This window comes from Notamacropus eugenii, chromosome 4 (genome assembly GCF_028372415.1).
Source record: "Notamacropus eugenii isolate mMacEug1 chromosome 4, mMacEug1.pri_v2, whole genome shotgun sequence".
In the NCBI taxonomy this organism is placed as follows: Eukaryota; Metazoa; Chordata; class Mammalia; order Diprotodontia; family Macropodidae; genus Notamacropus; species Notamacropus eugenii.
In genome coordinates this window covers 147,586,699-147,730,877 of record NC_092875.1, presented here as the reverse complement: position 1 = coordinate 147,730,877, position 144,179 = coordinate 147,586,699, and the positions used below count along the sequence as shown (strand labels likewise).

Below are 144,179 nucleotides of genomic sequence, written 5' to 3'. Positions count from 1 at the left end.
TTCCAATAAAAGTGAGGTTCATCTAAAATGCCCCCTCTCTGTACTTCTCCATGTCTGTATACTCTTCTCCCACCCTGCAATTAGGAGAAATAGCCAGCTCCACCCTCTACTTCCTCCTTTCTACACTAATATACTCCTTTTATTCTGCATTCTATTCTTCTTACAACCCTGAGAACTCAAGACATTAAAGTCTTCAGAGATACTTGTTTCTTTTCTCACTATTGAAATATTAGCCCCACAACATCATACAACTCCTTCCAATTGCTCAAATAAATTCACTTTTCTATGATTCTCTAAACTCTTGTATAAGCATTTCAAAGTTACTTATTTCTGGTCCTCTATTCCATTAAAGGTCCAATTTTTTCCCATTAAGGGTATAATCATATCCAGTAAGAGTCTAACTCTTTGCAGAGTTTTTCTTGGTTATAAGCCTATATCTTGTGCCTTTTACAATACCATAGCCTAAGATTTCATTTTTAGTAGAAGCTAAACGCCTTATATGATTAAAAAGGACAGGAATGAGAGTAATATGTACTGAGACTGGGACCAGGCTGTAAAGTGTTTTATAAGCCAAGCATAGATGCTTATATCTTATCTTAGAGGCAATAGGGAGTGAGGAAAATTTTTGAGTAAGGATGCGACATGGTCAGACTTGTTCTTTAGGAATATGGATCCATTAGCTTGAATTGAAGTGGAATCAGGGATGGCAGAGTTCTGAGAAAAGAAGAACACTTAGGGGACTTTACAAAGAGTACAGAAAAGAGGTGATAAAGGCTTTTTTTGATAAGGAGGCAGATATGGGAGACGTTAAAATGACAAGGTATAGAAACACTGTGTCTTTGGGGTGAAGGAAAGTGAAGACATTAGTAGAGGAGGAAATCTGGAAGATTAGAAGGATGCTAGTGCCATAAAAAGAAACAGGGAAGTTTGAAAGAGAAATAGACTTGACAGACTTGGAAAGAGCTCTTTAAAAAAAAAATGTTCCTGACTGTAGCATGTCCCTGCATGTCACTTAACCAGTCTGTTCCTAAGTTGGAGAGTAAAGCAGTAGATGTTTCTGTGATTGATTTACAGGTATCAATGACATTAAAAAATGTGGAACTGGTCATGTATTTTTTCAGTGAGGAAGCTAGTTTTGGGAACTAGCTTTAAGAAGTTTGCCCAGAGTCACCCATCCAGTGACTGTAAGAGCCAGGATTCACACCTAGGGGTTCTTGTCCCACTAATCAGTGCTACAACAGTAGCCAAAATTTTTTCTTAGAATTTGCTGCTAATGTGCATCTGGTCACACATACTTTGTCATGTGTATGCTTTTGTAGTCCAACCTCATGTATGAGACAAAGAGACCGTAGTTGAAGATAATAGGCCTTTTCAAATGTCACCAGAACCCACCAAAGAGCATCCTCTTTGATAAAAGGGTGAACAACCTGAAGTAATTACAGAAGGTCTCCACCTGCTCCATTCTCTCCAAGGCATTTCCTTTACAGATTATCATTATTCTTCTAGATAGAGTTCCATAGCACCTGCCATTCATGTAGAAAGATACCATCTCAGGTAGTATAGACATGTACCAGAACCCTATTACAGCAACAACAACTACTGTTGCTGCTAAATATCTAACATATTTTACGTTTTGCAAAGCACTTTGAATTAATTATCTCATTTATCCTGACAACAGCCCTGGCAGGCAGGGCTGTTATTATCTCCATTTTAAAGATGAGGAAATTGCGTGTAGATGACACTTGTCCAGGGTTGCACAGATAATTAATGTCTGAAGCTGGATTTTGCACTCAAGTCTTTCTGACTCCAAGTCCAGCACTCTATGTACTGCACTGCCTAGTTGTGTAGAGAGTGCAATATGTGTATGTATAAGATGCACATATATATATATTCTATATGTATTTATCACATATCCTTATATTTTAATATATGTATAGATCAAATCTTTATATGTATATATGCACATATATTTTATGTCTTCATAGATAATATATTCACATATACATATATGTATATATACATATTTGAAAAATCAAGCTGTTCATAATACAGATTTTCAGTGTCATTTGCCATCTTTCCCCCCCTGTTCTGCTATATATGTGGAAATTCTAATTTTATTTTATGTTTATTAAGTTCAGAATTCTAAAAAGTAAAATTGAGATTTCCAGAAAAATCAGTAAAAATAATACTAGCTCTATGGACCATTAGTATGAGTTTTGTGATTAGATTGTGAGCTCCTTGAGAGTAGGGACTGTCTGCTCATAGCAGGCTCTTAAATTCTTATTGACTAATTTTGACAGAGTAGAAAGAGTATTGAACTTGGAACCAAAAGACCTGTGTTCCAATTCTAGTTGTCATACTTATTAGTTGTATGGCCACAGCCTTGTTCAATGGTGTGCTGATAAATGTTTACAAACCAGCTCTTGAAAAAGCATGATACACATTTAAGTTTGATCTCTATTATTGACATCACTTTCTTAGGTCTAGACAATCAGCAAAACAATAAATCAAGACTTGATTTGTAGTGTTTGTCAGTTTGCCAACGTGAAAATGCTAACATTGAAAATTTAATAACTGGCTCTCAGAATTCTATGAACTGACTGTAGCTTATCCCTGCATGTCACGTAACCAGTCTGCGCCTCAGTTTCTTCATGTGTAAAACAAAAATAGATTTGCACTGTCTATCTCACAAGGTAGTTGGGTAGAAGCATTTTTTATTATCACAAATGTACTGTATAATTGTGAGTCATTATCATTATATACTTTATAGGCTTGTTGTGAGAAAAATGCTTTATAAAACTTAGAGCATCATAGAAATGGAAGATATTATTAATTGTCCCTGTCTGATCTTAGATAATGATGATTTTGTAACTCAGGGCATTTTAGGCACAAAAAAAGATTTTCTTTTCTGTGAGTACATACAGTCAATCTGGCATCAATCCAAAATGAAAAACAATATAGATGATTGGGTGTATGCTGAGAAAATGGAGAAGTATTTTGGTTATGCTCTTTACATATTTCTAAGAGTACTGGTTATTCTGAATAACTTAGGAACTAATTATAGATTGGGTAAGCAGACGGATAAAGGAAGGGGTAGCATTAAGTTTAGTCTGTCAGTCAAAGTTTAGATATATTGCTTTTCTTTCCTGCTTAACTCCAGACTCTTCCCTATGTAGAATGCATTATCAATAACTAATTAATAAGGTAAACTCTCCCAGTAATTACATAGCTGAAAGGTAGCAGAAGTAGTGAATAGAAGGCTAGCTGTGGAGGTTCAAACCTCGGAAACATATCAGTTGTATGTATAATTATGAGCAAATTCCTTAACTTCCCAGAGTCCCCAAGCAACTAAGGTTCTAAGATGTGAATGGTTTTCCTTTTTGCATTGATGAAGGGACTTTCCACTACAGAAATCTACTGATTCCATGAAATCACACATCTGACCCTCCCTTCCCCTCTCTCTCCCCATGCATTCATTGTTTAAATAGCACAAGGAACAAATCAGGGAAAGGACCCTGGCATCGTTCCTTGAAATGCATAGAAGGGATCTGTCCAGCCAGAAGCCTGCTGCAGAGCTGGAAGTGACCTCATGAAGTAGTCATTTTAGTGCATTCTCCTCTCTAAAGAAAGGAAATAAGCATTGATTAAGCCAGGCACTGTGCTGAGCACTTTGCAACTATTCTCTCTTTTGACCTTGACAACGAACTTGGGGGGTAGGTGCTATTAAGTGTCCTAATTTTAGAGATAAGGAAACTGAGGCAGGCAGAATGATTTGCTCAGGATCACACAGCTAGTAAGTATTTGAGGCCAGATTTGAATTCAGATCTTCCTGACTCCAGGCCTAGTGGCCATGGCCTCTGTTAAATTAACACTATTCCTGGAGTGGGAAAATTAAGTCAAGGCAGTAACACAGTAAATAAAAGTCAGGTAGCAGTACACTCTTGACAACATAGAAAGTGCAGAGCTATTGATTTCACACTGTAGGGAAATCAAATGTAAAGCCTAAAACACTAGAATTATTGAGAACGGCCCATCACATGTGACTATCTCCAAACGAACCTGCCTGTGACTTACATTGGGATTCCATACATAGCACAGAATAATCCTCAGTTGGTTTATTTGTCCAAATGAATTAATCACCACATTAAAGTCAAGTTCACTTAAAGTTTATAGCTCCCTTCATTGCTGCTCACAGATTATTCATTTCTGGGTCACAAAGTGTGGGAAACAGGAAGTAAGTTTTATTTCCACATTTCGGCTGATTGGGGGTGTGACCTAGTACAGTGAGGTGAAGGTCAGAAAGCTACAGCATATGCTCAATAAGTTGTTTGAGAGAAAGACTATCAGAGGAGAACATGAAGACACATGGCCAGGAGACAGCAGCCCTTGAGGTTCAAAGTTTGGAATTCTGTAAGGGTCCTGCTTCATCCTGACCTGGTCGTAGTCCTTTTGGTGGCCATGCTGGAAGCTACCCGTTCCTACAAGGGGGAAGAAGGTAGAAGGCCTTCCCTCCTCGGAACTCCATTTTTAATAAATTTTTCTGGATACCTTTTCTGTGTGTTGTTTGTCTCTAACACAAAGTAAAGGATGTTTTCTTTTAATAAGAACATGATATTGGATTTAGACTTAGGATTTCACCAGGACAGGGAGATCACTATGTACAGACCAAGATATTTCTCATGATGTTGGAACATTGGACAAAACTATCAAGGGTAGCTAAGTGCTACCATTTTCCTACCCATTCTCTGTAATTTCAAAAATATGGCAACATAAATATTATTTGTGTCTCAGTTGGCTAATGTTTAAAAAAAAATTCTTTTGTGGTCCATATTGTAAATGCTTTAAAAAGAAGTATCACCTGACCAAAAGTATGAATTGCTTTATCTATTATAAACTGTGTTAAAAATAAATAATTAAAAAAAGGAACAAAAATATGCAGTCTGTTAAGCCAATGCCTGATTATTCTCTGGAGGATTCCAACACTCCAAATGAAGACATTTATATAGCAGGTACCTACAGTACTTAGGATTTAGGGCTGTAAGGGATCTTTGATCTGCACTTGAAGTTTGGATTCAGCCAAAGGACTACATTTGGGGACCTAGAGGGCCGCAGGCGGCCTTGCAGCCACAGGTTCCTCACCCCTGCCATAACCCAATTAATAGCAAAATGAATTCACTAGCCATTCCAGTCTCTATCAGCACCTCTTCTTCAAGCTTCCTATTGTCTTTGACTCTAAAGGCTTCAAGCTCCTAAATAACTTTGTACAATAACTTCCAAACAGAGGTATAAGATTTCTAAATTTATAAAAAGCAAAGTAAATTGGTGAGAAAAAAGAAATGAATGCAATAGCTTTTTCTTTTAAAAAAAAATTCTGTACACATCTACAATCACTTTAGTTAAACAGCATATAAGTACTATAGATAATGTATTTGGATCATAAGATCATTGATCTAAAGTTGTAAGAGACCCTGGAAGTCATCTGGTCCTACCTTATCAATTTTACAGATGAGAAAACTGAGGCCCAGATAAACAAAGAGTCTTATCCATGGCAATAACTGGCAAAGCCAACATTCTTTTGACTACACTACACTGCTTTATATATAAAATGATTAGCTCTAGTATATTTATAAATGTGAAAGATTAGAAAAAACACCTAAGAAATTTTTTGAGAAACTTTTTTTGGAAAAGGGTATATTTTTTTTCAAATTTGATGGAGGAAATTCCCTCTCAGGGCTGTTTTATTTATTCTGTGGCTACCATTTTCCTTAATTTCATTTGTTTGTGTATTTGATTATTTTATAAACAATTAATGCCTTTTTGTTTTTATACAATCATTTCCTAATAATCTATCTTTTCTATAGTAATAATTACATGTTAAGCAAAACTGATATAACTGTAGTTGATAGAGCGGTAACACTCCATAACTGTAGTCATCACATTTCTACAGAAAAGAAAGAGGTGTGTTTCAGCATTAGCTATTTGAAACCAATATTGATCATTGCCTGGTTTGAACTCTCGATGATTGGAGTGGCACGGCACTACATTTGTGGATTAGGCAGCTAGGAAGCATGGAGTTAAGACCTAAGTTCAGATTTGACTTTAGACACTTCCCTGTATGATCTGGAACAAATTACTGAGCATTTCTCAAACTCAGTGTTCTATTCACTAAAATAGTGACAATAATAGCATTTACCATATAGGAGGTTGTGAAGATCAAATGAGATAGCATGTAAAATGCTATTTATTAAATTAAGTAGTATCATAAGTTTTACTGCCTCATCTCAGTGTAGTTACTATTTGAAATATCCATAAGATCATAGATTCAGAACTTTAAGGGACTTAAGTGATCATTTTATTCAATTTCATTTTACAGATGAGAAAACTGAGACTGAGGGAAACTGAGTAGCAGAATCATTCCTTCAATTTTCAAAGTAATGTTCTTTCTTGTAACTACACTACTCTTAGACCTCTACAAAGTTCAGGTTCCTAAGATCTAAAAATGGATCTAGGGCTACCCCTTTTTTTGATACCATGAAGAAACGCAGAAGTCACACCTGATAAATTTTGTATGTTGGCAGTCTCCATAAGGTTTATAAATTCTTCCAGTGATTTTGCATTGCATTGGGATTTGAAATCATTGAAGCCTCCTAAGTTCTAGGGTCATATTGAATGGGTTGGCATTTCCTCTGTCTCAGTGGAAAAGTGGTTGCTACTACTTCTGAGAGAAGTTTAACGTTAATGGAGGACTAAGTTAGGAGTTAGGAAACCTGTGTTTGAGTCTCAGCTCTGCCACTATCTGTTTGTATGATCTTAAGGAAACGGAGGGCCTGTGAAGTTATCTGTAAAATGAAGGGCTTTGGTCTAAATGATCTCTAAGGTCTCTTCAGCTGTAGCAATTTATGAATCTATAAACACCGAGAAGCTGGAATCATGAGAGTTAGAAGCAGAGTTTTTTTTGGGGGGGGGGAGGATGGGTGGTACATTTGTTAAAGCCCTAATTATTCTTCCCTATTTTGCTAGGCCTTTCTTGATTTTCTTGCCAAACAACTATCATTGTGAGGAAATAGTTCTTAGGGCCCACACCTCCAGGAGGCTGAATGTATCTACAGCAATGCTTTTAACTGCCAATAAGATAACTTAAATGGGGGCTCACAGCACAAAGGAATGATGAATCTGCAGCCTCTTAAGTTATTTCGTGCATCTTGGAACCTCTGGTTTAGTTCCTCAGCATAGTTCTTTGATAGAATCAAATATAAGAAAGCACTAAGGACTGAGAGGCATGTCTGATGATGTCATCAGCATGTGGGTCAAGGTCTTTTACAAGATAACTTTTCTGGTCTCAGTGGTACTTGTCCTTTAGCAAGAGGCCAGAGAGCAATTCACACAAATGCTTGAGTAAGCAGTGAACAAAGGCTCATGTTCAGCTCCATGGAATATGCTTCAGTCTATTTCCCACTACATTTAATTTTAGCCACCTTATTAATAAAACAGCCTCTATGATGAGTTCTTAATAAGAAGTATGCTAGGCTGTTGAGAAGCTTAAAAACCAGTTCCATCCATAAGAGAAATGGACCAGCTATTAGAGGTCATTGGTGGAAAGAGAAGTCACACTGTGGAGAAAAGAATGTAAGAGTTAGATGAACTGATACAAAGTGAAGTGAGCAGAACCCAGGAGACTATTGTACACAATAACAGCAGTATTGTGTGATGATCAACTGTGAATGACTTAGCTATTCTCAGCAATACAATCCAAGGCAATTCTAAAGGACTCGTGATGAAAAATGCTATCCATATCCCGAAAAAAAACTGGTGGAATCTGAATGCAGATTGAAGCATACCTTTTTTTTTCACTTTTCCCCTTTTTGGTCTATTTCTTCTTTCATATCACATCATGACTAATATGGAAAAATGTTTTACATGATTATACATATATAAACTTTATCAAATTGTTTACTGTCTTAGGGAGAGCGGAGATGAGGGAGGAAAGGAAAAATTTTCAACACAAAATTTAAAAAAATTGAATATTAAAAATTATCTTTTCATATAATTGGAGAAAATGGTTTTTTTAAAAGAGAGAATAATCTAAGGTGCAGAGACATCTCTGTTGCTAAGTCACTAGCTCTGAACAAATTATACTACAACTCAGTGTCCTATTTAGGAACCTATTCCTCTGGACCTACAAAGCTCACTTGGACTAATTTTTAAAATTTAATTTTATTCTTTTTTCAATTGACAACAATTTATTCTTTTTCCCCTCTAACCTGACCCCTACCCTATTCAACACAGCAACAAAAGAAAACTCTCATGATAAATATGCAAAGCCAAGCAAAACAAATGCTTGCATTGACCATGTCCAAAAATATGTTTCATTCTGAGTTTTGATTGATTACTGCTCAGTCAAAAGTTATTTTATCTTCATAGTTTATCTTCAGTCCTTTGAAATCATGTTTGATAATTGTATTGATCAGAGTTCTTAAGTCTTTCAAAGATTTTTTTTCCTTTACGATGTTGTTATCATAGAAATAATTCTGTTGTAGTTCTACTTACTTCATTCAGCATCTGCACACAGATCTTCCCAGGTTTCTTTGAAACCACCAATTTCATCATTTTTTAGATGCAATACTATTCTATTACATTAATCTATCCTAATTTATCTAGATGTTTCCCAAAAGATGGACATTCCTTCACTTTACATTTGCTTTTACTATAAAATGAACTGCCATATTTTTTGAACATCTGGATTTTTTCCTTCTTTTTTTTAAAAAAAATCTTTTTTGAGGATAGTAGCTTACCTAGACCTACTTGAGACCCTTCGAGAAGTCAACTCAGGTCAGACCCTGGAGCCTTCTTTGAATTAGGAACATAACACCAGTTGGATACTGCTGTGAGCATGAAGTATGCCTCTGGTATGCAGCAAGCTGGTACACTGATCCAAAATATGCTGCAAAAAGCTTTGGCTCCCCTCCTGAATGTTTTACAGCTAGCTCTCAATTATTTTCAAAAAGACTATCTATTTTCTGGATTATCTACTATGATCTTTTCATCCCAGACCATCTTCAAGTCATCTTTCCTCTACTGTGAAATTTCCTTCCAGGTTTCCTCCTTTGGCCTTAAGGATTTGTGTGTTCAGGGAACTAAAATTAATTTTAGTATCAATTTCACGCAAACACTGCTAGAAGGAAGAAAGGAAGCAATCATTTATGAAGTGCCTACTTTGTGCTAGACACTGTGCCAAGTGCTTTACAAATATTATCTCATTTGATCATTGAGAAAAGGAGCCATTTAATTTTTGTCTTTGTGTGTCCAATCCCCAGCATAGTTCCTCACTCTTAGTTGGCATTTAGTAAATATTCCTTGAATGAAATCAAATTAGACTCCATACTTAGTCTTTCTGCGTCATGAGACAGTAACCTTTCTCAGAAGTTGTCACCTTGCCACAAAAGTGACATTGCCAAAGTGGTTATTTCCATTATATAATACAGAACAGAAAGATTGTAAGCAAACATTCACAGGTCTTAATTCTACTAGAAGATAATTCTTAGTATTTGTGTATAGCTCCCCTCTTGCTCAAGTTGCTAAATAAAACAGGGATGGAAAGCTCCTGGACAGAAAAAAAAAAATCAGTGTGTTCTGATCCAAGGACCACTGGGGGCTGTGACTGCCTCAGGATAAGACAGTCTTCCTTTCCACTCTTTTGAAATATGTTGAGAATGGAAATCTTCTAAGTGGCAAGAGCTAAGAAATAAAGGTGTGACTTATCTGTTCTATGAATGAGAAAGAGAGAGAGTACAATTGAGCAGCTACCTCCTATTACCTCAGCCAAACAATCACTCTACTCTGGATTCACTGATGGTTAACTTTCAGGGAAGATATGCTGTGACAAAAAGAAGAAAGCTCTTCCCTGGTTCCTGAAAAGAGTACTATTAAAATTTATAACTCCTCATTTCCTACTTTGTGGTATTTTTCTCACTAAGCCTCCTTTCCATTTCTCGCTTCTTAAAAAAAAAAACCAAAACCTTTTGTATTGGTAAAGTGTTCATAAAAATAAACCAGTTTCTCTAAGATATTATTCCTCCCTGTGTTTGTGTGTCTCTGTCTCTCCATCTGTCCCTGTCTCCATCTCTGTCTCTTTGTCTCTGTCTCTGTATCTCTGTCTCTCTCTGTGTCTCTGTCTCTCTGTGTCTATCTCTGTCTCTGTCTTACTGTCTCTGTCTCTCTGTCTCTGTCTCTGTCTCTCTGTCTGTCTGTCTGTCTGTCTGTCTCTTTCTCTCTGTATGGGTCCTTTCAGGAGACTAAAAGCAGCAGTAGAGTGAATATCTACACTTACCCCAGGGACACACGGAGAGAAAGGAACTCACTTTCCAATCACTGGGGAAGTGGTCTAGCTTCATGACTCAAGAAGATCCAAAGAGATCATTGAATCCTAATTATTTAGCTCCCCCTAAGTGGAGAAATTCAGACTAATCTGAGTCTAGGCAATGAATGAACTAAGCATAAGTGTGGGTGGTGTGGAGGGAGCAGGCTGGAGAAGCTTTCTCTCTAGGCCCTTCTGAGGTCAATTGCTTTGAGTGACTCTTGGGACCATTGTTTGATTTCCTGGGCAGGTTCACGGAAAGCCCTCTCCTGAAGGGCTGAGTGAAGGCATCAGCACAGGAAAAGTGAAGTCATGAAGGGAAGAAATAGGAAAGAGTAGCTCCACCCACAGGAGGGTGGGGGGCCACCCAAAATCTAGTAGTTAACTTTCCTGCTAAAGCAAACAAGTTCAACCCCAGCCTCTGTTAGAGATATATGAAAGGAAAAGGGAAATTATTTAGATCAGAATTCTTGGCCTAATATCTTTTCCTCAAAACAGTTTCTTAAAGCCCTGCCCTTCTTGCCTGAGAGGTCATTCTAATTCCTCTTTCTTTGTTTCTGAGATTAGTCATTCTTTCTGGGTTTTCCCTCTAGGCAGTTATAATAGTTTGCAGTCTCCAGTATGTTGAAAGTCTGTATATCAAAATCTCAGCTCTCTGGAAGCTTCATGGGTAAGAGGAACTAACTGGATGAGTTGTCTAGATTAGTGGGTCGAACTCATACGTAAACCATACAAGAAGGATCCCTACAACAGCATATTGACTTAGAAAACCACATTGACATCATTTATGTTCTAATTCATTTTTATTTATTTTGTTAATGATTTCCTAATTGCATTTTAATCTGGTTCCAGTGTGTTTGACACTTCAGGTCTAGATAACCTGAAATTGACCCTCCAAATCTTGAACCTTTTGGTTTTGACTTTTAGAACATTGAAATATTTCCCAAATGTATTAGCTTTAGGTAATAGATTGACAGTAGACAGTTAAGTTTTCAATCAAGAAGACTGAGTTTCAATTCCAGGGTCTCATACAGTGTAACTCTGGTAAATTAGTTTCCAGGTGCTTTAGGCAACTTCCTAGGACTTATTTGTTAAGTCAGAATTGTGGTCTGAAGCTCTTGGAGAGAGTATTCAGGCCATCTGTATGACAAATGTGTTCAGCTACACTTCCCTTCCTTCTGAAACAGTATATACTGGATGTAATTTCACCTTATCATTTCAGGGTCTTTATGAGCATCAGTTATTGTAATATGCCAGAAACACAGATGCAATTGTAGATGCAGATGGTGTGGTATGTAGAATTAAATAGATATTGACCCCCCAAAATACTCTGGAGTTTGTTTTCTGTAAAAGTTTCCTGTTGTAACGTTGTAAAGACAATTTTGAAATTGTGTAATATAGTGTATAATTGTATATAATAATACATTGTATAATACAATGACCAGCCATGATTCTAGTGATGATATATGCTGCTCGTCTCCCAACAGAGAGGTGACGAACCCAAGATGCAGAATGAGACATACATTTTTGGATGTGGCCAGAGTGGGATTTTGTTTTGCTTGGCTATGCATGTTTGTTTCATAGGTGTTTTTTGTTTTCAGTTGTGGGGGGAAGGTAAGAGAGAAAGAAAACATGCCTATTAATTGAAAAAAGGAAATAAAATGAAAGTTACATTAAAAGGATTACCTGTTGTCATCTTAATTCTTTTCATTTGTTTCTTTCTCATAAACCTGGAGTGAAGTATATGATATGATATGATGTTGGCCAGTGGAGCCTGACTGTCTTTCTATAAAGTTAATCAGTGATCCAAAGGATAAAGCTACCTTCTTGAAAGTCATTTTTTCACTCTCTGGAAAAATCATCTTTATTTTGGTAATCAGTATCCTTTTACTTGTCAATATCATTCAAAGCATTACCCTTTATCTTTGCATGTTTAAAACAAGAGATGACACACACTTCGTAGTGAGCTTCTACAATTATTCCATCTCATTATAAAAGAAATGTGTTTGTAGTATGGAAAGGAGGAACATTTTTTTCATTTCTTGAATTTGTATTTTGGAGGAGGGCTTACAGATTTTTCTGTATCATTAATTCAGAATATGCTCTGAGTTCTCCTAAATATTTTATATATAACAGTCATTTAAAATGAAATTTCAAGTGCCAGCAGAATTGATTAGCTTCCCACAGAATTTCCCCTATAGGACTATTTCACTCTGAATAATACCCTTATCCATAGGTTGCATCATTAGAATAACAGTTATGAGCAAAGAAATGGTTTAAAAATCACATTCCTATTACCAACACTGCATCTTTCTCAGGGTGAGAGTTACAATTATCTAGTAGTAGAATAGTTTTTATGTACTCAGGAAAACCCAAGGTGTGAAGAGGTTTCTCACTTGTTAAATCCAAGGAGATGAAAAAAGTCAAAAATGGATGTGAGGGGAGAGGTGGGAAGTAACAAATGGTAGTAGAAAGAGGGGTGGCACTGAATTCAGGGGATTGGGTTAGAATGCCAAATCTGACACTTTTCTATGTATGTAACCTGGGCAAGTCACTTAACATTTAGAGCAGAGATGGTTTTTGCCTTTCCTTGTATTCCTATCCCTATCACTTGTGCAGTGCCTGATCTAGTAAGTGCTTAATAAATTCTTGTTACTTGATTGATTAATCTCCCTGGATTTTACCTCCTTCATCCATAAAAATTAGGGAATTTGGACTCTAAGGTCCCTTCCTGTTCAAAAATATGGTCCTATTCATTTACCTGGGCTCTGTAAGGAATAGGTAAATATGTGAGGCCTTGAAAAAATCTGGCATGATGACTTGTTTTTATCTCCAAAGGGCCTGCTAGGACTGTTTGATAACGCTATTAGTAGGGGATTGAAACATTGGCACAAGTAAGAACAGTCCTAACTCTGTTTAAGCTCATAGGGCACTTGAATCACAGGCACCTGCTAGAGTAGGCGTCAGCAAGGATCATGAAAATAGATTGGATTCATCCTCACTATAAAACTATTCACTGACTATATCTCAATGTCTGACACAATCATTCAATTTGAAACATCCCAGATCAGGTGATGAGGCTTAATCAACTGCAAATACTCAGAAAAATCCTTTTCCTTTTCAGTAATGATTAGACCAGCGATAGCAGCATTATTAGACATCTAAGAAACACTCATAAAGAGCATGAGCTAAAAGCTCCAGCTGGTAGAGTCATAATGTGGAACTGTTCCATGGTTTAGGGTGACTCAGAATCTGAAAAAAAAATGAGATTAGCTGCCCTGTCTGAGCTCTGATATCACACTGGTGGAAGAATGAATTTCTTGCTGAGTGCACTATGATGGTTGAGATTGTATTAGAGCTAAACAGTACTCTTCACAAAGCAGGTACTTAGAAATGTTTGTTGAATGAATGAATGAATCCAATTGAACCCAGTTTAAACTCACCTCACATTTATTAAATACCTACTACATATATCCAGGGATACAATGATGAAAATACTCCCCTCCCCCCTTTTCCTCCTGGGGCATATTATATTCTACTGGGGATGGAGGAGATAAGACATGCATACATATTAAAATAACACAAAGAAGGCAATGATGGAGCAAAGATGAACACTAGACAAAGCATTCTAGGAATATCTGAGAAGGAAGAGAACATTGTTGGCTCAGAAAAAACAAGATAGGTTACATGAAGAGAGTGGTATCTGAGCTGAACTTTGAAGAAATATGAGGATTCTGAGAGGCAGAGGTGAGGGAGTGTATTCCAGATATGAGGAAGGGGGTATGACTTGTATAAAGGCAGAAGATAACATGTCAAGTTGAGGGACTAGTTAGTGATCTGGTATGGCTAGGATGTAATGTGTGCGTTGAGAGTAGTAACATCAAATATGAATAAAATGTAGATTGTGTCAGCTATGGAGAATGCCAAGCTAGAGAATTTGTATTTTATGCTGTAAGTAATAGAGTGCCATTGAAGGACTTTCACCAGAATAGTGACATGATCAGATCTGTGCCTTAGGAATTTTATTTTGGTAGCTGTGAAAGGGATGGATTACAGAGAAAAGAGACAGACAGACCAGTTAGTAGGATATTAAATAGTCCAGGTAAACAGTGATGACACCTTTGTTACAGTGGTACCCATGTAATTGGAGAAGGGAATTGTTGAAGAGGTGAAAATTAACAGAATTTGGCCACTAAATGGATAGGAGAGGTGAGAGAGAAGGCAGAGACAAAGCTGGGTAAGATTTTGAACTTTGATGACTAAGAAGAGGATGGTGCTAGAAAAAGATTGGGAAGTTGGAGAAGGGGTAAGTTTATTGGAACACCAGTTCAGAGTTCCATTTTAGAAATGTTGTTTGAGATGTAGTTAAGATATTTCCATGTGGAAATCATCAATCCATAGCTAGGATATTTGACTTTCTTTGCTTTTGTAGTGACTGTTTTTGCTTTTGCTTTATCATTCAGTAAATGTTTTATGTTTAAGTTAATAGTATCAACATATTCATAGCAAAGAACTGAAAACAGTACCTGCCTATTGGTTAGGTAATGGCTTAACAAGTTATGGTTGATGAAGGTAAAGGGATATTGCTATGGTGTGAGAAATGACTGATGTGATGAACACAGAGAAGCAGGGAAAGATTTATATGAACTGAAGCAAAATAAAGTAAGCAGAGTCAAGAAAATAATATACATAATGACTCTAATAATGTAAATGGAATAATTAACACTCATAAAATAGTAAAAAAAAAATCTTCCAAAATTACAAAAGATAAGAGAGACATAAGAAGACACCTCCTTCCTATTCTTTTATAGATGTGGAACATTGTATATGTTGTCAGATTTCTTTTCAGTGCATTGATCAATTTTACCTATTTTTTCCTCTTCCCATTTTCCATATAAAATATTTTTAATGTGGGATAGCTCTTTAGGAAAGGGAAGGGGAGAAAGAAAGATAGAGTAGGGAAATTAGGTGATAAAAAAAACCCAAGTGATATTAAAAACATATTTTAAAAAACAGTTAATGTCATTGTGAATGGTTTTATGTTACTGAGAAGGAAGCAAATAAATCTTTAACTAAGTACCTGCTATGACCAGGCACTGTGCTAAACGCTTTACAAATATCATCTCATTTGACCCTCATAATAATACATTTTACATTTGAACAAACTGAGCCAAACAGAGGTTAATGGTTACATGGCAGGTAAGTGTCTGAAGTGGGATCTGAACTTAGGTCTTCCTGACTCCAGGCCATAATGATTGTCCCTGCCCTCAAGGAGCTCACATTCTAAAAGGGAAGACAAGCTGCAATCAGCTATGTATATATAAGATATATGTAATGGGATGTAAAGTTATCACAGATGGCAGATACCAGCAGTTGGGGGGAAGGGTAGAAGGAACTGAGAGAGACTTCTTGGATAAGGTAGACTTTGAACTGAGTTTTAAAGGAAGCCAACAGTAAGCAGGAAGAAGTGAGAAGGGAGAGTATTACAGGCATGGGAAACAGCTAGTGAAAAGGCAGGTCTTGACTCCAGATCCAACCCTAGGTCCAGCATTCTATCCACTGTTTTACTTAATGCCTCCAGGACAGTAAAGGATAAAAAAAAGACTAGAAAGATAGAAAGGGATCAGGTTTTAAAGGACTTTAAAAACCAAACAGAGGAGTTTATATTTGATTCTGGAGGAATCTGAAGGGGGCCATTGGATTTATTGAGTGTATGTGGTGGTGGGGTGACATGGTTAGACCTGCACTTTGGCAGCAGAGTAGAAGATGGATTGGAGTAGGGAGACAGTTGAGTCAGGAAGACCAACTAGAAAGCTGCTTCAGTTGTCCAGGAATGATATCATGAAGGAATGCACCTAGATGGAGGTCATGTGAGTGAAAGGGAGAGTATCTAAAAGCTATCAGAAAAGCAGAAAGGATTAGCCATATGGGGAAAGTAAGGAGTCTAGAATGACACGGAGATTGTGAGCTTGGATCACTGGGTGGATGGTGGTACCCTCAGCAATAAAAGGGAAGCTGGGAAGAAAAAAGTGTTGGGGAGAAAAGATATTGAATTAAGCTTTGTATATATCAAGTTTTAGATGTCCATGGGACATTTAATTAGAGGTGACCTATGAGGCAGTAAGTGGCAGGAGATAAGGTTTAGAAAAGTACACAGCAACAGCTATACAGACTCGGAAGAGATTCACCTCTCCAGTGACAAGCACAGAGCTTAAGAACTACCTTTTCTATTTCACAAAGAGGTTCTGTCTTACTAGTCCAGCAGACCTACAAAGAAGTTGTCCTTCCTGTCTGGAAGCATTGATTCGGCAATGACTTGTGCATGTATTTTTTTCTGAGCTGAATATGAAGGTCCTAGCTGCTTTTCCAGTACTCAGTATTGTATATTCCCAAGTTTGTGTGCAGTTCCTCTGGCTGAAATCCTCCATGCATTTTACCATAATCTATTCCCAGATGCTGCGCTCTCTTCCTTGAGACTTCCCTTTCCTGCTGACTACTTTGAGTGGGCATCTTCTCTGTATTTTTCAGTTGGCAGTGCCTTGCTGCTTTCCTCACTGCTCTCTGCTGCCCTCCACTGGTAAATTCCTGGTATTTCTCTTTGCAAGGTCCTCCTTGTGGGGTCATTTCTGGTTGCAGCTCCTCAGCCATTAAAAAATCATAAAATCATAGGCTACAGAGTTGGAAGGGACCTTAGAGATCATCTAGTTCCACCCTCTCATTTTAGAGAGGAGGAAACAGTGCCCCAGAGAAGTAAAGCTACTTGCCCAAGGTCACAAAGCTAATAAACCAGGATGGTAAGCATAGCCAGGATATTAAATGGATAACAGCAAATAGTCTGGGGCTCTCTATTTAACCTGGCAAATCTATGTGAGGGATACCAGGGTAAGAGGAAGATAAGGGAGGACTAGGGGCATGGCAAGTAATGAAACAGTTCTCAAGGTATAGCAGAAGGGACAGATAGGTAACTTAAGAACAGCAAAGGAGTAAAGGTTTGGAATCATGGAGTCAATCATTCTATCTATGAGAATTTATTAATTACAATAACAATAGTTGATATTTGTATAAAGCTTTAAGGTTCGCAAAGAATTATAACAGGTGTTTATGTATGTATGTACACACACACACATATATATACACATATATATTTTTTCATTTGCCCAGCAAATTGGCAAAGATGACAATAGATGATAATAGTAAGTATTGGAGGGGTGGCAGAAAGACCTTTCACAACCATTTTGGAAAGTAATTTGGAATTAGGCAAATAAAATGGCCAAAATATCTATACCTTTTGATGCAGAGATTCTTCTGCTAGGTATGTGTACTCCAAAGGAGGTCATGGACAAAAAGAAAGTCTTCACATACAAAAATATACCTATAGCAGCACTTCTTTGGTAGCAGAAAATGGAGACAAAGTAGATTCACATTTCTCGAGGAATGGCTAGACAAATTGTAGGATGTAATGGAATATTACTGTGGTATAGTAAATGACCAACATTATGAATACAGAGAAGCATGGAAAGACTTATATGGTACAAAGTGAAGGAAGCAGAATCAGAATAATAATATATGAAATGACTATATGTTCAATCATGTCCAACTCTTTGTAACTGCATTTGGGGTTTTCCTGGCAAAGATACTAAAGTGCTTTACCATTTCCTTCTTCAACTCATTTTATAGATGAGGAAATTGATGCAAGTAAGGTTAAGTGACTTGTCCAGAGTCATGCAGCAAATAAGTGTCTGAGGCCAAATTTGAACTTAGGAAGACAGTCTTCTGGCTCCAGGCCAGACACTCTATTGCCTAAGCCACCTAGCTGCCCATTATAAAATGACTCCAAAAATGTAAATGGAAAGAACTAAAAACAATCTCACAATAAGCTTAGTACCAAAGAAAATATATGAAGACTCTTCTCCCCACTCCTTTGCAAGAGGGGGCAGGGGATTGGAAAAGAATTTGTCTGCAGATACAAAAAGTTGTACATAACATTAATAGTTGTTTTTGCTTTTAAATATATTGATTGAATTTGATTAATTTTTCCTTCTTCCTCTTTAATTTTTTTAAATTTCTTTATTTATTTTCAGATTTTTGACATCCATTTCCCCAAAATTTTGAGTTCCAATTTTTCTCCCCATTTCTCCCCTCCCCCCCCATAATACCTTGCATTCTGATTACCCCTTCCCTCAATGTATCCTGCCTTCTATCACACCCCACCCTTCCCTTATCCCCCATCTTCTCTCTTTTCTTATAGGGCAAGATAAATTTCTATACCCCATTACTTGTATCTCTTATTTCCAAGTTATATGCAATAATAATTCTCAATATTTGTTTCTAATACTTTGAATTCCAACTTCTCTCCCTTCCTCCCTCCCTACCCGTCCCCACTGAGAAGGCCAAAAATTCAATACAGACAATATATGTGTCATTTTGCAAAAGAATTCCATAATAGTCATGTTGTGTAAGACTAACTATATTGTCCTCCATCCTGCCCTGTCCCTCCCTTTTTTTCTGTTATCTCATTTGAACTTGTTCCTTCCCAAAAGTGTTTATTTCTAGTTATTCCCTTCTCCCATTTGCCCTCCCTTCTATCATCCCTCTCACCCCACTTGTCCCCTTCTCCCCTGCTTTCCTGTAGTGTAAGATAGATTTTCATACCAAATTTACTGAGCATGTTATTCCCTCCTTGAGTCATATATGAAGAGAATGAACTTCACTTTTCCCCTCTCACCTCCTCCCTTTTTTCCTCCATTGAAAAAGATTTTTCTTATCTCTTTTTTGAGTGATAGCCTGCCCCATTCCATTTCTCCCTTTCTCTTCCCAGTGTTTTCCTCTCTCTCCCCTTAATTTAATTTAATTTTTTTATGGGTATCATCTCTTCTGATTCAACTCAACCTCTACTCTCTGTCTATATGTGTGTGTGTGTGTGTGTGTGTGTGTGTGTGTGTGTGCATAATCCATCCACCTACCCAAATACTGAGAAAAGTCTCAAGAGTTACAAATATTATCTTTCCATGTAGGAATGTAAACAGTTCAGCTTTAGAAAGTCTTTTATGATTTCTCTTTCCTGTTTACCTTTTCATGATTCTCTTGATTCTTGTGTTTGAAAGTCAGATTTTCTCTTCAGTTCTGATCTTTCCATCATGAATGCTTGAAAGTCCTCTATATCATTGAATGACCATTTATTCCCTTGAAGTATTATACTCAGTTTTGCTGGGCAGGTGATTCTTGGTTTTAATCCCAGTTCCTTTGACTTCTGGAACATCCTATTCCAAGCCCTTCGATCCCTTAATGTTAAAGCTACCAGATCCTATGTTATCCTGATTGTATTTCCATAATACTCCAATTATTTCTTTATAGCTGCTTGCAATATTTTCTCCTTGACCGGGGAACTCTGAAATTTGGCCACAATATTTCTAGGAGTTTCTCTCTTCAGGTCTCTTTCAGAAGGTGATCTGTGGATTCTTTCAGTATTTATTTTGCCCTCTGGTTCTAGAATATCAGGGCAATTTTCCTTAATAATTTCATGGAAGATAATGTCTAGGCTCTTTTTTTGATCATGGCTTTCAGGTAGTTCCATAATTTTTAAATTGTCTCTCTGGCTCTATTTTCCAGGTTAGTTGTTTTTCTAAAGATATGCTTCACATTATCTTTTATTTTTTCAAACTTTTGGTTTTGTTTTCTAACTTCTTGGTTTATCTCATAGTCATTAGCTTCCCTGAATGTGATTCTCTCTTTTAAAGAACTATTTTGTTCAGTGAGCTTTTGAACCTTCATTTCCATTTGGCTAATTCTGTTTTTTAAAGCCTCCTTCTCTTCGTTGGCTTTTTGGACTTCTTTTTCCAATTGAGTTAGCTTCTTTTTAAAGGTGTTATTTTCCTCAGAATTTTTTTGGTTCTCCTTTAGCAGGCTACTGACATGCTTTTCAAGCTCTTCTATGGCCTGAGCCTATTTCATATTCATTTTGGGAGGTACTGGAGGCAGAGGCCTTGACTTCCTCTGACAGTATGCCTTGTTCTTCCTCATCAGAAAGGATAGAAGGAGACACCTGTTCACCAAGAAGGTAACCTTCTATGGTCTTATTTTTTTCCTTTTTGGGGGGTATTTTCCAAACCAGTTACTTGACTTCTGAATCCTTTGTCAAGAGGAGGGTCCTAGTGCTCCTCCTCTCCCTAGTACCTGCTTAAGGCTGAGATTCAGATCAGCTGCTTAACTGCCCCAGGGATTTTAGGTGGGGGTGGGGCCACCACTGAGGGCTGAGGCTCAGATCAGCTGCTCAGTTCCACCAGAGGCTTTAAACTGAGCTACCTGGACAATGGACCTAGGCTGCTTCCACAGAGTCACCTGCACCTGCTGCTGCTGCCTCCTGGGGCCAGTGCTGGGGGAACTCTGTTCCCATCTCTCCCAGCTGGGAAAGCCCTCCCACACTGACCTTTGGAACTTTCTTTGTCACTTGTAGGTTGAGGGATCTGGGACCCTCCCTGTTGGAAATTCTGCCCTGGAGGTCTGTTCAGGTTCTGTTCCTCCCAGTGCTGTGCGACCAGGTCTGGGCTCTGCTCTGCTCAGCATCCTGTGAGATAGACCTTTCCTGTTGGCCTTCTGGGTTACCTTTGGCCGGAAACCTCTTTCACTCTGTTGTTCTGTGGCTTCTGATGCTCTAGAATTTGTTGAGAGTCATTTTTTACTGGTATTTTGTGGGCTGTGGGGGAAGTGCTAGAGTATATGCATCTTTCTACTCTGCCATCTTGGCTCTGCCAATTTTTTTCTTTAAAAATATTCTTTGTTCTAAAGGATGGCTTTTTGGAATGGGAAGGGATTCTAAGAATACAAGAGGATATCTAGGCAAGGTAACAAAATATATCAATAAAATCTAATTTTAAAAGTAGAAAAGATATTTTTTCCTTTGTCTTACAAGCCTCCAAATGCCTCTATGACCTCTATGCCCCCTCTTATCCATACTCCACACAGTTTCTAAACTAATTTTACCAAAGCACAAGTCTAACCATGTTATTCTCCTGTTCAAAAAATTTCAATGGCTCCCAACTGCCTCCAGGATAAATATAAACTCCTCACCTTAGTGTTTATTGCCCTTTACAAAATGGTTTCCAAGCTTCTTTCCCAGGCTTATTTCATATTACTTCCTTTCACAAATAGACAGGCAACAGGCAATAAGCATTTATTAAGCACTTACTATTTTCCAGGCACTGTGTTAAACCCTGAAGATGCAAATGCAAGGGGGAAGGGAGGGGAAGGAAGGAGCTTACTTTCTAATGGGGAAGACAATATGTAAAAGGGAACTAAATGGGGGAGGAAATATCTTTCATAGTGTTGATAATGAAGATTAAATATAAAAGTGAGGCCTGTGAACATACTTTTTTTTGAGAGCTCATTGTCAAAAATTTACCAACACATTCCTGCCTGGCTTTCTTCAAGAATCAATTCCTGTCATCTCCTATAGAAGTCTTTCTCAAGTTCCCTAGTTATTAGTACTCACTCACTCTATAAAAGATCATGCATGTTTATTTGTTTACATGTTGTATCTCCCTAGTATAATATAAGCTCCTTGGAGGCAAAGGACTATTTTCCACCCTTTTTTTTCTTTGTATTCTCAGTGCCTAGCATAGTATCACGAAGTTTGTTTGTACTAGAGCTGCAATTACATTGGTTAAGGAACTTTCCTAGCAAATTCCCTTTATCAATGCAAATCAACAACTCTCTTCTTGCACTTTGATGTGATTTTACAGACTTGCTGGGTGCACTGACAAGTTAAGGGACTTGCCCTGCTGTCACCTACACCATCATTATTATAAATAGCTGTTTTGTAAAAATTTGTTAGTGTATTGATTGGTTTTGCTGACTTTTTTCTTCCTCTTTTTTATTTAAAAAAATTCTTTGTTATAAGGAATGACTCTTTGGAATGGGAAGGGAAGGGTGGAGGTGGGGGATATCTAAGCAAGGTCAAACAAACAAACAGAGATTGAAGTAGGACTTCAACCAGGTTTTCCTGATTCCAAGGTCAACTCTTTGTCCCCAGGCCTCTTTGCCTTACATCTTGAAGATTCTGAATAATTATCTACCTAATCATTAAATATACCAACTATAAATAATAGCTTATATAATATAGAATTAGTTACATGATATAATAATAAATGTAAATAATACCTTATCTTAGTAATGTTATTAGTACATTAAATCTGTATTTGTATATAGGTTTATATGTATATATGAATATGTATATGTGTATGTATATATGTATATGAATGAGATGGATGATTATAAATAATGTAATGTATGTTACATGACATAATATATGTTACATTTTGTATGTCACATATATGTGAATGAGATAGATGATTAATAAATGCTTGTTGCAATGGATGGGATTGAATTTACACTAATCTGGAAGCCCAAAGATCTTTCCCTTTTTACACTCTTCTTGATGTAACACTTGTTTCATTGACTCTCTCACAAAGATTGTAGATACTCTATTCTAAGAACCAAATGTAATGTTGCGCAAAAGGAAGTCTGTGCCTGCAGATGAGGAGTTACAGTGGCAAAACGTCTTTCTGCGAGGTCAAAGATAGCAGTGTCTCTGTGTGTGTGTGTGTGTGTGTGTGTGTGTGTGTGTGTGTGCGCGCGTATCTGCACACACAATATTTTTTTTCTACCAGAGCTGTGATTACTTTGGATTAAGGAACTTTGCAAAGAAATTGCTTTTGTCAGTATAAATCAGTTCTCTTGCAAATTGATGAAAGCTTAACAAATAGACTATTTGTAGATATGATATATACACACACCAATTATATACACCACTATACACCCCCCCACACCTTGATGCCATTTTTTCTAAACAAAAATGGTGTCAAGGTCAGCTGCCCCAGAGACGGCAAAGGCTATAAGCTAAGAGTAAAGTACAGGGAGAATTAGTGTGCTTTTTGTTTGCAAAATGATTGCGTACTCAATGCAGCCTCAGAAGCTGAGATACAATGGAATATGGATCAATTCTCTGCCTCTTGTACTAATTTTGGCCTGACAGTTAACACCAAGAAAGCAAAGTTCTCCACCAGTCAACGCTGCACCATCCATACGTGGAATCATCAGTTACAGCAAATGGAGAAATTTTGAATTCTGTGAATAAGTTCACTTACCTTGGCAATATACTTTTCAGGGATGTGCACATAGATAATAAGATTGAGATATGCAATGGGAGGCTCTAAATGAAAGTGTGGGAGAGAAGAGGTATTGGGCTGCCTACCAAACTGAAGGTCTACAGAGCCATTGTGTTGACCTCATTTTTGTCTGCCTGTGAAACCTGGATAGTCTATCAGCATCACGCCAGAAAACTGAATCACTTCCATTTAAATTGTCTTAGGAAGATTCTGAAAATCACCTGGCAAGATAAAGTACTGAACACTGAGGTCCTTTCTTGAGCTGAACTGCCAAGCATTCAAACTCTACTGCAGAGAGTGCAACTCTGATGAACTGGCCACATTGTTCAAATGCCAAATGTATGTTTGCCTAAAAGATTATTTTATGGAGAATTCACACAAGGCAAGAGCTCACATGGAGGTTATAAGAAGCCATACAAGGACACTCTCAAGGTCACTCTGAACAACTTTGGAATTGATTTTGGGACATGGGAGACACTGGCCTAGGATCACTTAACAAGATGAGCCCACATCAAAGAAGGTGCTATGCTCTATGAACAAAGCAGAAGGGCAACAGCTCAAAAGAAACATGAGATGAGCAAATATAAAGACATCTCCACTCCAAATGTTCATATGGACTATTTGTACCTGATCTGTGGTAAAGCCTTGTGACCTGGTAGTAGTTTGAGCAGTCATAGTCAGTCACAGTGTACTTTGACCCCAACATAATGGTGTCATTTTGGTTACCTTCCAGAATGAAAGACAACAGCCAACACACACACACATGCATACACATGCACAGACACACACACCTATTAAGAATAATAGCTTGATAGTGGTGCTGTTTGTTGCCAAGAAGGAGGAGGAAGAGGAAAGAAAGAAAGATCATTGAACCATTTTTTAAAATGTAAAAAAAGAAAAGAAAGTTGAGTTCACAAGGAATACAGACAAGCAGGACAGTTGAAAGGAACATATTGGATTTATTATATGATTTTTTAAAAAATCAATCCGCATATAATAGTTTTATGGTTCCCCTCCTCTGTTCTATTTTATATATGAAGACTTCTTCCTTTAGTGTCTAAGTTCAAAATGTAATTTTCTTAAGGGGAAAAAGGAATAGACAACTTCTGCCTAATGATGACATCTGATTCCATCCAAGGTTGGAAAAGGACAGTCCTTCTCTACCCTAACATAATGGTGACTCAGAACTGCTACTGGAAGAAGAAAAAAAAAGATGATAGCTCTAGAAAAATTAAAGAGATTTCCATCTTTGCTGGATAAGATAGGAAAAAAAAAGAGGTAGAAAGATTTTCTTTTCTGGTAAGGCTGTTTTTGCTTTTTATATCTTGAAGAGGATATTTGAAAGAAGACTTTATTTGAGAGAAACTGAATGATGTAGAACTTTCATAAGTAAAAAGTCATCTGCTGTTGGTAACTCTGGCTGTGATATTTCTCCTAGTCAAAATATTACAAATAATCTAGGAATTTATTTTTATTTAATTCATTAATAAATTACATATTTAAAGATATAAAGCACAGAATATATTAACAATGGCATTATATTATATTTTATTAATTTCAATAATTATTTAATCATGGAGAAATGAGTAATTGCTTATTGGGAAAGGAGATTTTTCCAGATTGTTAAATGAAGAATATTTGATAAAATGATATGGGGGCTTAAGCTAATTAATTAATAAAGGGGTTGCTATTTAATTAATTAGAAAGAAAATATATACTATTGGATTTATGTAAAGCTCTGAATAATAAAAATTAAACATGGAAAGGAGTACAGTAGTAGGCTGAGGGAGGTCACCTACAAGTGAGTGATAATATTCTTTTATAGCCTGCTCTTTTATAATCTTGAGAAGATGTTTGAATGAGTCTTTCTTTCCAGAATCTCTACACATCTTTCCAAAGGCTGACATAGGAAATATAGGGTCTTCTGGTCAGCAACTCCTCTTACTAATATGTGGTTAGATTATACCAAAATAAAACAGTTTTCACATGAGAGTCATGAGTTATTTCAGAAGAAATGAGTCACATACACATAGCTGAACTAGACCAGCCTCTTCACAAGGACATGAAGTGGTTGTCACAAGGACACAGTTACAGAGCTGGGAGCAACACACAGAGGTTGCATCTACTACCCACCTCATTTTAAAGATGAGAAAATTGAGACCTTGAGCAGTGAGGTGACTGCCCCAGTTCATATGGTTGGTTAATGATGCCACTGGAACCAGAATCCAGGTTTAAATCATAGCATCTCAGAAAAGGCAAGGACTTCAGAGGTCCACCTATGCCTAAGCAGGGATCCCCCCTGTAACATATTAAAGGCCTCAAGTAAAAGACAATCCGTAATTTCAGAGGAAACTGATTTCACTTTTGGAGAGATCTAATTGTTGTGAAGCTTTCCCTAGTTGTTAAGTCAGTTTGTCCTTAAAATATATTGCATTTATTTGTGTAACAGTGACTACTGTCACCTCCATAGCCTGAAAGCCATGTCATTTTGCCCCTCTCTGAAGGGTTCTTCAGTACCCTTAAGGAGGATTGAGTATGACTAGGCTCTCTGCCATTGGATTCTGGCAAACCACTCCAGTATCTTTGCCAAGAAAACCCCATGCACAAAGTTGATAGAGTCAAACAACAACGATAGTGAGAATAAACATACAAATATCCTTTCAACACCTGGGAGCATAATTCCTTGCCTTCCTTGCCACCTCATTCCCTGGGGATGGAAAAGGATTAGGTTCACAGTTTAGCTCAGTTCCTAAATAGGACAGTCCCAAGTTTCAAGTCCAAAACTTTCTTGGATTTGATCCCCAGCTATCCTGGCTTCTCAGGGCTTCCCTGCTGGGCTGGCTTGCAACAAAAATGATCTGGCTAACAGCAAATCTGGCCTGAAATCCTGGCTCCAAGGTCAGCATGACTCAGTCTCCCAGGTTCAGTGGGAATTCAATCTCCTGCAGCTATTAGTAAAGGACAAACAGAACAAACCAAATTGAAACCCCAATTTAAAATCCATTTTGGGGGAGGTGGGGAAGGTAGCTCTTTCCCCCAACCCAATTATTTCATGGCTCCCATGCTGTGGGTAAAATGGGGGCTTGGTGGTGGAGACGGAAAAATGTCCCATTCTACTTATTTTAAAGATGTTTTAAAGACAGACTGTTTCAGCCACATAATCAATGGAAAAAGGTTATCTTATTTATTTGTTGGGGAACACTGGGTGTTTTCTCCTTGGAGTACTTCCTGGGCTTTCTCTATTTTACGTGATCTGGGCATGAGCAAGGTAAAGTCCCTGTTTGTATATTTGTTTATTCCCTACTAAGAATGTGAATTCCTTGAAGATAGGGACTGGTTTGTTTGGTTGTTTGTTTTTTTTTCCATTTCTGTATTTGTATCCCACACACCTACTAACATTCTTCTCTGTTCCTAGTGGGTGTTCAATAAATGCCTATTCAATTGGACTCATTTGAATCTAAATTCACCTCTTTGTAACTTCTAACTGATACTCTTATTTCTTCCAAATAGAAAAAGTGTAAAACTTCTTTCAAATAAAGATCCTCCAGTAAAAATAATAATGACTGTCATTTGTACAGTACCTGAAAGTTTGTAAAGCAATTTATTTCTATGAATAATAATGATAGCTAGTATATAGAGTTTTAAAGTTTGCAAAGCACTTTATGGATATTATCTCATTTTATCTTCACAACAACTCCAGGAGGTAAGTACTATTTTTGCCCTCATTTTGCAGATGCAGAAACTGAGGAAATCAAAGGTTAAGTGACTTGTCCAGGGTTTGAACCTAGGTTGTCTTGATGCTAAATCCAGCACACTCTCCATTGTGTCTCCTAGTCACCTATATCTTATCTCGTTTGAGTTCCATAACAATACTCAGAGGGAATTATTATTATCCTCATTTTACAGATGAAGAAACTGAAGTTTGAGGGGTTAAATGTCTTACCCATGGACTAGTGTCAAAATTAGGATTTGAATCTAAGTCTAGTTTTATACACACACATGTATTATATTTACATATATATCTGTAATATCTACATATAGTGTATATCCATATCCTATGTCTACATGTATATCCAAATCTACATATATTTTTATATCTACTATGTCATGCTACCTCTTGAAAACATAAAGACAGCCATCTGTTTTCCCATTAAGTCTTCTCTTTTCCAGTATAAATATCCTCCAGATCTTTTAACTGACCTCCAGATGGTATGATATCAATGACCTTCCAGGGGTAGACTGGAAACAGCTCAAAGCAGTTCTGGAGAACTGATTGTTAAATTTTAGTGAGAACATTTACCACCTTGGAAATTAGCAAATGCTATAAATTGGGGCTTGATTTATTGTTTTGTTGATTGTCTAGATTTAAGAAAATGATGAAGAAAATGTTGATGATACAGATTAAACTTAAAAGCAAGACAGTTATACTTTTTTAGGGGAGAGGGTGAGCTAATTGTTAAACGTTTACCAGCCCACCCATATGCCTTTACCATCCTGGTTACCTTACACTTAGATACTCTTCAGCTCATTAATGTCTTTTCTGAAATGTGGTACCCAGAACTGAATATGATATTTCAGATGCATCTGACCAAGGCAGAATACAGCAGTACTCTAGTATTCCCTCGTCCTAGACAGTATGACTCTCTTACTATAGCCTAAAATTGCATAAAGTCTCTCAGCTCCCTAGAAATGGTCCCTAATCATTTAATGACACAACCCTGCCTCCAGTTAAGAAGGAGAAAGATGATAACCATTGCACAAAATATCTGGCAATAGTAAATGAGTATAAAGTAGAGGGAAATGAAAAAGATAGTTTAGTAATGCAAAGGTCTATTGTCATTACCAAGGAAAATGTTTGAACTATCATTTTCAGTGTTGTTAGCATTAAGTGAATAGAGTTCACAGAAACCCAGATTCTCAGGGATGGAAGTGCCCTGTCAACTATGTAGCTCAAACCCTACATGAAAGGGTATTCATTCTGCAACATGCTTTTTTGGGTTTTTTTTGGTTATTATTTTTGGTAAGGCAGCTGGGGCTAAATGACTTGCCCAGGGTCACATAGCTAGTAAGTATGTGAGGTCAGATTTGAACTCAGATCTGCCTGACTCTAGGGCTGGTGCTCTATCCACTTCACCACCTAGCTACCGCACATCATGCTCTTGAAATGGTTATTCAATATCTGTTTGAAGACTTTCAGTGAGGGAGAACTCACAACCTTCTGAGTAGTAGGCACATTCTATTTTGGACTAGCCTTAATTGTTAGGAAGGAAGAATTGTTCATTTGCTAGTCAAGGAACTGGGACTTTTAAATTTTTATTCTATAAGCAATCATTAAGAAGCAGTATGATATAGGGAGTGGAGAGCTGGCCTTAGAGGCAAGAAGACTCTAAGATCTGCGTCTGACACAAACTGCCCACGTGAAGCTGAGCAAATTCCTTAACATCTCTGTACCTCCAGATAACTTTCTTAAGACAAGGTTGCAGAGCAATTGCTGATCTGCTTTGGTAATAACAAGAGTAACCAGCATTTATATAGCATTTTAAAGTTTTCAAAGCATTGATTTGAAATTTGAGCTCAGGTCTTCAGTGGAATGTTCTTACCTAGTGCCACCTGCCTGTTAAGGAAAGTGTCTTTACCAGGTGCTTTCTACTAGACCAGAGAAGTCAGAGATCCATTTTTTAAAAAAATCACCAAAACTTTGCAATTGTTTGCTTTTTGCTATATTTTCACGATATTTAACCTATTTAAAGTAAATTATCCCTTTTAACTACAATGTAATATTGTTTAATTAGTACTAATTGGTTATGGGAAAGTGATTCAGCTAGGAAAAATGGGGACTCAGAGAACCTAAATGGGTTTTAAGAACATGGAAAGATATAGGATGTGCTACATATACAACTGACTGTAATACAAAGCAGAATTCTACAAAAGCTATAGAAAAATAGCAAGTTCTGTGAGAGTAGAGAGGGAGAGATGACTTCTGACTGGGGTGAACAAGATGGAGGAAGTAACATTTGATATGGACTTTGAAGGCTGGCAGGAGAAGATGAAAAAGAACAAATTTCAGGTAGCGAAAATACAAGTGAATTAAGCACAGAAGTAGAAAATTTCAAGGTATTTGAGAAAATAGTGGTCTGGTTGGGCTGAAGTGTAGGGCATTGGTAGGGGAATATTGTGTGTGGGATAGGGTTAGGAAGATAAGCTGAGGTGAATGATCAGACACTTACGTTCAAGATTAAGGAGTTTGGTGTGATTCTGCAGGAAAATTTTAGAGGAAGGTCATCAGATCAGTGCCTTAGAAAGATAAAGTGTACAGAAGACTGGATTTGGAGTTGAGATGATCTGAGTTTGAATCTGCCTTGGATACTTTCTAGCTGTGGGGCCCTGGGTAAATCATTTAACCTTTCAGTCAAAGTTTCCTCATCTTTAAATGGGGGCAATAACAGCATGTACCTTACAGGACTGCAAAGATTAGATGAGATAATACATATGTAAAACATGTTACAAACCTTTGAGCACTATATAAAATTAGTAATTATTGTTTCTCTCTAGTCCCTTCCAGGTTTAAATCTATGGCTGCACAGTTCTATGAACTTTACATGTAAGCAGAACAGGTGGCTGTCTATGTTACCTCAGATATTTATTAGTTGTGTGACCATGGCCAAGTCATGGTCCTCTCCCTCACTTTCCTCATCTGTAAAATGGGGATAATAATAGCAACAACTTCACAGGATTGTTGTGAGGACCAAATCACTTAGTACATTGCCTAGCACATAATAGGTGTTTAATAAATGCATATTCCCTTCCTACTTGTGGAACCCCCCAAAACTCCCATCCAAAATGTCTCTCCCACTGATTTGCTATAATATTTAAAATCTTCAGGATTTATCATTCCATTGGGTTAAGACACTTAAAACCATAAAATGCAAATATGCTACCTAGGAAGGATTAATCCATTAACACTATTTAAAAAACTAATTTAGCAGAGGAACACAAGTAACCTAATAAAATACTCTAAAGCAAAGATCACTGATTTTGAAGTCAGGAAATCTGGGATCATATATTGACTCTGACTTAATTGAGCCTTAATTTAATCATCTGTGAAAAGACAAGATAGAATTTGTGCCTCACAGAATAGGTTCCTTGCACATTATAGGACCAGAACCTATGATTTCATTGGTGTAAGGAATACTTAGTGAGGCGATGTCTACTAAAACAGATCAGTATCTTCTCTGCAACCTTGAAGACTTAGAAGAATTGCCTAGAGCACTAAGAAGTTAAGTGACCATGTCATTAGTGGAATTTGAATCTCTAACTTCCAGACTCTGAAGCCAGTTTTTGATCCAATAAACTGCTTTTCCCTCCTAAAATCATTCTGTATTTATATTTATCTGCATACATATGTATTCCCCCCATTGGTGTGTAAGCTCCTGGAGGACAGAGATGTTTTCCTATTTTGTCTTAACATCCCTAGAACATAGCATAATATGTACATTCATGATAGAGTAAGCCAATGCTTGTTGAGTTCAGTTGTAAGAAAAGGGCTCTGTAAGTTACAAAGCTGTATATTCAGGGTCCTGAAGGAATGAGATGTAGGAATAAGATACCTCAGTTTTGGTCAGAGGGAGAAAAAGGAAAACTATGAAAGAGGGAAAGCTGTTGGGAAAGGTAGACCTAGGCTAGGACTTCAGAGGAGCCATTAGATACTGGTCAAGCATAAGGCCTTTGTGTGCTGGGGTGGCAGATGGTCAATGAAATGAGAAGACTGATAAAAAAGGGAACTATAGGGGGAAAGGCCTCCTGCCCCCAAAATAATTGTGAATGGAAGGAAAAACACCTGCAGAGAGGATTAGGGGTATATAGTGGTGTTTGAATTATTTGGGACTATAGTAATTTTAATGTGGTTTCACATTGTGACAGCAATGATCAGCTTTGTGCTGCTGCTGAAGCTAGGCTAACTCAGAACCTTGATTAAATGAAACTGAAGGGAGTGACAGGAAGAGCAGGTTAGTGGACTAGACATTTTCTCTGATCCCTATAATCTCTCAATTACCCCCCAAAATAGAAATTATGCCCCAAATAAAGCAACTCTAGCTATCTCCATGGTCTAGGACAACCAAAATCCAAAAGAAGGTTAAAAAAAACAACAACAGGAATTGATTCTCACTGACCCTCAGCTCACTCAGCACCCCTCCCCCTCTTTCCACATTATTGGTAGCAAGGCTACACTGGCAGACCCACAAAAACAACACAGGCTTACATAAATCCCACTCCTGCACCATTTTCCCCACCCTACCCCCTTTCTAATGCTATGGAGACCCTGCTTCCAGGCTGGGGAAATTTGCTTGTGCCTCAAAAGCCAGCTTAGTCAGAGCCCTTTAGGAGCAAAAGCCTGCCAGGGAAGTAATCTGGAAACACCAGCACCACAAGTTCTGAACTGCTGTTACCAAAGGTAAATAAGCTCTGAACTACTACAGTTGGGCCAGAGTACTGAGGAACAGAGGGAGGAGTGGGAAAGGTCACTAGGACAGAACATTATGTGTATAGGGGGTTGTGTAGTACTCTACCAAGCCTGAGGGAAAGAGCAGAGGATCTAGCTGGGGCCAGTTCTGATTATCCAAATGTCATTTGGGACAGAGATCAGGCTGGTGAATCATTAATTGCCCAGTGTGAGAGGAAGCTGAGATACTCTGGAATTCAGCCACTAAGTAAACCACAGAGGGGAGGGAGTCAGGAAGTGAGTGATAAGGAAAATAAGGAGGGGTGTGGTGGGGGTGAGGGGAGAAGACTGAAAGTACCAAAGATTTCAGTAGGAAAAAAAACTCTGAACACAAGCAGAGAAATCAACAAGAAAAACATTAACAACACAAGGAAACATGGTCTTCAGATCAATCTAATGAGTTCAGGCATCTGTGAATAAATACTGCAGAATAAACAAAAATGATCCAACAATTGATAACACAGAGGTCCCTGTGTAATTTGAGGAGAACATGGAACCACAACATACCATTCCTGAATGGTTTAAAAGAGAAATAAGTATGAGAACAGAATTTATGTCCTGCACAGCAGAAATAATGAACATAATAGAAAACATTGAATCTGCAATGTCAAGCCTCACCAAAGAAACAAAAGAGAGAACAATAGATTGGGAATTCAAATACACAGAAGAGGACAACCTAGAAGAGAAGCAAAAACCAAGAACATTAACAGAAGATATGCTCACTATGCAAGCAAAACACATATCTTGAAGATAAGATTCACAGAGACAACCTTTTGGTCCACAGGATAAAAGGCCCTTAATACTATAATAAAGGAAAAATAGAATAGAAGCACTCAGAATGTGTTAAGCATAGAAAATGAAATTCTAATGGAAAGAATTCTCAGATTGTCTCCAGAAAAAAAAATCCAAGACTAAAAACTTCAAGGCATATAGCAGTTAAATTTAACAGTTCAAATCAGAAATAACTAGTTCTTCAAGCCATTGGGAGAAATATCTTCAAAGATGAAGGAAAAAAATTAGAATGATGCAAGACTATTCTGCATCCACTAGGAAAAGGAAAAGGGAATGGAATCACATGTTCCGAAGAGCAATGAAGCTCTGGTTGCAAACCATGGTCAACTGTTCTGTAAATCTGAACTTAATCATTTAGGACAAAAGATAGACATTCAATAATAAAGAAGAGTTTGAAACAGCTTTACAAAGAAAACCATAACTGAAGAGTGTATTTTCCTCTCAAATACCCTAAACAGCAGAAATGCAAGAGGAGTAAATAAATGCAATAGATAAGAAAAGTTACAGCAACATAATGACAACAGAAAGATCAGTAACAGACTTCTTTTCAAATGCACGCAAGGAAACAGAGACAAAAATAATGATTTGGTAGAAGTAATAGGAAAGGGATGGTTAGGGGGCATTATGGAAAGAATCTGGTAAGACCCTGTCAACAGGTTCTTTTGTGGGACTACATTACAACATGAGATGGTACATAAAGGGAGAGAGTGAAGCAAGGGGATAAAGGGAAGTGAGAGAAGCCCTGAGGTCAAATGGAGGACTGATGAGGTGATAGCGAAGAACCTACAGGAGAGTGCGGGGTAAGGAGGAGAAGGGAAAGATTGAAAACGGGGGAAGGAAGGTGATCTTACTTTGGAGGTGGGTGGGATTCCACTGATGAATGAAAAGATATGGTTGATGTAGGGAGATGGATCCTGGGAGATTTTGTTTGAAAGGTACTTTTCCTGGGAGGGGGAAATTTGGAACCTTTCAGGGTAACTGGCATCAGGAGGAGTGGGAGAGCATGAACACAGGGAGGAAATTCTCAGGCAAACATAATACCTTCATGGAGGTCTACAGGTGCTATGTTACACTTTTTTGGACTTTTTCAATGTGTTGATCAAATGTACTAACTTTTTTTCCTTTCCAAAAACTTCTATTTGTCGTATGGAATGGGAAGTGGGGGAGGGGAGGGTGGGGTGGGGAGATACATGGGATATGGTGAAGCAAAAAATATCACCAAAATTTTTTTAAAATAAACTTTTACCATTATTACTGAATTCTCAGTAAATTGAGTGATTGGTGTCATGCCTTACTGGTTTCAGTGACTTTTTTTTATTGTATTTTTAATTCTATGGCTTTGAGGAAAATATGTAACAGTTGTTACTCTTAAAGAACGTCTTTCAGTGAGCATTAGATTGCAACAGCTGTGGGTGTGAGGAGGACGAGCACTTCAATGATAGTCCAAGCTCACAATTAAACAGGATTAGCCATACTTAACCACAAAAGAGCTTTGAAAACCAACTGCCAGGAACTGACAAGAACTGTGTTGACTCAACACAGCCTCAAGAATGCTCAGAAAACAAGTAAAGAGAGAGGACTTTCAAAAGGCCATGGGAGCTCTAGAAGCTGCTACTGATTTCTTTAGAATGCGGTGTTGGCTTCTTGAAGTTAGAAGAACACTAAGATGAGCATAAAAAAAGACAACTGCTAGTCACTGTGATGAAGAAAAGATTGCTTGTAATGGGCAATTCAGTTCAAAGGAGGGAGTGCTGAAGATTGGAAGAAGGTAATTTTTGCTGCTTAAATTGACTTTTTCATTCAAGCTGCACCAAAAATTGTTGTCTGAATAGGTTCAGGTAAGCTTTGGAGTTTTTATCAGACTGTAAAAGAAACATCCTTAAAACACCCTAAAAATGGTTTTGACTTCTAGTAAGGCTAAAAGTTTTATTCCTATTGAAGGAATTATGAACTCTGATAAACATTTAGAAGCAGAATTTTCCCAGAATTATAGAAATGCCCTGATAGAAAATGAATATTTTCTTATACCCTGACACATGTCACAGAAAGTAAAGAAACTTATCCTAGAGATAGACATAAAATGCATCAATAATTGGAGTATCCTCATGAACAATGGCTTGAATCAATCAATTAACAAGCATTTATTAAGTGTTTACTTTGTGTCAGACGTTGTGCTAAGGGCTAGGGATCTGAAAACAAAACTGGAAACAGTTCCTGGTCTTTCAAAGAGTTTATACCCCAATGGGAGAAAAACATGTACATCTATAAATATGTGTCAAAGATATATACCAAATGGATATGACTAACTTTAGAGGGGATCTAACCCTAACAAACTGAATTTTCTAAAAGTGGGATGGACTACTTTGACCAAGAGTGAGTTTGCCATCGTTTGAGGATTTCATACATAGACTTGATGATCAGATAGACAGACAGATGATATCTAGATAGAGGCCCTGTACTAAGTACTAGGGCTACAAATACAAGCAAGTAAAACAGTTCTTGCCTTCAAGGAATTTGCAATTTAATGAGGGAAGACAAGACATGAAGAGCTGGAAAAGCTGGATGGTGGTGGTATGGGATTGACCAGAGTAGAGGTGGCATGATTACAAGATCATGGGAGTGATGTGGAAGCCTAGTTGCCTTCAAAACAAAGTGAGAGCTCACCTATCAGAGTCCAAGGTTTCTTTGGAGAAGAGGTGTGCATGATAGCCAGAGGGGAGGTAGAATGGTTTGGAGGCTAGGAAGTGAGACAAGGATCTGGGATGCAGTAAGATAAAGTGAGAACTGGCATGTTGTGGGGTTCCTTCACTGGTGTGGGTTGGTTTAGATGATTTTTGAGATCATTTTCAACTTGAAGCTTCCAGAAGTCTATGAATTTGTCATGTTATAGGGAAGACTAGCTGAAACTTCCCAAAGCAAGATGTGTCTGTCATATGCTGTTGTAATATTTGAATGACTGACTTCTCAGGAAGGGAAAATGGCAAACTCAACTGGCTACAACGGGTTCATATTTGCCAGGTGGTCTGATGCCCAGGACAGAGTTGTGAATAACTAAGGGAAAATTTGTGGAAAAAGAGTGATGTTAGTGGGGGGTCTTTGAATGGTGGCTACCAAAAAAAGGTTAACAAGTGGTCACAAAGAACCAACCTGGAGATGCCTTCAATTTTGGCATAGCCTGTTGGACTTGGAGAAGAACTGGGTTCAAATCCTGCTTCAGACCCTGAGCAAGTCACTTATATATCTTTCTCAGTTTATTTTCTTCATCTTTAGAGTAAAGTAGTAGGACTTGATGGCTATTAAGATTCCTTTCAGCTCTAAATCTATTGTCCTGTGGTGGGAGTTTTGCCTAAGATTTATTCCTTTAGATCCCACCTTTGGTAGGCTGAAGGTCATATTTTCTAACTTGTTTTTCAGCTTACCTACAAGGACAAAATTAAACCTTATGACAAATTCAGCATAATATTTATTAAACTCACTCTTTCCTTTCATCTACAATTATTTTTACTGCTCTTAACCTAGTATTCCCTTAAACTTCATTTAAAGCACAAAATTCTAGTTTAATCTAGTTCTCTCTACTATTTACCTATGCAACAGCAAACACTTAGAGGAAGGATGAAAAACCAATAAGAATTTCAAATAATACAAACATCCCAAACCATCTGAATGTGTGAAAGATATGAATAAAGAAATGTCTGTATAGGAATTTTGCTATGTTGTCTGATGGCTTTTTGTGAGTTATTTGTCTTTCAAAGTCCCAGAGAATTATTCTTTCTATAAGACGTAGCTCATCAACAGATCTGAATTTTAATCCCAAATCTACAAAGACTAGAACCTATTCCAAGTGTCTAATTTATCAGCCTCCAAAATTACAAATTTAGTATTTTTAAGTGAGATATGTTTAGAGGAACCTAGTAAGTGGAAATTAATAATATTTAACATTTATATATAACTTTAAGGTTTGCAAAGTACTTTACATATGTTAACTTTTTTGATCCTCACAACTACTATGTGAAGTGGATGCTATTATCATGCCCTGTTTCTTTAACAGATAAGAAAATTGTGACCAAAAGAAGTTAGGTGACTTACACAGACACCTGAAGCAGGATTTGCCTCTGGCCTTCCAGACTCCAGGTCCAACCAACACTCTTTTCACAATGTGCTTGAAATTCTAATTGCTGATTTCCAATGGCCAGAATATAATAAGGAAACCTAACATATTTAATAGGAAAAGCAAGTGTTAACATTTATATCAAGTAGGCAAGCTAAATGTAAAGGACAATCATTTTCTTCAAAATTCCATTGCTGGCTTGAAAAAAAAAGGAAGAGAAAATTCAGGATGAGGGATTTTTTTTTTTGATTTAATGTAAAAACACCTGGGATTGGTCATTAGCAGCAGGTGACTCAGTCCCTCTTTTTATTTTTTATTTTTTTTAATTTAATTTAATTTAATTTTATTTTTTTAAATATTTTCAGGGTTTCTTTTTTATTTTTTAATGTTTAACAATCACTGCCATACAATTGAGACTTTATCCCCCCCACACCTACCCCCACTACCCCCCTCCCTCCCCACTACTGCATACAATTCTGTATAGGTTCTACATATACTTTCCTATTGAGTATATTTTCTCAGTCCCTCTTTTTAGTCACTGTAGAGTTTTTCACCACAGCAAGAAAGATTTTTACCAAGTCATTCACATGACTTTGCGCTTCTGGTCAGATGGGAAATAACATCCTTCCCAACAGTTATTGAGTTCTGCATTTTGGTGTGTCCAGAAAAAGGAAGTGAAGCAATATGCAAAGAACCTCAGAGAATTACAGATGGAAGAGCACAAATATATAATCAGTCTACATACCAGTTTGCAAGAGCCAAAGCACTAAATATCTGAACCATTTTGCTAAGGATCAGAAGACTTTTCTTTAGGATATTTTATTTGAGGGGTTTCTGAGAGGAATCAGGAATTGGTTCTGATGCCTCCCTCTTGAACTGTATGGTCTGAAGATTCTTCTTCCAGATAAGAAAGCAAAGTAACCTTTGTCACATGCACCAAGAAGAAGCAAGCTGTGTAGCTATGCAGCTGCAAATGAAAAGTTCCCTAAGTCAGTTCCATTTCCTGGTTCTTGGAGAACTCTGAAATGGACAGATTGAGTACCTGGTCATCCTGTAGGTACACTGTGTAACATCATAGAAGTTGTTTGATATTCCTGGTTTGTCTCCCTTATCTGACCATTGACTTGTGGGACATAGATAGTCAGAATCAGAAATTATTTCACCACCTTCTGCAGGCTTTTCTAAAACTTGTCCAAAAATTGCAGCCCTTGGTCTAAGATAGGAGCTACGTGATTAGCCCCAGGAAACCAAGAAGACTTACAACTTTTTCAAAAAGTATTAGGTTATTTGTGGCATGGATGGCAGTTTCAGTCAGGGAATGAAATGGCAGTATGGAAGATAGATTGACTTACCCCTAACCTATACTTAAAGGAGGCCAAAGAAAGATCCAATATACTTCAAAATTTTCATAGAGGGGTGTGTGTGTGTGTGTGTGTGTGTGTGTGTGTGTGTGTGTGTGTGTGTTAGAGAGAGAGAGAGAGAGAGAGAGAGAAATAGAGAAGAACTGAAAACAACATGGGTGTCTATCTGCTGGAGAATGACTGAACAAATTGTGGTCTTTGAATGAAGCAACATTATTTCACCATAAGAACATGGCGTATACAGGAGAACATGGGAACATTTGTATGCAATCACCTCAAGAATGAAGTAAGGAGAACTAGGAAAATTATATGCATTATAACTATAGTAATGTAATGAAAATAACAACTGAACAAAGCCTAATATTATTTACTATTAACTCTCATGACTAATCTTAAGGAAATAAACCTCTCCCCCATGTTTTCTGGAGAGGTAGAGGACAACGATTATAAAATATTGTGTATGCTGTCAGGCACAGTTACTACATCAACTTAGCTGGTTTGTGTTTCTTTTTTCCAGAAGAGAAGTCTCACTGCTGAGGGAGAAGTGGGACTAGAGAAAGCCTTTTTCTAGAAATGACTACAAAGTAAAAACAAAAGGAATCAATACAATGATTTTTAGAAAGTGGTTAACCAACATGAATATGATAGTATAGTCTTCAGGGCAGAGGTGGACCAGTTATGAAATCCATCCTTACATGTTTAAGGGCTGTGGGGGATGGCTAGTGATAATGGGAATATCATTGTCCCCAGTGGGGTCTCTTTGTCCTCTTGCACCATTTGCAGTTATGGAATTAATATTGAATTCCTGAAGTCCAATCTGGCCAGAGTGGGATAATGGGTACAGTGCTGCATCTGGAGTCAGGACGACTTGGTTCTGCCTTTGACTCTTGTTAGCTGTGAGGTTGTCACTTAATCTCTTTATGTCTTAGTTTTGTTATTTATAAGTCAAAGACAGTATTATCACTAATATATATTATACTGAGTTATTATGAGGCTCAAATCAGAAGATGAATATAATGCATTTTACAAACTATAAAGCACAATATATCAGTTATTAGGATTTTTATTAATTGGTTGGGAATACCCAGCCAGAAAGGATTTGTGCCATGCTTAGAGACTTCCACTATGTGCTGTAGAAGCAATGTGCCCTTAGAAGTAGATAGCTGGAGCTTCCTTAATTCTATTCATCCCCATGGCCATCTACATCTGAGATGCAAGCAAAGTTCTGTTCTCAGTTCTATCCTTGACTTCTTAGTCTGTGAGACAGAGTGCCCACTCTTGTGTGATACACCTTATGTTGAAATAAAAAGGGGAGGTAAGCAGTATCTACTGTACATGGCAACCTCATGGGATACAGGCCTCTCTATGACATGGAAGGTTCTGATGATCAATTTTGACTGTGACCTAGTACCGTGTACCTGAAGGTGGTAAGCAGGTCTCTAAGATGACCTTAACTGATGTTTCATGTTCCACAGCAGCATAGTTTCTGTTTATATCAGCTAAGGGTAATAGTGCACCACCTGTAGGTGGAATTTCAGACCTAAGCCCTTTTCTTCCCCTGGACAGCTTTTACATGGTCACAGAGACATTATTTCTAAGTGAAATAGCTGTTGGTCTGGATATTCTAGCAACAGACCTCTTCCCTCTCTCTTCTTTTTTCTCTCTCCCTACCCCCTCTACCCCTTCCCCATCTATGGTGGCTATGAAGAGTGTGGTATTTACTATGTCTAATATGTACTTGAGGCTACAGAACAGTAGGATATTTAAGGAGTTGTTACAGGTGTATAGTGAATATAGGTATTATAATCTTAAGCAACAAGGGGAACAGAAGCACTTTAAATTTTCTCTGCAACTCAACTTTAAGTACCATGACATGACCATGGATGTCCAGGAAACAAGACTGGCAAGCATGATATGTGTAGCTGATGGAAGTCTTCCTTTTAAGCAAAGACTTTCAGCTCTCTATGAGTAGAATGACAGAGCTATGAGTGGCAGCACGGTCTTTTATTTAATGAATATTTGTTGAGTACTTATGTACAAGGCACTGTGAAGAATACAAAGAATAAAATTCAATTTAATAAGTATTCATGGAGTGTCTATGGAAGGCACTGTCCTAGGTGCTGAGGAAATTACAAAGATAAGTAAGATAGTTCCCATACTTAAGGAGCTTATAATATAGTCAGGATAAAAGGAAGCTGTACAAATAAAACAAAGTAGTATTTTTAAAGTGCTAGGGGGAGGCACAATTTGTTGTAGGAGACAGAAGCAGGAAATAACTCTTTTGTCCTAAGTTATCAAGGAAATTTTATAGATACCAAGACATTCTATCTAGACCTTGGAGAATGAGTAGGTTTTCAATGGAAATAGAAAAAAAAAGTAGGAATCTTTGATAGACAAAATGATTAGAGTAAGATTACAAAATTTGGAAAGCCTAAGATGAAGTATAAGATAAACTCTTGCCCTCAGGAACTTACAAACTGGTTAGAGAAATAAAGTATCCAAATAACTGTAATACAAAGCTGGTATGAGTTCCGCATAAATAACAATACAATTAAGGAATAGAAACGCCAAAACAGGAGAGTATTATTTGGTTGGCTTGATCATAGAAGCTTTAGAAGGATTTCTGTCAGATACTGAAGGATTTAGATAACTGGAAATGGAAGGAGAAGGAACCCCAGGCCAAAGACAAGAATAATGGGGGATTTTTATTAGGAAAGACCCAGAAGCAGCAAAGTTCAAGATGTGTTTGGGAGATGGTAAGTAGAAAAGAGCAACTGTGACATAGGACACATAAATGGGGAAGCTAGGAGATGCTTGGAAAGGTAGGGGTCTCTTGTTGTTGGGATTTTTTTTTGAAACTACTTCCAATCATCCCCAAATGGAAGGTTAGTGGTCACTTATGGGCCCCATCCCACTACTGGTTAGCATGAAGCTTTGCCTTGTTCTGTTTCTTCCCTGAGCTTGTTCTCCACTCCTTAGGCAGCTTGGTAGCCCCCACTCCCAGAAGTTCTAGTACCCACATTGGTACCAGCCTTAATGTGGACACCTGATTGGCTTTAGCCCTATTGTAGTACAGAATTACTGAGATCAAGACTCAGCCTAGGTTGTGGCAAAGATTATAGGCATGCACCACCATGACCAGTGGGAAGGTAAGTTGCAGACAGTTTGTGAAAGGGTCTTGGATACCTGTCTTAATTGTTTGGATTTTATCCTCTAGGTAGGGGGGAGCTGCTAAAAGTTCAATTCCCTCCTTTTACATACAAGGATATTAAGACACAAGAGAGGGTAATGATTTGCCCAGGGTCACAAAGTCATTAATTGAGTTAGGATTCAGGTCTTCCTGACTCAGTGTCTAATCCCCTAAAAACTGCACAAGGCTGTCTCTCTAGAGATGCTTATGATAGCAATAAGACAAGGGAAAGAAATTAAAGGTATAAATATTGGCAAAGTACCAAAAAAATTATCTCTTCATTGACTGCATGATGATGACTGCATTACTTGGAAAATCCCAGAGAATCAGCAAAGAAACTAGTACTTCAGAAAAGTAGCAGGTTACAGAATAAACCACAAAATTGTCAGCAACTTTGTACAGCAATAACAAAATCCAGGAGAAAATAAGAAGAAAAGTCAGAATAACAACAAAATTCATTAACTACTTGGGAATATAGACTTCCACAGCCTGGAAGGCTGCTGTATCAATGGCTGGCCGGCTGTGGTTGCTCCAGCAAACTTCCCACTCCCTGGAGTACTGCTACAGTGCTAGCTGTTGTGACCCAAGCTGATCTCAGCCTGGACCCCAGGTCACATGGCACTAGAGAGAGGGAGTAGGGTTGGGGTATAGGGTTTTGTGGCTGAGTCACATATTTGATTCTTGGGTCAAGTATGCTGCTCATAGCATGGGAGTATGGAGAGGGAACTGTGGGTAGGTATCAGTTCATTTTTCAAACCTTCTTCTGAATTCCAGTTATCCTAGACAGGAGGTGTCAAGCACACTAGCAGCATCCCTGCTTGCAATAGAGCAGCACTCCCCAAGGGCAGGAATGTAATTGAAAAATGCTTAATAAAATAAATAAAAATATAATTTGTTGTTTTTTAGTCATTTTCAGTTGTATACAACACTTCCTGACCACCACCACCCCCTTCTTTTGACAAAGATACTGGAGTGACTTGCATTTCCTTCTTCAACTCATTTTACAAATGAGGAACTGAGGTAAACAGGGTTAAGTGATTTGCCCAGGGTCACACAGCTAGCAAGTATCTAAAGCCAGATTTGAACGTAGGTGCTCTTGACTCGAGGTCCTGTACTCTATGTACTGTGCCACTTAGCTACTCCTTTAAAAATGTACTATACAATGCAGATAATATTAATATGTGGTTTTCTAAGTCAATATACATCCCACAGGGGTCCTTACTTGTAATTTAGTTTAGTGGGGCCCCTCTCCTTTCTATTTGAGTTTGACATCACTGTCCTAGATCATGCAGACAGTTGAAGTTGCTTTATTTTTGGCATATGATTTCTGTTTTGGAGTCATTTGAGAGATGATAAAGATCAGAGAAAATGTTTAGATGCAAGCATCTTGTTGTTCATATGACCCCATTGACTGACTTGATTATTAAAGGCCACATTATTAAAAAAAATTAGAAAGAACAGGTTCAGTTATACTTTGGAATTATGGTTAGGGAGCATGGGCCTTCATAGAGTATGGACAAGGTGGGTCAACACATGTAATCCATAACTTTATTTACAATTATATCAGAGAAATAGTCTTTAACCACACAAGGACTAGGGAAGATCACAAATGAAAAAAATGTATATTTTTGATTACATGAAATTGAAAAGCTTCAGCACTAACAAAATCTATGAAACTAGGATAAAAAGGGAAATTGTCACTTGGAGGACATTTTTTGTATCAGGTATCTTTGAAGAGGGTCTGATGGCCAATATATAGAGGAACCTACCAAATCAATTCTGAAGTTTTAACTCATACTCAGCAAGATGGTGAAGATGACAAAGAGATGGGAATAATTAATGTTAGGGAGGCTTTGGAAAGACAGCCTCATTAAAATATTATTGCAGCAGTTGTGACAGTCTAAATATTTTGAAAGAAATTTGAAATTGTGCTAAAAAAAGTAATTAAAATGTTTCAACCTTTTGACTCAGAGATCATACTGACAGGCTTGTTCTCCAAGGAAGAATAAAATAGAAAAAAAAGTCACACGTTCACAAAATATTCATATCCGCACTTTCAGTGGCAGCAAAACATAGGGAAATAGATGTCCGTTAGGGAATGGTTATAGAAAATGCTACATGAATGTAATGGAATTTTACTGCATCTTAAGTAATAATGAATACAAAGAATTCAGAGAAACATGGTGTAGCACCAATGCGATATTCACAGCTCCCATAGCAGCCATGAATATCATGACACAATTTAGCATCACAAAATACCCCAAACTCTCCACATGGAAAGCAGAACCAAAACATTTATTCAGACCAAATCCATCACAGCAACAAAGATCTATCCACAATAGCAATGCAGAGGACGACACCATCCCCAAGCCTTCCCCCTGCTAGCCTTCCCACAAACCAGGTCCATTACACTCATCCCAAGTAGGCTCTCTTAAACAAAGTCACAAACACAAAATCACTCAGGCTATCCATAAGCCTGCATCCTTCCTAGCTCTGACTGCTCTCAAGACTAACTTTCTTTCAGCTCTGTTCTAGCTCTGCCTCTTCCTTCTCTACTCATTCAGCAAGCTCCTGTCACCACAGGCTCCAAGTGACTTAATGGGCCTATTAATGAAGAGGAAAGATTTTCTAATTCAAATTATCATTACACATAGGGAGACAAACATACTGATACAGAGTGAAGTAAGTAGAACCAGAAAAACGATATACTCAATGTTTACAGCAACATAAATAGGAAAGAGAATACCAAAAAACTCGCTTATGACTAAATATGTCCCTGCAAAAGGGATGTTTTTTGCAGAGGTGAAGAGACTACAGGTGTGGAAAATTGTATAAAGGGTCAAACCCAGTTTATATGTTGACTAAGTTTTTATGAACTTCCTTCTCCCCCTCACCACCTTTTATTCTTTGTTATGAGAAATGACTCAACATATTGGTATGTTTTCTGAAATGAAGGTAATGTACAAACAAAAAGACTATTCTAGCAATAAAAAGTAGGGTGAATTAGAGTAGAATGAGACTGGGGGAGAGGTAAATCAAGAAACTGTTGTATTTACTTCTAACATGAAAAATTGACAAAAATGACAAAACGTGGGAATCGTCAATACTGGAGGGACTTGTGGAAAAGATGAGTACATTAATGGTGTGGCTATGAATTAGGATAATCATTCTGGAAAGCAATTGGGAATTAGGTAAATAAATGAGTAAAATATCATGCCCTTTAACCCGGTGATTCCACTGCTGGGCAAACAGACCAGGGAGATCACTGATAAAAAGGAAACTCCATATGTAGTACTTCTTTTGTGTATGTGGTAGTTAAGAACTAAAAATACCCCCATTGACTGGGAAATAGCTAAGCAAATGGGCATAATAAAGCATCTACTTACCAAGGTTGTTGTATCCAATGAGATAATATTTGTAAAGTGCTCAGCACAGTGCCAGGAACATAGTAGGTGCTTAATGAATACTTGTTTCTCTAGGCATAGACCAATGCCTGACACAATAAAGTCCAAATGAGTACATGATCTAAGTATAAAGATTGATACTATAAACAAATTAGTGGAGCAAGGAATAGTATATTTATCAGATTGATGGAGAAGGGAAGAATTTTTGACTAAACAAGAGATAGAAGGCATTATGAAGCGCAAAATAGATAATTTTGATTACATTAAACTGAAAAGTTTTTGCATAATGAAACCCGATACAACCAAGATTAGGAAGGAAGCAGAAAACTGGGAAAGAATTTTTGCAACTAGTGTCTTTGATAGAGGCCTCATTTCTAAAATATATAGAGAACTGAGTCAAATGTACAAGAATACCAATCATTCCCCAGTTGATAAATGGTCAAAGGATATGAACAGGCACTTTTCAGAGGAAGAAATTAAAGATATCTATAGTTAAATGAAAAAATGCTCTAAATCAGGATTGATTAGAAAGATGCGAATCAAAACATCTCTGAGACACCACATCATACCTCTCAGATTGGCTAACAAGACAAAAAAGGAAGATGCTAAATGTTGGAGAAGATGTGGGAGAGTTGGAACACTAATTAATTCATTGTTGGTAGAGCTGTGAGCTGATCCAACCATTCTGGAGAGCAATTTGGAATTGTGCCCAAAGGGCTACAGAAATGTGCATACCCTTTGACACAGCAATATCACTTCTAGGACTGTATCCCCAAGAGATCATAAAAACGGGAAAGGGTCCCACATGTACAAAAATATTTATAGCAACACTATTTGTGGTGGCCCAAAACTGGAAATTAAGGGGATGCCCATCAATTGGGGAATGGCTGAATAAATTATGGTATATGAATGTAATGGAATACTATTGTGCCATAAGAAATGATGAACAAGAAGACTTCAGAGAGGCCTGGAAAGACTTATATGAACTGATGCTAAGTGAAAGGAACAGAACCAGGAGAACTTTGTGCACAGCACAGCACTGTGTGTGAGGATTTTTTCTGGTAGACTTAGAACTTCATTGAAATACAAGGACTTAAAAAATTCCCAGTGGTCTTTTAAGGCAAAATGCCTTCCACATCCAGAGAAAGAACTATAGAATTCAATCACAGAATGAAGCAAATCATTTTCTTTTGTATTATGTTTTGGTTTGTTATATGATTTCTCCCATTCATTTTAATTCTTCTATGCAACATGACTATAGTGAAAATATATTTAATAGGAATGTATGTGTAGGACCTATTTTTTGTGTGCTGTCTTGGGGAGGGAGGGGGGAGGGAGAGAAGAAGGAGGGGGAAGGAAGGAAAAAAATCTGAGTTATATGGTAGTGATTGCAGAACACTGAAAATAAATAAATAAATAAAATTTAAAAATTTAAAAAATTTTTTAAAAAATGAATACTTGTTTCTTTCCTTCTCTCACAATTTTTTCTTCTAGTAAAACTGGTCTGTTAGCTATTTTCTGTAAACAACATTCCATCTCTTTGCCTTCATACTTTGGCACAGTGGTTCCACATTTCTGGAACTCACTCTTTCATCTCCACTTTGTAAAATTCCAACTTACTTCAAAGCATAGGCCAGGTGGAACTTCCTGAATATGATCTTTCCTAATCTGCCCTGTTTTTTGTGCTCTCTTCTTGAAATTATCCATTGTATTACGTTTTATTATGTTTTATTCCAATCATGAGAACAAACCTCAAAATCTGAAAAAATTTTGGAAAGAAATTTATTCGATCATTGGCAGGGGAGAGTTAGTCAGAAAGAGGGAGGTTCTCTCTCCTACAGGCTTGGGAAGATTTATATCATATAGGATTTAGACTAGGGTAACTGCACATGAACCACACATACTCAGTTAAAAAATTTTGCAGAGAGAGAGCAGCTTGAAAGCAAGGTTGATTGAGACGGATATTAGTAAAAAATAAAATAAAATTTGGGTGAATCTAAAATGCAGAAGGAGCCGAAAATACAAGCTTGGAGGGACCCAAAGCAAAACCTGGGTGAAAGGACCCAAAACATAAGTGTTTTTGGAGGATCTAGGACATGGGGTCAAAATTCCTTGTAACCATTTCCAGCTTTCTTGGAGAGTTTCTGAGGTCAGAGTGATACTCTGGCTTCAAACAATTGCTAGTCACTTAGCTTTAAACAGTATAATAATTAGTATTTTCCCAACAATATAATAAAGCATTTTCCATACTTTGCATAGACTTTGATTTACTTATGTAACATTTGTTTACTTTTAATTATATAGATATTTTTATTTCCTAGTAAAATGTGGCACCTTGAAGGCAGGGATGGCTTCATTTTTATTCTTTTATTTAAAACATGTAATACAATACCCTTTAACTGACTGCTCCTTTAGAGTTATGAAGGAAAATTCACCATCTCAAGGCTTTTGTAAGCACAATCAGGTCGCACTCACCAGCCAATTAAGAAACTTTTCACCATCACACAGTATATAAGCAGGAAACAGTCAAAGGGCACCTGTTTGTGTTCTGAAGCAAGGAGAGAAATGGTCCCTCTACTACATATTTCTTTAAGAATACTTAGCAACCCTCCAGGTGTATTAGCAAGAGGCAGACAATAATATTGAGCATGCTGAGAGGACTGGGCCCTTATTGACTAGTCCCTCCATTGCATACATATGTAGTATTTTTTAGCAAATGTTTGTTGAATTCAATTGAATTTTTTTTTATAATAAAAGGAATAGGGACAGGAATTTTCAGGAAACATCGAGTATACGAGTTTGATTCTCATGAAGAAATAGTGGGAGTGAGGCAAATAAAATAGAGCCATGAAAATCAAGATGTTATGGTGAACAAGGGATAAAATTGGCTAAAGGCTAAAGGGATATAGTCTCGGGAAAAAACTGATAAAAGATTCAGATACATAAATTCTGATACATGTATCTGATCATTTAAGGGAAGCTATGGGATCATTCTTCCCTCTTCTCAACCTTTACCTGGTGGATAATGTGACTATGTTCTAAGGATAAAAGGGTAATTATCTAAGTTAGTCTAGAGAAGAAAGGAGGGGGAAAAAGATAACGAAGAAGAATTATAGCCACTACTAATAATAAAGTACAGGAGCACCTAGATGTACCCATGGATGAATGACATCTGCTTGAAGCTAATTCCCAGAGATTATGCTGATGGATGTTAATGAAAGGATAATGAAGGAATGAACCTCTGAGTATTAATATCAAGTGAGTCACATGGTCACCAAATAGAGGATATGTTGTGCAGAGTGCAAATGGAAGAGGGATTCCCTAGAGAGAGCAAGTTGTTCCAGATGATCCTGTTTCCAGATGATATTGTCCTGATTGCATCAAGTCCCAGATTATTGCAAATCATTCCAGATATAATCTATATATAATCTATAATCACTGAAAAAGGAGGAAAACTGTGTTTTATAGTAAGTGGCTTTATATTTTATGGGTAAACACCTAGAATTGTCAGCCATAATATAATGTGGGTGACTTCATGAGAGGAAAGGGTGATAAAGGGAAACCTAATCTCTCTAATCTGGGCAGGCTTCACTAGGATTGAAGCTGATCATATTGCATGGCTACCAGGATCTGTCTTGGCATATGGGTCCAGCTGAATGGGGCCTAAACTAACTAGAAAAGTAAATAAAAAATACACATGTGTAACCTAAGTCTCCAAGCTCATTGGTATGAGACTCTCTCCTCAATGGCGGAGATCATGCCCTGTATCTGTGTGAAGGGTGACTCAGAGTTGGTGAAAATGGGACAAAGGGGAACTTTAGGTTTTTTTTTTTTAGGCTTTTCAGGCTCTGCAATTGCTTCAGCAACTTCTGGCTTCCAGCTTTGAGAGAGAAGATGAAAGAGGCCAACCCCACTTCAGGCTGCTGAGGAGAGAATAGAACTCTATAGAAAGAAGCCAACTGTAATTGACAGTCTCAAGTGTGTCCTGGCCCCAGCTTGCCACACTAGAGATTTCAGGGAATTTCACCTTGGGTGAGATTTGGAATTCTCTCTCTTGGTGGAGCTGTTAGTTTGCTCCCAATGGGAGAGCTCCTTCATTGTGTATTGTCTGAAATATATTCTGCTATGTATAATTTCTCTGATTTCCATTTTGCTATCATTTTGGATGAATGAGTTTGTTACCTCCTCTGTGTTTTCATTGTGGAACTGGTATTTGGTGGGTAGGGAGTCAAACCTTGGATATGAAGCCCGATTAACTAACAATGATCAGATGTTTATCTTGAACCTGAAAACTACATCCCCTAGACTAACATTTAAGGGAGTAGATAGATGCAATTCTAGCCTGGTATCCCCTCTCTCTGAGAAGAGCACATTGGCTAAGCTTCTGAACCCAACTTCCTGATCCTTCTCCTGGCACTAATTAACATAATTAAAGGATAAGGAGAGAAGAGGCTAGAGATGTCTATTCTTTTTACCTTCAAGTCACACGATAACACCCCCATGTTACATGTGGGGGACAGTCTTCACTATATACAAAGTGAATATAAAGTAGTCAGGAGGATTTCAACAACTAGGGGTATCAAGAAAGGCTTTGTGTAGGAAATGGCATTTGTGCTGAGCCTTGAATGATAGTGTGAATTCTGAGAAGTGACCATTGTAGGAAGAGGGGATAGCCTATACAAAAATACAGAGATGGGGGGGGAGTGTGGATAATGAGAACAGTGAGAGTTATAGAGACTGTGTGGTATGAGAATTAGTTGAAGGGAATGGGTATGTTTGGCTAGAGAAGACAAGTCTCGGGGAGGACAGTTCGAGCTGGGCAGAGGAGGGTCATGATAGACTTCTTTAGTTATTTGAAAGTCTATGTGTGCTACTGCGATAGAGGAATTAAACTTGTGCTCTTTGAAGGCAAACATATTAGCAACTGGGGGACAGGGAGTTTAAGAGAAGCAAAAGGGACCTTTTTTATAGGATTTTATTTTATTTATTTCATTTTAAAATTCTATTTTATATTTTATTTTTCCCCAATTACCTGTAAAAATAATTTTTTAATAAGCAAAATTTATTTTTTTAATTTATTTTCATTGTTCTACAATCACTACCATATAACTTAGATTTTTTTCCCTCCCTCCCTCCCCAAGACAGTATACAGTTTTATATAGGTTCTACACATTCCTATCAAATACATCCTCACCATAGTCATGTTGCATAGAAGAATTTAAATGAATGGGAGAAATATAACAAACCAAAACATAATACAAAAGAAAATGTTCTGCTGTACTCTGCAATTGAATTCCATACTTCTTTCTCTGAACGTGGAAGGCATTTTGTCTTAAGAGACCATTAGGAATTTTTTAAGTCCTTACATTGCAAAGAATTTCCAAGTCTACCAGAAAAATCGTCGCACACTGTGGTCCTTGCTGTGCACAAAGTTCTCCTGGTTCTGCTCCTTTCACTCAGTATATATAAATCTTTCCAGGCCTCTCTGAAGTCTTCCTGTTCATCATTTCTTATAGCACAATAGTATTCCATTACATTCATATACCATAATTTATTCAGCCATTCCCCAGTTGATGAGCATCCCCTTGATTTTCAGTTTTTGGCCACCACAGAGTGCTGCTACAAATATTTTTGTACATGTGGGACCCTTTCCCATTTTTGTGATCTCTTGGAGATACAGTCCTAGAAGTGATATTGCTGTGTCAAAGGGTATGCACATTTCTGTAGCCCTTTGGGCATAGTTCCAAATTGCTCTACAGAATGGTTGGATCAGCTCACAGCTCCACCAACAATGAATTAGTGTTCCAATCCTCCCACATCTTCTCCCACATTTATCATCTTTCTGTTCTGTCATATTAACAAATCTGAGAGGTGTGATGTGGTATCTCAGAGTTGTTTTGATTTGCATCTCTCTATTCAACAGTGATTTAGAGCATTTTTTTCATATGCCTATTGATATCTTTGATTTCTTCCTCTGAAAAGTGCCTGTTTATATCCTTTGACCATTTATCAATTGGGGAAGTAAAAACAATTTTTAACATTTGTTTTTAAGGCTTTGAGTTCCAAATTCTCTTTCTTCCTGTTCCCACTTCATTGAGAAGACAAGCAATTTGATATAGGTTATACATGTGTAGTCATGCAAAACATATATCCATGTTACTCATGTGAAAGAAAACACAAATCAAATAAAAAAGCTCAAGAAAAATCAAGTTTTAAAAAATATGCTTTAATATGTATTCAGATACCATCAGTTTTTTTGTCTGGGAATGGATAGCATTTTTTAATCATAAGTCCTTCAGAGTTGTCTTGGATCACTGTATTACTGAGAACAGCTAAGTCATTTTTAGCTGATCATCTTACAATATTGCTGTTACTTTGTACACAGTGCATTTCACTTTGCATCAGCTTATGTAAGTCTTTCCAGGCTTTTCTGAGAGCATCTTGTTCATCATTTCCTATAGCACAATAGTATTCCATCACAATCACATAGCCCAATTTGTTTAGCCATTCCCCAACTGATGGGCAGCCTCCCAATTTCCAACTTCCTGTCACCAGAAAAGAACTGCTATAAATATTTCCATACATAAAGGTCCTTCTCCTTTTTGCTTTTTATCTCTTTTTGGATACAGATCTAGTAGTGGCATTGCTAGGTCAAAGGGTATGCATGGTTTTTATAGCCCTCTGGGCATAGCTCCAAATTGCTTTAATGTCACCAGCAATGCATTATTGTCTCATTTTTCTCACATCCCCTCTAGTAGTTGCATTCTCCTTTTCTTTCCTATTAGCCAATCTAATAGATAAGAGGTAGTATCTCAGAATGGTTTCAATTTGCGATTTAGAGCACCTTCTCATATGGCTATAGATAACTTTGATTGTTTCACCCGAAGACTGTTCCTGTCTCTTGATCATTTATCAGTTGGGGAATGGCTCCTGTTTTTATAAATTTGACTCAGTTCTCTATATATTTGAGAAATGAGGCCTTTATTAGACAAATTTGCTTCAAAATTTTTTCAGTTATGACTGCTAAATATGTTTCCCTCCATCCTATTCCCCCCTTTTATTTTATTCTCTTCTTTTACCCTGTCCTTCCTCAAAAGTGTTTTGTTTCTGAATACTGCCTCCCCCAATCTGCCCTCCTTTCTATCACCACCTCACTTTTCTTATCCCCTTCCCTTTAAACTTTCCTGTAGGGTAAGAGATTTCTATATTCCATTGAATGTATATATTATTCCTTCTTTGAGTCAATTCTGATGACAGTAAGGTTCATTCACTCCATTCTCCTCACTTCCCCTCCATTGTGAAAGCTCTTTCTTGCCTCTTTCATGTGAAATAATTTACCCCATTCTACCTTTCCCTTTCCCTTTCTCCCAATGCATTCTTCTTTCTCACTCCTTAATTTTATTTTTTTAGATATCATCCCTTTATACTCAACTCATACCTGTGCTCTCTATTTATATATACTCCTAACCGCCCTAATAATGAGAAAACTTCTGAGTTACAAGTATCATCTTTCTATGTAAGAATGTAAACAGTATAATCTTATTAAGTCCCTTATGATTTCCTGCCAGGCCTAGAGGCCTGAGGGCTACCCGAGTCTTACCTTACCTATTGCAGGTCTTCGGCTGGCCAAACCAGATAAACGTATGAGAGAAGAGACTTTCCAGAGTCGAACGAGGGTTAGGCTTCATTCAGGGTCTTGGTTACATGTGCAGGGGGAACTCTTCCTTAGGAGAGAGGGAAATCTCCCAAGGAGGCAAAGATCTTACAGTAAGAGAATGAAAGCAGAAGTGGAAGTGGGGAGAGAGGGGAGAGGGAAGAGCGAAGAGAGGAAAGAAGGAAGAGGGGCCTTCTGTCCTGTAAGGGTCCCTCAGTGCTAAGAGTGCCTGACCCTACTTAAGTTCTCCGGCCACATAGTTTGCACCTGAATACCGTGCCTGTTAGACAACAATAGGTGTGCTCAGATCCGGGCCAATCTCGAGGGTGGGGATGCTCTCTCCCAACGTTTCCCACGGGAAGAGGCGGAAATGCACGAGATAGCTCGGTCTCACACCTCAATTCCCTGCTGTTCCCTGGGGGGCCTCATGAGAACTCTAAGGTTTAGAAGTCCTCACTTTTACCTGCCCGAGACTGTCCACATGGAACTGAGCTTACACCCCCAACAATTTCCCTTTCCTGTTTACCTTTTTATGCTTCTCTTGATTCTTGTATTTGAAAGTCAAATTTTCTATTCATTGCTGGTCTCTTCATCAAGAATGCTTATAAGTCCTTTATTTCATTGAATATCTATTTCCCCCCCTGAAGGTTTATACTCAGTTTCACTGGATAGGTGATTCTTGATTGTAAGCCTGATCTCTGGAACATCATATTCCAAGACCTCCAATTCTTTAATGTAAAAGCTCTTAAATTTTTTGTTATCCTGATTGTGGATCCACAAAACTTGAATTATTTCTTTCTGGCTGCTTGCCAAATTCTCTCCTTCACCTGAGAGCTCTGTAATTGGGCTATAATATTTATGAGAGTTTTCATTTTGGGATTTCTTTCAAGGAGGTCATGGGTGGGTTCTTCCCATTTCTATTTTAATATCTTGTTCTAGAATATGAGGACACTTTTCCTTGATAACTGCTTGAAAGATGATGTCTAGGCTCTTTTTTGATCTGGCTTTCAGCTAGTCCAATAATTTTTAAATTCTCTCTCCTAGATCTATTTTCCAGATCAGTTGTTTTTCCAATGAGATATTTCATGTTGTTTTCTATTTTTTATTCTTTGGGGTTTTTTGCTTGTTTGATTCTTGATTTCTCAGAAAGTCATTAGCTTCCATTTGCTCAATTCTAATTTTTAAAGAGTTATTTTCTTCAGTGAATTTTTGTGCCTCCTTTTTCCACTTGGCCAATTCTGCTTTGCAAGGCATTCTTCTCCCCTTTGGATTTTTATATCTCTTCTATCATTTGGCCTATTCTGTTTTTCAAGGTATTATTTTCTTTAGTATTTTTTTTGTATCTCCTTCATCAAGCTGTTGACTCTTTTTTCATGATTTTCTTGCATCATTCTCATTTGTCTTCCTTATTTTTCTTCTACCTGTCTTACTTGATTTTCAAAATCCTTTTTGAGCTTTTTCATGGCCTGAGACCAATTCATGTTTTTCTTGGAGGCTTTGAATTTTGGAGCTTTGACTTTGTTATCTTCTTCTGAATGCATATTTTGATTTTCCTTGCCACCACAGTAACTTTCTACGGTCAGATTTTTTTGTTGCTGTTTGCTCGTTTTTCCAGCCTATTTCTTGACTTTTAACTCTTTGTTAAAGTGAGATTCTGCTTCCAGGGTGGAGGGTGCACTATTGCAAGTTTTGGGGTTTTGTGCAGTTGTTTTCAGACACACATCTAGGGACCTGTAAGTTTTCAGTTCTTTCGAGGTGGTACAATCTAAGGAAGGGTGCATTTACTACTTTCCTGACTTACGCTGTGTTATGTGAGTGACCTCTTTTCTGCCCTGGAACTGTGACAACAGTCCCTGTTTACTATAACTGCAAGTTCTGATGTGCTAGTGTTCTTCCTTGCCCTGGGATTGCTACCTAGGACTGCAATCTGGATCTGAGTATGAGCAAAACAAGAGTCCTGCCATCAGTGCCAGCAAAGAGACCCTTGTAACCTCCTTCTGATCAGTTGTTCAACCCCCTTACCACCTGTGGGTTGAGAGCTGCAGGAGCAGATGCTGCCACTGCCACTGCTGTTTCAGTGGCTCCCAAGTCCTGCTCCTGGTTTGCTGGGGCCTGGGTCTGTGCTGACATGGCCTGCACTGGACTGGACTCCACTCTCACTCAGGTGTGACAGACCTTTCTTGTCAACCTACTAAGTTGTCTTTGGCTGGAAAATTATTTCACCCTGTCCTTTCATGGGTTCTGTCATTTCAGGAATTGTTTTATGGTACTTCTAAAAGGTGTTCAGAGGGGTTTTGGGGAGAGCTCAGATGAGTTGCTGCCTCTTTGCCACTATCTTGGCTCTGCCCTCCACAGAAGGGACTTTCTAACAGTTAAGAGATATCCTATGTAAAGTTTTTTGCATAATTCATTCTAAGATTCTAAGTTACAGAGAAGATATCATTTACATTAATAAAGGAATGTCCTCATCAAGGGCTCCCTATATCAGTCAAGGCTAATAGCCAAAAAAAAAGTGCAAGGCCCCTTGGACACAAAGACACAAAATAGTACCTGCCTTCAAGTTGCTCACATTCTATAGAATGCCTACAAAGAGAGACATATACACATATGAATGTAATGGGGGATTGGTCACTGAACACAATGCTTAATACTATGCATAAGATGTTTGCCACTGATGCAATTTCCTTTACAAAAGAGACTGAGGATCCTACTTCCTGTAGAGTTGTAATGGTATATAATAAAAAGCATAGATCTTCTGTGACTGACTGATCTGCTAACGTGCTGAGAAGGATCCTTTTTAATTGCCTAATTCAGAAAGCACTAGTCAAGCAAAACCTCTGTCTCTTTTCTTAGTTTTGACTTTTCCTGTTTGATAGTATTTGGATTAGAGAAGAGAAACAATGCTACAAGGAAAGAGGCCTTTCCAGAGATTGCATGCAGGACACATTTTTAATTTTAAACTGTATTATGAATATTTTCTCCATCATTTTCTTAATCCTAGATAATCAAGAAAATAATAAATCCCTGATTTGTAACTTTTGCCAATTTCTAAAGTGTAAAATGCTTGCATCAAAAATTTAACAACTGGTTCTCTGCATAGGCAGGTATGACAGGTCATCCCTGTTGGGGCACACGGGTGGTTACTGAGGCAAAGACTCATCCAGCAGTGCTACCACATTAGGCTTTGAACTTGATGGGTCCAATGCTATGTAAATGCTATGTGTCAAGACCAAGTCCACTTCCACCCAAAAGACTGATGTGGTACAGGGGAGACTGTGCCCCTTGAGGTATTAAAGAAATTTTTGTATTTCTGTTCTTATAGTATCTTTGAAGTAAATATTCCTTTGTAAATGCCACTTGATGTTGTTTAAATGGAACTGGGAAACTAGTTGCTGGTTGCCTAGGGTGAGGAAATTATACTGGAATAGAGGGCGGAATCCGTGGTTTAGCAAAGACACTCATATTCCTCAGGGATACTTCCTAGAACTCTGAGAAGTAGATATAACTGGCCTGGCTTTGGAAGAGGAAGGCCAGGGAATACTTACTATAAGCAGGATCTCATCTGGGATAAAATTTTGGTCCTTTACATTTGTAGACACTTCTGGAGATATTCTTTACCCAGATCTCTCATTATAATACACCCTAGTTTGCTATACTAAAGAACTGGCAACTCTGTTTTAGGCTGTAATTGTATTGTCATTTTTGGGGTGTTTCCCTTACAAGTCAGTTCCTTTTGAGATATTTGTTGACTTTTGCAGTTGTTGATGTTAAATGTCTAAATACTGATATTTGTTGTATTACTGAATCCTGTGTAAGTAGTGATATTGAGGTGAATATGAATAGTTGAAAACTTAAATTACTTAAAATGATGGTACCTTGTTGAGAAATGTTTTTTTTTCTGTGTTTAAAGAGTATTAGATTCTTTTATTGTGAGATCTTTATGCACCGTTATTTTATAGCATCAGGTTTCCTTATTCAGCCTCACTCTAGTTATCAGCTCTTTCTGCTTAATTCCTTTTCCTTGCTTGCTACTTTCTCTGTGCTTACTTGTCCTGTTATTGGGTAAGTTTGAAATACTAGTAGGAGTGCCTTTTTAGTGACAGAGATCCCATAGGGGGAAATTTTGGGTATCTTCTGTAATAAGGACTCAGGAAAATTTCCTGGAACTCTAAGGGGATTTTTTCATCATAGGTAGAAAAATTTTGGGTTCTGTTCTGTGTAGAAAGGACCATTCAGAGAATTTTGTCCAGACACTAGATGAATGGTTTGTTCTGTGTACTAAGAGAATCATGGAAGGATGCCCGTGGCACCTGGGTTTTTGCCAGAGGTTAAGGGGCTGACTTCTAGTCAACCCCCAGGTCCCTAACCAATGTCCACACTTGCTCTGGGATTTTTGTTGAGACTCAGCTTTCCTTTGAAATGAAAAGCTTAGTTTTCTTTTCCGTTGGAATTAATGATTAGACCCACTCTGTGAATGCAGGTTCAAAACAGGGGGTGCACTAACGGAAAAGGGAGTGTCCAGTCCCTCAGGACCCAGAGCTACTTTGCAAGCACTAGGTCAAGTATTTGTCTTCTCTTCTGAGGATTAGGGAGAGAGTACCTTCTAGCTTGCCCCAGGTCCTAAATCCTAAGGAGACCACGTGATCTGAACAGCTCTATAGAAATTCTAAGATAAGAAGGTGATTATCTTTTTCTCTTTTATTGATTGAGGAAGGCTATTTTGAGCACCTTGAGAGTCACTTACTGAGTCATAAGTAGTAACTTTTTGTAAATTTTGTAAAATATTCTTTGTTGAAGCTGCATTACCTTGTATTTGGGGATAATTATAATTTTCATCTATATATTGGGATTGTACATGACCATGTTTCAACTGTTTTGAGACTCTTGTATGGCACGGGGGAAGCAAGTGAAAGGACATGAAAGCAAAGCTCATGCTTTTTAAGGAATCCCAGGATTACTCTGAATTGGGGACAAAGACAGTGTGTTCAAAACATACCCTGGCTGACTTGCTTGAGACAGCAAAATTTTCAAACAAGGGGGAACAGTGAAAAGAGGGACTGACCACTAAGCTTAGTTCTTGGAGCATGTGAGCATGCTGTGTGCCATTAACACAATTATTCTGCAGAAAGAGGCCAGGGAGCTTCCTTCCTTAAGAGTTTGGGTAACATGTAATAGAAGTGCCTCAGAGATTTACTCCAATCTCTAGCGGTACTTCCTAGACTCCTAGGGGTACTTCCTAGAATCCTAGGGGGATATCTAGAGGTCTGACTTTAGAATAGTTATCCCAGAGAATATTCATAACTATATGAAATATATAAAAAATTGATTTCTCCTATTCGTTTTAATTCTTCTATGCAACATGACTAATGTGAAAATGTATTTAACAAGAATGTATGTATAGAACCCATATAAGATTGCATGCTGTTTCAGAGAGGAAGGGGAAAGGGAGGGAGAGAAAATTTAAGACTTGTGGAAGTGATTGTTGAAAACTGAAAACAAATTTAAAATGTAAATATAAAAAAAGTTTACATGTAATTGACAAATATTTAATGAGATAAAACTATATTGGAAATACATATTATAATTAAAATTTATACAATCTAACTGGAGGAAGGGTGGAAAAGAAAGAGGCATTAGAAGCAGGAGATGGGGGCAGAAATGGCTTTGCGGAAGAGGTAGAATTTGAGCTACACCTTGAAACAAGGTGGAGGTGTAGAGTTGTAAAGTAGAAATAAGAACTTAGTATCTCTTTTTAAAAACAATCCATCCTTGTCCATACTAACATCCATTAGAAAGCAGGATCATTGATACCACATCATTGAAAACAGAAGTATTTGCTAAAAGATTGTCTTATAATACCTAATATGACTGGAGGGAGGCTACAGAAAGGCGCTGATGAGAAGGAAGGAATCCTCTCCAGAGGCGTTAATCAAATTTGCGGTACATGTTTCACATACATAACTTCAAACAGTGCAAATTCGGCTAGGTGGCCCTTGAGGGGATCCGTTATTTACATCACCTGGGACCGAGCTGGACGAGGTAAGAACTTAGGTGTTTTTATTACATAAGCAGAAAGGATCAGAGAGGGCTTGGAAACTGCAGTCAAGCCAAAGGCGGATCAATTTCATGAACATCTTTAAGTGCCTGCTGTATGCCGGGCGCCGCGCTAAGCGCTGGGTTACAGGTATTCAGCGTGTACACTCCTGGCGCTGGGGTCCAACAGGAACAAAGTACCCCCATTTCGTTGTGGAGGACTTTTGCTGGGTAGAGGGTAAATTAATTGGTGACCAGTTTTAAGGCTGCAGTGAGGTGACGAGCGCCGCTCCTGGCACGTAGTAGGCACTCGATGCTTACTGACTGTATACGTAAGTATAACACACAGCCAGCGGGGCAGGGCCATGACGGACAACCAGCCCAGTGACCGTACAAGCGAGTCCTTCGTCCCTGTGTCTCAGTGTCTGCATCCGTTGATGACCATCCCTTCCAGCCAGCACTTCCCTCGTCTCCCAGGAGGAGAGGCGAGTTCAGGGCACGGCTTCTTGATGACGGAAATGCCCCGTTCGGGAGGTGGGGGGGGCGGGCGCCCCTCCCCCTCGCCTGTGCTGGGGCTCCAGGAGCGAACACTGCGGGGCTTCGACGGCCGTTAGCGGTGCCACTGGGCAGGCGCAGCCTCCCAGAACGCGCTCCCCCTCCCCCCTCCCACGAAAGGGGCTCGGGGAAGGTGGCCCGCAGAGGGGGTAGGCCAGGAGCAAGCCTCCAAAGGAGCGCAAGAGTCACTTTCATAACAGCCCTCCGGGCAGACAAGACATCCGCTGATTGACCGGCCGAATCCCATCAGGCTGCCCTGCCCTTCTCCTGCGTCCCTTTGCCCCGCCCCGTTCCCCCTTCCCCACCTTTCCCCCCCTCCCACTCACTCCCCGCCCCCTCTTTCTCCCGAAGCCCCGCCCTTCCCTTGGCCGCAGGCGCAGATCTGTGCAACGCGCGGGCGGGGCGGCGGCGTCGGCCGGCGCGGAGGGGTCAGCTGACTTGCTCGGGCTTGGCACGTGACTCGCGTCGGTCGGTGCTAGGGCTGAGGGAGCCCGAGAGCGGGGAGATGGAGAGCTGAGCTGCCGAGTCCTCCCGGGTTTCCCTCCTCCGTCTTCTCCTTTTTTTCTTGCCAGCGCCTCTGGTGAGTGATGGGCGCCCCAGCGAGCGGGGAGGCCCGGAGCGGAACGGCGCGGGGCCGTGTGGGGTTGGTCGCTTCCTTCGGCTGTCAGGCAGGGAAGACACGGCGGCGACCCCGGCCGCTTGGTTCTTCCTCGCTCGCAGCCCCGCGGACCAACCGCCCTGGGGCCGTGTGTCGTCTGCGGTCCGCCTGCCTGCGTCCCGGGCTGACCTGGGCCCAGCCTTCCTCCCATGCCTGCGGTCTGCTGCGGTGTGTGGTGAAGATGGGGTGCGGGATGGGGGGGGCTGGAAGGCGGGCCTTACGCCGGGTCGCTGTGGGCGCAGTGGAGGCGGGGGAGCGGCAGAGGTCGCTGGGGTCCTCGGAGGATTACAAGGTCGTGAGTTCGGTCCCCGCAGGCTCAAAGCCCCTCGGTTTGGGACTAGGGGTGCTGGGACACAGGTGAGCCCAGGATCGTGGGGGTAGGGAAATCAGAGGCCCCTTCACTGGGACCAAGGCCGGGCCATATTGTCCCGTAACTTCGTTTTATTCTACCTCCGGAATGTTCCTCTCATCGATCTTTTTCATTTCCTTGCCTTTTCCTTAGTCCTTGCCCCGTACCTGGAATCCTCGTCCTTCTCACCTCTTCTTCCTGGCTCCTCTGGCTTTCTTCAAGATTCAGCTCAAATCCCACTGTATATATATATCTTGTATGTGCAGTTTTTGGTGTAGAATATCCCCTATTGGGATGTTAGCCCTTTGAGGGTGACAGGAGCAGGTTTTTGCCTTGCTTTGTATCCCAGCCCTTGGGACCTAGTAAATGCTTAATAAATGATTCTTAACTAACTACTATTATCACCTTTGTTCAGATCATCTTTACCTGTCCTTAGAGTATTGGAGTAGAGTAACATTTTAACCGGTCTTCCTACCTCCAATCTCGTCTAGTGAATAGACCATTGTCAGAATGATTAATGTAAAGCTCTAATCTCATTCACGAAGCGACTATTAAGTAATATGCCTGCCCAGGAGCTTATTTTCTGTGCAGAAAAGTATCTAGTGGCTCTCAGTACGTTTTCAGATGAAGTCCAAATGGTAATTTGGAGGCAGCTAAGTGGTACAGTAGATAGAACATGGGGCCTGGAGTCAAGAAGACCTCAGTTCAAATCCAGTCTCAGACACTATAGCTGTGTGACCCTGGGCAAGTCACTTAACTTCTTTTTGCCTTAGTTTCCTCAACTGTAAAATGGGGACAGTAATAGATCCTAGCTAACAGGAATGTTGTGAGGATCAAATGAGATAATATTTGTAAAGTGTTTATAAGGCACAGTGCCTGGCACATAGAAGGCTATATAAATTGATATTCCCTCCCCTTCCTCTAATTAAAGGCATTCAGCAATCTGGCCTGAACCAGCTTTATCTCTCATTATCCACATTCGCATAATCTATGCTCTTGCCAAACTGACCTACTAAACTATTCCCTGATATTCCTGGGTCCAAGTCTTTTCTTGTCTCTGCTTTCACCAGATTCTCTATTCAAATTCTTCATGTAAACTGTGCGTATATACTGTGGATGTAAAGATGGAAGTTCTTAATTCCTTAGAAGGTACAAGTGGCATACAAATAAAGAATGTTAAATTTGGAGTTGAAAGGACTGATTTCAAATCCTAGTTCTGTTACTTAATGCAATGTACATGTCACTTAACCCCTCTTCTCCTCAATTTCCTCATTTCTGCAGTGACTTGGTTAGATTAGAAATTCCTTCCAACGCTAAATTCTAGTGCTATGTGACTAAATGTTCTAAGAATGGCTTCCTTTGGGGATTTTCTATGTTAGAAGCTCATGAACCTAGAGGACAAATCTTCAAGTTAAGTCAACTGGTATTTAGCTCCCATCCCTCTTTCTGAAGTCCAGTCCTATGCTTGACCTTTTACCTAGCGAAGTGCTATTCATAGATCTTGGTTCTTAAATATGTCTTGAATTGAGAAACATTGAGTTGTATCTTATATTGATTTGTAAGGGGAGAGAATTTTAAACTGAATTCTCATTTTGGGGGGGCAGGAAAATAAAGGTCATAGTGACTTTAGCTCTCTCTTTTCTACATATTTAGCTACCATTCAAGCAGCCCTTGAATTCTGATGGAGTGGTGGTGGGGCACTCCTAAAGGTGCATGGTAGGAATGTTACGGACGGAGAATTGGTTGAAAGACATTTCTGCCAAGATTTGCCTTGCATCTCTTAACTTATTAATTTTTTGTCACAGGAACTATTTCAGAAGTTGTGGAAATAGAGAGCCAGAAAACAAGTTTTTCAGGCATATGACTAAAATAATACTTGTGATAAGAGTTGGTATGAGAGACTGACAGTTGTCCAAAACGCTTATCCTTCCTAAGTATTGGTTAGGGAAGCAGGAGAGAAAATAGTGTTAATGCTTTTTATTGATAACAGATACTAAATTTTTAGACAACTTACATGCTTTTCACATCTCTCATTTCATTTGCTTGTAATTACAACTTCCCATAAATTGGGTAGTAGCAGATGTAATGCAATTTATATTTGGGAAAATAAATATATAAAGGAAAATTGATTTATGTAAGAGTGAGATTAGAATTTAGGTCTCATAACACTTGCTGCTGTCCCACATGTGATACTATTATATATTCCTGGAGAGCAGGGGTTCTTAACATTTTGTGTATCATGAACCCTTTTGACAGTCTAATGAAACTTATGAACTTTTTCTCAGAATAGTGTTTGCTTCCTATATTCCTAATTGAATAAATGCTAAATTTCACTTAGAGGCTAGCGAAAATAAAGATGTATTTTTTTCCTTCATCCAAGTTCATGGACTACTTCAGAGGTCTTAAATGATACTCTGAAGGCTTATGGATATTAAGTTAAGAACCCCTGCTGTAGTGTAGGCTGTTGTAGTTTATTTAAAAAAAAAAATCTATATACACACACATATTTATATACACGTGTGTGTGTGTGTGTGTGTGTGTGTGTGTATGTAAAAGCATCTTAAGACACTAAGGCCCAAATCATTTTTTTCTTGGGGAAATAGCATAATATAGTAGGAAAAAACCACTGAATTTGTAGTAAAAGGACATAGATTTGAGTCCTGTTTCTACTTTGTGCTCTGGGACCTTGGACAAGCTGGTTCTTTGAGCATCAGTTTCTTCATTTAATTATTATAATAATACATGTACTATGTACCTCTAGAAGTAGGAAAGTGCTTTGTATGTCTTTATCAGCACTATGTAAATGGAATTATTGTTGTAATATTTGATTCTGGGCTTTAAAAGGAGGCAAGTGAACATCTGAAGCTGGGCAGCACCTGAGAGTTGCTGAGGGACTGCTTTTAAAGGCATTTTTTCCTAGGCGTAGGTAAAGTGGGTCCAGTCAGTACCCAGAACATTTGGAGCAAGTGCCAGGAAACTGATAGTCTAAAAGCTGTTGGAAAGTGGCTGTTCATCACAGCCCTTAGGCATCTAGGGTGTCTATATTGAGCATTGGGCTTAAGATTGTATATCAAAGATCTTTTTCTCTTTAGTATATCATGGGAGCACAATATAAATAAAATCCACAGCGAAAATACTAAAGGTCTGACTAATGATGCTATAAATTCTGTGTGAGATAGGTGGTTAGTATAATATTGTACTTCCGAACACTGAGTGGAACACTTTGGGTTTTATGAATTTTCCAGTATAGTGGGAATAAATATATTCATTTTTAATAATGGCTTTTGAAATCCTGAAGCTAAATATTAGAATTTTACTAATCTTAAATGAATCTTTGCAATATAATGCTGGTCCTATTTTAGATTTAGAATTTTTCCCTTGTCTTTTTATAGACCTGAATAATTATCAGCATTTTTAATCAAAACCTGAGCCACTATAAAACTTACATATCATCACTGTTTTCAAGATTTCTGACAAACATGTATTATTATATTCTGGGCAAGCTAGTAGTGACTGTCAACAAGGGCTAGTTTAAAATTTCTGATTGGCAAAAGTGACCTGGGAACTGATCATTTCAAGTTCTGTTTTATAAAATTAAACATACTTTTTTAAAAATTGGGTTTCTCTTTCAGTGAATCCTGTGTTATTTGTTCCATCAGTATGATTAGTTGCTGAAACCAATCCTTATGTCTCTTATTAGAGATTGTGAATATGTGAAGTAACATTGGAAGTAGAAATGTCACGTGGATAAAAAAAAACAATGCTCCACCTTCAGAGGTGTTTTAAATAAAATGATGTCTGGCAAGTGATTTAAAAAATACTGACTCAGTAACTTGCAATTTGCCTTTGTGGTGGAGCTGACAATTAAGGGTAATATTTTTGCCGTGGGTCTTGCAAAAAAAGAGAAAAAAAGTTCTGAGTTTGCAGAATTTAATGCCCTATTTTCTAGGGTCACAGTTTTGCACCTATGTTTTTTAAAAATATGAAATCACAAAATATTATTGAAGGACCTTGGATCACATATTACAGTAATCTGAAAATGTACGTAATTTCTGAAGCATAGGCATCCTTCACCCTAAATCAGATTATATGCAGAATTTCAGTTTTACCCAAGTGATAGAATAGAGAATAAATTCATTTTTCATAGGCTTTAAAATTTTTTGGTTTTTTATTGTCACTTTTGTTTTTATATAATCTTTATTTCCAAGTATGTCCTTCTCCCTTTTCCTACCCATGGAACCATCTGTTTTAACAGAAAAAAAGCAGTTCACCAAAATTAAGTCAGATATCAACCAGATTTTTAACTTGAACAATTTTGAACTAGAATATCCTGTGATGATGACAACACTTAACTGATGAAGGATGTTATTGCAGTGCCATTCTGCTTGACATTATAAATTCCCAAAGATGTAGTAGTAACTAAGGAGCAGCAGATCTGAGTCCAGAGACTCTCTAGGCAAGAGAAAAATTGTTGATGTCCAGGAATATCCTTTGGCAGAGGGAAAACCAGGATTTAGCAGAGTGCTGACTGTGTAGGAAAAGAAGGAAAATTAGGCTGCTGGGTTAAGTTTGCAGTTCCTGGCAGTGGAATAGCATTCCATGCAACTTCACCAAAAATTTTCATTTGTTTTGTTAGGGAATTTTTTCCCCCTGTAAGAACACATGGAAACTCCTGTCCCCTTTTAATAATGGAAGTCAAGGGGGAATTACATTTCAGAAATTCACATTAAAACTACTGGGTGGTTGGGGGGGGGGGATGATTATATGAATAAAGTATATTTGCCAAGTATAGAGTAGAATTTTTCTTTAACATGAAATAGTTATTTATAAAGTAAAAATTTATTTATGAAGTGATTTATTTGTGAAGTCATTTATAAAATGAAAGTCAGCAAGTTTTTAATGAACCTACATAACACGTTAAAATATTAAACTTGAAACCAAGAGGAATATATAAGAAACATCTTGATTTGTAAAATGTATATATTTTAATGAGTAACCTGAAAAATTTCATTATGTGAATTTCTGAAATCATTACTTGAGAAAATAGATGAAGTCATTATCCAAGTCATCAGAAGTGTCAAACAAATTAATGGTTTATGAGCAAGGACAAAAAAAAAATAGATTAAGAGATTTCTCACAAAGAATGGTATCTATGAAGAATCAAGTAATAAAAGCATATATTTGATCTTTATACATTGCCATATTTTGTAGCAGTCACTCCAGTAGCATGCCTTCTTCATTCTTTAGTTATGATAAATGATTCATAATAAGCTATACTGTTACAGTTGTGTCTTGTGCCACAACTGGAAAGCAGTGTGTTATTATTTCATTTACAGTTTGAGGTCATGCTGCTTCTACTTCATTTTGTCTTGTTTTGATAAGATCTTAATAATCTGTTCGCTGACTTGGTATTAGAAAAGCATGAAGAGAAGCTACGTGTGCACAGGCAATTTTTAAAAAATGTAGACACTGCTTTCCCCACCCCAGTTATCTAAGCTGAAAATTGGCTTGCATTTCAAGTCTGATGAAAGCATTAAAATTAGTGATATTTTGAGTTGCTGGTTTCAGTAGGAGGAGGGGTTGTTTGAAACCTTTGTGAATGTTCTAGGGCAGGGGTCAGCAAACTGCAGATGCAGCCTGTTTTTGTACAGCTTTTGAGCAAAGAATGATTTTTGCATCTTAAAATAAAGTTTCATAATTATGCAAAACATTTTGAAATAAAGTTTTTATTTAAAAATGTAAAAACCCTTTTTAGCTCATGGGTCATACAAAAACAAGTGGCAAGCCAGAGTTTTGCTGACCTCTGTTCTGGAGTCTATTTTCCTGAAATTACCTTGCATTTATTTTGTTTGTATCTTGTGTACATATGTGTACATGCTATCTCACCTGTCTTGCTTCCCCTTAGAATGTAAACTCTTTGAGGACAGGAGCTATTTCAATTTTTGTCCTGTGGCCCCTAGTGCAATGTCTGCCATATGTTAAGCATTTAATAAACAGTTCTTGACTCCTTGGAGATGTTAAACAATTGTGAATGTACATAATAAATAGCTTGTATAAGGTGCTTTATTCACATTTGTGAAATAGCATCAAATGGTGGAGAAAGCACTGGACTTGGAAGTAGGGGAAATTTAGATTTCACTCTTGCATCTGATACTCTTTGTATGGCCCTTGGTAAACCAATTAATTTCTCTGAGCCTCAGTTTCCCTATCTATAAAATAGGAATAATATATAGGAACTACCCCCACAGGGTTGTTATGAGAATCAAATGAAATGTATTTCATGCACTTGGTAAACATTAAAGTACTGTGTAAATATGAGCCATTGTCACTCTCTTTTGAATTGCAGCAACCCTCTTTGGTAAGTAGTGCAGGTATTATTATTCTTATTTTATAGAAGAAGAAATTTGAGGCTTAGAGAGATTGTGACTTGTTCAAGGTCAGTGATAACAGTGGGACTCAAATCCAGATAACTAGGTAACAGTCCTCTTTTCACCATATCATATTGCTGCCTGCAGTACTTATAGGAATGTGTTAGTTTTTAGTCCTTAACTAGTGAAATAGAGCACAGTGCTCCATTTCAGTTAACTTACCAATTCTGAGAAGAAAAAAGAAAGAATCAGCCTTTTGGGAATCTCATATGTGGAACCAGAAAAGGCACATGGGAGCAGTTCATTTGATTTAGTTGTCTTGTGTGAGTATCGTAAGGCAAGAGCAGAAATGCCAGAGTTGGGAAAGTTCTAAAGGAAGCCAGGCTGAGAAGGGAGGAAGCCTTCACTAGTGAAGGATGAATAGAATTAATCAAGGAAAGCTTTTTGGAAGGGGTGCTACATGAGTTAATTTAAAACAGAAGGAAGCTTGCTTATAGTGAGAGACTAGGCAAAATATTAGGCACAGGAGATCCAGGACTGTCAGAATAAAGAAATGTTGACTAAAACAGCCTAGGAAGGAAGTACAGAGTGAATAGATCTGGCCAAGGGATTGGATAGCGGAGGCAATAAGGCCTGACAGGCTGATTTTGTTCCTAGGTTTGTAGATTTTTGTGTATGTGCGGGCGCGCGTGTGTGCGTGTTCTTCATTCCCAAAAAAGACCATGCCATCAGAGAAATGATGACTTGACTTGCACTTGACTTTGTTTTTTGGGTGAGGGAGGACTGCGCAGGTCACCAGCCTCACTTCTCCTCCAGCGCCATCTGAATCCAGTGACCAGATATTTATCAGGATGACTGGAGATGACCCAGGATGTGGCCATTGGGGTTAAGTGACTTGCCCAATGTCACACATCTAGTGACTGAGGTGAGATTTGAACTCAAGTCCTCCTGACTCCTGCACTGGTGCTCTATCCACTGCACCACCTAGAGATTTAGAGCTGTAAGGGATCTTAGAACCTATTCAATCTAACCCCCTGATTCTATAGATGTGAAAACTGGGGCTCAGAAAAGTTATGTGACTTGTTCCAAATCACACAGGTGATAGAGTCAAGATCTGTATCCATATCTTCTAACTCTGAAGCCAGAGAGTACTCTTTCTGCTGTAACACCTAGCCTCTCAGCAAGAAGGAAGCAAAACTGTAATGATAACTGTAATGACATTTATATAGCATTTCCAAATGTTTTACACGTGCTATCTCATATGATTCTTTCAATAACCATTTGAGGTAAGTAATATAGGAAACTGAAGCTCAGAAAATGTGTGACTGAGCATTCATGGATGTTAAAAGGCATGCAAGCTTTCAGGGGAATTAGGTTCTTTATGATCCAGGCTTTTAGAGAAGTACAACTGTGTGGTTTCCAACCTCTCTCCTGCATTTCCCTCTTTGGAAAGAAATAGTTAAAATATCTGTGTGAAAGAATAGTAATTATCTGAGTAAATAAAGCATATTTGTTTGACATTGAATAAGATATTTTTTGACTCCAAAGTAATTTTAGCTTAGTGCTCTCATAAATTCACCTGTCATTCTTGTTTGGCATTTGTTATTCACTGTTCTGCTTTCCTAGAAATCATGTAGTTATACTGTGTTAATTTCCTGGGAAAAGCAGAATTATTAACCTTCATTTCTTGGGTCCTGTGTTTGGTCTTTTATGTCTTACCAGTATTGGTTGATTTGCTAGCTGGTGAAAGTACAGCTATTTTTGAGGATTTGCAAACAAATGTAGAAGGCATGAAAATGAATGAGTGGCTACAGTTTAGGAAAATGTTATTTTTAAAGTACACATACTAATGAAGGTCTTAACATAGTCAATATTGGATCTCTTTTGCAGAACTAACAGTGCCATTTGGTTTTTGGTAATCATAAAATTAAATAAGTCATTTAAGCATATTAGTGAAAGGTGATACTAGTTTCTTGTAGAAATGGAATTGCCTTGGAGCCACACAAATACCTTGCCTAATACATTCATTTGATTATTATTACAAGTCTTGACATTTACTATTGTCCTTTCACAACTATTAGATATATAATATTAGGATGAGGTGCCTCTAGTTGAATAATTGCTTTATAATAGCTTTATGCTTCAAATAAACAGATTTTTGTGTAGATGAGGTAAAGTAAGAAATTTGCATGGACTTCAGTACCTAATTGACAATCTTTATCTCCAATTCAATTCCTGCCTTTTTGTTGGAAACATTGATGTCCACTTAGATATTCTAACTTCTCAGTTCTTCCTTGTCTTCATTTCATGTGACCTACTCCTCCATTTCAGTTTAACTCAAAGCCATGATCATGGTCTTCATCTCACCATCACTTATGAGTTTTTTACCTCAGTCATTGAAAACTCTGAAATCTCAATTGCCTGTTATCATTCTGCCTCTCTCTGTGTCTTAACCTTCTGAAACCCATTCTTTTTTTTAATCTAAAAATTTTAAACAAAAAAAATCTACTTTCTTTCCCCCCAAGAGGGAAAGCAAGAAAAACAAAACCCCTGCCAGAAACTTAGATAGCAAAACAAATTCTTACATTGACCAATTTTGGAAAAAAAGACATCGGTCTGCGCTCTGATTCCTTCACCTCTCTTTTAGGAGGTGCCACTAGCATGTTTCATTATGAGGCTTCTGGACTGGTGTTTTAAATCTGTTCTTTGTCTTCACTGAGACTTCTGACCTCTTGGTCCCTCAGTATTCTTGTAGGCTGTGACCCTGCTAAAATCACTTTCTTTCCTTTCCAATCTTGACCCTATAGTTAATCAGTTGTACTCTGTCTTTTCAATGCTCATATCTCGCCAAACCTGGACCCCTGGGTTACTTTTCCTCCATCACCACACCCTCCTACTCTTGTCTGCTGAATAAACCTGGAAAAAACATGTAACTTAGCCAACTGGTCTACTACAGATTTATTTTCTAAACTTAACTGAGCCCTCACTGCAGCAAGATAAACCTTTTACTCGTTCTCTATATTATTTTCCACAGAGTCTGTTCTAAGCCTTCTCTTTCTTCCTTAAACCTCTCACATTATTGCCTCCTCCATTCTTTGAATTGAGGACCTCACATCATACTTATCAAGAAAATAGAGACCATTTGCTGTGAACTCTCTCTTCTGCCCTTTTCCTCTTTTCAGAACCCCTTTTTGTCATCCCTTATTTTCTATACTAGTCTTGAATAAAAGGATAACCCTAAATGCTAAGACCAGCTTCTCTCTATGCATTTGATTCCATCTCCCAGTTTTTCCAGCAGATTACTTCTGCCGTCTTACACACACTCCCCTATCCCCACCATATTTATCTTTTCCTTAAACACTTGTTCCTTCCCCACTGCTACCATCAGACCAACATCTCCCCAATCCTGAAAAAGAAAAACCATCACTAGATAAATCCTACCACTCCTTTCACACTATTGCCCTGTATCTTCCTTTTCACAGCTAAACTAGAAAAAGCAGTTTATACCTAGTGTCTGTGCTTCTTCTTTCACTCTTTATCTAAAGCCTTTGCCATCTGGATTCTGACCTCATTACTGAAATGAAACTGCTCTCTTAATTGCCAAATCTGATAGCTTTCTTCACTCCTCATTCCTCCCAACCTCTTTGTAGCATTTGACACTGTTGACAACAGTCTTTTCCTTGGTGCTCTTTTCTCTCTAGGTTTTCATGATAATACTCTCTTTTGGTTCTCCTCCTACTTATCTGGCTTTTCCTTCTCAATCTTCTTTGATTTCATTATTCATATTGCACTCCTGACACTAGGTATTCTCTAGGACTATCCTAGACCTTTTTTTCTCCCTCCCTAACTTGGTGACTGTGTCAGTTCTCGTGGGTTTAATTGTTAGCCCTATGCAGATGCCTCTCAAATCTATGTATCTAGGCCTAGTCTCTCTGCTGAGCTGCCCATTGGATATCTAAAACTGACTGATCCTTCAGCTTCTCAAACTTAGCATGTCCAAAATAGAATGCTTCCTTTTTCTTTCCCCTCAAATTCACTCTCCTCCACCCCAAACCTCTTTATATTAATAGTGGGCACCACTACCCTTTCAGGTACCTAGGTTTGCAACCTAATTTTTTTTTTTTTTGACTCCACAATTTTCTTTCACATAACCAATTAATTGCCAGATCTTGTTGATTTTATCCTCACAACACAACACCTCTCACCCTTTTCTTCTTCTCTCTACTCACATAGCTACCCTTGGTTCAGGAACTTAGCACCTCTTGCCTGGATTATTATTGCACTAGCCTCCTAATTGCACTCCCTGCCTCAAATCTCCCGTTATCAATACGTTCTTCACCCTCTGCTAAAGGGATTTTCTTAAAGTACAATTCTGAACATAACATTTCCCCTACTCATTAAGCTGCAATAGTTTTTTCTTCCCTCCAGGATCAAATAAAATCTCCTCCTCTTAGCTTTTAATGCCCTTTACAACCTTGCCCCAACTCTATCTTTTTAACATTATTACACATTATTCCCCTTTCTGCCTTGGCCATGTCAAACTGTTCTTTATACGTGACGTTCCATTTCCCATCTCCTAGACTTTATTCTAGCCAGCCCTCCTGCCTGAATTGCAGTCCCATATTACCTCTGCCTGTTTGTAATCTGTTATTTTCTTTAAACTACCCAGGTGCCACTTCAGTGGGAGGCCTCTCCTCATTCCTTCTAGCTGTTAATGTCCTCATAAATTTACCTTTAAAAATAGTTTGTATATACTTATTTATGTATGTATTGTCCCTTCTAATAGAAAGTGCACTCCTTCAGGGTAGAAACTATTTCATTTATGTCTCCAGTACCTGGCTTACAGGAAACATTTAAAAGCTTAGTGATTTTGAAGTTTTTGTTTCTTCCACTTCTTAGCCATATGGCTGTCACTAAACTTTTCTGAGTCTAAATTTTTTAGTGGAAAGAGATAATGATGTCATAGCTTATATTTTCCTTTCCATCATATTTTTTGTCTGCAAAGCAACTTACGAAGTAGATTAGGTAATCCTAATGGGACAGGTTTCCAAAGTAAACCAACAATTTGTACAGTCTGATAGCTTTGCCTGGGTGTATACTTATTTGTTTGATCACTTCTTCTCAACTTATTAACATCTCGCCTTAGCTTTGATTACTACTTACTTTTTAAACTCACTCTGAATAGTTAGTCAGACCTTTTCTGATATATATCTAGTATGTGGATCTCACACTATTTCACAGCACTGCCCCTTTAAGAAGCTGTAGAGGGTGGCACATGTATACTAAAATAAAGTTTCATCAGAGAACTATCAGTTAATGATAGTGGTTCTTTTGACTTGTTCTCAGTATCCAATTCTCTCGGTATCTTAACTCTTCTGAATCTGTATTGAACTTTGTATAAAAACATTCAGCCTACATGTTGAACCTCTGGTGCTTTTTGTTTTCAACAGAAGCTTAGATAATATTCTCACTCCTCAGTTTAATTTAACACACATTTAAGTGCCTCCTGTGTATATTCAAAGACACGACAGAAATAGGCCTGACCTTCAGGATTTTGTATCTTAGATAGGACAAGATGGAAGGAAGATACATTGCATACACAAATGAGTAAATTCAAAATAATTTTGAGAAGGAGATTGTGCTAGTAACTGGGGAGTGGAGTGCCCCCTTTCTTTGCATTGAGGGAGAAAGTGTCAGATTCTTTGACAGAGAGTGGTGAGAAAGGAGTGCATTTTAGAAATTTGGGGCCACTTGTGAAAAAGTGTGGAGGTGGAATATTTGGAGTGTCATATACAGGGAACAACTAGCAGACCAGGTAGAACTGGAATGGAGAAGGCATGGAGGAAAGAAATGAGACTGGAATTGGAGGAGCAAGAGGGTAGAGCACTTCAGTTGCCAAGTAAGGATTTTGTGTTGAAGATATTTGAGCTGCAGAGATAGAGGATGTGGTTGGACCTGTGCTTTAGGAATTTGCAGAAGTGTTGAGGATGAATTGGAAAGGAGAAGGACTGAAGGCAGGGAGACTAACTTAAAGTGAAAACTATTTTTTAATAGTCCAGGTTAAGGTAATGAGTCCCCAAATTGAGGGAAAAGAAAGAGTCAACTCCCAAATTGCCAACTTGGGTTATTGGAAGAGTGTTGATACCATTAACAGACGTGGGAAGGTTTGGAGAGACGCTTGATTGAGGGGGAATGGGGGCAGAATATTATAAGTTCTGTTTTGGACATGTTAGTCATCTGTAAACATTAAAGCACCTACTGTGTGCCAGCTACTGTGCTAAGTTCCAGGAATAAAAAAGAAAGGGCTAAAAAACCTCTGATCTCAAGGAGCTCACTGTTTAAGGCAAGACAACATGCAAATAAATAAAGGCATTCACCTTGGAGATATTGTGGGCTAGGTTCCAGACTACTACTATAAAGCAAATAATGCAATAAAGTGAGTCACCTGAATTTTTTGGTTTCCCAGTGTATGTAACAAGTTTACACTATATTGTAGTTTATTCAGTGTGCAATAGTAGTATGTAAAAAAAGTACATACCTTAATTAAAAATACTTTATTACTAAAAAAAGTTAACTATCATCTGAGCTTTCAGTGAGTCATGATCATTTTGTTGGTGGAGGGTCTTGCCTTGATGGTAATGTCTGCTGACTGATCAAGGTGGTGGTTGTGAAGGTTGGGGTGGCTGTGGCAAATTCTTAAAATAAGACAGCAGTGAAGTTTGTTGCATTGATTGACTCTTTCACTTGAATACTGAGAAGCCATTGTTGGCTTAATAATTGGCCTGATTTCAATATTGTTACCTTCAGGGAATAGGGAGGCCAGAGGAGAGGGTGAGATGCAGGGAATCATCAGAGGAGCTGTCAGAACACACATCGTCTATCAGTTGATGGTATTTTAGTTGGGAACTTAAAGGAAGCCAGGAAGTGGCAGTGAAGAGAATCCCAGGCGTAGGGGGATAGCCATGAACATTCTGGGAGCTGGGAGATTGATTGTCTTGTTGGAGGTAGAGCAAGGAAGCCAATTGTTAGTAGATCACAGAGTACATGGAAGGGAATAAGGTATAATAAGACTGGAGAGGTAGGAATGAGAGTTTAGGAAGGAGTTTGAATGTCAAATTGAGGATTTTAGAGATAATTGGGGTCCACTGAGTTGATTGAAATGTTGGGGTGGGATGTGTGCCATGTTTAGATCTGCACTTTATAGGAAGAGCAATTTGACAACCAAGTGGAAGATGGCTTGGATTGGAGAGAGACTAGGCAGGGACATCAAACAGGATGCTATCCAGTAGTCCAGAGTAAGGTGATGAGGGCTTTGACTCTTGGTGATAGTATTAGAGGATAGACGTAGGTGTATAGGAGAGATGTTGCAGAGGTGGAATCAATAGGACTTAATAACAGATTGGATATGAAGGGTGAGAGTGAGGCATGGAGGATGACACCTAAGTTGCAGGCCTAGAAGAATGGTGGTGCTTTGATAGTATGGGAGAGTTTAGAAGAGGGGAGAGTTTGGGAGGAAAGATAATGAGTTTTGTTTTTGACATGTTGACATGTCAAACATGTTTTTGACATGTTGAATTCAAGATATCAATGGGACATTTAGTTCAAAATGCCTTATAGGCTGTTGACAATGTGAAATTGGAGGTCAAAGGTTGGATGAGTAGACTTGAACATCATTTACCTAGATATTATGATTGAATCTATGAGAGCTGACAAGATCAAGTGAAATAGTATAGCGGAGGAAAAAAAGAGGGTCTGAGACCCAGCCTTGGGTTAGAAGATCTAGCAGAGGTGACTGAGACAGTCAAAGGCAAGAGGAAGACCAGGAGAGAGCAGTGTTGTGAAAACCTAGTGAGATGAGAAAATCAAGAAGAGCATGATCATGGAGAAGAGGTGATTGACAAAAGACTTTGAAAACTTATCCTTCTGAAATCTCATTTCTGATCTCTGTTCCCAAGCCTTTAATTATCTCTGGGCATATCATTCTTTGATCTGAAATCCAAACCTAACCTCTTGTTTGACCTCCAGTCTTGCATCACCAGCTGCCTTTTGGACATTTCAAATTGACTGTCCCATAGACATCTCAAACTTAATATGTTACTGTCCATCTTTTTTTCCCAAGCCTTCCCCTCTTCACTGATTCTCTTCTTTTTCTCAGAGGCTTAATCCTTCTCATAGTTTCTTGCCTCCTCCAAGGACCTTGTGTGAGCATTAATCTTCGTTTTCTCATGTATCTTCTCTTCTCTCTTATTTCATTCTGTTTATGAGTATGTTCAAGTCTCTTAAGTATATTTAAAAAAAAAAACAACTTTGATAGGGTCATAGATCTTGAGTTGGCCTCAAGATCATCTAGTCCAACTCCCTCATTTTAATGATAAGGGAATCCAGTCCAGTAGCAGTCATCAGAGGCAGTATTTGATCCCAAGTTCTCTTACTCAACAGCTAGTACTCTTGCTATGTACCACTGTTCTGATTGGTGATTTGCTTTACTTGTCCACTACTTCTGGTGTCAGCGTCAGCTCTGATTCACTTCACTCCCCAGACACATCCTCATTGGATACCATGCCACTTCTTTATACTCCTCCCTCCCCCCAATTTAAGGACTTTATTTTGCTTCCAAAACTTGTTGCTTGAAACATCATTGATAGTGTTTGTATAAAGTATACTCTGTATATAAACTTGTTAATATTTATTTTATTTGCAAGAATGACTCACCTTTAGCAACAGACAGAGCTACAAACACAAACTTATAGCATGGCAACAGTTAAAATTACAAGCAAGATGAACTGATTAGTTGACTGCTTCCCTTCTGTGTTCTCCATAGTATTCAGTTGGATGTGTTGGTGGAGCTTTTACTCTTTCCATTTATGATATATAGTAGTTTTCTGGTGTGCCTACTTCATTCTGTATCAGTTTATATGAATAAATCTTGTGTTTTTCTGAATTCTTTATATTTATAATTTTTATGACAGAATAATATTCCTTCAGTTAATGGATACTTTTTCACCCAGTTCTTTAATACCACAAATTGTTCCTATGCATATGTTAGTATATATATGGGACTGTTTTCTCTTTGATGGGTTATATACCAACCAGTAAGGTCTCTGAGTCAAAGGGCATGTACATTTTGGTTACATTTTTGAGATAATTCTAAATTCCTTTTCAGGAAGGTTATAATTCACAGCTTCACCAACATCTTATTAGTGTTCTGGTCTTCCCACAGCTCTAACAATAATGACTATTTTCTTTTGTCATCTTGTTTAATATGCTTTGTGTGAAGTGAAACCTCAGAGTTGTTTTGCTTTTCATTTCTGTTATCTTTGGAATAATACAAAATCAAGTAGTACTAAATAGTAGCAAGTGATAGTTTGCATTCCTCTTAAGAACTTTTTGTTCATATTCTTGGACAGTTTGTTCATTGGGAAATGGCTCTTGGTCTTATATGTTGCTGCTAGTTCCCTATATATCTTGATATCAGACCTTTAGAGATATCTGAAACAAAAAAAAATTCCCAACTATTTCCCTCTGTTTACATTGATTTTCTTAGTACAAAAGCTTTTCCAATTCAATAAATCAACATGACTTATTTCACTGTCACCAGTATTCCTCATCTGGTCTAGATTCTCTTGTAGGATTCATAGTAATATGTTGTTGGAGCTGTGAATTGGTCTGTCCTTTCTGGAAAACTATTTGGAATTAAACAACTATAGTGACTAAAATGGCCATTTCTTTTGACTCAGAGATCCCATAGCTAAGCATTCACTTCAAGGGAAGTCAACATTTTATTTATTTTTAAAAGGCCTTGTAAACACTAGAGTTTTTTGAGAGCAGTTTTTTTTGTAGTAGCAGAGAACTAGAAAGAAACAGAGCAGATACCCATTAGGAATATTTGGACCAATTTGTAATACATGGATATAAAGGAACTGTGCTGTAAGAAATGGTGAATGTGATGACTGCAGAAAATCATAGAATTTATTAACTGATTGAGTTGGAATAAAGAGAACAAGGATAACATCCTCAATGAACTACATCAATATAAATAGAAAAACAACGCCAGTCTAAACTGAATCCCTTGAAATGGTAATGACAAAACTTGGCCCCCAAAAGAGCAATGAAAAGGTACTCCTCCTTTATTTGCTAATGAGAACTGTGAGAATGCAGCCCTGATTATGTCATACCTTTTCGATGTGTTTAATTGTGAACTATATATTTTTTTCAAATTGGGAAATGTAAATAATATAAAAACAAGCAATCAGAATTTTTTTAGAAAAAAATTCTCTTAATTGGGAATTGTGGGGATGCCCATCAATTGGGGAATTGCTAAACAAGTTGTGGTATATGAATGTAATGGAATACTATTGTGCTTTAAGAAATGATGAACAGGTGGATTGGAAGTGAGCAGAACCAGAACATGGCACATAGTAACAGCAACATTGTCTGATAATCAAGTATGATAGATTTAGCTCTTCTCAGCAATACAGTGATCCAAGACAATTCCAAAAGACTCATTCTAACCACATCCAGAGAAATAAATATAGAGGCTGACTGAAGATCAGAGTGTACTATTTTCACCTTTGTTTCCTTGTAATTTTTCCCTTTTGTTCTGATTCTTCTTTTACAACATGATTAATATGATTGTAAATGTATAAACTATATTGGATTGCTTGCTGTCAGGAAAGGGAGAAAAATTTGAAATTCAAAATCTTATAAAAGTGAATATTAAAAACCATGTAATTGGAAAAAATACTGGTGAGGGAAAAATTCTCTTTTAGCTATAGTTATGAAAGATACCTCCATCCATTTTTGTCCAATTTTTAAAAACTATAGTATTTATGTTAAGCATACATTTGGGATTAACTGTAGTATGTGACATAGGCTACTGGTTTAAATATGCTTTTTGCCAAGTTTTGTTCAGGTTTTTCCAGCAGTTCTTAATGAATAAAGATTCTTTCCCCCCAGTTTATGTTCTTAGATTTATTGAACCTTGGGTTATTGAGTAGCTGATTCTTGCTTACTTATATGGTTTACTGATCTACTTTTTTAAACCAGCGCCAAATAATTTTGATGATTATCATGCTTCTACTTCCACATCACCCTTTCAGCCTTTGCAAACTGATATTATGCTTTTGAAATTCTTCTCCCTATGATTCAATGACCTTTTGATTAACAAATCTAGAGAGGCTTTTTCTCATTCCTCTTTCTCCTTGACCTCTGCAGTTTTCAGTTCTCTTGACCACTTCTTCCTTTTTGGTGCCTTTTTCTCCCTCTGTTTCTGAGATACTACCTCTCTTACTTTTCTCCTTCCATTCCTGCCTCTATATTCTCTTCCTGACCCTTTCATTTCATTCGTTGCATCAGGATCTGTTTGGTATGGATCCATGCTTGATTTTCTCTTCTCTGTACTTTCTTTCTTGACAATCACTCCTCCTGATGCCTAAACTAACTTTTCTATGCAGATAACTTTCAAGTCTAAGAACATCTTCAGTGCTGTTACTCCCTGACCCTCCCTTTGTTGTGAGGTTCAGTCAGGAGAAAAAAATAGAAGAAACCTGTATTTATCATGAGTGATTTATTTGGCTCACATACCTTCAACTAGTAATTGTGGGAAGCAGGCTTGCAGCTTACAGTTTAGCTAAGATTCTCCCATTCCACAAATATAGGACTTCTTATTCCTTCCCTGGATCATATCAGTTAATCAAAAGGCATTTATTAAACTCCTGTTTTGTGTTATTCAAGGGGAAGAGAAAGGGGAGAAAGAGAGTAAGCATTTATATGGTGCTATGTTCCAGGCAATGTGCTAAGCAATTTACAAATATTATCTCTGATCAATGACTTAAACATTTGTTCAGCTCTTATTCAGCATTTATGTTCTGGGAAGCCCTGGAGATAGAAAGAAAAGCAAAAACCTTATCCTTGCCCTCAAGTAGCTCACTTTCTGACTGGGGAGACCACATGGAAACAGCTACATCCAAATGAGCTATATACAGTGTTCCAGATGAGCTATGTACAGTGTAAATGTAAAGTGATCCCAGAGGGCAGGCACTTGGTGATAGGGGGAGATATGGGTTTATCTGGGAAAGACCTCTAGAAGGTGGGATTTGAGCTGAGTCTTGAAGGAAACAGAAAGCTAAGAGGCATAAGTGAAGAGAGAAAGAGCATTCCAGTGCTCGGGGAGAGCCAGTGTTTGAGGAAAAGCAAGTAGACTGGTGTAGATGGATCCTATCGTGTGTGGGGGGAGAGGAGTAAAATATGAGAACCCTGGAAAGGTAGAAACAGGTCAGGTTATATATCAAGAGTTTTAAGTGCCAAACAAAGGACTACATTTGATCTTGGAGGGAACTTGAAGTTCTTTGAGTAGGGGTAAGTAACATATTCAGATCTATACCTTAGAAAAATCACTTTGGCAGATGAGTGGAGGTTAAATTGAAGTGGGGAGAGACTTGAGATGGAAAAGTCAATTAGAAGGTTATGATGAGGTGATATATTAATATTAATATAATTTAATATAAATATTAAATATAAAGGTAGAGATGTCAAGATTTTCAGTGAATTACTGTATGGGGTGAGTGAGAGTGAGGAGTTGAAGATGATAACAAGGTTTGAGGGCTTGGGTGATCGGGAGGACGTTGGTGATGCCCTTGACAGCAATAGGGAAGTTTGCAATTCCTCAGTGTTAGATACAAAGACAGATTAAATAGTCCCTGGATTTGAAGGATTTATTTTCTTTTGGGACAGATGTAAGTACACATATCAATATATTCCGAATAAAAGGCAGTTTGAGGAAGATCAGGAAGAGCCTCATGTAGGAGGTGGTGTTTGAGCTGAGATTTGAAGGAATATAGATATTCTGAGAGAGAGAAGTGAGTTTGTTCCAGGCATGGCAGATAACCTGTACCATTGCAGGTTGATACAGGCACTGGAGATACGAGAGGTAATATTTTCTGTGATGCAAGAAGGTCACTTTTTTATCTACTTTTTACTGACATATTGCAGACCCTTATTTCCACCTACTTGGACAATTTAAATAGCTAACAGATCTTGCTACTTCTCCTTTCTCTAAGTTCTAAATTGTCCTTTACCTTATTGAAAAATCTTCCTTATTTATTGATCTGATCAAATCCCTGCTCTTTTCTCTTCAATGGCTTTGTAATGCCTACTACATAAAATTCGAATACTGTGCTCTGGAATTCAGAGCTTTCCCTACACCACTTTACTTGTAGCTTTCTATCTACCAGACCTTCAAGCCTTTATTGACACTGTTTCCTATATGGGGATTTCTCCCTTCCAATCTTCCACCTGCCCCCTACCTCTCTCCATGCTTTAACGTTCGCCTCAAGTGCTGTTTTCTTCCATATTCTTCACTGACAAGATTCTGTCTTCCCTTCTTCCCCATTTGGTGTAATGATCTTTCTCCTTGAACCTGGAATTGTATCTGGCACATACTTCTTCTGAATTTATTGAGACAGGATATGTAAAACCTTTTGGAAACATGAAAACACTACATTAATATTAGACATTTTTTGTCATAGCTAAACTTTTAAAAAATACCTTTAACATACATACACATGCATGTACATCCACACATATATAAATTTATCAGTTATTATATCCTTCCTTTGTTTCTGTGTATATATATTTTCCAGTTAGATGATTAAGGTTGATGTGCATATATACTCATCTTCTAATTCTGCTTTTTTCATTTAATCACAGATTACTAGATCAGAAAGGAACTTACAGGTTGTTTCTCATTTTTCCACAATTTCAGATAATGCTGTATAAAAGTAATCATTTTTCTTTTTGATAATTTCTAAAGACACATACTTAGATATGATTGTTGGGGAATGATTTTTAGAATTCTTGCATTGAATTGCCAGGTTGCTCTCCAGAAAGAATCTGTTTGAAATTTAGTCCTTAAGTACTGAATTTTGTATTTTTGTTTACTTTTGTTAGTGTGGTTGGTTTTATACTTGATATTTCTGTTTTAATAGGCATTTCTTTTATTATTAAGGTTTTTGAACATTTTTTTCTAGTAATTCGATGATACAGATATTCTTTTGTAAATGTATATTCCCATTTGTTTCATTTTTTATTACGGGTATTTGTATTTGTCCCATCCTCCATGAGGGCAGGAGCTGTGGTTGATTAGTGGTTGTAGTGTCCCTAGAGCCTGGTACACAGTGCCCTGCAGATTTTAAGTGATTAGCATTAATGTCTATTGAAATTGAGGGAGTAGAACCTTTTCAGGAAAAACAAAATGAGAGCACTGTAGTTAGCCTTCCTACCTGTTTCCAAGTTAAAAAGAAGATTCTTTTCTTAAGCCCAGGGAAATGACCATGTCCATAACTTGTTTTAGAATAAGTTTACCCTTTCAAGGGTACTGTAGGGGAGAGATTCTGGAAGAAACACGGTATGAGGGGTAGAGCATGAGACTTAAGAGATTGGAAACCCAGGTTCTGGTCTTGGTTTTTACACTTTAGCTGTTTGATCTCAGACCAATCATCTAACTTCTCTGAACCCTAGTTTCTTCATTAGTAAAATGAACTAGTTAAAAAGTGATGATTCAGGCTTCTCATAAGCACTAAGATTTGAATCTTGCTCTCCTGGGGAAGAACTTTTTCCTCTGTCTGAGGAAAAAGAACAATCTTGTTTCTTGGAAAATCATGGGTTGAAGATCTTTCAGTTTATTTGGTGCCAAGCTTTGAGGACCCTAGATTTAACTAGGGTCTAGGTTAACTCGATTAACAGAACATCTACTGTGTATAAAACACTAAACTAAATGTGGCAGGAGATTAATATTAATAGCTGATATTTATAGTGTCTTAAAGTTTGCAGTGCATCTTGCATACATTATCTCATTTGATATACAGATTAGTAAGAGATAGCTCCTATCCCTAAGGAGCTTATAATTTCATAGGATGATTAAGGCAAGTATACAGATAAGCAGTATATAATACTTCTAATTGTTAACTGGTATTTTTGAGTTAGGAAGCACTGGGTAAGCTAAAAGAAAAAGATGAAAGGAAGTTCAGGCTTTAGATTGAGAAGGTGTGGGGCAATATCCAACATCATCTTATTTATTAAATAAGATTCCCCAGCTAAAGCAAGAGGAGAAAGTCCTCTTAGAATTTCCCTTCTCATTTCTTTAAAAAATAGAGCTCAGGTTGACTGGGTTGGAAGATACATAGGCATAGTCCAGGAGAGGGGAACCTGTAAAGTTTGGATTCCGTCAAAGGACTGCACTTAAGGACCTAGAGGGCCATATGTGACCTCAAGGCCATAGGTTCCCCAACCCTGGTAGTCTTAGAAGGGAAGAACTGGAGCATTTATCTCTTTGAATTTCCTAGTTACCTAAGGGAGTAAAATATATACTTAATCTGATTAAGTTACGTCTTACATAAACTTACTAACCTCCCCTCTTCTTTTCTTCTCCCCCCCCCTCCAAAAAAACAAAGAAGAAAGAAAAGAATAACTTTTCCAAAAGTTCCAAAAGAAAATATGTGACAGAGATACTTCCTATAGTAGTTGACTGGGACAAATAATTTCCATTTTGGGAGACATTGCATTTTTAGCATTTTAGTCCTTGTACGAATCTAAGAATCATAGATTTTTAAAAAATCATAGTACCAACTAGATGGTGATCTGTAAGGGAAGTATATTAGAGGTTATTTGTTCCATTCCACATCTAGCAATTCTGCTATGACATTTCTGACGACAGAGTGATCTGCCCTCCTTTGAAACTCTCCAAAATTCAGAAGGGGATTTGGATAGGGCGATTTTGTCACGGTGTTATTAGACTTAGTTTATACTTAGAAGAAAACCCCATCCATAACAAGTTCACAATTTCATTTGTAGTGCTGTTTTATGTTCTTTGTAGGTTGAAATATTTGTATTTTTTATTATTTATGTTAAACAATCAACAGTTAAAAACATTTTGAAAAAGTGATGTCTGGTGGTCTTGAAACGACTACCTTTGTAAGCAGTCCATTCTACTTCTGTCTAGCGCCTGTTATTCTCCTCTTCTTATATCACGTATAAGTCTCCCTGTGTGCAATTTATTCCTTTTTTCCTCATCTCCTGGGTTCAAGCAGAGCAAGTCTAATCCCTGTTCTACACTGCAGTCCATATGCCCCTCCCAAAATCATCTTTTCCAGCCCAGAGATCATTGGTTCCTTTCACTAGTCTTCATATTGCATTAACTCCCATCCCAGATGCTGCCGAGATGCCCTTCAGTTTATTAATGTTTTCTCTAAAATGTGCCATGTAGAATTGAATTCCAGGACAGAGCAAAATGAGACTTACTCTGAGTAAATGCCACTTTTAACTTCCTACATTTACAAGTAGTTAAATTCTTCCTCTTGATTTTTTTTAAACTCTCGTAGATTTTTTGCTCATGGATGTTGTGTCTTTCAGACTACTTATTTTTAAAGAAAATGAAAAAAATCACCTTAACCAACCCTTAGAAGAATTAAAATCCAGTCAGCAAGCATTTATTGAGTGCCTACTCTGTTGCAGGGACTGTGATAAGTGCTGGAGCTATAAAAAAAGACAAAAACACTATTTGCTCTCAATCTAATGAGGAGACCACATGCAAACAGTTATATTGAGTTGTGTCCAGCTCTTTTCTTGGCAAAGATACTGGAGTGGTTTGCTATTTCTTTCTCCAGTTCATTTCACAGAAGAAATTGAGAACTATGGGGTTAAGTGATTTGGCCAGAGTCATACAGCTAGTTAGTCTCTGAGGATGAATTTGAACTCCTCTGGATGAGTCTTCCTGACTCTAACCCCCAGTGCTCTATCCACTGTGCCACTTGTCTGCCCCAAACAAGTATCTTCAGTTGGTGGGAAAGACACTAGCATTAAGAGAGATTGGAAAAGGCTTCCTGGAGAAGGTAGCATTTTAACTGGGACTTAAAGGAAGCTAAGGGAGTCGGGGTAGAGATGAAGAGGGAAGAATTCTGGGCATAAAGGACAGTTAGTGAAAATGTATAGCAAGGAGGCTAATGTCTCTGGATCTCAAAACGTGTTAGGAAGTAAGGTTTAAGAAGACTACAAAGGTAGGAAGGGGCCAGATATGAACATGACAGGGTTGAATGTCAAATTGTCTTGATAGGGCAGGGTACCCAGTTTTCAGGACTAGGTAGACCTCTGATATTCTTATGAATAGCTTGATGGGATGTGAAAAATCATGTGGGAGCATTGCCACACCCAGTGATGTACCAAACATAATTTAACAACATTGTTAAGATTTCGTAGCTAAACCTTACCATAAGGTCCCTTAACCCACCTTAAATTGGTAGGCAGATTGCCTAGCTCAGTAATTCCTCCCTGACCTAGTCTCACAGGGATAGTGCTGCCATGAGTTTGGTGGTCCAGGGTCCACTGCTCATTCTCCATTGTCCAGATTGTGTCCTTTACCATTTAACACTTTCTGTGCCTGAAATTTTAGTTTGGCTTCACTTACCTCTCTTCCTATGGAACTGACTCTCCCTTGTATGGGAGAAACATGTTTCCTAAAGTCTTTCTGGAACCAATGAACATAATGAGGGTGCATATGGATATTAGTTGCTAATGCATGGGTTCAATGAAATGTGTTGATTAATTTTAATTTTTTCCCAGTGGAAAAAATGAAGTCTATTTATCTTACTGTTTCCATCTGGGTGTTAGTGGAAAGTGCTTTGGACTGAAAGCCAGGAAATTCTTTGTCTGCTACCAGAACTAAATAAGTGATCTTGGATAAATTTTACCTCTGGGCTTGTTTCCTTATCTATAGGATGAAGCTATTGAACTAGTTAACTTTTGAGACCCTTTAGCTCTCTTGGTCTATGATATTGATTTTTCAAATTTGTGGACTATAGTTATTTGTATGAATAATTTTTTGATGTAGTTTTATGTGTTGTGTCCATATAGAAAGTTTTGTTATCTTATAAATTTGGGACCTCAAGTTTTTTTTGATGTTTTATCTTATACTCAATCTATATTCTTTAGAAAATCTTTTTCCTGGGGGATAAATTTAATCGACATTTATTATTTAGAGGTATTCACATTTTATATATATTTATACTGTGAAACTGTTATACTAAAAAACTGATGTAATTTAAAAATAAATTATATATCATTGTGTCCTTTTTCTCTTTCAGTATTAATCTTATTTTTGGAAAAATTCCTTGATAAGCATGAGTGAGTTCTGGCTTATATCAGCTCCTGGGGAGAAAACATGCCAGCAAACATGGGAGAAATTACACGCAGCAACAACCAAAAGTAATAATCTTTCTATTAATTCAAAGTTCAACATTCCTGACTTAAAGGTAAATGAATGAAAGCATGCATACATGAACTGAATGCATGCATTTAAAAGCTTTTATTAAAATTTCATTTTTGGGCCAAGTACAGGGAATTCAAATAGAAAGAACACATTTTACTGTTAAGGAGCTTACGTTTTAATTGAGGGGTCAGGGAGTTGAGGAGACAACTCATAAGGGGTCAACTGCAGGACAGATGGAAAAGGCCCTGGGGGATGGAGTGCATAGGTAGTAAGGTTTAATATTCCTTAGTGTACAGTGCCAAGTGCTTCATTTTCTATAATACCCATATATTATTGAAATATCCATATAATATGAATGAGTGTTCAGGCACTGTGCTAAACACTGGACTTAACAACAAAAAGGTGAAAACAGTTACTACCCTCAAAGATCTCTCATTCTAATGGAGAGACAACATTTGCATGGATACATGTAGATGTATACCAGATATGTACAAAGTCATCAGTTAGCATTTATTAACACCTACAATGTGCCAGGCACTGTGCTAAACTCTGGGGATACAGAGAGAGGCAAAAGACAGTCCTTGCTCTCAGGCAGCTCCTCACAGTCTAATGAGGGAGGCAACATGCAAATGACTGTACCAAAAAGATATATACAGAATAAATCAGAGATAATCAGAAGAAGGAAGTCACTGACCTAAGAGGGGTAGCACTAGCATTAAGAAAACCTTTTTGTACAAGGTAGGATTTTAGCTTGGACTTGAAGGAAACAAAGAAGCAGAGGATTCAGAGAAGGGAAAGCTACTCTTGAGGGACAGCCAATGAAGTACATAAAGCCAGAAGGTGGAATGTCTTGTTGGAACAAGAGCAATGAGGCCAGTGTTGCAAAGGTATCCCCAGTGTTTAACACAGTTCCTGCCACACAGTAGGTGCTTAATAAATGTTTGTTGATTGATTAATAGAAGTAGAATAAAACTCATGATACGCTTTTTATCTTTGTCTTTTAGGTTGGCACACTGGATGTTTTAGTTGGATTATCAGATGAATTGGCCAAACTGGATTCATTTGTGGAGGGGTAACAAGTTTTTTAATCTGCATATTATGGAGTAAAATAAGCCTTTGTAATCATTGTTCACAAGCTTTAGTCATTTAAATTTAACAGATAATGCTAATCTAGATAATTTTTGAAAATGCTTATTTTTTTAATATACAAATTAAAATGTGAGGCCAACAGCAAAGAACAATTTAGGAAAGCTTTTTTTTACATATAATTCTTTTCATTCTGGACTTCAGAATTCTAATGTTACTTTGGGTTAGGTGAACTGAGAATTACATGGAAGTCTCTGTTAACCTTATACACCTATCCTTTTATGAATTAGTAGAACCATTGTCTAGAACTTTTGTGATTTCTTAATCATCCCTTGGGACCCATACTTTTTCAGGATTGGCTATTCTTGCAAGGTCTTGGAGGTTTTAGTTTAATAGGCAGCATTTAAAAATCCAGAATGAGAACTTTATACCCAGGTCCTGAACATAGTTGTAAGCACCACCCAAGCAATTTTTTTTTTCTAAGAGAAAGGGTAGTTCTGTTCATTTTGTTAACTTCCTTGTAATCATCCCTTTTTGGGTGAGAAAAGCTATTGAAGGTGTCTGTCCCCAAGTGCTATGACTTCTTCATCTACAGAAAATACACCTTTGTGGCACTAGGCTTCAAAATATTTTATAATTATAGTTATAAAAGTCTGCTTAGCAACTAAGACTACTAATGAGTTCAGTAGCAAATCTGATTCTTAAGAGCAAAAAATAAATCACCTAACAGGTCAGGTAGTAATGGAAACAGCATTGTTTTTTCCACTGTCTGACTTTCAGTTCTGGTACTAACACTAAATAGCTGTTTGATCTGAGGGATACTAATTCCTTTACCAGATTTTAAGACCCACTAGAGTAAGTACCATGCCTCACATAACTTTGTGTGCCACAGTACCTAAAAAAAGTTTCTTAGACCTGAATTTAATTCAGCTCACTTTCAACTAACATTTATTAAGTGATTAATAAAGTATTTCTTAAATTAATGAATCATTTAATAATTCTTCATCCTTCAACTTAAAAAAAGTCATTTATTTTTAATTTATGGAATAAAGTGTTTCCATAACATAGTGTGATAAAAAAGATTATTGAACATGAAACTGCAAATTTATTTTGTACAACTTGTATTCCTTTAAAATATAGTAAAGTTCCTTCACTTTTTTATCTGTTATATCTTACTGAAGCTAATCCAGTGCATGTCTGGAGTCAGTTCCTCCATCTTAGTTCTTATGGTTAAGTACTTTATTCAGTCTTGTGATCATTTAATATGTGGAATGTTACAGTCTGTTTCATTGAGTTACAGAATCCTAGAGTAGGAAGGAATCTTACAGATCACCTAATCCAGTCCCTTTATTTACAGATGTGAATATTGAGAGTTCTTTTCAACTTTATGATTATTGTTGATTGGTCTCAGATGCCTTTGATAGAGTTTACCATCCAAAGAGGTTAGGTAATTTATCAAAGATAGAGCCAGAATTAGAAGTTTCTCCTGCCCAACAGTTTAGTGTCCTTTCTTTCTACAAAAAATGACTCTTCTACTAACCTTCCATTCTGCTTTACTTTTCCGCTAATATCAGACACCATTGCTAATGGGTCTTTATTTTTTTTTTTTTATTTTTTTATTTTTTTATTTATTTTTTTATTTTTTATTTTTTTAATGTTTAACAATCACTGCCATACAATTGCGATTTTATCCCTCCCCACCCACCCCCCACTACCTCCCTCCCTCCCCACGACTGCATACAATTCTGTATAGATTCTACATATACTTTCCTATTGAGTATATTTTCACTATAGTCATGCTATGTAGTCAGACTAAGATAAATGAAAGAATCCGTATAACAAATCAGAACATGATACACAAACAGATACACATACACAAACATGATCTGCTACATTATGTGAGTGACTTCCATATTTCTCTCTCTGAGTGTGGAAGGCATTTTGCCTTGAGGTCCACCATTGGGATTTTTTTTTTTTTTTTCAGAAGTTCTTGTGTTATTACAAAAATCTAAGTCTACCAGAAAAAACTCTCACACACTGTGGTTGTTGCTGTGCATAAAGTTCTCCTGGTTCTGCTCCTTTCACTCAGCATCAGGTCATATAAGTCCTTCCAGGCCTCTCTGAAGTCTTCTTGTTCATCATTTCTTATGGCACAATAGTACTCCATTACATTCATATACCATAATTTATTCAGCCATTCCCCAATTGATGGACATCCCCTTGACTTGCAGTTTTTGGCAACTACAAAAAGTGCTGCTATAAATATTTTTGTACATGTGGGACCCTTTCCCATTTTTATGATCTCTTGGGGATATAGTCCTAGTAGCGATATTGCTGGGTCAAAGGGTATGCACATTTTTGTAGCCCTTTGGGCATAGTTCCAAATTGCTCTCCAGAATGGTTGGATGCGCTCACAGCTCCACTAATGGGTCTTTATTGTTCATCTGTATGTATTCTTCCAATGAGATATTTCACATTGTCTTCTGTTTTTTTCATTCTTTTGGTTTTGTTTTGTAATTTCTTGGTTTCTCATAAAGTCATTAGCTTCCATCTGCTCCATTCTAATTTTTAAAGAACTATTTTCTTCAGTGAACTTTTGAACCTCCTTTTCCATGTCTAGTTCTGCTTTTTAAAGCATTCTTCTCCTCATTGGCTTTTTGGACCTCTTTTGCCATTTGAGTTAGTCTATTTTTAAAAGTATTATTTTCTTCAGCATTTTTTGGGGTCTCCTTTAGCAAACTGTTGACTCACTTTTCCTGATTTTCTTGCATCACTCTCATTTCTCTTCCCAGTTTTTCCTCCACCTCTCTTATTTGATTTTCAAAATCCTTTTTGAGCTCTTCCATGGCCTGAGACCATTGCATATTTATTTTGGAGGTTTGGCATGCAGAAGCCTTGACTTTTATGTCTTCCTCTGATGAATGGTATGCATTGTTCTTCCTCATCCAAAAGGGTGGAAGAAAACACCTGTTCGCCAAGAAAGTAACCTTCTATAGAAAGTCTTATTTTTTTTTCCTCCTTTTTTGGGCATTTTCCCAGGCAGTTACTTGACTTTTGAGTCCCTTGTCAAGTGGAGGGTATACTCTAGGGACCTGTAAGTTCTCAATTCCTCCAAGGTGGCACAATCAAGGGAGAGGAACTTCCTTCTCTCCTGGCCTGCGCTCTGGTCTGGAAGCAACCACAAGCTTTTTTGCCCAGGATCTACGAGTAGAATTCCTTCTCCAGAGCCTCCACCAGCTCCACCAGCCAGTGTTCCTCCTCACCCCAGGACCACCACTCAGAACTGAGACCCAGATCAGCAGCTCGATTCTCCTAGGTTCTTTAGCCTGAGAGCTCCAAAAATGGATGCTTCTGCCACTGCCTGGGGCCAAGGCCAGATCATTCCCTTCTCACCCAGGTGAAAGCTTTCTCACTGACCTTTGAAGCTGTCTTTGGCATTTGTGAGTTGAGGAATCTGGGAATCGCAGCTGCTGCCAGGGATTCCTCCCCCTGAGGCCTGCTCCAGTTTTGTCCCTGCCATACTGCGGCCAAGGCTACGCTATGCTCCACTCCGTGCCCAGTGCGATGAACTTTTCCTGTTGGCCTTCCAGGCTGCCCTGGACTGGAAATCTCTTTCACTCTGTCATTTTGTGGCTTCTGCTGCTCTAGAATTTTCTTTATTCAAGTTTATCATTTTAGGTCTTATTCATTTGTACCATATTTTTCTAAAATAATTACCCTTTTTTGTTTGTTTGTTTTTTTCCTCACCAAGAGTTGTTAAGAAAGTGGCCCAATATATGTCTGATGTACTTGAAGATAGTAGAGATAAAGTTCAAGAAAACCTGTTGGCCAATGGAGGTAAGCCAAGGATTTTACAGTCTCACTACTTTATAAATTAGATATGAGTCATTACACTTAGAAAGCAGATGATGAAGTTAGCATGTTACATACACATATAAGTATACATATATGTATGTGTTTGTGTGTATACATGTACACATACACACATACATATATAGCAGAGTTGATTGTTAAAAGAATTTGGATGAATGGGACAAATTATGCCCTTTGAAATTTAGCCACTTAAAATGGATATCACAGAAAATGTTCTCTATGAATGCTTTTATACCTTTGCTCTTTCCACAGTTCTGTTTCCTTACTCCCTATTTAAAAGTAAAACTCAGGTTGTTTTTAAAAGAGCAAAATGATATACCTCTACATGGTCCTAATTCAACACTCAGTACTTACTGTTACTTATTCAAGGTATACAATATTACCAGTGTCTAAAAGTGTGAAACCTTTCATAGCCTGAGGGGAGCTGCATGTCACACTTTATGCTACACCAAGGGTCAGCCAGTCACATACAGCAGGTAGGCCAAATCTGTCCACATTGTTTAAAAAGGTTAAAATCTTTCTTGGCTAGCAGCGAGCCAGATTTGGCCAGTGAGTTTGTTGACCCTCGTGCTAGGTCGTGGAGATAGAAAAATAAAATATATCCTGCTCTCCTGGAATTTTCAGTTTAATAGGTGTTCTACTGTATTAAGATAAGTGACTGTGCTTAAAATCTGATATTCTCTAACTTTCTTCTCTACCAGTGTAGATATTTAATTTATCCACTGCTACAAAAGATACCTTGGCTAAAATACTGACTTTCATTTCTAGACACAGATGGATTTGTTTATGATTCTACTTCACCTGTTTAGGTGAAGCCCTGTCTAGGGCTTATCATAAAAAGAATTGTCATCGGATTGGTCTTTTTGGGTTATTACTAAATAATTAATAGGGTAATATTTGGTAAAATGGATAAGCCACATTATGAGTTTGTTATGAGATTGGAATCCTAATTTCTGCATTTTTTTTAATGTGTAGCTCTCAAACTTATATAATAATTTATGGTAATGAGACTTGTGGTTTCTGTTAACTTTCTCAGGGCCCTTTTTCTTATTGCAGTGGTGAATATTAAGCTTCTTCAAGTTTCATTGTTGAATCTTTAGTAACTAAATTTAACTTATTCCTACATTTTAGTTGACTTGGTTACATATATAACAAGGTTCCAGTGGGATATGGCCAAGTATCCGATTAAGCAGTCTCTGAAAAACATTTCTGAAATAATTGCCAAGGTAAGATCAGAGTAGAGACAAGACTTTAAAACTTTTGTTTATTACGTAGATGACTGTGGTACCTTTTTGCCAAATTAGTTTGCTTATGCCACTGATTGAAATGCTAAGTAACATTATAACTAAATACCAATTATATTTTTATTTCACCACATGAAAGTACATAAAAATACACTTTTCCTGTGTTTAGTCAGGCTTCATGGTAAGTGTAATTTTTACTTCTATTGCAAATTACCAGCTAAAGCCTAAGAAATGTTTAAAACATGTGAATGAATATTACTAAAATTGTCTCTAGAATAAGTGGTTTCCCAGAAGATTCCTTCAGAAATTGCAGTGAGGAAGGTAGTTAAGAACTGGTTCATTTTTTGCCATGTTGAATGACCTGAACAATTTGACTTTAGTTAGGATCTAAATTAACCTTGATTGATGGTCCTTGCTTGCCTTGCTCCTATTAAGTTCTGTTGTATGGGATCCTGTTCAATTGAATGTAAATGAAATCAGGAATCAAGAAGAATTTAACTCAAGTTCCCTTACCATTTTAGTAAAAATGGACAGTTTAATGTTTCATCTAAAAGAGGTCCCTTATGTGTCAATAATAATAAGTTAGCATTTTCTTTACATAAGACCATACTATATTTGAAGAGGCACTTTATAACACATGAAAATAGATACCTCCCTCTATAATCAAGTCTGCTATTTCTATGTGAATTATTCACTTTGTGAACTATTCGTGGCAAATTTGTCTCCCAAATTGCTTCTCCTTATCATACTTCTATTTTGGCGCCTGTTTAACCCAGGATATGAAGCAGATTTTGTTATCAGCTTGAGAGACACATAATCCAACAGGTAAATATGCCAAAGAAAAACCTTTTAATAAAGTTGAAAACCAAACAAAATTAGGGGTGGAGGATTTTTTTTATGTGCCAGTTTTCTCTTTGGTTACCATAATGTAATGTTTAATTAAGGTGGGAAAATTTATATAATTGAATAAAGAAAAGAGATAATAACAAGGGGGCATAATGCTTCAAGAACCAAATTTTGGTAGACTTGAATCAGCTTTTTGCGATTGGGATCATTTGGTCTATCTTACTCAATGCTCTTGAAGCATTAAATCTACTTGCAAACTTATAATTGTACCCAGTTGAACCTTAGGATACCATAGTGGGAAATTAGGATTTTAGACAAAGTTGGAAACAAATTTATGGCTTGTTGGAAAAAGCTGTGTTTGTTTTTAAACCCTCCTTACTGGGGCCATTCTAGCATTTAGTGGGTTTTTTTTTTTTCCTTCAGGAATATTGACTAGGATTAAATTCAAAGTGATAGATCTCTTAATTTGATAAAATCCATGTTGGAAAAACTTTGTTTTTCGCATATGAATGATGCAAAGTTCAGGTCATTTAAAGCAATTTTAATAGAATGCTTAAGTATTTTTCTTAATGATTACATAAGGAACTTGTTAAATTTGGCCTATTTTTAGCTTATGAAAACATCCAGGATAGGGATTGTTTGTAGAAAATTTCATATTTATTATCATAGTAGTCAGTAGAGTCTAAATTTGGTAATAGCTACAAAGTAGGAAAAATAAAACTTGCTGTAAATTAAAAGTAGAATTCTGGAGAACAACTGTAATCATGACCACAGGCCTATCAATATCTGGTTACCACAGGTATATTGGACACCCTCCTTTCTCTTGCATAGAAGATAATAGAAATAAATCTTCTCTTTGAATGCTGAACCCCAGTGTGTTGTTGAAAGCAGTGGCAGGAACTTTCTGTTTTTGTGTTAGAGCCAGGACGTTTAGGCATTTCAGAGGCTGGCAATTACTGACATCAAAGGAAAAGGAGAAAGGTGGCTGACTTCACTTATTAATGACTTGTCATAATTGGAAGACTTGTGTCTGATTAGGATAGAATGATAAGAGTTTAGAGAACATTGAGGCTGCCTGCCTCATTTTGCAAAATGAGGAAACTGAGTCACATAGATGTGTAGTTCATTTTAGAATGTATCCATTACTGACTAGTTTTGAAAATGCAGTCCTATTGTATGATTTTTTTCCTTCTATCTGATTTAAGTGACCAAAGTACATTTGTTCTTTTGCTAAAATTGTAATGGTGGAATGATGTCACATGATCTGTGAGTCATACCTTGGTGGTCAGATGAGTTGTCTACTTGTGTTTTTCCCCCCACGATTTTGCATTCACTCTGGGACAAACTTAAATCATTTTTGTGACATTTGCAAATGGCACTTAACTGTACTTTCCCAATTTCATTGAAACCGTATTCTGAGGTAACTTGATGGCAATAATAGTGTATGATTATGACAGAATTTTTCTAAGTGATTTTTTATCTTACCTTTTAGTAACTTTCAGCTAATAATACTCTTTTAAAATTATATGAAATGAAATGTCCATTTTGTTTATGGAATAACAGTATCTCAGTATTTCTGTTTAAGACAAAACCATGTGTCAGGCTCCAAATTCTTTAATGGTACTTAGGTGTGAAAATAAGAGATTTGCTGATTAAATTTCAACTTTTTTTTTCTATTTGATTTTTAAAGGGAGTAAATCAAATTGACAATGACTTGAAAGCACGAGCGTCTGCATATAATAATCTGAAAGGCAGTCTTCAGAATTTGGAAAGAAAGAATGCGTAAGCCTACCCGTTCTTTATTTGAATGTAAACTATTGGAGTATTACACAGAGTATTGAAATAGACATGGTCACTCTACAGTAAGCTCAGTTTTCATATTTTCATTAGCAAAATGATGTTATTTTGACTAATATAGAAAACTTATTGAGAGAATTTTTTTACAGAATTCAGAAAAGCTAAAAGAGATGAAGGTAAGGTTTATGTTTCTTGTTTAAATAATATCTTTAAAGTCAGGGATTATAAAGATTTTACAGGTAAACTGCACTTATTGTCGCTGAAAACTTAATGTATCTATTGAATTTTAATAAATGTTTTAAATATACAGGGAGTATATGCCACTTAAATGACTCCTATAAGTATAATTTCTTATAAAGTGAGAAATGGCTGAATGCAGTAGTTCATGCCTATTATCCTTGCCAATTTCAATCAGTTCAGGTGTTCTGAACTTCAGTGGGCTAAGCTGATTGTGTCTCTGCATTAAGTTCAGCATTGGCATGGTGAACCCCCAGGAAAAGGGGCCTTTGTTGTTGTTCAGTCATTTCAGTCAAGTCTGATTCTTTCTGACCCCCTTTTGGGATTTTCTTGACAAAGATACCGGAGTGGTTTGCCATTTCCTTCTCCAGCTCAGGAGACTGAGGAAATAGAGGTAAATAGGGTTAAGTTACTTGCCCGGGGTCAAACAGCTAATAAGGTTCTGAGGCCAGATTTGAACTCAGGAAGATGACTCTTCCTAATTCCAAATCCAGTGCTCTATCCACTTTGCCACCTAACTGCCCACCCAGTTGCCTAAAAAAGGACAAATTGACTCAAGTCAGAAATCAAATAGATCAAAGCTCCATGCTGATGTGAGAAAGATCAGGTTTCTAGTAACCTGTGTGCTTCCAGACTGGGTGAGACAGAAAGACCCAGTCTTTTAAAAAATAATAGTAATAATAAAATGAGGAATTCTTTTGTAAGACAAATAACCAGTAAGACAGTTTAGTGCTTTTATGAATGAAGATTTTTTGCAATGAAGTATGTCTTTATTTTTTTAACCTTTATTTGTGTGTGCTGTGAGTGTGATTGTTATTTTAAAGACTTGGTAGACTTGAGTTATATGAATAGGTGCAGCAGATGAGATAGTTAATTTTGGTGGAAGGGAAAGATCAGGAAATCTTCAGTAGTGAAAAGCCATAACTGAAAGACTTAAAGATGTGAACTAAAGAATTATTTGAAATGGGATGTAATTGTTTATTGGATTAATTGACTAAGATGCAATAGTATGGAGTATGCAGATACACTTTAGAACAGGAATTCCTAACTTGTGGTTTTAAAACTTATTTTAAAAAAATACTGCAATAACTATACTTAAGTATAATTGATTTCTTCTGTAATCCTATACATTTCATTTCATGCATTTAGAAACCTTGTTCTGAGAAGTCTATAGGCTTTACCATACTGCCAGAGGGTCTACAACTTAAAAAAAAAAGTTAACCCTTGCTTTAGAGGTGGAAAAATGTTGTAAATGTTTGCTTTGGTGTTTACTACATAAATGTTATGGGATGAAGTATTATAAAAACAAAGCTACCTATGTTTAATTTGAAGCACCTATTAAATCAATAGAATACCTCGTACAAATGAAGAGTAGAGGGTAAAATAAAAACAAAATTGAGAGGAATACTGAGATAAAAAAATTTTTTTATCATACTTGTAATTCTCAGGCTACATTTTCACTAATTGCTCTTTATTAAAATAGTAACTATAGCTTCAATAAAACCTTAACCACAGTATCAGTAAATAATATAAACAATGTTATTTCCTTATTTCTGTGAGTTTTATATGTGCATGTTTCCAAATTTAATTGTAGTTTCCTCTTCTTTCCTCCCTTCTTCCATCCTCCTTTTTCTTCTACAGGGGAAGTTTATTAACTAGAAGCCTAGCGGAAATCGTAAAGAAAGATGACTTTGTCCTTGATTCAGAGTATCTCATCACATTATTGGTGGTAGTTCCAAAGTATGTACTCATGACACTGAAGGTTTTAATTCTTAAAATGCAAGAAAAATGTTCCATTTTTTTCTTTATGCCAGTTTGAAATTGTTGGATTGCTGAGTCCATAAAACTAAAAGTTTTTATCTTTGATTCTTTCACATTGCCTACCACAGTAGAATCTGTGATGGAAACACTAGTTATAAATTGAAATAGTCCATTTACATAATTTTAAATGTATATTTTTAGAAGTACTGAAGAATTTGTTTGGATTTCTAAATTCTTTTCACATTTTCAAGGAAAGTTATTTTGTTTTCTAAGAAATCCTGAGGTTAGGATGGTTTAGATACCTAACATTAAGAGATGGGTCTTAAGAAAGTCCCTTTCAGCCTGAGATACATGTCAAACTAATGTTTAGTTGAAGTCTAAATGAGCCTGCCTTCAACACTTAGCTGTTATCTGAAGCAAAGCTAAGTAGTATTGGGATTTAGTAGAGGTTTTTATACTAGCTCCTGTATTTTACCCTGCGGTCTTACAATAATGAGATCTGCAAGGTTCAGGATAAAGAGGGAACTGCCAAGCAATGAGCTTCCTATCTTTCTGCCCCGTATTGTCATCTAGTGAGAGGGAAGCTCCGAGCAATGCAGATGATTAATACTTACTGGTGAAGAGAGGGAATGTACAGTGGTGGTAGCCACAGTGAGTTTGCCAGTGCCTTCTTAATGCTGCTCAGGCTGGAAGTAGTTTTATTTTTACCCAGGGAGAGTAGCTGCAGAACTCAGCATCAATTTATACAAATTAAAGTTTTGTTTTTTTAGAATTGCATGATCAAAGACTATCACTTTTTTTTTTTTTTATCAGAGCAGCACTAATCCCAGTTAAGGTCTTATGTCTCTTTTTTCTGCATGTGTCATGTGTATAGTAGAGTTAAGGGCGAGATCTGTGATTTCATCAGCATAGGTAGCCTATAATGCAGGTAAGTACCTTCTCTGTACCTTAGAGCCCTGAAGAAATGAGAAGTTCAGTAACTTGCAGGATGTGATGGAACTTGAACTCACATTTTTCTGGCTTAGAGGCCATGTCTATCTACTGTGCCATACTGCCTCTTGCTTATGGTATATAATGTATAAAAATACTGTCAATTGTATGACCAGAGCATTTATAACTTAATCTTGCTTTATAAATATGTGCTTTTCTTAACTGAATTGTTAAATCACATATAGTTTTTGCCATTAAGGCTAGGAGAAGTTTTGTTTTTTTTGGTAGTATTTTATACTCCTTAATTGACAACAGGATTCAGAGGCACTGCAGTTAGCAAATTAGTCTATACCTATAATTTTGCCTCTTGAGGGTCAGAAGTATAGTTAGTCTCCTTTTTATCAGAAACAACAAAAACATGACCTCCAGAGGAAATTGAACAATATTTCATGAAGTGACAGTCTTTTTTCACTTAATCTACATAACCTTAATGTTCTTTGTTTTAAATATATATTTTATATATATTATCTATATATTAAATATAGATTTTCCCAGCCTCCCAAAAAAACAACTGAAAGAAAATGGTATTATTGATGTGTAGTTACTTTAGCTTAAATGAAGCACAGTTAGAAAATAAGATTAAAGTCATTGAAAATGCGTACTTTCCATCTTTTCTTTATAAACTTAGTTCTGTGACACCTGTTTTTGAAACATGAAATTTAGGAGTAAGTTCTCTTAATGTATTTGATGAAGTTCATTTTTGCTAGAAAACTTTCTTAGTAAAGTAGGTTTTAGGCATTAAGGAACATAAGTGTTCTTTATATCTCTAAGAATTTTTTAGACACTTATAATGAATTACTTTATAGATTTGTTTTGAAGTAGGGATTTTTTTACTCTTTTCCAATATTTGCTGCATGCTTTTTTGCAGGTTAAACCACAATGACTGGGTAAAGCAGTATGAAACATTGGCTGAGATGGTAGTCCCAAGGTCTAGCAAGTAAGTTCTTATTGCATTGCTTTTTAAGGATTCTTGATTTTGTGAATATAGTTTGCATAATCCAACCCCTCTGTATGCTGTGGCTAGAAAATTAATCATATGATGGCCACCACTGGTAATGAGCTTTTCTGAACTTTGCTACGGTGGTCCTTGGATGACAAAGATAAATTTTTTGCTTTATCAAGGTCTTTCTTATATATTAGGACCTTCCAGAGCTTGAATTCTGTGGCATAATCTTGGAGAACTGAGGGTTGCTTCCATGTCATATTAAGGCATTGACACATGAAACTTTAGTGAAAGTGAGAGCAATTGCTGGATATTACTGCATGTTAGCATTTAAGAAATTTTGCATTTTTCCTGTAAATTGAATATTTGTATGGTATTAGAACAATCCTTAGCGAAATCATTCCATACAACAAGATCAAACTAGTAACATGATCTGCAGAAACTTGGAGATAGCAATTACATTGTTGTATGGAATGATTTTGCTAAGGATTGTTCTAATACCATACAAATACTAGTTTGATCTTGTTGATTAGTTAAATAAAAACATTACAGTAGCTTGGTTCTATTTTTTTTAAAGAAGCATGTTAGGCGTATTTATTATACCTAATTTATTTTTAAAAGCACAACATAGAAAATGAATAAGAATAGAGGAAAATTTATGGCATGCATACATTTACATAAAAACTTGAGCAATGTTTATCAAGCAAAAGACACTAAAAATTTAGACTTAAAGCATTTTGTTCAGAACCGTTCTTAAGAGCAAAAATCCCCCAAACTTATGCACATGAAGACTTGATGTGAACAGTAATAGAAGACTCACATGACAGTCCTTTAGTGAGTCAACCTACAATTATTTAAATGAAAAGACTACAATCTGACAATCTTTAACAGTCACCAGATTACTGAAAATTGTAAGCCACCTATGAGACACTAATTTGCAAATTCTATGAATGCAAACAAATGCATAAGGTATATTTAGATTCAGTTCTATTTTCTCTTACTTTCTGGAGGGGGGGGGGCAAGAAATAGATCTCCTCTTTAAAATAGTAGTAATAGAAGAAGGAACCCTGGGTTTGTATTCAGAGAACTTGGTTCTGAATCCCACCCCTCTGGTGCTACCTGTGTTACCTTAGGTAAGTCACTTACCTCCTCTGGGCCTCATTTCATCATCTCTAGTCCTTTTCAGCTCTAGATCTATGCTCTCATCCCTGTGACCTTGGCCAAGTTACTTATCATCTCTGAGTCTAACCTTATCTATACAATGAGGGATGGAGGTAGATTAGATGATTTCTCTGAGCTGTCTCAGTGTTAAATCCTTTGATCCTCAAGGTGACTGAGAGTTGGTGTGCACAGATTACCCTTCTTTTCCAGCTCCCTTAGTAAGTCCCTCCATAGGTTCTGTTAGCCAACTGGAGGCTCCTTTTGGATCTAAGATGACTTGGTAATATACCATTTATCTGCTTTTCCCATTTAATGTTTTCTTAAAACAAAAAAAAAATAGAATTGCTTAGAAGCCTTAAAATGTATTTAGCTGATATAATTACCAGAGGTTGGTTTTAGAGCAGCTGATTATTTCTGAGGAATTAGATTCACTTTCATTTCTTAATCAAGAGCACTTACCAGATGGGGTGATAACTTTACTGGTTTGATTCATTTTGGTTTTGCTATGGTGCCTTACATGATACCAGTTACTTCTCTGGATTAAGGCACTGAAGGTCCTTTGTAAAATACAAATATATGCTGTAACCAATAACATGAAGATAATAACTTCATAACTAAGGAGGGTCAGGTTAATTTTGAATAGAGCAGTAGAAATGGAAAAGTTTGAAGTGTGGGGTTTGAAACCCTCCAGACAGGATAGGACTAACTCAGGAAAAACTATCCATATCTCTGAGCAGTTGGTGTACAGCATGAGGAAATAGGTTGGCTTTGGACTATTAGAGGATAGTTCTCAAGAAGGAGGATTCTGGAAATAAATTTAATGACCTCACAACATCGCCAGAGCCTTCTCACTTCTGCTGTGTAATATACTGTATCACTTGGAGTTTTCCATTTGTTTATTCAAGAATATATGGTTCCATCCAAAGAAACATTTCTTCCATTTTTGAAGATAGGAGCCTGACTGTATCCTAGTAGATGATTGTCAAGAATTTTCATGACTGCCCAGCCTGGTCTTGAACCTCTCTGAACTTAACTTGTTCTTTAGAAAATAGAAATAAAGTGCTGCAGTAGGCCCAAAACTGAAGCCTTCCCAGTGTGGTCTAAGACCTCCCTGAGTTTGTGATTTCCTGATCTGGGCCAGTCTAGATCATGGATGACCCTATGTCGCCTTCATTACATAAAGCTGCATCAGAATAGGATTTCACTTGGGATCCAGTTAATCTACATGATTCAGGTAGTTGCTTAATGCATGTGAGAAGATAAACTTTTTGAGGTTTGATTTGAAGTTTCTGGCATTAGGATTTCTGGATAGGAAATGTTACAGAGTAAAGTAGCTTGGACTAAATGACCTCCACTGTTCTTGTCACTGCTATTTCCAAATGCTAAATCCAGAAGGGAAGACATAATAAAAGCAAAGATGACCTGTCTGTGGTAAGGCAGAGTACTGGACTCATGACTGAAACTCAGTCTCTTAGCTGATTTTTTTTTCCCTTTAGAGTTCTTTCAGAGGACCAAGATAGTTACCTGTGCAATGTTACCTTGTTTAGAAAGGCAGTGGACGACTTCAGGCACAAAGCCAGAGAAAACAAGTAAGAGCATTTCTTTTGTTGCTTTTATCTGTTACAGTATCTCTGCACAGCGTGGACAGTTCTTTTCTTTTTTCAACTTCAGGTTCATTGTCCGTGATTTTCAGTATAATGAAGAGGAAATGAAAGCAGACAAAGAGGAGATGACCAGGCTCTGCACTGACAAGAAAAAGCAGTTTGTATGTGAATTTTATGATCCAAAATGAGAAAAGATGTTATACTGTGCTTTAACCTAAAGAGAAACCAAAACTTAGGTTTTATTTGTTTAAGATATGTTCTTTGAGTATTTATTTATTTAGTGTATGATTTACTGAAAAGATTAACCAAGATGAAGTCTATTTAGACATTCAGTGTACAGTGGAGGAACGAACACTGAATTTGAAAGTCAGGCAAGATAGATTTAAACTTAACATTTTCTTATTTGTAAAATGAGGGTAATACATCTAAGACTTGCCTCACAGGGTAGTTGTGAGGACCAAATAAGATAATGTATCTAAGTCACTTTGCAAATCTTACAATAATGCTATATTTTTGTTATTTTTAAAGATATTTTCCTCTTGTTTAGTGGGGATCAGCTAGAAATGGTCTGGGGAATAAGTCGCTATCTTGATTTTCTTTTTTTATATTTAATGTTCTATGCACTGTCGTGTAAGTAGATAAAATAACTAGTAATAGGCACGTTAGGAAGAGAAAAGTGATGAATGGGAAAGACATTGTGTTCTATTTCAAACATGCTGCAGTATATCCAGTTTGAGATGCCCAGTAGGCTCTATTGGAGATGTGTGATTGAGGGTCAAGAGAGAGAGGTTAGGACTGGATAACGAGGTAAGCATCACCTGCATAGAAATAGTGTGTGAACCCGTGGGATCTGATGAGATCACCAAGTGAAATAGTATGGAGCAGTGGGGAGTGGGGGTGGGGGGAGAAGGACCTACAATAGAGCTTTGGGAGACACCCGAACATAGTGGTTGCAGTCTGGATCAAGCTCTAGTGATGGGAGACTGAGAAGGAGTGGTGAGACAGGTAGGGGGAGATCTAGGACAGAGCAGTGTCATGAAAACCAAGAAGGAAGAGAGTGATTGACAGTCTTGGATTATGCAGAGGGGTCACGTCAGTAAGGATTTATTAAGCTCTTACTCTGTTCCAGGCACTGTGTTAAGTTCTGGGAACACAAATATAAGCTGAAAGAAAGTTCATGTTCTCAGGGAGCTTATATTCTTATAATAACTGAAGGACAGTCAGGATTGGAGCTGGGAGAGGAACAGAGGCATGGATGACCTGAGTACTTTCCTTAAAACAAAGGTTCTGGGAGGAGCTGACCAATTAAAGGAAGAGACAGCAAGAGTGAAGTGTGCTTCCATTGTGAGGAGAGCACAGAAGTAGTCAGGAAGGATGAGGATTGAGAAAAGGCTATTAGGGTTGGAAATTAAGAGACTTTGGAGAGAGCAGTTTTATTGAAGAGGCCACAAGCCAAACTGTAGAGAGATGAAAATAAGAGGAAAGAAAGTGGAGGGACCAACCATGTAGTTGACTTTCTCACTGTATTTATCCATGAAAGGTAGGAGAGATCTAGGCCAATAGTTAGCAGAGATGGATGGATCAAGTGCGAATTTTTTAAAGACAGGCAAAGGCAATGGTTTATTTGTAAGCCACAGGAAACAGCCAAGAGATAGGGAAACATTAAAGATTAGTGAGGAATGATAGAGGGATAATGTGCTGGAGAAGTTGAGGCGCAGTGGGATCACTTGTGCAAGTATGGATGTTTGTCTTTACAAAGAAAACGGCTACTTCATGTCATATAGGTGAAGGAGGAGACAGTAGTGGAAATCATCCTAGTAATGTGAAATGAGTAAGGGATAAGAGGCTGAGCTTCTTAAATGATCTTAGATGTTTTCAGTAAAGTATGAGGCAAGGTTCTCTGCTGAGAGGTGGTAGGAGTGTAAGCCATGGGAAGTTTGAAGAGGAATGAGGTGTACAAAAGCCACTGTGGTAACTAGAAAGGTGTAACAGGATTGCTTTGCCACAGTGAGGGTCTAATTGAGATTTTTGTGTCATAAACTTGTAGTGGAATCAATGCAAAAGTAGAAGCAAGGACAGAATGGTTTTCTATGTGGATATAGTAGTTGTATATGTTGAATGTCTACAGAGGACGTTTTGACGGGACAGAAATCTGACACCCAGCAAAGGCATGTAGGAAGAGATGACAGTACAAATTAACATTTTTTACTTTCATCTTTTCCCTCAGTACTAAATGCTCCAACATTTTCTAGGGAAGCCATGTCCCCAGATAGCCCATAACTCTTCCTCCCTCTTTTCCCTTTGTACCAGTAAACAAAGGCATACTTGGCATATATATCAGGTAAAACTTGTCCAGCTGAGACTAGGCTTCAACAGTTGCTGATAGTATTGCTCAACATACACAGAAGCCACTGTTACTTGGCCAGGTCACCACCAGGAACCACAGTGGGAAACTGATAAATTAGATCATCCTTAAAGCCAATTGGACATGAATCCACAGACTGGACGTTGTGCTTTGTCTTAATGGTTGGCTGTGACCTCATTCATGTCTCTCGCTATCACATTGTCATGACACAAGAAGCAGCAATTCCTTTATTTACTGTGGTAAGGGTCACACTTCCCTATCTAGTTGGTCAGCTGAAGGCAAGCATTAGTGTTCTCTGCCTCAGTTATCTGTGAGTTGTAGGGTTTCGTAGCAGAGATGATTAAACGGAAATGGTCGGAGGGAAGTGGATTCCAGGATAAGGGTACTAGGCTGGTTTGGTATTGTGTCTGATCAACATTCTGAGCACTGTCATATAAGTGAGGCAGTGAGAAATGGATGCAGTTTGACCAGTAAGGCAATTTAGATTAGTGTAGGTTTGATGTTCATGAAATACCTAGGTTTCTGTGATATCATAGATGGCTCTTTTGTGTGTCATGAAGGCCCAGTGTGCTCCAGGGTGGTAGGAGAGGCAAGAATGGAGTTGTAAGGCTTAACTACACTTGTAGTAACCTGAGGAGCTAGGTAAATGGAGAACTCCCGCTTTAACTTGTTCTTTCAGTGGAGAGATTGAAACTAGAACCAGTCCTACCCCCTAAATGGTGGAAAATAAAGAAGTGTTGACAGCCTGTGCCCTGGTCGATGAGCTTCCAAATTCTGTACAGGAACAGATTGATGATTCCCTTTCTGATAAGATCATGCCCCTGGGTATAGTTATTGGCAGCATCTTCCCTGCCCAGGGCGGAAAAGGTGGTGATAGGTTTCAGTATGAACTTCATTATTGGCAGTTGTTTCCAGGTCTGCTGACATTGTCCTGAGAAGATGCTTGTTGGCGCTCATTTCACTGAAGAATTTGAAGGAAGTTGTCTCCTTCCCCCACAAGTCTCTTAATTTGATACTTACTTGACATTTCTAGCCATTGGAGCTCCTGGCAGACATTGAGACTCAGTACCCTGGCCTGGGCAAAGCAGACAGAGATGTACTCATTCATTATGAAGGGGAACTAGGGTTTGCTGGGTTAAGAAGCAGCTTGGCAACATTACCGCATAATGAATGGTTTGCATAGTTTCAGCCAAGCATGGTGGCGTATATCTGTCATCCTAAGGAAGCTGAGACTGGCAGATCAGTGGGCTGGACCAGTCTAGTGTCTGCACTAAGTTTAGCCACAGTGGGGCGAGTGTCAATTGAAGTTTCAGTTGCTTAAAGCTGCACTACACTGCACTTACACCCTGCATAGTAACAACTTTTTAAAGAAATACAACTTTGAAAAACTTAAAAATTTTGATCTATGTAACGACCAGTCACAACTTCAGAGGATAGATGACATAATACCCACCCCTGACAGAGAGATGATGAAGTTGGGGCAAAATGAGATTTGTGTTTTGGAGCATGACAAAGATATGTGTTTCTTTTGCTTTTACTTATGCTTAGTTATTGCAAAGTTTATGGGGTTTTTTTTATTGGTGAGGAGGATTTGGGAAGGAGAGGTGATGGGGAGAGGGAATTGAGTGATAGTGTTGCCCCCCCAAAAAAAGGGAAAAAAGAGGGGTCATTGAAGCATTTTTAAAAATGCACAAGAGATCAGAAGGAAATTCCAAAAGATAGATGAACAAGATATCTTTGAAAATGACATGTTGAGTTTATTATATGTTGTTTTAAAAGGCAAAACTGCATGTAATAGAATTCCATTTTATTTATTTTGATATTCATTAAAAATCATAATTTTTGCAAAACTTTTTTCTTAAAGCAACTCCCTGTTATATTGGATAAAGAGCTGGCTATGGAATCAGGAAGACTGGGTTCAGGAATGAGTGTTCAAATCCTGTCTCTGACATATGCTAGTCAAGGTCCTGGGGGTAAGAGGCTAAGGACGAGGTCAGAATATAGGTAGCATGGCTGCCAAAATGTCACATTGATGATGTATTGTCTTCAGCAAAATTATGAAATTATCAGAGTTTTGTTGATAATCCGCCTTGCAAAACTCTCCAATCCTAGGACAGGGATGAAATTATAGAAGTCAAAGATGAGGCTATGCTTCTTGTGGTATTTTAGTAATAGGTGAAGATTATTACGGAGATTATAAAACAGCGTAAATGATCTTAAAGCCTGCTGGAGGTGAGATGGAAGTGTTCTGCAGAGTCAATTCTTACAGCCGTCATGAGTGTGCTGCCCGAGTACTTGAAAATTTTATTTGAGTTGAGAGAGACGTCTTTTCTTCTCCCTTATTCTTTTAGTAATATCAAGTATATAATCAGGAGCTCTACCACCCTGCAAGTGTCCAGGCTTGTTTGATCTCAGAATATAAGCAGAATAAGGGCCTAGGTGATTCTTACATGCAAGCTTGCCTGAGAATACCAGGCTATATAGGCTCAAATGTGATTTAGTGGATAGAGGAGATAGCCTTAGAGTTAGGAAGACTACGGGTTTGAGTCTTGCTTCCCACTTGTGCTAGCTGGGTGAATTGTCATACAAGTCTCTTGCTCCCTCAGTGTCCTGGCAATTCTCTAAGACTTAGTTTCAGACAAATTGTTTTGTATCAATGGAGAGAGCTTCCACATTGAAGTTTCCCAGATGGAGCAGTGGAATCATAAATTTCAATTCCTTTCCCCCTTTTAAAAAGAAGACTTCAGTAGTCACTTTATATGGAAAGTCTAGAAATGTTTTAAAGAATAGCCATCTTTCTGTTAGCATTTTATAAGTTAGTATCTCTGTATACAGCAAGCCATACATGTGATTCTGTTGATCATTCATTGAAGAAGCATTTATTGAGCACCTTCTATAGGCCGCATATTGTTATAAGCATTGGGGATACAAAAAAAACATGGTCCCTGACTTCAAGGAACTCCCATTCTAAAGGGAGACAGTTTGCAAAACTGTACCCAAAGACAAGAAAGATACAGCATAAATTGGAAATAACCAGTGGAGGGAAGGCAGTAGTATTAAAAGGGATTGGAAACAGCTTTTCAAAGAAAATGGGTGAGACTTTTTAGGTGAGACTTGAGGGAAGCCAGGAGGCGGAGGTTAGAAGGGAGAACATTCCAGACATGGGGGCAGCTAGTGAAAAAGCCTGGACTAGTGAGATGGAGTGTTCTGTGCAAAGCGTAGAAACAAGGCCAGAATGGTTAGACCACAGAGTGTGTGGAGGGGAGTGAAGTGGGAAGACCCATGATGTGGAGGAAGATCCAGCAAAGCAGCCTGAGGAGAGATCCCATATATAGAAGGAGAACTTGGAGAGAGCAATATCATGAAAACCTAGAGAGAAGGGTATGTCAAAGAGCAGAGGATGGTTGACAGTGCCAGAGTCTGTGGAGAGGTCAAGAAAGATGAGAATTGAGAAAAAAGTCGTAAAGTCTAGTCATTAAGAGGTCATTGGTAATTTTATTGAGAGCAGTTGAATGATGAGATCAGAAACCATGTTATAGAGAGTTTAAAAAAGTGTGAGGGGAGAGGAAGTGGAGACACTCCTTGTAGGTGGCCTTCACAACAAGTATAGCTATGAAAGGCACCAGAGACACAGGGCAATTGCAGGCAGGGATGGTTGGATTAATGAGGATTTTTATGGGTGGGGGAAATGTGGACATGTTTTTAGGCAGTAGAGAAACTACCAGTATGCAGAGATGGAAGATTAGTGAGAGCATCATCTTTAGATAGAGAGAGGCAATCCTCAGGAGAAGTTGGGATGGAAATGGGATCAGTTGTGCAGGTAGAGGAGTTACTCTCAGCAAAGAGAAGGGTTACCTCTTCCTGTGAGACAAAGGTAAAGGAGCTAGTGGTGGGAGGCAGCTAGTGATGTAAGATGAGGAAGGAGAGAGAAGAGGGAGCGCTTGGCAATTGGTCTTAATTTTTCCAGTGATATGAGACAAGGTCCTCAGCTTGACAGGATGGGAGAAAGGACTGCCATGGGAAGCTTGAAAAGTTTGAAATAGTCACTACCTTGGTGATTGGGATGGTTAATCAATTAGAGAGCTGTAACAGCAGATGAGACTGTGTAACATACATTGGTAATGGACCCATCACCACAGTTGTTTGAGTTTTCTCTGGCTCCGTTCAGCAGCACATGCGTAGAATCCAAGGCAGCAGTTGGGGGAAGTAATCCAGCGTTGGGACTGGGCAGGGCATGACCAGTGATAGGAAAAAGAGGAAAGGGCCTGACTGGAGTGTAGATATGACTGAACTGATTTACCAAGGGGCCAGTGTAGAAAGTGATAATTATTAGTATACATTAGTGTATACTTAAAATGCTTTAAGGTCTGCAAAGCACTATCCTAATATTAATTAAATTATATTGCTTGGGAGTATTAGATAGGTTATTTAAAATGTATCCCAAAATATGGCCCTTAGTCAGACTTTATAAGTACAGCATGATAATTGTGGGGTTTATTGCCTGAATTTATATGAAAGAATCTTTCATTTTCATTCCGGAAAGGGGCTTTAGATATCTACTCTGTTCCCTTAATTTTTCAAATAAGGGACCTCAGGCTCAGAGAGTTACTTATCTTATCCAAGGTCACAGTTAATTTCTTCTCACTATTCCTAAAAAGTTGTATATAACTTGAATTTATTTTTAAAATGTATTTGAGGAGTTTAGTATTTAGAGGTGTTTCTTTTCGTATTATTTTCCTATTTTTAACAATCATCCTGTATTACCCACTTAGTGCAGTTTAATTTTTAGACTTTGGGTCTTTAAGTTGAAATGCACATGTATTTGATACCATATTTAGATTTCAATCAACAAACACTTGTTAAATACCTACTTTATACCTAACACTGTAGTAGGTATGCAGGGAAACAGTAACCAAAAAATGAGACGTGATTCCTGTCCTTAAGCTTAACTCTTGTATAATTGTAGTATAAATTAGATACCATATAGTATAAATTAGATTTCCATATGTTAATGTCTATTTTCAAGTTACAGAGCAGTAGCTAACATTTCAGTCTTTGCTTCAGATCAAAAAGTCAGATAATGATAATACCTTTAAAAATCTTGCTAAATGGGTAATGTGAATGTTTCAGTGGGTTCCAAATAAGTAACCTTTGTTTTATAAACAGTCAGTCTTATTAATTATCATTTTTTCAAGACTAAATGACTAATTGTTCTTTCTTTCTATAGGGACCACTAGTTCGGTGGCTGAAGGTGAATTTTAGCGAAGCTTTCATAGCATGGATTCATGTGAAAGCATTAAGAGTTTTTGTTGAGTCTGTTTTAAGGTAAAACATCTTAGTTGTTTAGTAAGTCTAGTTCATACTTTAGAACTGTAAAATTGGGGGTGGGGGACACACAGGTAGTGAATAAGCATTCTGATACGCTTAGTTATTATGGATAATGGATTTGCATATACCAGAAGTCATGATGGAACTGAAATGCACTTCAGTGAAAAACTCTCACACTGTAATACAGTTCCTGACAAGGTGGAGATATTAGTTCTCTGATACCCCTACAAGATAGGGGCCAAAATGTCCTTGATTGTTTGTTCCTTTTGTGACCTTTGATCTCAAAAGATCTAAAAGATCTTTCATTTTTGTTCTAAATACTTTTAGAGATAAAACTAAATCATAAAATACCAAACATTTTCTGATTCTGAGGAAAATAATTAGACAATGAAAGCATATTCCCATTTTCTTGTGGTGCATTTTTGTGGTACAAGTACAAGTAAATCAAAGACTTATTATTCATATTGCACATTAGAGTTCAATTATAGTACTTTTTCTATGCCTCAGACTTGAGACCTACATTAAATGTTGCCAATTTTAGAAACATTTTTAACTGAGTTATCTCTCAAGTGTTCTCACTGTTCTTACTCATAATTATCCAGAACATGAGAATAGATGCAATCTCATGTTCATCGTCAGAAAGGTATTTATTAAACAGCAGTTAGGTCTTGTAGTGGTTCAAACTCTGGAACCAGGAGTAAGGAACATGGAATCCAAGTCTGGCCTCAGAAACTTGAAATGTGTGGTGACCTGGGCACTTTCCTCATTTGTAAAATGGGGACAGCAGTAGCTCTGATCTTCCGAGGTTGTTACTGAGGATACAGTGAGATAATATTTATTAAAAACTTGGCAAACCTTTAACTTTATATAGTACTTTAGAGCATAAATTCTAGCCATCGTCACTATTATTGTTATTGTTGTTGTTAAATAAACAACATAATTTCCTGGGGGACCACACAGTTTATTTAAAGCTTTGAATTATATTTTAAGTAATACTAAGCTGAACCTCATCTCTGAGAGAGAATGTGGGTTTATAAAGAGCAATGATAGCCAAATTAAGCTTGTATTGACATGTATTTGTTGCTTATTTGAAAATGCTTGTTTTAATGAAATGTATTTCCTTACTCTCAGAGATAAAAGTGTATTGCAGTCTCTGAGGGCATGTGTTTTCTTAACATCATCAATTGTTTGTAAAATTTGCCTTTTTTTTTTCTAATAACTCAGATATGGATTGCCAGTGAACTTCCAGGCAATGCTACTTCAACCTAATAAGAAAACCATGAAGAAACTGAGAGAAGTTTTGTATGATTTATACAAACACCTGGACAGTAGTGCAGCAGCTATAATTGATGTAAGTATGTTTATGGCCTGTCATATTAAGAATACAATTTATCAAAGTCATTTTATGAGACTCAGACAAACATTTAGCATGCATCTTAAAGAAGGAAGGAAATAGAATGATTGAAAAGCAGTAGTAAATGTGGCTAGTTCTTTAAAAACCCTTAATTTGTTCTCATACAGAAATTACACGTGTATACAATTTAATTTTGTTTGTTGTTGTAAATTTAAAGTTTCTTGAAATTAACATGGTTAGGTTACTCTCCTTAGCCTGAACTTATTAAACATTATTTTATAAAACCCTTTAAGGTTATTTTGCCCTGAGCCAATATTACAATAAAAAACTTCTCCTTCCAGTCTTCTTGTATGTGTTTAAAGCATTGTACATCAAAACATTGTAGAACTTTAAAGAAGCCACTAACAAGTCACATTCTTTAGGTCTCTGTGAATTTTTAAAAATAACTACAAAATCATGCAGACTTTATATTCTAAAATTTACTTTAAATTTATTTATTGCTATCTTAAACCGCTCTACACTATGCTTTTTACAATTAGGATCCATTGCCTAATGGCACAGGCCATTCCCAGAGCCTTGAAACTATGACTACATCTCTACTTAGAATTCTTAGCTTTCTTCAGAGCTCACTCAGTTATCAGCTCCTGTAAACCTTTCCTGATCCCTCTCCTGCTCTCAAGTCATCTTGTATTTACTTAGCTACTTAGTTGTATCATTCACTAATATGTTGGCCAGTAGCTGTTTTTCTTTTTTTGTGTCCATGTATCTCCAGTGCCTTATATGTCATAGGTACTTAATTTCTTGTTGAATTGAATTCAACTGGCACTAAGTCGGTGGCTTTTTCTTATTTTACTATGATAGTAAAATACCCTGACATATCCTGCTTTAGAGTCTACAAGTTGGCATGCTATTATTAGTTTTGTGTTGGAGCATCTGTAGTCTTGTAGGGGAAAAAAATCAGCTATTATGCATTGCATGTTATACTTAGAGATTTTTATAGCAGCATACACAGTACTTTAAACTAGAAGAGACTGCTGTTCTCAAGTTGATCTAGGTGTTCAAGGCTTAGGCAGGACTTATAATACCATGTCAGGGAGATTCTTACACCAAATTTCAGAGACAGGTATTAGTAAGAGGTAGTAATGAAGTATCTCCATTGTTTTTTAGTAGTATTAAAAACAATTTACATTTATATAACACTTTTTCTCATAATTCTGAGAAGTAGTTACTGCAAATATGGAAAACTTGGTCTCTGAGAGGTTAAATATCTTTCTCAGGATCACGCATGTTTAATGGGAAGGATTCAGATAAAAGTTTTCTGACTTGAAATCTTTCACTCTTGATATCTTGCCTCCCAAATGGGTGTTTTATACAAACTATAGTTTCTCGTTATTTGCTGAAGTGTTAGTGAAACTTCAGGGATGCTTGTAAGTTTAAATACTATTGTCTGACTCAAGAGTACATACATGGTTTGTTGAGAGAGAGTCTTTGTGCTATAAAAAAAGTTAACATCTGGTTTTATCAGGCAGAAGGCATTTCCTTTCCTGAGATTTCCACTTGAAGTAAAGATTGCGTTTCTCTTAACCATCACAAAAGAAAGAATTCAGAAATTGCAGTCTTTGAGCTCTACTCTGTTTAATGTTTGTTGCTGAATTAATGCTCAATCACAAACAGGCCAAAGTCTAAAGTAACCTGGAATAGTATTTTACTTTTTTTTAAAGAATGTTATTTTTTTCTCAGTTACATGTAAAAGCAGTTTTTACCATTTGCTTTTTATAATTTTTGAGTTCCAGTTTCTCTTCCTTTCTTCTCTTCCCCTCCCTTAGAAGGCAAGCACTTTGATATAGATTATGGATGTGAAATCATGCAAAACATATGTACATATTAACCATGTTGCAAAAGAGGACACAGATAAAACCCAAGAAAAGTAAAGAAAGTTAAAAAAGAGTGCGCTTCAGTCTGCATTCAGACTCCGTCATTTCTTTCTCTGCGGTAGATGCACTTTTCATCATTGAAGTCGTTCAGAATTGTAGTGTATCATTGTATTGATCAGATAGTTAAATCATTTACAGTTGACCATTGTACAATACTGTCACTGTCTACAATGGTCTCCTGGCTCTACTCACTTCACTTTGTATTAGTTCATGTATGTCTTCCTGGGTTTTTCTGAAAACATCCTATTCATCATTTCTTATAACACAATAGTAGTCCATCACAATCATATACCACAACTTGTTCAGCCATTCCCCATTTGATGGGCATCCCTTCAATTTCCAGTTATTTGCCACCATAAAAAGAGCTGCTGTGTTTTTATACATGTAGGACCTTTTTCTTTTTTAAGGAGTATTTTGTATTTTATTTTCTCCCAATTACATGTAAAAACAATTTTCAGCATTCATTTTTAAAATTGAGTTACAAATTCTTTCCCTCCCTCCCTATCCACCTCATTGAGAAGGTAAGCAGTTTGATATAGATTATATATGTGTAGCCATTCAAAACATTTCCATATGTTGTAAAAGAAAACATAGACCAAAATAAAAACCAAAGAAAAATAAAGTAAAAAAAGTATGCTTTCATCTGTATTCAAACTCCATTAGTTCTTTCTCTGGGGGTTGACAGCTTTTTTCATCATAAGTCCTTCAGAATTATCTTAAGTCATTGTGTTGCTGAGAATAGCCAAGTCATTCAGAGTTGATCATCTTACAGTATTGCTGTTACTTTGTACACAGTACAATTTCACTTTGTATCAGCTCATGTAAGTCCAGGTTTTTCTGAGCATCTAGGTCATCATTTCTTACAGCATAATAGTATTCCATTACAGTCATATATCACTTTTTTAGCCATTCCTCAACTGAAGGGCATCCCTTCAGTTTCCAATTCTTCATCACCAGAAAAGAGCTGCTATATTTTTGTACATATAGGTCCTCTTCCTTTTTGTTTTTTATCTCTTTGAGGATACAGGTCTAGTAGTGGTATTGCTATGTCAAAGGGTGTGCAAGGTTTTATAGGCCTCTGGACATAATTCCAAATTGCTTTACATGATGGTTGAATCAGTTCACAATTCTGCCCACAGTACATTAGTGTCTCAATTTTCCCACATCTCCTCCAACATTTGTCCTTTTCCAGCCTGTTAGTACCTCACAATTGTTTTAATTTGCATTTCTCCAATCAGTAGTGATTTAAAGCATCTTTTCATGTGTCTATAGATTGATAGCTTTGATTATTTTGTCTGAAAACTGACTTCAAATTTTTTGATCATTTATCAATTGAGGAATGATTTCTATTTTTATAAATTTGACTCATTTCTCTACATGTTTGAGAGATGAGGACCTTTACAGAGAAACTTCCTTCAAACAATTTTCAGTAGTAATGATTGCTGACTGTATTTCCCTCCATCCCATTTTCTCCTTTTATTCTGTTCTCTCCTTTCATCCTGTTCCTCCTCAGAAGTGTTTTGCTTTTGACTAATACCTCCTCAGTCTACCCTTCCTTCCATGAGCACCCTCCCTCTTCTCATCTCCCCTTCCCACTTTTCTGTAGAGTAAGATAGATTTCTATACCCGATTGAGTATGTATGTTATTCCTTCTTTGAGCCATTGCTGATGAGAGTAAGGTTCACATGCTCCCCTTTTCTCCTCCCATCTTCCCCTCCACTGTAAAAACTCTTTCTTGCATCTTTTATGTGAAATAATTTACCTCATTCTACCTCCACCTTTCTCTTTCTCACCTCTTAATTTTATTTTTTTTAGATAATCATCATATTATAATCAGCTGACACCTGTGCCTTCTGTCTATATATACTCCTGCTAACTGCCCTAATAATGAGAAAGTTCTTATGAGTTATGAGTATCATCTTCTCAAATAGGAATATGCACAGTTAAACCTTATTAAGTCCCTTATGATTTCTGTTTTCTGTTTACATTTTTATGCTTCTCTTGAGTATTGTATTTAAAAGTCACATTTTCTGTTCAGCTCTAGTCTTTTCATCAGGAATACTTGAAAGTCCTCTATTCTATCCTGCCCCCACCCCAGCCTCCAAAGGATTATACTCAGTTTTGTTAAGTAGGTGATTCTTGATTGTAATCCTAGCCCTTTTGCCCTCCAGAATATCATAAAGCCCTCCTATCCTTTATTATGCAAACTGCTAAATCTTGTGTTGTCCTGAGTGACTCCACATTACTTCAGTTGTTTTGTTCTGGCTGCTTGCGGTATTCTCTCCTTGACCTGAGAGCTCTGGAATTTGGGTATAATATTCCTGGGATCCCTTTCAAGAGTTGATCAGTGGATTCTTGCAGTTTATATTTTACCCTCTTGTTCTGCAATATCAAGGCAGTTTTCCTTGACAATTTCTTGAAAGATGATGTGTAGGCTTTTTTTTTTATCATGGCTTTTCAGGAAGTCCAGTAATTTTTAAATTATCTCTTCTGGATCTATTTTTCAGATCAGTTTTTTTCAAATGAGGTACTTCACATTGTCTTCTATTTTTTCATTCTTTTGATTTTATTGTTTCTTGATGTCTCAGAGTCATTAGCTTTCAGTTGCTCAATTCTAATTTTTAAGGAATTATTTTCTTCATTGAGCTTTTGTACCTCCTTTTTCATTTGTCTAATTCTACTTTTTGAAGAGCTCTTCTCTTCAGTGAATTTTTATGTATCTTTTTTCACTTGGTCAATTCTGCTTTTCTTCTTCCCATTGTATTTTTTACCATTTGGCCTATTCTGTTTTATAAGGTGTTATTTTCTTCAATTTTTTTTTTTTTTACCATCTTTACTAAGTTGCCGACTTTTTTTTCCATGATTTTCTTGCATTTTCTCTCATTTCTTTTCCCATTTTTTTCCCTCTATCTCTCCCAGTTGGTTTTTATAATCCGTTTTGACCCTTTTCATGGCCTGGGGCCTTGCTAGTGTTTCAATTTTCCCACATTTCCTTCATCATTTACCATTTTCCTTTTCTGTCATGTTAGCCAATCTTATAGATGTAAGGTGGTGTCTCAGAGTTGTTTTAATTTGCATTTCTCTTATCAGTAGTGATTGAGAGGATGTTTTCATAAGACTGTAGATAGCTTTGATCATCTGAAAACTGCTTGTTCATATCCTTTGACCATTTATCAGCTGGGGAATATTCTTATAAATCTGACTCAGTTCTCTTTATGTTTGAGAAATGAGGCCTTTGTCATAGAAACCTGCTGTAAAATTTTCCCCCAGTCTACTTTCCTTTTAGTCTTGGCTGCATTGGTTTTGATTGGTCAAAAACTTTTTAATTTAACGTAATTAAATTTATCCATTTTATCTATCTCTTGTTTGGTCACAGATTCTTCTCTTATTCATAGATCTGACAGGTAGAGTATTCCTTGCTCCCTTAATTTGCTTTTATCTTTTATTCTAAATCATGTGCGCATTTTGATCATATCTTGGTATACAGTGTGACATGTTCATCAGTACTTAGTTTTCAACAAAACTGCTTTCTGGTTTTCTCAGCAGTTTTTGTCAGATAGTCAATTCTTTTCCCAAAAGCTTGGTTCTTTGGGATTATCAAACACTAGATTACTATGGACACTTAGTACTATATATTGTGTACCTTATCCATTGCACTGATCCACCATTCTATTTCTTAGCCAGTGCCAAGATTGTTGTGATGATTACTGCTTTCTAATACAATTGGAGATGTGGTACTGCTAGGCTGCCTTCCTTCACATTTTTTTTCTATTGATTCCTTTGATAGTCTTCATATTTTTGACGTATTTTTTTTTTTAATTTTTAAATTAATTTTGAACTGAAATACAAAAAGACCAAAAAAAGAGAACATTTCCTTTATTTTTTTTCTTCTTCCTTCCCCAACCCTGCCCTGGAGAAGGATACCATTAGACACAAATATGTAAAACCATAATATACACACTCTACATCTTCCTTCACAGGTCCTTTGTAGGTTAGTATTTATAATACTTAAAATGAGTTAGTCAGTCATAGTTTTTCTTAGGACTCTTTCTGTTACTGTATACAGTATTCTCTTGGTTCTGCTCATTTTACTCTTCACCATTTCATGCAAATCTTTCCATATTTTTCTAAAATCATCCAGCTCATTATTATTGCACAGCAGACCTTTTGTTTTTCCAGATGAATTTTGATATTTTTCTAGCTGTATAAAGTACTTTTTTGGTAGTTTGATATGACACTTAATAAGTAAATCAGTTAGGTAGAATTGTCATTTTTATTATATTGGCTTGGTCTACCCATGACAGTATTTCTCCAGTTGATTAGATCTGACTTTATTTGTGTGAGAAGTGTTTTGTAACTGTTCATATAGTTCCTGAGTTTTTCTTGGCAGGTAAACGCCCAAGCATTTCACATTGTCTGCAGTTTTTTTAATTGGAATTTTTTTTCTGTCTTGTCTGCTAGACTTTGTTGATAATATATAGAAATTCTGATGATTTATGTGAGTTTGTTTTATTTCCTGCAATTTGCTGAAGTTTTTAATAGTTTCAACTGGTTTTTTAGTTGATTCTCTGAGATTCTCTGCATATTCCCACATGTCATCCGCAGAGGGTGTTTCCTCATTGCCTGTTCTAAAACCTTCAGTTTCTTTTCCTTCTCTTACTGCCACAGCTAGCTTTTCTAGTGCAGGGATAATAGTTTTCTTTGTATGGAATTGTTGCTAGTCCCTCAGGGTAGAAGTTAAGAACAACTTTTCCAAAGACTTTCTCACTAAAGCAACCTGTCCTTTGACTTCTTCCTGAGGCTGCATCCATTACCTGGTCACTTGCTGTGTCATACCTTCTTTAGCAGTTGTGCAACGATAAAGAGAGTGCTTGGAGCCGGAGATTGTGTCTCCTTTCAAGTAGATCTTGACTGTTGATTAAGGTCCAGTTGGCAGGTAAAATTGTATTTACTAACAAGTTAGCAGAATGTAAAGCCTTATTCTGTAGGATTCACTTTGTTTATTTAGAGCTCTCAGAAGGAAATGAGGTCTTTAAATCAGGAGAGTGTAAGCTTGCAGTAGACTCATTCCTTATCTGTATCTAATAAGATATTGTCATTTATTTCATAATCCCAGAATTACTTAGAAAAAGGAATAAAACTGATCACATCAAAGAAGCATTGTCAATATAAGGTACTTAAGAATGATGATTATTTTTGTCAGAGACACTGAAGGTAGTGTAGCATTCCTGTCAACTGCGTGCATATAGTGTAATTTCACCTAAGTTTCCTGATTGTGTTTACTAGAACTGACAAATAAATGCAAAAGTTTAGGTGCAAACCGTCATTTCAGACTAAGGAGAATACTTACGATGCTCACTGCCTTTTCATTCTGTATTCCAAATATTTCATCGTAGTCCCTAAATTCTCCCATGATTTTTAATACTGAGTCCTCATGCTAAAACATATATTGGCAGCACTTCAAGAGTTGTTTGTGTTATGTTGTGTTCAGCCTTGAGGCTGATGGGCTACCCGAGTCTTACCTTTCACCTGTCGCAGGTCTTCGGTGGCCAAACCGGATAAACGTATTGAGAGAAGAGACTTTCCAAAGTCGAACAAGGGTTAGGCTTTATTCAGGGTCTTAGTTACATGTGCAGGGTGAATTCTTCCTCAGGAGAGAGGAATCCTCCTCCTCCCAGGGGGCAAAGATCGTACAGCAAGAGGATGGGAGCAGGAGAGGGGAGGGACCCTCTGCCCTCTAAGGGCCCCTCAGCATGAAGAGCGCCTTCAGGCTTTCCTGTCCCTACTTAAGCTCTCCTGCCGCATAGTTTGCATGTGAATACTGTGCCTGCTCTCAGCCTTTAGCTAGTCAACAACAGGTGTGCTCAGACCATGGGCCAATCTCAAGGGTGGGATGCTCTTCCCAGCAAGTTTCCCACGGAGAAGAGGCGGAAATGCATGAGATAGCCCGTGTCTCACGCCTCAATTCCCAGCTGTTCCTTGGGGGGCCTCATGAGAACTCTCAGGTTTAGAAGTCCTCACCTTTACCTGCCCAAGACTGTCCAAGGGAAACTGAGCTTACACCCCCAACAATGTTGAGTGTTGGGGTGTGTTGTCTTTGACTATAAAGTGCTTTATGTTGTTCTGCCCTGATTAAAGTATAATAAAGCCTTTACCCACTATATGCTGTTAAATTCTATCTTTTGCTGCTTAGCCTTTTGAAAAAACCAGTCATTATTATATAACATTTGTGAATTGCAAAGAATATGCAAATAAGCAGTTATTTTATTGTTCAATTTAGTGTTTGTTGTAGATTCTCAGAGAACAAAACAAAACTGTATTGTGTTTGCAAGTTAGCCTTTTTAAATGAACCATTTCTTCCTCTATTTTAAAAATCATATGATAGGAAAAGGGAAAGATTTGTGGCCCTTATATTCATTGCATAGAGCTGGAATGGCCCTTAGAAATACATATTTCTCTTTAAAAAATTGAAACTAGCTGATTGTAGTTGTTTGTTTTCCCTTTCGGTGTTGCTGTGGTAGCACCTTAAACATTTCTGTTAGCTTGATTAAAAACTAATTGTTCATATTAGAAAAAAATTCAACAGATCATGCCCTTGTAGATTTGTCAGGGTGGGAAGCTTTCCCCTCTAACTTCAAGTTTGCATCCCACTTATCTTACAGTCTTAAAGAGTTGTCTGAGGCTCAGAGATTTGCCCTTCATCACCTAATTAGTAGTGTCAGAAGTGCTATTTGAGTCCACGTCTTCCTTGCTCCCTAGTTCAGCCTTTGATAGCTCTTACACCAAACTATTCCTCTTAGAAGTAAATCAGAAAATTAAGTGCTGCGTTATAGAATTGGCCAAAATATGTTACTGAAGTAAGCATAGTCAGCAGTGAGTATCTTACGGCATTCATATATAGTAAGTGAAGTTGTTATTGGTACACCTCAGGTCTGAACCAGATACTTCACTTTGTTGCCATATTGGGGGAGCAGACCGGCGTCCTCGAGGTCCGCTTGTTACCGGGATGTGAAAACTGAAAGTAAACATTTTATTTTTAGAGATGTGAGTGTTCTTTATATTTGTTTTTAAAAGTGTTAACTTTAAATTTTTTTTTCTCTTTCAATAGGCTCCCATGGATATTCCAGGCTTAAATCTCAGTCAACAGGAATATTATCCCTATGTGTACTACAAGATTGATTGCAATCTATTGGAATTCAAGTAAAAATGGTCCCCAATATTGACAATCCTTCCCTAGTGTTGGTGTATGTGAACAGAAGTGAGGTTGAAGTATGCCTATACTTTCAACTCTCTATTAATCCAATGCTTGCTTCTTAGTCCCTTTCCTTAGGTGAAAATTCCCATAGTGGTCCATCTCTTGATATTTTCCTTTCAAAGAAGAGTATTTGTTGCTTTTTATTGATCAGGTCTGTAAATGTGTACTGAAAAAAATCAGAGTTTATTTATAAACAGATTAGTATATTTAAGAAAAGATTTTTCTTCATCGTTGTAGTGGTATGCCTTCAGTAAACTCATTAGTATTGTTCACAAAGACCTTGTTTATGAGGAAAATGTGTAAACATTTGTACCATTTTGTTCCCTGTATTTAGTAGCTGTAACTGTTAAATAGTTATTGACTTGTGATGTAAAAAAAAGTGACAATATTCAGGTATGTGTTTTCTGGATATTTCCAACAACAATCTGTGAGCACTGTCAGCACCCACAGGCGAGAATAAAGTTACCTGTGCAAAGGTGTGTGGTGGTGTGCATAACTTCTCCAAACGTTGGTCGGAGAGTTCAGTAACTAAGATCACTGCTGACTAGCTGCTGCTATACCACTTTGAGATGTTTGTTACATGCTGCAGGGGGCAAGCTGCCTTCTATTCAGTTTGTGTTTGCTTTCCACAGATTATCTTACTGTGCCAAATTTGCCTCATAACACACAATGTGATGTTGGAGTTCATTTTTCAAAACATATGGGTGTTTATATCTGGTCACCAAACTTTTGGTATTCTTAAATGATTGAGAACTAGGTCTAATTTTGAATAAAGTCCAGCAAAACTATGCATCTTCAGTCAATTGAGTTATTTTCAAGTCATTAAAAAGTTTTGGCCTTTTATTAGTTATAAAGGGATCCTTTTCATTTTTTTCTGAAGCCTGATGATTGTGACTATTTTATAGAATATTGTGCTAATGGAAACAACATGACTTAGCTTTCAGAAGAAACTTTTAAAAAATCTAGTAATGTGCATTTTGTAAAGGAAAAGCCTTTCAAACTTAAATGTTGATAAGTTGATTTTCTTTGGGAGGAAATGTTTTTGAGGTGGTTTTTATTCCCACTGTAGTTAATCATTTTAGCCTCTTGTTACCAGTGTGATATCTAGCCTTCCTGTCACCTGTTTTTTCTGTGATGTATGTTTTACTCCATTTTAGCTACTAGAGCTGAAAGACAATTCTCTGACTTTCTGAATCATTTGTCTTTGCTCATAGGTGACCCAATTTCCTTCAGTTAAGTTCATTACAGGGTCATACAAAGAATAATAGGAATAATTACCCTACAAACTTCACATGAAAATCTGTGCTTCGAATATTTCATTAGGCTGGTTTGATTTGTATTAGGATTTTGAAAAATTCAGCCAGCGAGTTTTGAGAACCTGCTGCATACAAAGTACTTACTATTCTAGGTGCTCTAGGGGGTGATGTACACAAGAAGACATGCTAAGTGCCATCAAGGTGGTCACGGGCTACTAGTGCTTCTTTTTAGGTCTGTGTTCTCAGCAGCTTGCAGCTCTCAGGCTATCTGATCCACGTACCCTGTCACTTTAACCTGCATTTTTGGTCATGCAGAGCCTTCTGGGTGTCACCTTCATCATTTTGGAGATATTTTTTCTTCTTTATAAAGCTCCTAGTCTGCCCCATCTGAGCTGCTAGGTATCAGCTTAGCATCAAAGTCAGCAAAAATGATATTTCCTTATCTTGTAAATTTATTTGCTCTTCAGGTTCTACTTTTGCTTTAAATTTCCTTAGAAGTGGGCGAGCAGTATGATGGTGTTTGGAGTTATACAAAGGTTCTAAAGTTGATGTTGTTATAGTAGATGAATATGTCACCCCCTTTGTTTTAAATGCCCCTACATTTTTGGCTTCGATTTGTTCTGCTATCAGGTCTGTCATCCAGGTATTCAAATGGTTTCTTATTCATTGAGTTTAATTTCAGAATTTTGAGATCCCTATCTCTGTGTACTCTGAAGACACAGTAGTACTGTGCAAGAATAACATTATGTGTGACAGTACATACATACATACATTCACACAGTCATGCAGGTTTATATACATAGAATATGGATGTTTCTTTGGACGCTCAGTTCTACTCTGATACATATTTCAGAAATGCAATTTTTTTTCCAACACAAGCAGTACATTAGGGAATATTTTGATGACACAAATGTCAAATTCTTACTTGAGAAACAGTGAGAGAACTCAGAAGACTGTGCCATTTCACAGTAACTCACAAGTTGCAATCTTTCCAATTCTCATTTCCACAAGCAAACTTCTGGCCTTATTCAGAGTGAAATGCCATGTTTGTTTTATGTTTTTTGGTGCAGTAGAAGTGAGGGTCTGAAGAGGGCTGGTTGCAACACTCCCATGCCCTTCTTCCACAGCTTTTACACCTTACATGGGATGAGGTGAGGAAGGGCAGGGGCAGGGGTAGCAGCAGCCCCAGCCAGGCCACAGAGGTGGCCACTATCGTAGAATTTTTGTATTCACCATTTTATGTGTATAAAACTGTACTGCCATTTTTATTAGTGTCCTGTCTTTTATATGTTACTCCAAAGTTTTTAAGAGTAGAATAGGGTTCTTTATCCCATTTTCTTCATAAGCTCAGCGGTATTTATTGCACAATTTTGCATAGCAGTGCTTTTGGGGAATAAACATGTTGGGTTAGAATAGAACTACTTCTATCTTCTTTTTATTTTTTTCCATTTATGTAGGAAGGCTGTGGCAATGAGCTGTTAATGAAGAGAAGTGCTCCTTCAATTCCACTCCCTTTACTTTGCTCAGATAGAATGGGGCTCTAGTAACTTTTTTTCAATAAAATTTATTTTCTTTTTTTTTCAACATGACTGAAATTTTCCCCAGTATCCTTTTCCCTTCCCCTTCAGCCACTGTGCTAAGCACTGTGGATGTAAAGAGAGCAAAAGACAGTCTTTCTCAAGGTCTTTACAATGTAATGGTAAGACAAAAAACAAATAGGTACAAACACTATTTACAGGATAAACAGGAAGGCACTAGAATTAAGAGGGATTGGGAAAGGCTTCCCGTAGAAGATGCACTTTTAGTTGGGATGTAAAAAAAGCCGGGGAAGCCAGGAGGCAGAGATGAGGAGGCATGGGAGACGGTCAGAGAAAATGCTCAGAGCAGTGAGATGGTATCTTATTCCTCAAACAGCCAGAAAGCAGCTGGTGTCATTGTATCAAACAGTGTGGTGGGGAGTAAGATGGAAGGCCATAAAGGTAGGAGTGGGCCTCTATGATGAAGAGCTTTGAATGTCCAACAGAGCATTTTGTGTTTGCTCCCAGAGGTGAAAGAAGCCACTTGTTTATGGAGTAGGCACTGACATGGCTGGATGTGTTTTTTGGAAAATCCCGTTAGCGATGGAATGGAGAACAGATTGGAGTCGGGAGAGGCTTGAGGCAGGCTGACCCACCCGTTTGGTGTTGCAGTAGTCCAGGGCGTGAGGTCATGTGGGTCTTCACCAGTAATGGAAGTGTCATAGGAGAGAAGGGAGGCGTATTGTAGATATGTTGCAGATCACATGACAGTGTGTATGCAGTGATTTCTTAAATGTGAAGTGCCGTGTAAATGCTGACATTTTAAAAAAATCAAAGCTGTGAGTTCTGACATTAAAATAAAACAAAACAAACCTCAGGTATTGATTTTTGCATTTCCCCACAAGAGGGCGCCCCAGTTCTGTTAAAACACATCCAGGTTAAAGATTTAAAGGATTCCTTTTATCTAGCTACATTGGTTTTAAAATGTGAAGCCAATTGAGAGAATCCTGTCCTAACTTTGTAATGTTTAAATTTGGGGCATTTTGTACAAAGAGATATTAATGGGAAACTCTCAGGGAAAATGCATTTCTTTTTCAGTTTTTATAAGGCATAATAAGGGCCCGTAATCTCCATTTGAGCCAGGGATAATTCATTTGAGTGTCTTTGTCTTTGAAATATGTCGGACCAGATGTTCTCTACACTTCCTTCTAGCTCCAAAATTTGGTGTCTGTGATTCTAGTACATACATTCTGTTTTAGAAAAATGCCTCAGGGTTATTCTTTCTGTAAATTCACAACCCCACTCCTTAATTTTTCTTTCTTCCTTACCTCTCTTGTATCAGCTTAATGAGAGAAACAGGTTGATTCAGATTTGATTATACAATTGATGTGTCTGTGGTAGTTAGGCAAAAGGAAAATGACCCGACTTCATTCTGTCCTTTTGGTTATTTTATGTGTTACTGACCTTTAGCTCCTTTTCTGTTTTTGTGACTAGAATAAATAGCTTAGATTTTTAGATCTCAAACCTGGAAAACCCACTGATTGTGTAAGTCTGACTTTCCCTAGTATACACATCAAAACTGAAGGAGCATGGAGGCAGTAGCTAGAGGATTGCTGGCAGGGGATTGCTGCTGAATTAGTGTTGATAGTGATTCAGGTTTCTGTACATGGTCAGCAGTTAGCTTTCATTACAAAGAACAGCTGTGTATGCTTTGTCTGTATCTCTGCACATACATATAAACCAACTGTGATAGGAAGAGATTAAAAGCAACTTCTGATGGGAAATATTGAATCAGCTGAATTGAAAACAGCTGTGATTCTAATAGAACTAGACTTTCTTTTGTCAGTCAATTTGTATTGAGTGTCTGTTGCTTACGAAGCAATGTTGCAGGCACTATAGGGAGATACAAAGGAAATAATGGGGACAGCCCTTGCCCTCTATATGACATAACCTTCCTGTTCCCTGGTTAGTGGAAGGATATTGTAAATTAACGAGGCCCTGGCACTGCTTAGGAGCAGGGTGTGGTATAAGGGAAAGAGTTGAACTTGAAGTCTGCAGAGATAATTTCAATTCATGCTTCTGGCACTGGCTAGCTATGTGACCAAGGGCTCCAGTTTCTTCATTTGTAAAGCAGGAAATCCTAATGCCTGGAGTATCTATATAATAGTCTTACTGTGAAGAGCAAACAAGACAATGGATGAAAAGTGTGTCCTAAACCTTTAAGTGTTAAATGAAGTTACATTGAGTTTTCTGTATGGATGCTGTCTTTTTTATATGAAGATACTGTTGGCCCACTGAGGAGAACATGCACTTCGGTTACCTTTTCTGTAGTGATTTATTTACATTTGATTTCATCCACTTTCCATCCTTCACCTGATTTTCCTTGTGACCCATACCATTCATTTACAAGAATTGGCCAAAGATAAGAGGATTGTCTTTGTAGGAAGAAATGAGCAAAATTGACCAACATAGACTAGCAACCTGCCACCTTCTCATTAACGAAGAGGTTTAAACAACTTGTCTAAACAGCACTTGTCCATCAAAGGGCAAAGCAGGGCCAATTTGGAAAAAGGACCAGATAGGAAAGTAGAAGATTTGAAACCCCTTTGGAGAAAAAGAGATGATGAGGAAAACAGCACAAAAATCCAGGCTCTTCTCCCTCAGCCCTGTCTTTTTAGGGACCCTAGACAAGAATGACATAAATGAATTCTCAAAATTTTGCCAAAAATTACCCTAGGTCATTTTTCTCTAGGCCTAAAACTGAAGCATCTACACAATATACATGGGTATATGTATGTGTATGTGTGTGTATTCATATATACATGTATATGTACCCATTATATAGAAGGATTAAGGTTAATGATAGCTATGAAGACATTGAGTTTGGTGACCAAAGGAATTCCTCAGGCCTGTACCTTCACTGCTAAGTCCCATTCCTGTCATATCCTTTATATAGCTGTGGCAGCTATATTACTGCAGATAATTTGGGCATGACAGCACTGTATAATAAGCCTTCTGATACTAAGACTATTCTGGCTGTTATTAGAAGGCACCTGGAGGTGCTTTCACTACATGATACTCCTCAATTGTGATAGATTTAAAAAAGAAATCTTGAGTGAGCCCAGAAAGCGTTTTACCAATCTGTTTAATTTACATTGTTTGCAACTATATGTATATGTGTGTAAGACATGTATATCAGTACATTCTCCTGCCTGCTCTATACTCATCCTGTCACACTAGGCAAACACACGTATTGGCAGATTGTAAATACATTTTTTATTCAACAAATATGAAGATCCAGTGAGATGTTTGTTATCTAGCTGATTTCCTTAGGGTCTGGCCAGATTTATTTTAGACACAGGGACATATGCTGAATTATTTGACCCAAAGCTGTTTGAATTTGCACATCAATATCAATTACATGATAATCCTCTGGTTCTATTTAGTCTTGTCTTTTGTAGAAAACTTTTTTCCCCTTTCCCTGTTGAGTTTTATCTATATTCTTTCTCTTTCCTTCCATACTATTCCCCTCAACCCCCTCCCATTATATTAATAGAGGAGTGTTTTACTATCTACTTTATTAGCTTTCTGCCAGAATAAATCAAGGCATCAATTTCCATATAGTTATTAGAGTCACCAAAGTAAATTCTAACCCTGAAACAGATTGCTGCAATTCAAATGTCGTTCTCAATTTGGCCTGTTAGAGTTACTTTTAAGATTGGGATAAATTTCAGGTTAAGTAAATTGTGGCCCTTTAATTTCCCCAAAATCAATTTGAAAAAACATGTATACTTTAAAGAAGCAGTACACAAATTGACAGGATGAGAAGTAGTGTTAGTAGCAGAGTATTTTGGACTGGGGCCTGTGTGATTGAAATAAGCGTAAATTTTTCTGTAACTAAAACTTCTCAGATTCCATTTGCTTGCTTGTTCCTAAACCAGTGTTTCTCTTTCAAAGTAATTTATTTTGGAAGGTTCTCTCTTATCTTAGTAACCAGACATAATATTCATCTCAATTTCTCCTGAATGTTGAAATTAACTTTTATGCCATAGTATACATACATAATATGATTTCTATATAACTAGACTCCCCAAACTAATCGGATTCCCACAGTAAAGCAACAAGAAGCAGAATAACACTAATTACTAAACTTGTGGCGGGGGGGTTCTATATTTCCTAATATTCTTTCCTCTGCTCCCTTTCTCAAATATTATTTGAGTCTCAGACTTTCTTTTTTGACAATTTCAGATTGGTAAATTTTCTCATGCTTGTCCTTTCTTAACTTTTCTCTCTTAGTTTCAATGTCCCCTTCAGCAAAACTGCCTTTTTTTAAAGATGGTCATTTGAAGGAAAACTTCCTGCCAAAAGCTTCATGTATGCTCTTCTTATCCAGGTGGTCATGTTTCTTAGGGGCAGCTAGGTGGCACAGTGGATGGAATGCCCAGCCTGGAGTTGGGAAGAGATCTTCCCGAGTTAAAATCTTGCCTCAGATATTTTCTAGCTGTGTGACCTTGGGCAAGTCACTTAACCCTATTTGCCTCAGTTTCCTCCATTATCTTTGCCAAGAAGACCCCAAATGGGATCATGAAGAATTGGCTATAACTGAAATGACTGGACAACAACATGTTACTTAGCCTTAAGGACTTCTATTACTGGCTATCTACAGCAGCATAGGGGAAGTTTATTAAGTGTAACATAGGTTTGGAAACTTTTCGAAGAAAAATAACCAAAACCATAGTGTTTATAGTTGAACCCCTTCCACCTCTAGTCTTTCTGTACCTTTCTCATTGCTTACTTGGGATGTCAGTGCAGTGTAGTATATGTAATGGGGATCCATTTACGTAAAGGGAATGTTATCTGCCTTACTAGTTCTATAGGATTGTTCTAAGGATTACATATGAGCTAATATTTGAGACTGAACTTTGAAAGATTATAAAGCATTCTAAAACAGAGGTAGTATTCATTCCACAATTTTTTGAGTCCTATGAGTTAGGCACTATCAGAGATACTAGAAAGTACCTATAAGAAGTTCACGTGGACATGTATGGACGTATATGAGAAGTTAGTAGCAGTAGTATCGTAATAACTAGGTAAACTCAGAACTTTATTTCTTCTGTTCTGCAACTTGCTCTTGCTAATATCAAAGAATTTTAATGTTAGCCATCTCTTCTATGGGTAGACTTTCTCCACAGTTTTATTTCCATCATATATTAGGAAGCATACGTGAATTAGACCTTCCTGTTTTGCATGGAAAATGATGGAGAGTCCCTGGCTCCTGTCTAGAGATGGTAACTGACCATATAGCATAGTTTGCCTATTGCTCAATAAGGAATAAATGAGACATTCTTTGCTTTAAATTATCATCAACATGTTTATAGAATGGTTAGTATATGTGGTGATACTATGAGGGAGACAACAGGTTGTTGGGTTTTTTGTTTGTTTTTTTAATGAACCTAGACCCTGACCCTTAGGAGCTTGCACTGTAGTTGAAAAGATTAGACATATATACCTTAAAGGTTACAGAACTACACTTGTGATTTCCTTCATATAGAAATCTCCCCAATAAGGAAACTCTTGTCTACCAAATGGTATCTTCTTGGCAAATTAAGACTTGAGCACCTGTTTTAGTCACTTGCTCAGATTCCCACAAGCAGCATATATGGGACTTAAACCTAGGTTTTCATGGCTCTGAGACCAACTCTCGGGCCACTATGTTACATAGCTTTAAAAATAACTATAAAATGAGTGGCAGAGACGAATGCTGTAGGAGTTCAAAGGAGGGACTTTTGCCTGGGGTGGTCAGAGAACGCTTCCTATGGAGGGCTTCAGGAAGGCTATGACTTAAGCTGACTCTTGAAAGTTGGCTGAGGAACATAGTGAAAGACTTCCAAGTTGAGGTACAATTGCAAAGGCCCAAAAATAAGAAAGTACACGGTAGTGGTAATAGCTCACGTTTATGTGGCACTTTGCAGACAAAAAGTTTTTTTACAAGGGAGGAAAGGGTTTTTTTCTTTATAAAAAAGTTATGTAAAATAAAAGACATCAGTAAATATGTTTTAAAAATATCAGAGATAATAAAAGACTATTTTGCATTAATTTTTTTTCAGTTAATGAGCATCTATTATCTTCCCACTTCCTGTCCTCCTTCTACCTCTACCCACAAAAAAAGGGGAAAAAGACCTGCTAGTCAGATAAAATACTTCCCCACGTTAGCCATGTTGAAAATGGTTTGTCTCACACTGTTATAATATTTCTGGGTGCTGAGTCTGCCCACTTGGCCCCTCTGCTAGATCTCTTGCCTGGCACTGAGTGAGATCAGCTCCGGCTGCCCCTGAGCTGTTTGCTGGCCTACGTCAGAGCTTTGGACACTGAGTCTGTGACCCTGGTCCACCTGCTCCACCCTTCCTGCTCTGGTCATTTGCCTATAGATCAAATTGGTGATCAAATTTGTGATTCATTGTATCATTTGAGGTCTTCATCACTAATTGGTCTGGATTTCTTCTTAGGTCATTGTTGGAGTTCAGGTCTGAATTACTTCCTCCCACTGCACCATCTTTGCTGTTGTCTGTTGTTAGTCACATTTTACAGATGAAAGGCTATAGCTATTAGTATTATGTCCAGGACCATATAGTAAGTAAGCCTTGATCTGCTGACTCAAAGTCCAGGGCTCTTTCTGCTGTAGATGATGCTGTCACCCAGTATGTTTAGAGAAGGCAACGAATACAGCTCATTTTGGCTGAGGCAGAGTGTTTTGTGTGGAGAAATTGTGGAGATAAATCTAGAAAAGTAGATTAGTGCTAGATTATGAAGGCCTCTAGCTAAGGAGTTTAGAATTATTCTATACATAGTGAAGACCCATTAAAGATTTAGATTACTTGGCCACATGTGACCTTCTAGGTCCTTGGGTACCACCTTGTGACTGAGTCCAAGTTTTACGGAACAAGTCCTTTTATTAAGGGGATTTTTTTCTGTGATGTTTAGATTCAGTCAAAGAGCCACAGTTGAGGACCTAGAGGACTACATGTGGTCTCAAGGCTGCAGGTTCCCTACCCCTGCTTTAGATGATGACAACTTTAGCAGTTACTGCCTAGTATAAAAGAGTTCTGGAAAAATTAATTGAAATAACTGAATAACTTATAATTCCAGCAACAACTTGGAGCTTTTCCATTCAAATACTAATCCAGGGCATGAATCCGTTGGGTATCAGGCTGAGGTTGAATAGTGGTACCATTTTGTGGTGGTGTTTGTCATTACAAAGGTCAGCTAGGTGGTGTAGTTGATAGAACGCTGGGCCTGGCATCAGGAGGACCTGAGTTTAAATCCAGCTTCAATTGCCAACTATGTGAGTCTGGGCAAGTCAGTTAACCTCTGACTGCCTCAGTTTCCTCACCTGTAAAATGGGGATAATAATAGCAGCACATGACAGAGTTGTGAGGAGCAAATGAGTTATTTGTAAAGTGCTTAGCACAGTGCCTGGCCAACAGTATACACTTAATAAGTGTTTATTCCTTCTCCTTCCCTGTCTGAAAAAGATCCTTAGTGAAGTTAAGGACAAGCCCCTTCCCTAGTTTCTTACCGCCTCTCTGAGGTGTATATTTGTAGAGTTCAAAGGCAAGTGCCCCATAGGAGACAGAACACTTTGTAGAAGATTCTCCTATTGTGGACACACACACGCACACGCACACACACACGCACCTCTTTCCAGAGACATTTACTGCCTTTTGACAAACCTGAAAAATTCTTCTCCATCATACACACATCACACTCTAACTCTCATTCCTTTTCTATCTCAAAAAAAAGTCCCACTTCTTCCCTCAATAATATGTTGTCTCAACTGACCTCTTATCAGTTATCAGCAATGGAAGGGAGAGGGGGTGCTATGCTCTGTAATAGTGCTACTAACTTCCGTGACAGGCACTTGCCTAAATGAGGGGCCCAAGTTGGAAACCAAACAGGTCAAAGTCCTCTTTGCCAGTTAGTGGTGGATTGGCCCACTGTATAATCTCACTCAACCTAAGTGAAATAAGATCCAATCTTTTTTAAAAAAAAATTTTTTTAAGTATGGAACTGATTTTGCTTAGACAAGTTAACTTCATATCTGTGGATGTTGGATTAACCCAGAATTTAAGAGTCAAAAAAGGACATAGAGATCATCTCATTTTAGGCTGAGGTCTAGAGCAATTTTAAGTGAATTGCTTAAAACTCTAGAATGCAAAATTTGAACCCAGTCTTGGGCTCTTCCTCCTGTTCCACTAATCTGCCAGTTCCAGTGTTAACATCTAGAGTCTTGGTACAATACAAACATAACACAGTCGTGACTAGTACTGTTTTGTAATGAAACTCTGAACCACACCATGACTTGTGAAGTCTTGCTCTGACATTGTGTGTGTGTGTGTGTGTGTGTGTGTGTGTGTGTGTGTGTGTGTGTGGTACCAGTTAAAAGATATCAGTTAGGACAGTGGTGTCAAACTCAAATACAAAGGATCCCTTTTGGCGACATGTTGACTTAGAAAACCACAAATGAACATTATCTATGTTGTATTTTTATCTATTTTGTTAAACATTTCTCATTCCCATTTTAATCTGGTTTGGGCTTGCCTAATACCTGCAAGTTTGATATATTTGAAGTAGGGTATGCCTGGTAGAGGGTAAAGCAGATGGGGAGCCACCGATGTTTGTTTATATGCCTACTACCTCTCCCACTTTCAGGAGCAGCATTGAAGCAAATGTAGACATAGCAGGAGTTCGGGAGTGACAGGAAACAAGGGGTGTGGCCACCATGTGCCGATTCCTCCCACTCCCCTTAACACCCATTAAGGCTGAAATAGCAACATAAAAGTAGGACACAATTTGAACTTACTTTGCCCCATGACTTTGTGTCTAGGACAGGATGTACACATCTAGGGTGGCAGAGTATCATAGGTCTTTGTGTACCTGGAAACCTTACAAATGGGGAGTAACTTTTCACTTGATAGCTAGTTGTTTAGATGAATTTAAGCAATCTTCAATTACCCAATTACAGAAGCCTGGGGTAGGAAAGGACCTTCTCAAATACCATCTAGTACAACCAGCACCTGAACAAAAACTTCCATGTCAGCATAGTATGCAAGCAGCCTTTGGCTGAGGTTGATAGCTCGGCTGCTGAAGGAACCTGTAGATCCACATCACCATTCCTCAGAGGACATGCAGCTACTTCTTCACAAACTTCAACTCTCTCCTCCCATTAAGAAGAACTTCATATTTATTATTTAGCTACAAGTATTCAGTGGTCCTTCTTGTGCTCTTTTGTGTCACAGTCAGGATTCTCCTCCTTTTCATATCCTTTTTCTTTCTTTGTTTTACATAGCCCCTTCATTTTATTTCATTTTATTTTTAAGGACTGTTTGGCACTCCCAGATGAACTGGAGAACAGAAACATTCTTTGAACCACTTTAGCTTCCCAGAATTCTCCAAGGGAGACTAGCCTGCAATTTGAATATATAGAGAGGACTATTATTTGGCTGTGGCATGAAGATAGACCTCATACACTCTATGCAGATGTTGTAGTGCTTATTCAAGCCAATGATAGTTTCCTGATGACCTGATGTCATCATAGATGCAAGACAACTCAACATAGGAAGAACTGGTCAAAAGATAGGAGGGAATGTGTTAACTTGTTTACTGCACTTATAACATGCTTTTTAGAGTCTGAAGCTTGGTTCAGGTAAGTTAAAAGTTGGGTCATAAATTTGTTCCATGAACAAACACCTTTGTTCTTTTTGCTAACCTTGAATTCTTTTGAGTTTTAACACCCGTTATCAAATGAGCTATAACTGTATCTGTGAGGAGGAATAAGCCCCTGGGGTTCTGTGAAAGTTTCTTAGATTCCCAACCATGGCCACGGCTAAATAGACAATCAGTTTACAAAAGTCTCCTATGGAATGAGCCAGACTCCTCCCACTTCTCTTGTTTCCTTAACTAGTTGCAGTGCTCAGAGATTCCAAGACTTAGGTACAAGACCTCGCCTTCCCCTTCCTTGGGGATCTGGTCAAACTGGTGAAGCATCTTTTCATATCAGTGGGAAACTTGGAAAACCCACCTTTGTTGAGTCATAGCTCTTTCCCCTCCCAAAGCCCCCTCCCTCACTATCAGTGTTCTCTTCCTCTTCAGTTATACTCAGCCCTCCCTCGCTCAAATCAAAGTCAGCTGCAAGTCATGTCACAGTCCTCTTAGCAAATGAAGGACAAACACAACAATAACAACCTTATGCTATATCTGTTGGCAGATTTGTTTGTGGATAGCGTTGGACAGCACCCCATTCATTGTGTTGTGGTAGGCATCAAATGAGGGAATATTTACAAAACAGAAAAAGTTATGAAATACTTACAAAAATGCTTATTCCCTCCTTGTCTACATGTATCCACTTCCTTTTCTCTTACTCCCTCTCCCAATGCTCCTTGAAGTCTCGGACTATTTCGTTTTTAATTTGTGTCTCCAGCACCGAGTATGGTACCTTGTAATCAATCAGTATTTATAAAGTGCCTACTATTTGTGATCCTTCTGAAGAACTTTGGAATTGATTGTGAAACACAGAAGATACCGACAAAGGACTGCCCAGCAAGATTTCTTTCTGGCCCAAACAGAAATAATTGTTATTTACATTCATTCTGAGCCAATCCGGGCCCAAATAGTGACCAAGTAGGGCTTGGTTTGGGACCAGAGTGATTTGGGGTTAAGGCTGGTCTTTAAGAGAAAAAACAAAAGATAAGTTTCAGAGATTAAAATTTACATTATCTTTAGGCAGAACACCCACAAGTAAGTGTGATACCCTACAGGTATCACCTGTGCTGTTTGTCCGTTGTTCTGGAAGAGGATCATGACGTCAGGGAGGTGATGCCATCACATACAAGTGAATTGAATTTAAGTGAGGGAAGTATGTGTAAGTCACTAGCCTTACTTTCTCCTCCTGAGCCATCTGAATCCAGTGGCCAGATATGGATCAGGATAATGAGATGACCCAGGATGTAGCGGGGGACCTGTGGCCTTTTCAAGCTACGCCCAGCATGGTGTGCCCACATCAAAGATGGTGCTGTGCTCTATAAGCAAAGCAGAAGTGCAGTAGCTCAAAAGAAACATGAAATGAGTAAATTTAGAGACCTCTCCACTCCAAATGTTCATGTGAACTCGCCTGTGGTAGAGCCTTTTGAGCTCACGTTCTGATCAGCCACAGTCAGACACGCTGTGCCTTGACCCTAACATAGTGATGTCATTTTGGTCTTCTTCAAGCAAGAGGACAACAACCAGCCAACCATTTGTGAGATGTTGTGGTAGACTCTGGGGACACAAAGACGTAATTGGTGTCACCCCCTGCCCTCAAGGAGTTTACTCTCTTGAGACAACACATACATAAATATCAATATATAAGATAAAAAGAAGGATTTTTTTGGGGGGGAGGAGGTACTAGTTACTGGGAGGAATCAGAAAAAACTTCATGTGGAAGGTAATACTTGAGCTGTCCTGAAGGAAACAGGACAAGAGAGGAGGATGCGTTACATCTATGTGCAAGGGCTCAGAAATGGGAGATGGAGGAACCAGAGAGAAGGTCAGTTTGGACCAAAAAGTGCAGGAAGAGAAATTATGAGTAATGTAGATGGAAAGGTAGGCTGGTGCCAGGTCATGAATGGCTTTAAAGGCCAAACAGGAGTTTATATTTGATCCTATAGGCCATAAGAAGACACTAGGGTTTAATGAGTAGGGACGTGGACTGACATGATCAGATTTATATTTTAGGAAAATCATTTTGACTTGTGCAGAGGAGAGGTTAAGAAATTTGAAGCAAAGAATTCAATTAGGAAACTATTGAAGTAATGTAGGTGAAGGGTGATGAGGGTCTGAACTAGGGTGGTGGCTGTGTGAGATGAGAGTAGGGGACAGATGCAAGAAATATGGTGGGGGAAATGATGGGGTAAGGGAAAGAGTAAGAAACAGAGAGTAAAGCTGAAGTTGAAAAGCTGGGTGACCAGAACATAGTGACAAAAATTGTGACATCAACAAAAATAGGGAAGTTTGGAAGAGGGGTAGGTTTGGGAGAAAAGTTAATGGTTCTATCTTGGGCTTGTTGAGTTTTAGATACCTAGGGGACATCACTTTTGAAATGTCCAGTAGTTGGAGATGCACTACCTCAGCTCTGGACAGAGTGGGGCCAGATGCAAAGATGTGGGAGTCATCTACATAGAGATGATAATTAAACCGATGGGAACTGATGAAGTCACCTAGGTGACAAATATGGAGAGAGAATAGAAGAGGACCCAAGGTAGCACAGATACATAATGAGTACTCATTGAAGACCATTACTAATACATTCTAACCAAACCACACCATTAGGTGGCAAAGCGCTTCTGTAATGTCAGTCAATCAACCACCCTTACCTAACACTGTTTCCCTGCAGATTTCTCTCATGTAACGTTGTTTCATCTAACTTGATATTTTCCCCCACCGGAACCAGTGTGGGGGGATACCTGAAACCTATTTCTTTTTCTTACTCGGCTTAGTGAAGTCTTTGAGCAGAAACTATTTCTTCCTCTTCCCTTCTGTATTGACTTTTGAACCATGAAAAACCAAGGAGTGAGAGGTATGCAGATTGTTTCTTATGTCACTTTCACAATACAGTTACCTCTGAAACAAGAAGCTGGAATAGATTGAGGGGAGTAGAGGGTCTTGTCCATTCCTCAGGACTCCATGTCACTTTGCTGGAGCCACTTCAAAGTAGGTCACACAAGAATTTTCTTGGAATTTCTAAATGGGATTATTTTTATTACTTTAAGGAACTAGACAGAGACTAAATGGCTTGTCTAAGATTTCTCTGACCTCTGATTTACAAGTTATAGAATATTAAAGAAATAAATTTGGAGCTAGGAGTATTTCAGATCTGGCAGTAAAGCTGTCAAGATAATAGTATATGGCCCCAGCCAAAGTAATTTAGAGGCTGAATTTTCTGAAATCTTAAGTCCAGGATAGCCACAAAAATATGACCTTTGTTGCCCAAAGCTACATTCATTCACAGAAACCTTTTAAATTGTATTAAGCACATAGAGAATAGTGAGGTTTCTAACGCTTTTGACAAGCATTTAAACCCTGATTTTTTTTTCTTGCTCTGTTTTGCTCCTTTTCTGATGCTATGGTAAGGTGATACTTAGACTTAAATAGCAGCTCTTTCAAGTAGTAAGCTCATGTCCCAGAAGAGTTAATGAGCTTTCCCTAACACTAAACCATAACTTGGTTTGGGGTATTAAAAACTCTTATCTCCACTCAGTTGAACTAGCTGAAATAAATTTAGGAATCTGCATCAGTTCTATGCTTGTCCCCTTCCTGTCTAAAGAAGGACAAAAGATTTTTGTAGGGAATTATTTTTCTTTCTGCTGTCAAAAATTCACTGTGTCAATTGCTTGACTAAAACTATGCATTCATTTCCATTGGTAGCACTCATCACCTCGTATTGCTACCTATTGCTTGTGTAGCAAGACAAGTATTGAGCACAACTGAATGTAATAACAAGACCCACGAGTTCAAGTGTATGAAAGTGTGGTTTCCTTATAGGATCTAATTCTTTTGAAATAATATTGTATTGTTTTCCCAATTACACATAGACAATTTTTAAAATTCATTTTTAAAAATTGAGTTCCATATTCTCTCCCTGCCTCACCCTCTTTTCCCCTCCTTGAGATGATAAGCAGTTTGATGTAGATTATACATGTGTAATCATGCAAAACGTATTTCTAAATTAGTCGTGTGAAAGAAGACACAGACACTACCCCTCAAAAAAAACCCCACAAAAAATAAGGTGAAAAATAATATGTTTTGATCTGTATTCAGACTCCATCAGTTCTTTCTCTGCATGTGGATAACCTTTTCATCATGTGCCCTTTGGAATAGGTCTCGTTATTTTGAAAAAGAATCAATTTCAGTCACCAAAAAATTCTGGAATAGAGATAAAAACAAAAGCAAATGCTGTTTAAATGTATCAAATTAAGTGTATCAAAGGAACATAAGTGAGACTTCAAAGTTCTTTCAAGGAAGATGTTTAAAACAGAGGTGAGTCAGATCCATCTTATTTTATAGGTGAGGAAACTGAGCCCCAGCTAGGTGAAATGATTTGTTCATGATTAGGGCCAGGGCCAGGACTGGAACCTGACTCTGACCCCAGTGCACTTTCCTAATGTATCAGTAAGCACCCCAACATACACAAGGGCCTGCTATCACAGGTTCTTAGATCTGCATTCATAAAAGGAAAGGCAACTTTTGAGGGGATAACAATCACTTTAATCAAGCACATGTATCATTCCTTTAACCAAATACATGTATCATTCACCTAATTCAGGGAAGTCAGCACCATGAACTTCAAAGAAAATACCGAGAAATCAAAAAGTCAACAGACATGGCTTCCTCTGCCTGAATTCAACAAACAATGTTGTCCTTCAGAGAATGAACTTTTAAAATCAGGACTTTAGAAAACGGGGACAACTCCAGAGCTCCCCACATCATTGGTTATTAAAAATCATTTCTTTCTTCTGTAAAATGGACTGGAGAAGAAATGGCAAACCAGTCCAGCATCTTTGCCAAGACGACCCCAAATACGGTTATGAAGAATTGGACATGACTGAAAATGACTGAACAACAATTAACAGGTAAGATTACTGTTATACTGATTGAACACACAATTATTCATGGGAAACCAATGAAGAAATGACTAGAAGTAGATGGCATACTTTAGGGGAAGGAAAAGGAAGGGCACACATTGGAAAAAAGGATTTGGTAGGGCTTATTTCTAGGCAGAAGTAAAGAGTTAAAAGTAAGGTTTGACTAGAGAGAAAGATTCTTCCAGGAGTTGAACATAAGTCTTGGTTGGTGAGATAAACTTGAGGATTGAAGTTCAGAGTGGGTACTGAAAGCTTCTAAGTTTTCACTTGATACAAGGCAGAGGACTCATAGACCTGTATATCTGGCTTAGTCCTCTCTCCAGAGTTCTGATATCACTTCAGTAAACATCTCAAATTCAACAAAACAGAATTCATTATCTTTCTTCCCCAAATCTACTCCTCTTTGGAACGTGCCTATTTCTGTCACTACTCCATCATACTTTCACCTTTGGAACCTCAGCATTATCCCCAACACCTCACTTCCCCACCCTACATATGCAATCAGTTGCCAAATCTTACCATTTCTAGCTTCAGAATATGTCTCACACATGACACTTTCTTACTACTCACATAGCCACGTCATAACCTTCATGATATTCAGACCCTCATAACATCTTTCTTGGCCTCTTTCAAGTAACCTTGTAATTACATCAATTGCTCCTGCATCAATTCTCTCTCCATTCCAGTCTATCAAATGCCAAAGTGATTTGCCTAAAGTGCAGAATCAACCATGTCACTCCAATGCTCAATGAACTCAAGGAAGAAATATACTCAACTTTTTGGCTTTTAAAGTCCTTCACAACCTGGCCCCAGTCTACCTGTCTAGTTTGTTAATATACATTACTCCCTTTTCCTGTACTCTGTGGTCTAGCCTAACTGGCCTCCTTACTGTATTTCACATACAACCCTTTGCTTCCTGTCTCCCTGGTTTTGGCTGTCCCTCATTCCTCCAAAAGACCCCCTCTTCACCTTAAGCCCTTGTTTCCTTCAAGATAGATCAAACATCACCTTCTACGTGATATATTTCCTGATCCCCTCAATTGCTTATACCCCACCTCATACATACATATTACCTTATATCAGTTCTGAATATACTTAGATATTTCCACAGTCTCCTTGGTATAATATAAGTTCCTTGATAACAGAGATCATTTCCTCCTTTCCCTAGCACCTGTCTGGTATGTCTAGCACATAGTAAGTTCTTAATAAATGCATGTTGATTGACTGAATAAGGAATCATCAAAGATGTTTGGACAGGGCTATGATATGATAAAAATGGTGTTTCAGAAATTTTGTTCCAGAAGGATTATGAAGGGTGATTTGAAGTTGGGTAAGACTGTAGGCCAAGAGACCAGTCATTGAGTACAGAGCATAACATAGCCATAATAAGGTGATATATACACATACACATGGATATACACATATATATGCATATATCTATATATGCATAGGCACATATGTACACATATGTATGCACATATAGGTATTTATATGTACATATATCCACACATACACACACACTCACAAAACATTGAGAAGCCTATCTTTTCCCAAAGCTATATACATAGCCAATCAATCTATGGTATAATTGAGTACCCTGGATTTAGAATCAGAAAATCTTGGTTCAATACCATGGTTGTTACTAACTATATGATAACAGACAAGTCACAACCTCTCTGAACCCCTGTTCCCTCATCTGCAAAATGGAGGTAAAAAAGATCTATAGAACTTATCTCATAAGGTGATTAAGAAGAAACTTCTGTTACCTCTAAAGTGCTTTTATAGTTTCATTTGTTAGATTTTATGATTTTATTTTATAGTTTTATTTACTATTTTATAAGTTTATAAGAATTCTTATTATCATCAACTGTTTGTGGGGTTTCTTGAAGCTCAGTAAGAGAGCATGAGACTAATCTGTGTACCATTTTCTATATTGGATTATAGGGTTATAGATCCAGAGATGGATGAGACAATCAAGTCCAACTTCCTCATTTCACAGATGAGGAAACAGGCCCAAGGAGATTAGGAGACTTACCTGAGGTCATACACATAGTAAGGGTCAGAAGCTGGATATTTATCCATTCCCCTTGATTCTAGAGCCAAAGTTTATTCCATTGCCTCACACCACCTTCCATTCCACCTCTCCCCCACAATTTTATAAATGAGACAATTGAGCCCCCAAGAAGTTGTGACTTATTGAAGGTGATAACAGGTAGCAATACCAAGCAGGGTTAGTATTTGAACTCTGATCGTGTGACTCCGAATTCTTTCCTCAGCACTGTGCTAACATGGCAGTTAGGTGATACAGTAGATAGATCTCTGGGCCTGAAGGCAGGAAGACCTGAGTTCAAATCCTGCTGTAGATGCTTATTAATTATGAGACCCTGAGGCAAATCACTTAGTCTGACTCAGTGTCCTCATTTGTAAAATGGGGATAATAATGGCACCTACCTCCCAGGATTATTGTGAGGATTGAATAAGATTATATTTGTAAAATATTTTGCAAATGTGAAAATGCTACATCATTGTTATTGTTATTATTGTTACAATGACGATGTTTCTTTGATGATTCATTTTCTTCCCTTTGGTTTCAGTTGTAATGCCTCAGGTTAAAGACCTCCTAAGAGCCTGTGCTCTTTCTCGTCTAGACTGTGAAGTGTGGATAAAAATAGCCTAAGTGTGTTTTAGTGTCCAAATATTTGTAATTATGTCATGAGCTGCCACTTATTATTTTTAGTCTCTCAGCAGTTCACAAGTACATCATATAGGTGGGGGTGGGGAGTGTAAAAGTGGATTTTTTTTAAAAAGATGGTGTTTTCTTGTGGCCTCGGGATGTTAAGAGAATATAGGCTAGCAGCAGGCTCTTCCTTGTGGCTTTTGAACAGCAAATTTCTCAGAAAGATGTTCCAGCCCCTTGGGATATCTTGCCAAAAGCCAACCATTGTGGCATCTGCTTCTGTTTGTGCCCATAGAGTCAGTCATGGGCAAAACCTCTTCTAAGTTTTCATAGCTTGCAGGAATGGCCATCTCTTCTCTGTTCTACCCTACATTTGGGAACTGAGAATGATAAAGGGGCCTGAGTGGCCTCTCTGCCCATCCAAGTTGGACCTGAACTACCAAGACAGATCCTTGAATGAACTGGTTTGTTTTGAGGGTAGGAATGTCAGGTCATGAGGCAGGCAGGTATTAGAATGTTCCTCCATTTCATCTGACTGAAAAGGATCTTTCATGCATGCACACACAATAACCATTTGCCATATAGGTTAGGTGAGGGTCAATGCTTGAAGTGCTGAGCATGTGACAAAGAATAAAGACCAGTGACTGGGTGACCATCATCACTCTTCACATTTAGGTGCTGCTTTTACAGTGTCCAGTAGACTTGCCTCCCAATTATCTTGTGAGGTAGTTAGTGCTAGGACTCATCCCCATTTTACAGATAAGGTAACTGAGGCTGCTCAGACAAGTTAAAGGATTTGTCCATAGTCTTAAAGCTAGTGAGTCGTAAAAGTGAGACTTAAAACCAGGTCTCAGAATGATTAGGTAATTACATGTTTGTTGTTGTTGTTGTTGTTTTTTTAAATGATATTGACATAAGACGCTTATTAAAAAAGAAATGTAATTTACTCTCAATTGTCTAGGTCGTAAGTACAGACTTTTGTTTTTTAAATAAGTTTTTGTTGATCTCTGTCTGTCTGTCTCTGTGTCTGTCTCTCATCATTGCTGTTTCCTCACAGAGAGCTATCCCATATAACAAATAGTATTTTTTAGAGACAAAAGAGAAAAAAGGAAGGGTGTGTGTGTGTGTGTGTGTGTGTGTGTGTGTGTGTGTGTGTGTGTGTGTGTGTGTGTGTTTCCCAGAGGGGTCAAGGTTATGAAGGGCTTTGAATGCCAAATAGGATTTTGTATTTGATCTTGGAGGCAAGTGATAGGGAGCCAGTGGAGTTTATTGAGTAGAGGGGTAACATGGCCAGACTGTCACTTTAGGAGAATCAATTTGGTGGGTGAATGGAGGATAGACTGGAATGGGGAGAGACCTGAGACAGGCAGATCTTCCAGTAGGCTACTGCAATATTCCAGGCTTGAGGTGATGTGGGCATATATCAGAGTGGTGGCAAAGTCAGAGGAGAGAAGGAAGTCTGTTTGACAGGCCTTTGCAACAGATTGATGTAGGGTGGTAGTGGGGGTGGTTTGAGAGATAGTGAGTGATAATGAGGAGTCTAGGATGACTCTTAGGCTGTAAGCCTGAAGGACTAGGAGCATAGTGTTGCTGTCTAAAGTGATATCTAAAGAAAGTGGAGGGAAGAATTTAGGGGGAAAGATAATGGTTCAATTTTGGACACATTGAATTTTTATTGAGATGTCTATTAGATATTCAGTTCAAGATGTCTGAAAGGCCATTGGAGATATGAGATTGGAAGTCAACAGAGAGGTTGGGGCAGGAGAAGTAGATTTGAGAATCATTAGCATAGAGATGTCAATGAAATCCATGGAAGCTGATGAGATCAACAAAGGAAATAGTACAGATGGAGAAGAGAAGGGAATCCAGGACAGAATCCTATGGTACACCTATGGTTAGAAGGCATGGCATGGATGAGGCTCCAGCAAAAGAGACTGAAAAGGAGTGGTCAGATAGGGAGAAAGCGAGAAGGGAGGGAGGGAGGGAAGGAGGGAGGGAGAGAGAGAGAGAGAGAGAGAGAGAGAGAGAGAGAGAGAGAGAGAGAGAGAGAGAGAGAGAGAGATGTCTTGAAAACCTAGAGAGAAGAGAGTATCAAGGAGGTGAGGTTGATCAACAGTGTCAAAGGCTACAGAGAGGTCAAGGAGAATGAGGATTGAGAATAGGCCAATTTCTTCCCCTTCTTAATTCTTTTCCCTTGGTTCTGTGAATCCACATTTTCCTGGATAAAATCTCTCTTATCTCTCTGAATCCTTCTTTTCCTCCCTCTTAGGTGTTCCCTTAATCCTTTTCTCTGTTCCCTCTTCATGCTTTTCCTGGGCAATCTCATCTACTCTTCAACTATTAAATTTATACAGATAATACCCAAATTCCTATTTCTGAGCAGAGTCTAACGGAAACATTCCCATCTGTTACTTCCACGGGCATTTCAAGTTCATGTTCATCTTTTCTTCTCTCTCTGATTCATCCTTCATTTTGTCTACTTAATGAAAAGATCTGAACATGTCACCCCCGTTGTTTAAGATCTTCAATAACTCCCTGTCTGCTACTGGATAAAGTTTAGACTTGCCAGGCTGAAATACAAGGTTCTCCATGATCTAGTACCAACTTACCTTTCAAACCTTATATTACAGTATTCCTCCTCATATATTCTTTGTTCTGAATGAAGCATATTCAACAGTTCCCTGAGTCCTTTACACATAGTAGGCACTTAAATATTTATTGTATATGCATAAAAAACTATATTAGGAACCTGATATTGGGACAGATCCCTAGGAAAAAGAAAGAAAATTCAATTCTGTCTATAAAATCATAAAACCTTCGTATTTGAGGGGCCTTCCAGAAGTCATCCAGTCCAATCCCTATTTGAAGCATGGATTCCTTTCTTCTACATTCCTCCCTCAAATGATAATACAGCCTCCACTTGAACATTTCCAGGGATGTCAAGAGATAGTCCCTATCCTTTTCAGACAGTACTAAATAATTAGGAGATTCTTTGTATTACTTTTAGATCTGCTTTCTGGGGACAAGCACAACTAATCTAATTTCTTTTCCAGGTAATAGTCCTTCAACACAGCTTCGCACTGCTACTGCCTTCTCTAGTACATAAACCTCCTCTGTTCCTTCAGCAGGTCTTCATTTGGCATGCTCCACCCTGTCCCTTCCCCAGTCAAATAGCTAACATTTACATAGTGCTTTCAGTTTTGCAAAATGCTTTAAAGATATTATTTCATTTGATCTTCATTAAATATATATTATTCTTATTCCCATTTTACAGATGGAAAAACTGAGATAGAGACATTAAGTTTCTTGCCCAGGGTGACACAGCTCTTAAGTGTCCGAGGAAGGATTTGAACTTACATCTTCCTGACTGTATAGTCCTTGCTTCCAATATCATAATAAGATCTTCAGTTTCTTACTGCCTTTTATAAAATATGTGTCCAGAACTATCCATACTCACTGTTCTAGATGGGGTCTGACGCAATGCAGAATATTTTGAGAATGTCACATTCCAAGTCCTGGACACTCTCTTAATGCAGCCCAATATTTCATTAGTTTTTTGTTTTAGTGCCAAATTGCACTTTTGACTCATCTTGCATTTCCAGTTCATTAAACATCCCAGATCTTTTTAGATGCTTTCTAACTATACTATTCTTATCTTGTTCTCAAAAAACTGATTTTTAAAAAAGATTCCTTTATTTTGTAGGCTATAGCCATCTAAGAGGCAATGCAATACAATGTTGGATTTGGAGTTAGAAAGCCTTCTAACTCTGCCACTAACTACTCATGTGACCTTGGGTAAGTCATGAGACCTCTCTGGGCTTCAGTTTCCTTATTTGTAAAATGATAGGTACTCCTCTACATTAGCAGCTCCTAAATGATAAACAACGGAGTCCCTGAATGCTCTCTAACTCTTCAGATATATTAACTGAGGGGAGCTAGGTGGCACAGTGAACAGAATATCAGATCTGGAGTCAAGAAGAGTCACCTTCCTGAGTTCAAATCTGACTTCAGACAGCTGTGTGACCCTGTGCAAGTCACATAACTCTGTTTGTCTCCGTTTCCTCATCTGTAAAATGAGCTGGAGAAGGAAATGGCAAACCACTCCAGTATCTTGGCTGAGACAACCCCAAATTGGATCATGAAAAGTTGGACATGACTGGAACTACTGAACAGCAACATATTAATAGAAAAGAAATACATAAACATGTGTGGTTCCCTAAGTCAATAGGCAGCCTGCAGGGCTCCATATGTGTGGGTTAGTGACCCCTATTTCTATTTGCATTTGACACCACTGACCTAGCTTATGAATCTAATACCTACCCCATCACATTGTAGTGTTTTCTTACATATCAAATGAGATAATAGCTGTAGAAGCATTTTGCAAATTTTAAAATTCCATATATGCATAAGGTACTACTGTTATTATCTGAAGACAATGAGAATTCAGGCACCAGATACTGTCTAAATGAGGCCCAAGGTCTATAGTAACTGTCTTACCATGGAAGGGTCAGGAGGAGAGGACAGGCATTCTGCTGAGAGGCATGTTTTTGAGACTGATGCAAAACCCCATTCAGTGACGTTGCTGTGAGTCAGCTCAGTAGGTAGGAGTGATTTTCTATAATAACAGTATCGTCTATTTTCTTCCTCCTGCAGTGTCACACATCACCAAACACAGACCCTGCACTGCACCTACTGAGTCAGCCCCTGTGGAGGAAACAGATGAACCAAACCTCCCAACATCTGCAGTCACTTTTTGCTTTTCTGATCCAATGGATAAGATGGAGGATTCATTGAAAAGGCTCATTCTTGCTGTCCCCATTCCCTGCCCCTGAGAACCAATTCCAGGAAAGGGATGATGTGCTATGTTTCTTTAGTACCCCCAAGTTTTGTTTTGTTTTGTTTTTAAAGAATACGGAGTTAAGTAAAGAATTACTAAAGCTAGGTCATTAGAGTTAACCCCCAAAGAGGTAGTTATAAAACTGTAAAAATTGCCAATGTTGGAAAGAAAAAGGAATGATAAGAGTTGAGTCAGGCAGTGTTAGTATAACTCATTTTTTGGTTGTATTAACATCTGATTTCCTGATCCCCCTTGGAGAGATCATCTCCAATTTATCCTGTGTGTAGCTTGTTTGTTCATAGTTGTTTGCATGTCATCTCCTCCATTAGTTTGTGAGCTCCATGAGGGCAGGGACTGTTTTGATCTTTCTTTGTGTCAATGCAGTCCTGGCACATAGTAGACACAGAACACTTAATAGACACTTTTTGTCTTAACTGAGGGTTCATCCAGCACACTTCTAAGTGTCCAATAGGTGTATCCCACCATTTCAGGGACTAATCAATACAAAGACATATGAGATAAAATTCCTGCCCTCTTACAACTTCTCATTTAATAAGAGAGGCATGAAACTGCAGTTTTGTGTTACACTTTCCACCTTTAGAAGGAGGTAGGGCTAACTCATTCATAAAATACAGGACTCACCAGAGCCTTCAGCAGTTTCTGATGCCATGGTTCTTTCTGTCCCAGCCAT

General features: G+C 37.8%; 1 protein-coding gene across 2 annotated transcripts; it reads left to right on the top strand.

Moving 5' to 3' along the window:
* Positions 1-34,508: 34,508 nt before the first annotated feature.
* ATP6V1C1 (ATPase H+ transporting V1 subunit C1) lies at positions 34,509-119,316 on the top strand. Of its 2 annotated transcripts, none has more exons than XM_072603334.1 (13): positions 34,509-34,577; positions 84,624-84,791; positions 85,753-85,820; positions 89,586-89,671; positions 90,839-90,933; positions 93,488-93,579; positions 95,473-95,571; positions 97,451-97,519; positions 100,183-100,275; positions 100,358-100,451; positions 107,883-107,980; positions 109,208-109,334; positions 118,380-119,316. In XM_072603334.1, exons 2-13 carry the CDS (start codon positions 84,660-84,662, stop codon positions 118,473-118,475), a joined length of 1,149 nt encoding a protein of 382 aa, XP_072459435.1. In that variant the 5' UTR covers positions 34,509-34,577; positions 84,624-84,659; the 3' UTR covers positions 118,476-119,316. The 2 variants fall into 2 exon arrangements, with proteins under 2 accessions (XP_072459435.1, XP_072459434.1); XM_072603333.1 differs by lacking the exon at positions 34,509-34,577 and adding an exon at positions 59,099-59,694.
* Positions 119,317-144,179: the final 24,863 nt, after the last annotated feature.

Bases quoted from the DNA above. Each gene is read 5' to 3' on its own strand.
- ATP6V1C1 (XM_072603334.1), top strand. From the start codon at position 84,660: ATGAGTGAGTTCTGGCTTATATCAGCTCCTGGGGAGAAAACATGCCAG. The intron at 100,276-100,357 runs GTAAGAGCATTT...TTTCAACTTCAG, and splicing joins CACAAAGCCAGAGAAAACAA to GTTCATTGTCCGTGATTTTC. The intron at 100,452-107,882 runs GTATGTGAATTT...TTCTTTCTATAG, and splicing joins CTGACAAGAAAAAGCAGTTT to GGACCACTAGTTCGGTGGCT.